We start from the raw sequence: 129474 nt of genomic DNA, 5'->3' as shown, positions 1-129474 counted from the left end.
CAGGAGGCATGTTGATGTTTCTCCCTCCTTCCTTTCTCTCTAAAAATTAAATTTTTTTCAAGAATAGTATATACATAGCCCTGGCTGCTATTGCTCAGTTGTTTGGAGCCTTGTCCTGCACACAGAAAGGTCATGGGTTCGATGCCCGGTCAGGGCATGTATCTAGATTGCTGGTTCAGTCCCCAGTTAGGATGCCTGGGGGAGTGAGCCAATCGATGTTTCTCTCTCTCCTCTCTAAATCAATAAACATGTCAAAAAGAAAAAGAATAGCACACATACAGAAGTGTGCACAAAACAGAAATGTATTTGTCACAAAGTGAACACCTGGGTAAAACACTCAAGTTATTGTCAAGCAGAATCTCCCTTTGGGGCAATCTCCCCACTATTTCTGTGATAATCACTTCCTTGTTTTTACAGGTTTGTCACCTAAGCAAGCACCCTAAACACTAGTTTTGTCTGCCTGTTCCTTCAACTTGATATAAGTGGAATTATACAGTCCTATTTTGTGCCTTCTTTTGCTCAACATTGCATTTCCAAGACCCATCCATGTTGCGTGTAGCTATGATTAGTTCATTTTCATCGCTGTATTCTGTCTTCCAATGTGTATCTACTCTACTGTTGGGGGATATTTGAAGCTTTCTACCTCATATCTGTCTTCTGAATTATTATAGTAGTCTACAGACTGGTCTTCTGTTCCTCCAACCTTGCTTCTTTCCTAGTGCATAATCCACCCAGCAGTCACAGGGCTCTTGTTAAGTTTGATCATATTGTAAATCTGATCAAGTCACCCTGGGCTTAAAACCTTTGAATACCTCATCAATGACGGCGGGATTGTCCCAAACTTGGCTCACAAGGCCACAGTTATAATGAGATACCATGGCAGTGTGTTTGTGATGGGCTGTGCTAAGCACTTTACATACAGTCATGTTATTCACGACCTAGACCTTCAAACCATCTCTCCTTCATCCAGTCCCAGCCATCGTGAACTACCTCGGTGTACAGGTTGTCTCTTGACCCTGGGCCTTTGCATGTGCTCTTCCTCTCCCTGTCTCAACCAGCCTTCAAGTCTTAGCTTACATGTCACCTCCACCAGGCAGCCTTCCCTGAACTTACCTCCACCAAGGCTAGGGCAGGTCCCCTCTTCTGTATATCCATATCGACCTGTGCTCTGTGTCTGTTCCTTTTTTTTTTTTTTTTTTTTTTTTTTTTTAGAAGGGAGACAAACAGAAACATGGACGTGGGAGAGTAATATTAATCGGTTGCCTCCAGTACATGCCCCAGCCGGGTATGTGCCCTCACTTGAAATTGAACCTGAGACCTTTCGGTGCATGCACCACACGGGCCAGGGCTGTGTCCATTTCTTCATCCAGCAGGCTGTGACAGCTTGAGGGCAGGGCCAGGGCTAGTTTTCTGCTTTGGCCTCATGCCCAGTGCCATGCCTGACACTAAATATTTGTTGACTGTGGGCAGACTACACTGGGTTGAGTCTGGGTGACTTTCTCGGGTATCCCTGTTTCTATTCCAGGCTCTGGTTTCTGTGATGGGAACACCAAGGCAGTGCCCTTTGGGATGCCAAGAAAAGCACGAGCTACCCAGTTTGGCAGAGTCCCTGCATGCTCCACTCCTGAAATGGGGGTGAGCAGTTGAGCAAAGATCCTGGGGCTTTCAAGCACTCTGTCAACTCTTCTGGACTAAGAAGCCTCTCTGAACAGCAGGGCTGGGTTGGGAGAGATGGTTGGGAAAAGCAGGGCTTCTCCAGCGATAGCCAGTCCTGGCTGGTAGCCAGCCTCAGCGCAGGACAAAGCAGAAATGTAAACATACAGGCTGAGGCCACCACATATCTTCACCCCCTCGTTCTTTTCCACGAGGGCAAGCAGCAGCTGCGAGGGCACTGCATGTTTCAACCCCCGAGGTCCTGGCGGTGTGGACGGAGAGCGCCAGCACGACCCTGCTCGGCAGTTTCAGTAGCTTGAAGGCAGTTTCCCAAGGGAGTGGGCCTGGCTCCAGGAAGGCGACAGAAGGGAGGCTTCCACCCCAAACTGTGGTTTCTACAGGGAGTGGCTCTCTGGCCATTCTGGGGAAGCCACTTAGGCCACGAATAGATGAGGGGACTGGGGCGTCTCCTCTGGCCTTCCCGCCCTGTCAGTGTCTGATGTGGTGACCTGCTCCCTTTCACTTTCTCACTGGGCTGGGCCCGATGTGTGTTGGGGGCCTGTCCTGGAACCTTGAGAACCAGCGCTAAATAAGGCAGGCTCTTCGCCCTCAGGGAGTCCACACAGGAGTGGGAGAAGCATGAACTCTTAGCTGCGGGGAGTATGTCCAGGGGGTGGGCATACAAAGGAGAAGACTTCACAAGAGGTGACTGGGAACTGAACCTGCTGAAAGAATGGGATTTTCCAGGTGGCAAGGAAGGGGGAGGGTGTAGCCTGTGCCAGATCTTGGAGGTGTGGACAGGTACAGTATGTTGGGAGAAGGAATCAGCCTGAGCACAGCCAGGGACCGGAGGAGGTAGAGGTCGAACCAGGCATGGGACCCCAATACAGTTTCTGTCCTGGGTTAGCGCTCAGCCTCCCCACGTGGTGTTTGGGACATCTCAGGATCGGGGTGGAGGCACCTATAGTGTCCCGCCACCATCCTGCCCACTCCCTCTGAGGCCCACTCTCTCTGATGCCCATTTTTCTATTTTGGGCAGAATGACCAGGAGCCATGGTGTTTACACTCATATGAGCCGAGTCTGCAGAATTAAATTTCAGAGTCAGGGTGACAGCTGGCAGCTTCCTGAAATTCTGAGATCAGAGGAAATGTTGACTTAGAGCCCTAGTGGGGGTTGGAGGGAGGATACCAACTGAGCTTGGTCCCAGTAGAGGGGTTCCTACGACACTTGGCTTCTAACCCAGAGATCTCAGTCCTGGCTGGGAAGAACCTTTGAACAGCTTTATTGGGATGTAATTTGCATACCACTAGATTCGCTGTCACCAAAAGACAGTTCAGTGATTTTGAGGAAATGTACACAGTTGTGCAGCCATCACCACAACTCAGTTCTAGATTCCCATCACCCAGAGCTCTTGTGACTGTTTACAGTCAACCCCTCTCTGCAGCCGCCACCCCAGGTTAACCACTAACCTGCTTTCTGTCTTGATAGATTTGCCTTTTGCAGACCTTTGATATGAATGAGATCATATAAAATGTAGTCTTTATGTCTTGCCTCTTATTTTGCATAATGTATTTGAGATTCATACATGTGCATAGCATGTATCAGGAGTTCATACTTTTTATATTGCTGGACAGTCTTCCATTGTATTGATATTCACATTTGTTTATCTGTTTACCAGCTGGTTGACATTTGGGTTGTTTGCACTATTATGAATAAAGCTGCTGTGAACATTCATGTACAAGTGTCTGTGCGAGCATACATTTTCCTTTTTGTTGGGTAGACGATGCAGGATAAGGGTGGGGGCATCTTATCGGGACCTCGGAGTGGAATTGCTGTAGAATAAATTTATGTTTAACTTTATAAGGAACTGCCAAATGTTTTCCAAACCCGTTGCACTATTTTAACATGCCTAGCAGTAAAGTATGAGGGTTCTTGCCAATACTTGTTATTATTGGTCTTTTTTATTACGCCCTGCTGAGGAACTTTTTTTTAAGAACAGTTTATTGATTTTTTAGAGAGAGACATCGATGTGAGTGCTCAACAACCATCAGCTGCCTCCTGCACACCCCCTGCCAGGGGTCGAGCCAGCAACCCCGGCACGTGCCCTTGATCAGGAGCCCAACTAACAACCTCCTGGTGCACAGGAGGAGGCCCAACTGAGCCACACCAGCGAGGGCCTGCTGAAAAACACTCCACCCCAAACCAATTAAACCAGACTCTTGGGGCTCGGGGCCCAGGCATAGGTATTCAAAACCTAACAGAACAAAGCCAAAGCCTCCCTGCCTAAAAGCTGCTCATGTGCAAAGGGTTGAGAACCAGTGACCGAACTTCAGGTCTGATTTTTGTCCTCTGGGCACTTAGGGGGAGCGCGTGCTGGCCAGCAGCCTCTCCCACACCAGGAAGCGTATGGGCTTGGGGGTGGGAAACAAGCTGCGGCCCAACACCCACATGCACAGTCCCAGCGCAGACGGGGCCTGAAAAGGAAGGAGCCTGGGAGGCCTGACTTCTGCACGGCCAGCTGAGATGCTGAGGGGGAGGGGTGCCTCCCACGACCTCAGGGTTGTTCAGGCTCCAAAGAGATTAAGAAAGTATGGCATTCCTGGCTGCAGACCAGCTGCAGATAACCCCAGAGAAACTCGAGGAGATGGTGGTGCCAGCAGGAGCTCCAGGGAGCTTAGAGGCTCAGGGGATCATCAGGCCAGGGCCACACAGTCTGGGATACAATCTCTTCCTTTCAAAGGGTCTGCAGATAATAATAACCACCATGTTCCATGGACCAGACCCTGTGCTGGGGCTAGAGATACAGCCATGAGGAAGCCTCAGGCTCCCACCCCGGGGAGCTCACAGTCTCCTGGAAGAAGCAGACAAAACAGAGTTGAACAGCATGACGGGGAATGATGCTGGAAGCCTCAGGGTGGGGGCGACATTGAAGTAGAGATCTGAGTGAATGAAGAAAGCCAACTATGCGAAGATCTCCGTGCAAAGATGTATCTGGTAGAGGGAAGCGTTCATGGAAAGCTCGAGGCAGAGTGAGTTTGGTGTTTTCCAAACAGAGGTGGAGGGTGGAGTAGTAAAGAGGAAGCCAGGGGTGGGCAAACTTTTTGACTCAAGGGCCACAATGGGTTCTTAAACTGGACCGGAGGGCCGGAACAAAAGCATGGATGGAGTGTTTGTGTGAACTAATATAAATTCAAAGTAAACATCATTACATAAAAGGGTACAGTCTTTTTTTTTTATTATTTCAATAGTTTTATTCATTTCAAACATTTTAACAAGAAGAATGTAAACACTAATTATTATAATTTGAAACTTCAAAAAATGGAGGAATCATAGCACAATAACATACCTTTTATTGAAGATGGCAAAGGCAAAATAAAATTGCCTAACAAAGGAAAGGTACAAAAGCCTTTCAAATTAAACTTAAATATAATAAAATAATTTAAAACTAAAACAAATAGAAAAGAACAAAATGTGTAAACAGTAAATTAAACATTTTCTTTAGTGCAACTTCCAAATTATGCCCGGGACGTAGATGTAGATGGCAATGTAGACTGGGTTGAAAGGTTTTTGGTCTTTAAAACATCAACTTCAGTGGGAACAGTGTTGTTGGTCTCCTTTTTAGCTAATGCTCTGATACTGTGCTCTCCAGGGGCGTGTCTCCCTACATCACCACGATAACGTGTCTACGCATTCCCAGGGTGATGTCAGGGGGACATGTCCGCGGGCATTACAAGGAGCCTCTGGAAGACTGAGAGGTTGTTCGTTCTACTCAATGGGCGGATATAAATCCGCCCACTCAGAAGAAGGAGCTGCGGCCGTGTTGCCATGTTAACACTGCTGCTGGTGAAGGAGCGGAGGGGAGAGCAAGAGAACCCTCCGCTCTTTCGGCTCCGCAGGCCGGATAGAACAGCCGAACGGGCCGGATCCGGGCCGTAGTTTGCCCACGGCTGAGCTAGACCCTTTCGGCGGTCATGGCCAGTGTCCAGCTTTTTTTTTTTTTTTTTTTTTAAATATATTTTATTGATATTTTACAGAGAGGAAGGGAGAGGGATAGAGAGCTAGAAACATCGATCAGCTGCCTCCTGCACACCTCCCACTGGGGATGTGCCCGCAACCAAGGTACATGCCCTTGACCGGAATCAAACCCGGGACCCTTCAGTCCGCAGGCCAACGCTCTATCCACTGAGCCAAACCGGTTTCGGCCAGTGTCCAGCTTTTATTTTGTGTGTCATGGAGAGAGGGGGCAGTGGAGAGTTTTGAGAGGGGTGGTAAAATGCTATAGTTTCTATTTTTTTTTTTAAATATATTTTATTAATATTTTACAGAGAGGAAGGGAGAGGGATAGAGAGCTAGAAACATCGATGAGAGAGAAACATCGATCAGCTGCCTCCTGCACACCCCCTGCTGGGGATGTGCCCGCAACCAAGGTACATGCCCTTGACCGGAATCGAACCCGGGACCCTTCAGTCCGCAGGCCGACGCTCTATCCACTGAGCCAAACCGGTTTTGGCAATAGTTTCTACTTTTAAAGATGGCTTTGGTTGGTGCAGGAAGACTAGAACTATAGGGGCAATAGTGGGGCAGGGAGTTGGGGCAAGCTGTCCAGGTAAAAGACGAAAATGGCTTGGACTAGTGTTGGTGCAAGTGGAAGAGAAAGTATACTAGTAGATGTAGGACATCTTTGGGAGTTGGAGACACAATTATTTACTGACGTGGTAGGAAGAAAAAAGGAGTTAAACATGACTGCTATTGTTTTTGACTCAATTGAGCATCTGGGTGAAGGGTGGTGCCATGATCTGAGATAGAGAAAACAGAGAGGAGCAGAATTCAGTACTGGGGAGGGTGTGGGGGGGATGAATTATGGACTAGCTGGGTGAAGAGAGGAGGGAAACTGAAGGGCTGAGATGTCCTCATGATTCCTGGATGGAGGGCTGGCAATCCTTGTCAGATCAAAGTCTGTTTATGTCAGCATTTGTGTAGTATTAGAGCATCGTGAAAAAAATTTCAAGATGCTGGAATGTGTTGGGTGCTTCTTGCAGCCGTTCGGAAGGCCCTGCAAAAAAAAAAAAAAAAAAAAAAAAAAGAGAGACACACTCAAGATGAAGATGGTAGCCCATTCTTATTATCAAAAGAAAAAGTCATGCCCAGCTGGCATGGCTCAATGATTGGGTGTTGACCTGTGAACCAGGAGGTCACGGCTCTATTCCCAGTCAGGGCACATGCCCAGGTTTTGGGCTTGATCCTCAGTGGGGGGCATGCAGGAGGCAGCCGATCAATGATTCTCTCTCATCATTGATGTTTCTATCTCGCTTTCCCTCTCCCTTTCTCTCTGAAATCAATAAATATATATTAAAAAAAAAAGAAAAAGTCATTACCTCTTGCTGTTCCCTCCCTTCCTGTTACTTGGAAATGTTATTACTGGCTTATGAGCATCTAGATAGCATTGCTACAGACCTTCCACCCCTTTCTCAACATAAGGAGAGGCTGGGAGCCCCATGCTGAGTGAATGACTCTTAAAAACAAAGACGGGAGGCTTAGAGGACCATCTACAAAGGGGCCCCATGAGTCAGAGTCTGCTAGCAGGCAGGCTGCAAGGGGCAGAGAAACTGGGAGGCCAGTGGAGTGTGAAGAAAACAGGAGAAAGAAATCAGAGAGACCAGTGAGCTGCTGGAGGTCAACATGGGAGCTGAGTGGTAGAGGTGCCAGGGGCAGGGTTTGAAAAGCAGCCAGGAGATGGGGAAGCCACATCCTGTGAGAAGCATTAGAATTCTTGAGTTTCAAACCTGGAAGGGCCTTCGGGGACCAGGTGGCTGTCTCCTTCGACAGAAAAGAAGAACTGGTCTGCAAGGAGGAAATGGGAAAGAAAAGGAGAAGGCAAAGACCAGGTCTCCCAGGTTTAGATGCCACAGAAAGCCGTCAACAGCTCCGAACTGAACTCAGAAAACCATAGCCCTTTACTTCCCGTCTCCCCATTTGGTAAATGGCTGCCCCCCAAGGGGACAGTTCTGTCCAGGTGCTTTCTTGAAACAAGTGGTCATTCCACCTGTTTGGGAGATATACTCTCCTGGTCTGAATCTGCCCCCTCCCCCCCACACACTCCTCCCCTAGTTCTAACTGGGTCCCCTATCACATGTCCCCGGGCTCACCCATGCTGACCAATACAGGCACATACATTGCAGTGCTCATGGGTGCAGGCAGAGTGAGAGGGTGGAGGTCACTTCCTGAGGGATAGCCAGGGTGTGTGTTGGGGGTGGGAGAAAGGTCAGGAGGGGCTGACGCAGCTTCTCCAAGCCATGCAGAAATCCAAAGAAAACACAGCTGGAGACAGGGAGAGGGAGTGGGGAGCCAGGCGATGCATGTTGACATCTTGGGCAGAAATCCAACGTGGTGTCCTGTGGTCAGTGGAGCTGTGTTTACTTGCTTAGACCAGTGACTTCCTCCAGCTTTATCTCAGTTTCCCAATCTGCAAAACAAGGGCAGTAAAGCTACCTCAAAGGATTGCTGAGGATTAAATGGGATCCTTAAAGAAGAGAGTAGAGTGGAGTGGTTAAGAGCATGGGCTCTGGAGCCAGACTGACTTGACCAAATTAACGTCTCTGGGTCTCAGTTTTCTGGTCTGTACAATGGGATGATGATACCTATCTTGTAGGGTGTTATGACATTTAAGTGAATTAATATTTGTAAAGTTTTTGTTGTTAAAAACTAGTGAAGCTCTGGTAGGTGTGCTCAGTGGTTAGAGCGATGGCCCGAGCACTGAAGGGTCTTAGGTTCTATCCCAGTCAAAGGCACATACCTGTGTTGGGGTGCATGCAGGAGGCAACCAATGGACTCTCTCTCTCTCTCTCTCTCTCTCTCTCTCTCTCTCTCTCTCTCTCTCCCCCCTCCCTCCATTCCACTCCATCTAAAAGCAATAGAAAAACATCCTGGGGTGAGGATTGAAAAAAAAACACCCAACTAGTTAATAGTAATAACCAGAGACATTTATTGAGCCCTTTGGTGTGCTAAGTACTAGGTTCAGCACTTTATATACTTTGTTACATTAAAACTTCCCTACCAGAGAGGTAGGCAGGTGCTAGGTCATTCTCATTTGCAGATGTGAAACCTGAGGCCCATAAAGAGATTTACTTTTCTTTTAATGTATTCTTTTTAAAAAAATCCTCAACTGAGGACATGTTTATTGATATTAGAGAGAAGAAGGGAGAGGGGAGAGAGAGAGAGAGAGATTGGCTGCCTCTCACAGACACCCCAACAGTGGACCAAACCCACAACCCAGGTCTGTGCCCTGCCAGGGAATTGGACCCACAACTGTTCAGTGCATGGGACCTTGCTCCAAGCAACTGAGCCACACCAGCCAGGGCAAGAGATCCTTTTGAGATCAGAGGCCAAAGTTGGGATCTGACAAGATGGCCCAGCTGCCCCGAAGGATTATCAAGGAAGCCCAGCGTTTGCTGGCAGAACCAGTTCCTGGAATTCGAGCAGAACCAGATAAGAGCAACTCCTGTTGTTTTCATGTGGTCATTGCTGGCCCCTAGGATTCCCCCTTTGAGGGAGGGGCTTTTAAACTTGAACTCTTCCTTCCTGAAGAATACCCGATGGCAGCACCTAAAGTACGGTTCATGACCGACATTTGACATCCTCACGCAGACAAGTTGGGGAGAACATGTTTAGGTATTTTGAAAGATAAGTGGTCCCAGACTGCAGAGTCACACTGTCCTGCCATCGATCCAGGCTGTGTTAAGTGCTCCCAGTCCAGATGACGCAGTAGCAGATGACATGGCCGAGCAATGGAGACCAACAAAGCCCGCGCCATAGGACTAGGCTATATGCCATGAGAAATATTTAAATCGATCTGCTCACCAGTGTGCCTCACTTCTCACACCTGTTCTCCCAAGATGTCTTCCTTTTTGTTTGCATTTAATGGACACCGTCTTAGAAATATTACAGAATCAAAGCCCAGACATCTTCAGTCCTTTGGTGACTAAGTGCACATTAGCAAATCTAGGGCTTGTCCTGATTCACTGTTATAAAGCACTAGAGGCCTGATGCACGAAATTCATGCACGGGTACGGTCCCTAGGCCTGGCCTGCAATCAGGGCCATCTTCCCCAGCTGCCTTCAGCCGGCCCTGGACCCCCCACCCCCCCGACCCCCGACCCCCACCCGGCTCCCCTTCACCCTCGGGTGATTGGTGCCTGAGGGCCGGGGAAAGGGACCAAGAGGTGCTCAGTGTGCCTCATAGTGACTGGTCCAGTGGTTGGTTGTTCGGCTGTTAGAGTCAATTTGCATATTACCCTTTTTTATATAGGATGAGCAGAGGCTAGAAGTACCATCTGGATTGTTGTGAGATGTTTACAGGCAGTGACCCCTCTCTGCTTTTATTCATTCCCCCCCATCATGGTTTAAGTATAAAGCACTGTGAATGAAGGTGGTTGTCAGGGTTAGCTGCAGGGGTGTGGGTGTTTTTCTTTCTTTTTTTTTAAAGTATTTTCCTCTTACTTTATTTCACTTTTTAACATTTTTCATATATTTTTAATTGATTTTAGAGAGGAAGGGAAAGGGAGATAGAAACATCAGTGATGAGAGAGAATCATTGATTGGCTGCCTCCTGCACGCCCCCCACTGGGGATCAAGCCTGTAACCTGGGCATATGCCCTAACCAGGAATCGAACCGGTGACCTCTTGGTTCCTGGATCGATGCTCAACCGCTGAGCTACACCTGGCTGGGCTGTTTTTCTTTATTTTATTGTTGTTTTGAGGGAGGAAGTCGTTTAATTTTACTTTTAAGAGCTCCTGTCCCCCTGTTTGTGGTGATCTGATTGCATTGGTTAAAAGCAGCTAACCAGTTCTTTACAACAGGCTCCAACCAAGTCTCACTTTATTTAGATGCTGTAGATGGACAAGTGTGATTGTTTGAACCAAAATGGGAACATTAAAGAAACACCAGGGCCCTCACTAATCACACTGTGACTTGCTGTCAAATGTGGAACCCTCCCTTTAAGGAAAGCTTGTGACCATTTTATATGACTTGTCTGGAAACGTCTGTAAATCTTATGTTTTAGTAAAATATTTTTTGTTAAAAAGAAAAAAGAGATTTACTTTTTAATTTACTCTAGAACAAAGGGTGGCAAACGACAGCCCATTGGCTGAATCCAGCGAACAGGGTGTTCACTTAAGTATTGTTTAGAGCTGCTTCCACGCTACAACGGTAGAGTTGAACAGCTGTGACAGAGACTGTAGGGCCTGCAAAATCTAAATTATGCTATCTGGCCCTTTACCAGAAGAGCTTGCTGACCTCTGTTCTAGAAAGTGACAGAGCAGGAAAGACTTGAACCAGGTCCGTCTAAAAACTCCTCGCTGCTTTGTATCCTGTTTTTGGTTGTTCCTTTGTCTGCAATATCCCTGTGCTGGCTGCACAACAAAAGGCTTTCTTTCCTGTCCCTTTGAGGGAAGTCTCCCCTTCCCTCTCCAAAGGCAGAAGTGAAAGTGGAAAGGGATTTGGAGAGTCTGATCTCTCCATCCTCAGGCCAAGTTTTGGGAGAACGGAGAAACCCAAATAAGGGAGAGAGGCTGACGGAGTAGGCAAGTTCCTGGAATCAAGGCCAGTGACTGTCCCTTGCTGTCCCCCAGCCCAGGCCAGGGCTGTGTTTAGAGTCGGCTGGACTGAGACTGGCAAGGTGCAGGAGTTGAAAGAGAATCCCAGGCTTGTGTAGGTTTCACCTGCTCCCAGGGACCTTTGAGGGCTCCAAACCAGTTCAGTCACTCAGCAAATACTTAGTACGGGCTCTGTGCCAGGCCCTCTTCTAGACACTGGGAATAAATGGAGACTCAGATCCCAGCTCTCCAGAGACAATGTCTCCATTAGCCAGTAACTTAATAAACCAATATTAAATCGTAACAAGATCTACAAAGAAAATAAACCAAGCTGATGTGATTGAGAGTAACTGCTAGGTAGGCAGGGAGGACCTCTCTGAAGAAGTGCCATTTAAGTTGAGACCAAAAGGACAAGGAGCCAGCTGTGGGATGATTAGGTGGAACAGCATTCCAAGCCTCAGGAACAGCTTGTGCAAAGGCTGTGCGCAAGAAAACTCAAATGGCATGTTCAAGGACCCAAAAGGCCAGGGTGGCTGGAGCAGAATGAAAAAGGGCTATAGTGGTGCAAGGTGAGGCGGGGTAGGCTCTATCACAGGCCGGGAAATCAGGGCAAGGAAGCAGGAGTTTATTCCAAGTGTGATGGAAAGCCACTGGGTAGATCATGGCTAATGATGCCGATGATTGTGGCTAACATTTTATTTTTTATTGATTTCAGAGAGAGGAAGGGAGAGGGAGAGAGGGATAGAAACATCAAGGATGAGAAAAGATCATTGATTGGCTGCCTCCTGCACACCCCTCACTGGAGAACGAGCCCTAAACCCAGGCATGTGCCCCAACCAGAATTGAACCGAGACGTTCTGGTTCATGGGTCAACACTCAACCATTGAGCCACACTGGCTGGGCTGTAGTTAACTTTTTTTTTGAGCCCTTACTCAATGGTAGGAGCTTATTCAGCCCTTTACATGCATTAACTCATTTAATACTCGCAAGCAATCCAGATGAGGAAACAGAGGCCCGGAGAGGTTAAATCAGGGGTCCTCAAACTTTTTAAACAGGGGGCCAGTTCACTGTCCCTCAGACCATTGGAGGGCCGGACTATAGTTAAAAAAAAAAAAACTATGAACAAATTCCTACGCGCACTTGCAGGCCGGGGAGGAGTCGGCTGCTAAGCAGGACAGGCAGCGGCACCCGGGGGGCCGGATAAATGTCCTCGGCGTGGCCTGCGGGCCATAGTTTGAGGACGCCTGGGTTAAATCATTGGTACAAGGTTGCATAGCTACATTTATAGCCCACTGGGGCCGCAGGGGGCCAGTCAGTTGCAAGGGATAAGGTCTCATACAGACAACAATGACACAAAGACAGAGCTTGCATTGCATTTAATGAGAGAAAAGAAAACTAACATCCACCAGGTTTCCTCCAGGAAGAGCGAGGGTTACTAGAGTTCAAATGTACTTTTCAGTACTTCCTCCTCTGGATTTCCTTAGCACGTTCTCTTACACCCTTTCTGCCTTGCTTGCTTGCTGTTTGTGCCCCTAATCATAACAGCTAGCATTTACTTGGTGCTAATGGTGTGCCATGTGTCATGCCCAGCACGTGCCCTATGCCCACTTAGTATATTCTTGCAATAAGCTTATCGGTTCCCTTTTAGAATGAGGACATTGTGGCTCAGAGCTGCTTACGTGAGGGGTCCAAGAATTGGTACTAAGAATTTATAGCCTAGGATTTGAACCCTGGTCTGTCAGACACAGGAGTCTCAGCTTTTAGCTACTGGGCTGTGACCACCCACCTGCCACCTTTCCATGAGCAGTCAGTTCATGGGCTCCCCAACAGAGGCCACAGGATGGCCTTTTCCTTTAGTTGCCTGAGGAGGGCTAACAATAGTGCCCACCCAGCTCACAGGTTCAGAAGCTAACTTAGTTCATTTGATCTGGGGAGACCAAGCGTCCTGGTTTGCCTGGGACTGGAGGGGTTCCCAGGAAGGGAGACATTCTGTTTCTTTCTTTTCTTTTAGAGAATCTTTATTAGCGTTTATTTAAGCCACGCTGATGACATCCTGGGAAGCAAGATCTCAAATGCTCCTGAGATATTCCGTTTCAAAGCCAGGAAAATCCTGAGCAAATCAGGACAAGTTGGGCACGAGCGCTTGTCGCTCAATACGTATTCAATGGACATTAGTCATTATTGCTTCTCCTCTCCTCTGATCAGTTTGACAACCAAAAGGTAGCAAGCACCTACTCTGCCTGGTCCTGGGAGCTGGGAACACTGTAGGCAGTAGATCTTCAGAGGGAGATGGGGGCGGGGTGTTACTGTTCAGAGAACCTAGCTCCAAAGGTTCACACACAAAAATTCACAGTTCCTGGGCTAATGCCAAACCTCCTTCTGGGGTGATTCCAGCAGCCTGTGTGGACTTGCTTGGAGCCCTGTGGGAGAGGTTCCAGGGCCTTTAGGAGAGACAGTTGGGGGTCTCATAGTGAAGCCTGGCAAGGAGCCCATTGTGGGTGGAAGGGAAGGAAAAAATGTGCCTTTGGCATTGACTTTCTGGCTTGCCCTGGGCTGTAATAAAGGCCTAAGAGGCAGTGCCTTTTATCACACATTTTGCTACACGAGGGAACTGACTGACCCGCGAAGTGACTTGCCCAGGATCACGCAGGAAGAGATGGCCAATTGGAACCTGAACCAAGATGCCAGCGAAGGAGGGATTGTTGGTGCCGGTGCCAGCGGGCCGACTCCTGCACTTCCCTCCCTCCACCCAGCTTGGGTCCCCCACTTGTCTTGACAGAGGCCGGGCTTGTCACGGGGCTCTGTACAGCTCTCTCCACTCTCCGGGCTGCCAGCGTCCCGCCCCATCCCCTCCCAACCCACGGGGGAGGAGGAGAGAGCGGGAAGAGGAGGGGGGTCAGAGAGGCCGGGCTTTATAAAGGCGGCTGGAACCGCGCGGCCAGCCAGACCCCGCCGCCCAGACCTCCAGCGCTGCCCGCCGCCCCACGTGACCGCGCCGACCCTCACTTCCCAGCTCCACAGCAGTGAGTTGGGGTGCGTCCCCATCCACCCCCAGACCTTCGCCGAGCAGCGCGGTCTACTGAACCCAGGGTGGGGAGGAGACCCCCTGAAAGAGGGCACTGAGATGGGGGTCACCAGGCAAATTGCGGATGGAAGGGATTTAGGACCCAGGGGAGCTGGCAGACCCTTCCGCCCCGCGCCCCCGGCCCCCCAGGCTCCGGGCCTTGGAGACTGCAAGCTACCCCCCAAGAATGCGCGTGCAGCCGTTCCCATGGTAACGTTCTAGCCGTGCCCGCCCTCCGCTAAAGAAAAGGAGAGGTTGTTGGGGAGACGCGGGACTGTTCCCCGGAAGGTCCAAATTCGTCACGGAGCGGTTGCACGAGGGAGCCAAAGATGTCCCTTCCCCCTCCCCCGTGCCCCACATCCTCTGGAAGCCAGAGCGCCAGTCGCTACGCCTCTCTGAGCCTCACTTTCTGCATCTGTCAAATGGAGGCAACATTACTGGTCCAAGTTTCCCGAAGAGCTATCTCGAGGGTAACGATCCGGACCAGCCCCGCCTCCTGGTTGGACATCCGAGGAGAGTTTAGTGACCTGGTGACTCCCGTGACCCCACCTTACCCCCAGGCCCGCTCGTCATGGCCCGCTTCGCAGCCCTCTTCCTAGCCCTGCTGGCGGGAGCTCACGCCGAGATTCCGGGCTGCAAGATCCGCATCACCTCCAAGGCGCTGGAGTTGTGTAAGGCGTGGGGGCGGGTGGGGACGGTTGAGGGTGGGGTCACCCCAAGGGGGCTGGCAGGAGCTAAGGTCTTGCTTCTGCCTCAGTGAAGCAGGAGGGACTGCGCTTTCTGGAGCAAGAGCTGGAGACTATCACCATTCCGGACCTGGGAGGCAGAGAGGGCCACTTCTACTACAACATCTCTGAGTAAGTAGGTGCCACGGGGCGGGGCTTCCACGTGGGGGCGTGGCTAAATAGATGAGGCGGTGCTTAATAGGATGGGCCAAGTCGATGAAGGTTAAGCCTGCCAGCATTGGTGGGATCAAGCAGATGGGCGTGGCCTAGGAAATGTAAGCGGGACTAAGAACAGCTAGGTGGAACTGAGGGGTGGGCAAAGAGCACCAGAGAAGCGGAGTCTAGAAACTCGCCAATGGACGAGAGTGGGGTCTAGGGCACCCGGGTGGAGCTAATGGGAGAGGTCCCGAGAGCAGAGGAAGGCCTGTAGTTTAGGACGATGGCGACAGGTGGCTCGGATCTTAGATGATGGAGACAAAAATCCAGGGTGTGGGAGGGAAGGGAGTGCAAGCAACAAGGCTTCTAAGAGAAGAGATGAAGCTTACTTTTAACATCTGAGTCAGGAAAAGCCCATCTTTGAGCTATCCTAGCCCAAGTTGAGCCACCCAAGTCCAGGGTGGGCACTTGAGGAGCAATGGGATAATCCATTCCACCCATCCCAGTTTCCCCAGGCCTGGACTGGAAGCGGAGGGACTGAATTTCCCGTGGTTGGGCGGGATCCCCTCTTGGCCTTGAATGTGACCCTGAGCCCTCCTGCAGGGTGATGGTCACAGAGCTGCAGCTGACATCCTCTGAGCTCCATTTCCAGCCAGAGCAGGAGCTGGTGCTACAAACCAGCAACTCCTCCTTGGGGCTGCGCTTTCGGAGACAGCTTCTCTACTGGTTCATGTGAGGACCTGGCACCCTGAGGGGAGTAGCACGTGGATCAGGAGGGCTGGGGATGTGGGGCTCTGGGCAATCCCTTAGCCTTTCTGAGTCTCAATTTCTTTATCTGTACAATAGGGACAGTCATACCCACTTCGTAGGGATTGATAAGGTTTGGCAGAATGTCTGGTAAACTGTGCAAAAGTGAAGCCTTATTAAGAGGTATCATGATGTATGGGGGTGGGAGCAGGCAGTTGAAGGCTTGGTTGACTCCAAGATTGGGTGAACGTTAACCATGTCCCCCCTCCCAACAGCTATGATGGGGGCTATATCAATGCCTCTGCCCAGGGTATATCCATCCGCACTGCTCTGCAGCTCTCCCGAGACTCCACTGGCCGAATCAAAGTGGCCAACGTCTCCTGCCAGGCCTCTGTCTCCAAGTTGCATGCAGCCTTCGGAGGAACTTTCAGGTAAGCCCCATTCCCAACCCCACTGCACCCATTTTGGGCCCCACAGCCCATCCACCTAGTGCAATGCAAAGTGCATAGGCTTGGGAGTCAGACCAACTGGGTCCAAATCTCAGCGCCATCATGCCCTGGCTGTGTGACCTTGGCAAGTCCCTAAAGCTTTGTGCCTCCGTTTCCTCATTGGTAACATGAGGATGATAATTGAAACTATTTTATAAGATGTTGTGAGGTATGTTTGTGTTAATATATGTAAAACTACTTAGAACAGCATCCTAATATACACTGAGTGGCCAGATTATTATGATCTCTGAACGCATAATAATCTGGCCACTCAGTGTATATCCTATATAATAAAAGGCTAATATGCAAATTGTCCCCTCGACCAGGAGTTCGACCAGCAGGCAGGCTGCCCAACCCCCCATGTCCCCTCCCCCTGGCCAGGCTAGCCAGACCCCACCCATGCACAAATTCATGCACCGGGCCTCATATATATATATATATATACACACACATACACACACACTGAGTGGCCAGATTATTATTTATTATGCATTCAGAGATCAGAGATCATAATAATCTGGCCACTCAGTGTATAAAGAGCCAGGGTCCATAACGTCCAAAATGACCGAACGGACGACCAAACACCAGGCTGTGTGCATGCAGCAGGCTTGGGTGGGCGGGGACTGGCGAGCGGGCTGAACTGCTGACCTCTCGGTCCCTCCTGGGTCATGGGCGCTGTGGCGATCCAGTACTGACTGCCACTGCCAAGGCGGGTGTGATGTGATTGGTTGGGGGGCCCCACCATCACCCCATGATTGCCCTGCAGAGGGAAGCCTAGGCCACTGGCCAGGGGGCTCCATGACCACCCCGAAGAAGGAGGCCCAGGCTACCTGGCTGGCGGCGGTGGGCAGGGCCACCCTCCGTGGGGCGATCAATCACATGAATTTCGTGCACCGAGTCTCTAGTCTATATATATAAAAGCCTAACATGCAAAGTGTCCCCTCGGGAGTTTGATTGCTCGCTATTGACATGCACTGACCACCAGAGGGCAGCATGGAATGAAGGGAGGCCCCGGCTAGCAGCCAGCAGCCACTAGGGACCCTACCCATGCACAAATTTCATGCACTGGGCCTCTAGTATAATAATAAGTGGCTAGCCACTTAACCGTGAGGTTAAGTGTGCACAATTGGACATGAACTGGGTTCTCAATATTTGTTGGCTCTTACTAGTTATAACAAAAATAATAACATAGGCTCAGGTTTGGGGCTGAGAAGGGGACTTTATGCTGGTTCTGGAAGAGGGTCAGGGAGAGGGGATGGAAGATTTGTCATCTGGTATAAGTACACTGTCCATTTTTTACTTGTTCATCAAGGTGTATGCCAGTCCCCAAGGATTCAGAAAAGAGCTCAGAGGCTAGTTGGAGGGGAAAAAACATTTGTCACTGGGGCCTTGAGAGGGACTAAGAAAGTGCTCTTGGGGTTCAGAGGGCAGTCTGGGGAGACTGTCTAAAAGAAGAAGCATCTGAGCCCAGACTGGGAAATATGGAATGGGGGCATTGAGGGTCGAAGGGAGGGCATGGGTAACCACATGGAGGTGGAGATGCTCAGAACAGGTTTGAGGAACTGTGGCTAGATTCATTTTGCTGGTGGGGGGCTGGTGTAGGAGAGGTCATGAGAATAAAAATGAGGGGATTTGGGCATGAGTCATGGAAAACCTCTATTAAAGCGCTGGTAATTCAGGTCAAAGTTGATGTGTCCAACTCCCTGCCTCCATCTCCCTGATCAGTGACTTCTCCTGGACCTAGATTGGGATAGGGGCAAGACTGGACTCACCACTCTATTCTCTCCTCACAGGATGGTGTATGAATTCCTCTCCACATTCATCACCTCAGGGATGCATTTCCTCCTCAACCAGCAGGTGTGGGCAGTGGCAGGTCTGGGGGACAGTGGGGGTGACCTTTCTTTCAAAGACCCTGACTCTGGTGCCCACCTCTCAGATCTGCCCAGTGATCTACCATGCAGGGATGGTGCTGCTCAACTCCCTTCTGGACACCGTGCCTGGTGAGTTGGTGCTGCGGGAGTGGGGAGTGGATGGCTCTGGGCCAGGCCCTGGGGCTGGAATGGGGGTGAGGAGGAGGCTGGGTCCACAGCTGGCATGCAGGACTTCAGAGTAAACCCCTAAGAACATGGAGCCCCAGCTGTAGAGGTATGTGGCCTCTGCTGACTTACTGCATGACCCAAGGTTAAGTATTCACGTTTCTCGGGCCTTGGTTTCCTCATTTTGCTGGTGAGGCCTCCCCCCTGGGGTTGCTGTGAGGACTAACTGAGGGGCTGGCTGTCAAGGTCCTCAGTATATGCTTGCTGATCACTGGGACCTTACTTGTGTTCATCACCTGGCACTTAATAGATGCTTAATTAATGTGAATTCTCTTTTCCGAAGCTGTGACCTGTCAGCTGTGGGATGGGCAGCAAAGCAGGAAGCAGGGGAAACCATGGGGGAAAGGAATCCCTTGCCATCTTGTTTAGGGATTTGATGAAACCCCTGTAGTAGTAGTAGCAAGTAGTAGTAGTAAAAATAGTAATAGCTGCCATTATTGAGCACTTACACACATCAGGCACTAAGTGCTTTCCACATAAAACTAATTTGATCCTCGTAACAACCCTGTGAGGGAAGTATTTTATGGATAAGAAACTGAGGCCCAGACAGCTTAAGCACCGCGCCTCACACAGCTTAGAGTAACTTGAGCTCTTCCCCACAGTGCGAAGTTCTGTGGACAATCTCGTTGGCATTGACTACTCCCTCCTGAAGGATCCTGTGGTCTCCACCAGCAGTATGGACATGGACTTCCGGGTGAGCTGCCCGGCTGGTGCGTCTGTCACCAGATTCCCTTCTTCTCCCCCAAGTTGCTAGTTTCATCTTCCTAAAGCACAGCTCTGATGATGCCACACCATTGCCGGGAATGCTGCAGCTCCCACTGCCTTCAGAATCAGCTCCATCTCCTGGGTGTAGCACTGGAGCTTTGTTACCCTTGTCTGCCCTCCCCCCCCTTTCTAACTTCACCCTGTTCCTCTTTCTCAAATATATCCCTCGATTCCTACCTCAAGGCCTTTGCTCAAGCACTAATTTTCCCCATGTCCCCGGAAGGAGTTGAGCATAGAACTCTGTGCACATAATCTCATTTCACCCTCTCATAATCCTGTGAGTCAAGTACCCCTTTAGAAACGTGGACACTGATGTCACAGCACCTTTGCTCCTAGTGGGGGGAGCAGTTTCAGAGCACAGACTCCAGAGCTGGAATGCCTGAAGTTCAGATACTAGCTCTGCCACTTACTAGCTGTATGACCCTAAGCAAGTGGCTTTACCTTTCTATGGGGATGGAGCCCACAACCCTGGGCATGTGCCCTGACCGGGTATCGAACCCTGCCCTCTTGGTTCATAGGTCGACGCTTAACCACTGAGTACCGCCAACCGGGCTGTTTAGATTGATTTTTAGAGATAAAGGGATAAAGTGATAGAAACATCGATGAGAAACATTGATTGGCTGCGTCCTGCATGCCCTCTACCAGGATTAAGCCTGCAACCCGGGCACGTGCCCTGACTGGGAATCGAACCATGACCTCCTGGTTCATGGGTCAATGCACAACCACTGAGCCACTCTGGCCAGGCCCATTGCCTTTTAAGAAATGTACTTATGGGTCCCCCAAGGACAACTGGGTCCAACTTCCCACCACTCCTCATAGTGCCTAGCACTGGGCCTGGAGAAATCGTGTGCGGGACCAGTTTGCCTTGGTCCTGACCCTGATCCCCCTCCTCCAGGGGGCCTTCTTTCCCCTGGCCCAGGGGAACTGGAGCCTGCCTAACCAGGCAGTGGAGCCCCAGCTGCAGGACGAGGAGCGGATGGTGTACGTGGCCTTCTCTGAATTTTTCTTTGACTCAGCTTTGGAGAGCTACTTCCAGGCGGGGGCCCTGCAGCTGTCGCTGGTGGGGGACAAGGTATGCCAGGGCCTGTGTGTGGGATGAGCAAGAGGCGCTTGTGATGGAGCTCCTGATGACCCTGCTTCATCCCCAATTCCCCTGACCAGGTGCCCCACGACCTGGACATGCTGCTGAGGGCCTCCTACTTTGGGAGCATTGTCCTGCTGGTGAGTGTTGGTGGGACGGAAGGAGGTGGCCAGGGTGGGTGGGCACACCACCCGCAGGGGACCAGTGAGGTGTGCAGGTGGAGGCCCCAAGTGGCAGCCATGGAGTAGACAGAAGTCCTGGCCTCTGGCCAAGTCTCCTCACCTAGCTGAGCCTGTGGCTAAGTCTGTGCAGGGGGCTCACTAGTTCCTGCTCCGTCTGTCCTTCATGAAGCCATGATGAGGACGAGCTGAGAACACAAGCTCTGCAAGGAAGTGTAGGGGCTTTAATGACTGATGGTATTCTTTTTGCTTATTTTCCTTTGCTTAAGGTGGATATTCTCACCAGAGGATATTTTTTTTTCATTGATTTTTTAGAGGGAAAGTAGGGGGAGAGAAACATGGACTCTAACGTGAGACAGACACATTCATTGGTTGCCTCCTGCACATGCCCCAACGGGTCAGGGACAACCTGCAACCAAGGTACCCGAGGTACGTGCCCTTGGCTGGGGATTGAACCCACGACCCTTCTGTCTGCAGGTTTGGCTCTAACCGCGGAGCCAAACTAGCCAGGGCAGAGAGTTTAAAATTTAACAAGGAATATTTCAGTGTCCTTGGTTCAGTTTTGTAAATGATGGAGCTGATATTTGAACCTGGAGTATGAATCTGTGATTCCTGGCCATATTGGCATTCACTACACTGTACAACCTCGTAGGGTTGTCATGAGGATTAAATGAATTGATATGCATAAAGCAAGTGTAACTGTACCTGGAACAGAGGAAGTGCTCACTGAACACTAGCTGCTGTTGTTATTGCTATCACCACCATCATCAAACTTATGGCCAAGCGCTGTTCAGAGCATGGACTCTATTGCCAGACTGCCTGGGTTTGCATCCCAGTTCTGCAACGAGTAACTACATAACCTCGAACAGGTTACTTACCCTCTCTGTGGCCTAATTTCCCCACCTCCAAAAAGAATACCTGTCTCACGTGGTTATGGTGAAGTTTAAATGAAATGTCTGGTTCAGAGTAAGCACTTGATCAGTGTGGAAACCTAGTAGTTCTCCACACTGCCCCCTAGAAGCAACAGCACAGCAGTTCAGAGAGAGGAGATAGGGCAGGGGACTGGGACATGGAATGCAGAGACTGACTCTGAGGAGTGTGGATGGGCAATGGATCATGAATACTGAGAACTGAAAGCAGAGACAGAAGGGACATTCTTAGAATAAGGCATTTGTGTGAGCAAAGGCACAGAGGCTGGACACAATTCTGCAGGGTTGGGAAGCTACACCTTTTTCGTATTTGTCCTCTGGGCTCTCAGAGGGCAGACCTCGAGCCCCCCTCCTCCGGGGCTCACCTGGGAAGAGATCCGGGGTTGACCCTCCCTCCCTGCTCCATCGCAGACCCCTGCAGTGATTGACTCCCCGTTGAAGCTGGAGCTGCGTGTTGTGGCACCACCGCACTGTACCATCAAGCCCTCCGGCACCACCATCTCTGTCACGGCCAGTGTCACCATCACCCTGGTCCCACCCAACCAGCCTGAGGTCCAGCTGTCCAGCATGATCATGGTGCGGGCACCAGAGTGAGGGCTGCGGAGGGCTGGAGAGAAGTGGGCTGGGTACCTGCTTGGTCAGTAACACACTGCCCCTCCCCATGTTCCCCCAGGATGCCCGTCTCAGTGCCAAGATGGCCCTCCGGGGGAAGGCGCTGCGTGTACATCTGGACCTGCGCAAGTATGAGACGTCTGAAAATCTTGGGCAAGCCCTTAACCTCCGAGCCTCAGTGTCTTTAGGATAATCACATCTGCCTATAGAACTGGGGAGCTAAAATTCTGTCTTACCAATAAGCCACTGAGGAGCTGTGGTCTTTAACACGTAGAGTGCTCGTTTGAGAGCTGACCAAACTAGCCCAGCAAGGTTAAGTGACGTGCTCAGTCACACAGCAGCGCTTAAGAACACGGGTTTTGGCAGGAACCCAGCACAACTTAGCTTTGTAATTTTTTATTTTATTTTTTTTATTTTATTATTTTTTTTAAAATATATTTTATTGATTTTTTTACAGAGAGGAAGGAAGAGGGATAGATAGTCAGAAACATCGATGAGAGAGAAACATCGATCAGCTGCCTCCTGCACACCTCCCACTGGGGATGTGCCCGCAACCAAGTTACATGCACCCTGCTTGACCGGAATCGAACCTGGGACCTTTCAGTCTGCAGGCCGACACTCTATCCACTGAGCCAAACCGGTTTTGGCAGCTTTGTAATTTTTTAAAAAAATTTATTGATTTTAGAGAGAGGGGAGAGAAACATTGATTTATTATTCCACTTATTGATGCATTCATTTGTTACTTCTGGTATGTGCCCTGACTGGGAATCGAACCCGGCATTCTTGGCATATTGGGATGATGCTCTAACTGAACTACCTGGCCAAGACTTTAACTTCTTAAACACATTTAGTGCCTGAGAGGGAGTAAGCACTGTACTTTTTAAATTTATTATTATTACTTTATTTCTATTGATTTGAGAAAGGAAGGGAGAGGGAGATAGAAATATCAACAATGAGAGAGAATCATTGATCAGCTGCCTCCTGCACGGCCCCTACTGGAGACCGAGCTGGCAACCTGGGCATGTACCCTTGACCGGTATCGAACCCGGGACCCTTCAGTCCGCAGGCTGACGCTCTATCCACTGAGCCAAACCGGCTAGGGCAGCACTGTACTTTTTGTTAAAGATAAGCAGCACATGCCCTTGCAGTGTTGCTCAGTGGTTAGTGTCAGACCATGCATGGAAGGGTCTCGGGTTTGATTCCTGGCCCCCGATCACCGGGCCCTACTGGGGCACATGCAGGAAGCAACCAATCGGTTTCTCTCTCTCTCTCTCTCTCCCCGCCCCTGCCTCCCTCTAAAAAAAAAAAAAAAAAAAAAAAAAAAAAAAAAAAAAAATCAATGGAAAAACATCCTCTGGCGAGGATTAACAATAATAATAATAATAATAATAATAAGCAACACAAGCTATCAGCAGAAGTCTGGCATGCAGGAAGTGCTCGACAAATAAGCAGCAGCCAATGTGGGAAAAAAGAGACCTAAAAGGGGAAGTGGCTCACCAAGAAACATCTGGATGTCCTATGAGCATTGACCTATGAACCAGGTCATGGTTCATTCCTGTTCAGGGCACATGTCCAGGTTGCAGGCTCGATCCCCAGTAGGGGGCATGCAGAAGGCAGCTGATGGATGATTCTCTGCCATCACTGATGTTTCTAGCTCTCTCTCCTCTCTTCCTCTCTTTGAAATCAATAAAAATATATGTTAAAAAAGTACACACCTGGAGTGGTAGAACCCCCTGGAACGGTGTAGAGGTGGGGCACCTGAGATTGAAACTCAGGCTTCTGGTGGCGAGGCCTGGGTGGCCTAGTGGAGGGGAGTTTCGCCCACCAGGCATTTCTTTCTCTCCCACAGGTTCCGAATCTACTCAAACCAGTCTGCATTGGAGTCACTGGCAGTGAGTTGGGAATGGTGGGTGGGCCGAGGCTGGGGTCAGGGCGAGCGGCAGAGGCAAGCCTACCCGCTCGTCCCACCCTGACTCTGCCCCACCTCCTTCCCAGCTGATCCCGCTACAGGCCCCTCTGAAGACTATGCTGCAGTTTGGGGTGATGCCCCTGCTCAATGGTAGGGTAGGGGGTATGAGGTTGGAGGGGAGGAGAGGGACCTGGGTGGGCCCAGACTGAGCCAGCTGTCCCCACCCACAGAGCGGACCCGACGTGGGGTGCAGATCCCACTACCCGAGGGGATGGACTTTGTGCAAGAGGTGGTGACGAACCACGCGGTGAGTGGGGGCACAATGGGGAAGGAGGGCAGAGCCTTCCTCTTCCTCAGCAGGTTGGGTGCAGCCCAACCTGATATCAGCTCCTCCCTCATCATTTGCTCCCATTTTATTCTTACATCAGACCCCTCCAGCCCTTTGTACAGGCTGGGCCCTCACCTTGGAATGATTCCAGCTCCAATGCCTACTAATCTTTCAGGTCTTAGCTAAGGGGTCACCTCCTCTAGAAGCCCTCCTTGAGCCCCATGGGCTGTATTCCTGCAGCCTCTATTTCAGCACTCTTCACAGCAAGGTATAACTGCTTTGCTGTTCCATCTGTCCCACTAGATTGAGAAGCCCCTCAAGGCCAAGACTCTCCCTTTATCTCTAAACTCTGGCCTCAGTACTGGAATGAATAGACTTCCTTCCCTGCCCCGCTACACAGGGCTTCCTCACCATTGGGGCTGACCTTCACTTTGCCAAAGGGCTGCGAGAGGTGATTGAGAAGAACCGGCCTGCGAACACCATGGACTCCGGGGTACCCAGTGCCCCACCACCCTCCACAGCAGCTGTCTGAACCCTCAACCCTGCCCCTGGCAGTTGCATTCAGGACCAATGCCTCTTATCCCCTCCTTCACCCCCTCACAGCTTACAGTACCCTCTTTTACCCCCAGTGCCACAGAGAAGAAGAGGTCGTAAGTGGTACCAAATTTAATTCCATAATCACACTCAGTCCATCAATTACAGTCCGTCCAACCTCCCAGTGGGCTGTCCCGAGCTCTATTGTGTTCCTGGGGCGGCATCAGTGCATTAAGGGCATTTTTTGAGCAGGGAGGGGACCAGGCCCTACCCGTCAGGAATAAAGTGCTAAGTCCCTCACTGCCCTGCAGGGGCATTTTGCATTAAGGAGGCCCTCCCTTCTAGCAGGAGAGGCTGGAGGAGCTGCCCCCGTGGTCATCAGTATGGCTGCTTATTCAGGAAGCGGGAGAACATGGTGAGGGCAGCCTGGGGCTTGTCGGTGGGGACCATGTGTCCAGCGCCCTGAGAAGCAAAGCTTTGTAAGATTCCCTCCCTTGCCCCTGGGGGCTTCCTTCATCCCATCGGATCCCCCCTAGCCAATGACGTTCCTCCTCCACCCACCCTGCCCCAAACCTTCCAATCTTCATTCCCCTACTCTCCCTCACTGCTGAAAACTTGCTCTTGGGGGGCCAGATGGAACCCAGCATAAAAGGAAATGGGAAGGAAAGGACGGGTGGGTCCTGCCCCATCCCTCTTCCCCCAGCTAGCCCTCCCTCGCCAGGCCCAGGCCCTACCTTGATGGTGAGAAAGGCGATGTGGGAGAACTCCTTCACGAAGCCCGCAATCTGCTCCCCACTGTCCCCGTAGTTCACTAACCATGGCCGGCGCTGTACCTCCATCTGCCCCACCAGGAAAGACTTAGCAGCCGGCAGCCACCCACCATCCCTGCTCAGACAATGAACCTCAAGACCTCAGGGGCCGGGAACTCCTCCAGGTTTGCCCCGTCTGCCAGGCGTGCTCACCCTACCCCTGCACCAGCCTCACCCCGGGGCCAACATCCCTGCCTTACCTTCTGGTTGAGGGAATCCACAAACCACTCATCCCCCAAGAAATTGCAGGCCATGTCCACATCTCCGTTGTAGAGCAGGATCCGGTATTTCTGGAGCAGAGCAGGGGGAAAGTGGGAGGTCTGGAACAAGCCCAGGTCTCGGCCCTTATTAGGTTCAAGCCCTACTCCTAAGGGAATTTAAGGGGCCCAGCTAAACAGGATGGACCAGGAAATGCTTGTGCTTTCTGACTGCTTTCCTACATGTCCAGTGCTCTATGAAATGCTTTACCTATGAAGGTGGATGCCATTATTAATCCCATTTTACAGCGGGGAAAACCGAGTCTCAAGATATGTGAGAAACCTGTCTAGGGTCACATGGCTAGTAAAGAAATTTGCACCCAGGCAATCTGACCCTCAGCCCACGCTCTAACCACTGCGCATACAGACCTGGTCCTAACCTGGCTCTGCTAGTGTCTCCTGGGTGACCTTGGACAAGACCTCTCACCTCCTGGACCTCCATTTGCCTATCAGTAACACAATCTGAGTAGCTCTTCTCACCCTAAAGGCTTCTTGGCTAATGCAGACCCTTCAACCTCCTGCACCACAGCAGCATGGGGTGGGGCCAACGCCAGATTCCAATCCTGACCCAACTATAGGACCTCGGGCAAGTGACTTCACTTCTTGGAGTTTTAGCTTCCCGTTTCCTCTACCTTGCCATACTGCTCCAGGGCCCTGAGGCTGCTGGTGCACCCAGCTGTGCTGCCCCTACTCACCTGTGGGGCAAGCAGCTTAAGGTACTGGGAATTCATGCTTTGGTAGAGACGGCGGTACTGTATATTCACAAGGAAGCTGCAGGAGCACAGGGCAGGCCCCGGGAAGACCAAGCAGAGGAAGAAAGAGAGTCAACAGATTAGACCTCTCCTATCCCCAGGCTCTAGCCTAGGAGGCAGACCACTGGGACTCAGTCCCCTCCTCAGGCATGCTACTTCTCTAAATGGGGGCTGGAATTCAGAGGTCCTCAATGCACTCTCATTTAGAAATGCACAGGGACACTTTGGTTGTTTCAATGACTGGATGCAACTGGCATTTAGAGCATAGAGGCTCGTAGGTGTGAGAACCACAGCATGTAACAGTAGGGCGTGGGCACTGACGAACCCAAAAGGGACCCAAGTGGTCCCTGCTTGCCGCTCATAACCTTTTTACTCGGGTCAACAGAGAGCTGAGCTGCTGGGATGGCACTGGAGTGGAGGTGAGGGAGGGGAGTTGGGAGTGTGTCTACTATTTTAACAACCACGTGGCCATTTAAGAACGAACTGGCTGAAAATCAACATAGGGTTTAAACACCCCGTAAAACAACTCACTGTTGCCCTGAGTGCCAAAAGATTCCTGGGGATTTTTCTGATGCCCACAAGCCCCAACAGGCTGCCAACCCCCAGCCATTAGCAGCCACAGAACCTCACTTGCACATGTCCCAGCCAGGCAGTTGCTCGGGGATGTGGAGGGCCTTCCGCACTAAAGGGTTGTTGAGGTAGGTGGAGGTGGCTGTGGTGTTGGTGCAGGGGGGGTCCAGGTGTACCCTATTCCCAGAACGCAGCAGTGCCTGAGGGGCACAGACAGAGTCAGGGTCTTCATTTCCCTGCCCTGCCTCTCCCGACCCCAAGAGGAAGCCCAGACTCTTGCACACCTGATGCCACGTTCGCTTGATTGGCAGGCGAGTGAAGATGTTGCCAAAATCCTGGACCACGACAGTATCCTTCTCATACCTGCAAGAGAAGTGGGGGGATAGGTGGTTGAGCCTCAAGACGGGGCTGTGGTTGGCCCAATGGGCACCCAGCAGCTCTTACCTCACATGGCCTGGCACCCCTCCAGCACATGGGGCATAGAGGTTGTAGATGTTGAGACCAGAGTTGGCCACGATGCGAGACACTTCCTGGAGCTGCAACGGCACCCCGCGCCACCATGCTTTACCAAAACCTGGCTTCCCCGTGATATCATCAACTTGTGCCAAGATTTAGTGCTTTCCTGCCTCACCCTGTTATTACCCTCCTCCTACTTTTTTCCACACATAGAGAAAATGAGGCTCAGTGGAAGAAATCAGCCAGACCTGGGTTCAAATCCTAGTGCTTCTACTTCCTAGCACTGTGACTTCAACGCTTGGCCTCAGTTTCCTTATCTGGAAAATGTGAATAATATATCCCCCTTTAAGGAGAAACTGAAGATTATATGATGTGCCCTGGCACAGGGCAGGTGGTCGATCAGAGAACACCTTTCTTTCCCAGGGGTGACGGGATTTACCCAGAAAATCACAGGATGGGGTGATGGCTTGGCATCCATATTCATGTGTCCCAGAGAACCCCAATTGCTGAAGGATGCAGGATAGGACAACAATAGGGGTGGGGGCAGGGAGTCCCCCAGGAGGAGATGTGGTCCTGTTCCCAGGACTGGGGGTACCAGGATGACATGCAGTGGGGGCAGGACCTTACACTGTTCACACATTCTGGGTCTTTGTTGTCGTAGAAGTTACACTTGTTTTGAGAGCAGCAGTGGGTCTGCAGGGAAGACCAGAGCCTGGATAGGAGATCACAGAGTGAAAGTGCTTAGAGACCCACTTTCTCCTTCCAACCTCCCATGGTGACCAGACCCCAGGGGAGGAGGAAATATATCACAGGGTGTGTATGTAGGTCCCCAACCTAGCTGCCCCTAGGCCATCCTACCAGCCCTCCTTGGTCCCTTTAAATTCTAATCTCTAGTCTTAGGCCTTTTAGCACCCTTCTAACAACCCATCCCCCATCTTCTGCTCATAAACCAGGGTAGGGCTCAGGATATTATGTGCCTGGAGGACAGACCTGAGATCTTGTGACCCTGTCCCACCCTGAAGATTGCCCAGCTGCCCCCCTCCCATACCTGTTCCCCAGGAGGCCATGGTAGTAGGCAAAATAGACGAGAGAGTTGTCATTCTGTTCATAGGAGGAGAGTCCATTGCCCACGGCCAGCCCCTGTGAAACAGTCAGAGCATCTAGCTCAGCAGGAGGCTGGGGAGAAGGAGCCTCCCTTGACCTACACCCAGACCTTCAGCAATATGGAAACTGAAACCCAGGGTGGTTTGTGGGGGTGTGTGGGTGGGGGAGGCCATACAACATAGAGAACAGAGCTGGCAGCCTGACGGGCCAGTTTCCTGTCACAGGAGGCACGCGAGCAGAGAGGCCAGCTCGTGGTAAGAGTGTTATGAAGGAGTCTGGGTTGGATGGGGGAGGTGACCTGTTTGACCTCCCTGATCAGGAAGCTCTGACCACTTTCCCCCCTTCCCCCCTGCAGCAGTCCTGCACCTGAAGGTTCATGCTGGGGTCCTGCATGACCAACACAGCCAGGGTGGGGATGTAGATGCCGGCATAGCTCTCTCCCGTCAGGAAAAGCTCATTGTCCTTGTACTCCGGGAAGAGGCGGAAGAAATCTTGAAGGGCCTCAAAATTACTCTGTGCGACCTGGGGATGGCAGGATGGAGGGGATCCGGAGACTTTGGTATCTGAGCTGGAAAGAATCTCCAGATAATGACACCAACCCACCCTGTTTGTGTAAGAGGAAGTGGCTTCATAGTGACAAGATCACACTGGGTAGCATTTAACAGCCAAAAATGGACCCCAAAGCCATGGTCTTTCCCTGTATCATGCCACCTTTAGAAAACCAGGGAGGCTGGGCACACGGGCAGGTGCAGGACTCACCTCAGTGTCATTGGTCGCATAAAACTTGTCCTTGGAGTAGGAGAAGCCCACCCCAGCTGGGGACTCGAGGTACAGCACGTTGGCAATCTAGAGGGAAGGAGGAAACAGCTGCAGAGAGCCCCACACCCAGTCAAGTGCCCAGACATCCCGCAGGACCCACAGCACCGCCCATACCAGGTTCCAAGAATAGGGGTTGTACTCCAGGGTGACACCATCTGGTTGGATCTGAGGAGGAAAGATATGGCTGATTAAGTCCCAAGAGCCAACTGGGTGGAGGCAAAGGGCCACCATGTCAAGCCGATGGTACAGATAAAGAAAGTAAGGGCACATTTTTGGGAAAAAGACAAAAGTCCTTTTCTCCGGCCTTTTCCTTTGGGAATGTCCCCTCCCTCTCCTTTTCCTGGGTCATGGAGGAGAGAGCTGCTTTCCACTCACCAGGAAGGGGCCGTGCTCGGTGAGGAAGCCATCTAGGGAGCTGCAGCCCGGCCCTCCATTGAGCCAAAGCACCACAGGGCTGCTCTTGGGATCCTTCTGGGACTCCACAAACCTGGGAGGGAGGAGTCAGGCCTGGGTGGGTGCCGGTGGAGGGGCCTCTTCCAGCCCTCCCTGCTTCCAGGCTCCCTCAGGAATCTTCAGAACCCCCTACCCCACCGTCCTCTCCCCAGGTGGGCATCACTGTGCCCCTTCCTCCCCTCGCCCTGGGAGGGAGAGCCGCGGACCAGTAGTGGAGATGCTTGGAGCCCGAGCCTTTGAGGTAGCCCGAGTACTGGCGGAAAGATGGCTGCTTGGCCAGCCCGGGCAGACACTGGATCTCGTCTTGATCGGGGGCTGCCTCGCCTCGGGGCGACCAGAGCAACAGCAGCAGCAGCAGCGGGAAGAAGAGCGGCGACAGCGCGGCTCGGACCATCTGCGGAGGAAGCGGGCGCCGGCTGTTTACTGGCTCCCTGGCTGCGTGCAGCCGTCCCTAGGGAGGAGCTGGCGGCGCTCCCCGGCCCCAGCTCCCAGCCCAGCCTCCCCCGCTCGCTCCGCGTGCCGCCGGGGGATCCGGGATCCCTCCCAGCCTTTGGCGTCCCCTCACCTCTGCTCCCCCGCGTCCTTGTTCTCCAGGAGCTGTCGGGCGGCGGGAAGTCATGTGTACCCTGAGTCACGTGTGCTCCGGCGTCACGTGACAGCCTCGCGCGGCTCTGCTGGGAACGCTGACCCGGGAAAGGAGGGGGCGGGGACAGTCCACGCCCAGTCAGGGTCGGGGGCCTCGCAGGTCACATCTCAGGTGCCCGTGGTCAGATGACTTGGGTGTGGACGGCCAGGATCCCCCAGCCTTCCATGGGGCAGTTTAAGGCGGGATGGCTTAAGAAAGCGGCACTAGGACCCCCCGGACCGAGCCTCCGGGACGGGAGTAGGTGGGAAATACCTTACATGCCCCCGCGGTCACCTTCTGAGCCAGCTGCCCAAAATAGTCCCCGGCGCCCACAGGCCTGCCTCATGGCGGGGAGATGGCTGCTGTCTCCGACCCCATGGAATTGGGTGCGCCCTGGGGACCCGCGCGCCCCGAGCCCTCTCCCACCCGCTTCCACCGGGTACACGGTGCCAACATCCGCGTGGACCCCTCCGGGACGCGGGCTACACGCGTGGAGAGCTTCGCTCACGGCGTGTGCTTCAGTCGCGAGCCGCTGGCCCCGGGCCAGATATTTCTGGTCGAGATCGAGGAGAAAGAGCTGGGCTGGTGCGGTCACCTGCGCCTCGGCCTGACTGCTCTAGACCCCGCCAGTCTGGCGCCCGTGCCTGAGTTTTCGCTGCCTGACTTGGTCAGCCTCGGCCACACCTGGGTCTTCGCCATCACGCGCCATCACAACCGCGTGCCCCGGGAGGGCCGCCCGGCTGCAGAGGCAGCGGTCCCCTGCCGACCCCCAGCCCTCCTGGTGGAACCGTATCTGTGCATTGAGCAGTTTCGCATTCCCCGCGACCGCTTGGTGGGCCGCAGTCGGCCCGGACTCTACAGCCACCTCTTGGACCAGCTCTATGAGCTGAACGTGCTGCCTCCGACCGCGCGCCGTAGCCGCCTGGGCGTTCTCTTCTGCCCACGCCCGGACGGCACAGCCGACATGCACATCGTCATCAACGGCGAGGACATGGGCCCCAGCGCCCGGGGGCTGCCAGCTGCTCAGCCCCTCTACGCAGTGGTGGACGTGTTTGCCTCCACTAAGAGCGTGCGCCTGGTCCAGCTTGAGTATGGCTGTAGGTATCCCACCTCCTAGATAGCGACCCCTCCTGGCCCAGTGTGCGGACCTGAACTTGCTAGGCCTCCGAGCCAGCTCAAGGCCTTGGTCTGTGCAGCATTAATTTAGAAGGTGGGGAATCTGACCCCATATTATGCCCCTGCTTGTGATCTTGGATAAGTCATTCCCTAGCTCTGGACCTAAGTTACCATCTTGGCTGTGAATGATTAGGATGCCTTCCAAGTTCCCTCTGGCTTTGACAGTATTGACTGTATTAATCTGAACTGATTTTAGATTCTGGGCATACCAGAATCTTTGAGAGTTGTGTGCTCTTTTATTAAACAAATGTTCCTAGATTTGGGCATACCAGTTTAAGGACATCACAGACTCCAGATTGAAAGCTTCTTAATCCTGAGGTTTGGTTCATTATAGCCCCAATAAACCCTTTATTATTATTTTTTTTTAAATATATTTTATTGATTTTTTTTTACAGAGTGGAAGGGAGAGGAGGGATAGAGAGTTAGAAACATCCATGAGAGAGAAACATCGATCAGCTGCCTCTTGCACGCCCCCTACTGGGGATGTGCCCGCAACCAAGGTACATGCCCTTGACCGGAATGGAACCTGGGACCCTTGGGTCCGCAGGCCGACGCTCTATCCACTGAGCCAAACCGGTTTTGGCCCAATAAACCCTTTATTTGGACCTCTGATCACATTTTATGTATTCAGTGAACCAGAGCCCACTCTGTTCTGGAGGCTGGAGTTGCACAGCTAAATCAGATACTACCCCTGCCCCCAGAAGCTGCTACGTGGCAGGGAAGGGAGGGTACTGAGTGTTACACTAGAAATAGGGCTGCAGCATTGTGAAAGTATTGTGAAAGAGGTGCTTATCTCAAACACAGGTACAGCCCATGAGTCACGGGGGATCTAGAGAGTAGAAGGGAATTGCTCAACTTAATGACGAAGCGGGGACCAAGACCTAGATCTTTTGGGACTAGGCCTTAGCCCTACCCTCCTGTTCAGGTTGCCTTTGACCATCTTCTTTCCACAGTGCCATCCCTGCAGACCCTGTGCCGCCTAGTGATCCAGAGGAGCGTGGTGCACCGTCTGGCCATTGATGGGCTCCACCTGCCCAAAGGACTTAAGGATTTCTGCAAGTATGAGTGAAGGCCTGCAGCTACCCTGGAGCAGGGTCCAGGGTCGCATGCTGGCCCCAGAGCTGTGGCTGGTCTGAAGATGGCCATACTGCTGTCAGCCCGAACCAGAAATAAACACAGCCAATGCTGATCATTAGAGGGTCTCCTTGCCCCTGCAGCCTGTGAGGAGCACTTCTTTTAGAATGACTGTGGGTTGGTTAGCAGGTCAGAGCAAGAGACAGCATTTTATTTTTTTTTATTTTTAAAATTCATTCATTGATTTTTCACAGGGGAAGGAGGAGAGAGAAAAACATCAATTTGTTGTTCCACCTATTCGTTTACTCACTGGTTGATTCCTATATGTGCCCCAACTAGGGACTGAACCCACAACCTTGGTGTATCAGGATGACTTGGTGTATGGGGATGACTTGGTGTATGGGGGTGATTTGGTGTATAAGGGATGATTCTCTAACCAACTGAGCTACCTGAACAGGGGAAGAGAAAGCATTTTATTTTATTTAAAAAAAATTCTTTTTAGATAGAGACACTTCAATTGGTTGCCTCCCGCATGCACCCTGACCAAGGATTGAACCCACAACCCAGATATGTGTCCTGATCGGGAACCAAACCCGCCATCTTTTAGTGTACAAGATGATGCTCCAACCAACTGAGCCATATTGGCCAGGGCAAGAGAGAGCATTTTAGATATCATCTAGACCAGTGGTTCCTAGTCTGGCTACTCATCAGTGTATAGACTCCATCTCCAGAGATTCTTAGATTTGTTGGAGGTTTGGGCCTAGACATTGTTTCTGTAAAAGCTCCCCTCGAGATTCCAATGTACAGTCAGAGTTGAGAAGAACAGAGGTCTCAACTTTGGCACATACTATAACCACTTAAGGAACTTTGAAAAAGACGGATAACTAGGTCTGAGCCCTTGAATTCTGCTTTAATTGGTCTGGGATGAGGCTGGGCATCAGGATTTCTAAAAGCTCCTAAGGGAAACTAATGTGCAACCTGGTGTGAGAACCAGTGCCTTAGACCAACTATTTCATTTTGTTGATGGGAAACTGAAGCCCAGAGGTCAGACAGAAAATGAATTGATGCAAAGAATTCCTTCTCTCACACTACAGCCACAAAGTACTATTTGTATCCCTGATCATTTGCTTCCATACAAATGGTCTCATTTAGTTCTCACAACTTCTGGTGAGGTAGTGAACAGTCATTACCCCCACTTTACAGATGAGGATATCAAGGAACAAAACTGTCTAGGAGACTCGCCCAAGGTAAAGGCAAGAACCTAGAATGCCCAGACCCTGGGTTAGTGCTTCTTTAACCCCATCCCATTGTCTTATAGAGGTTCTAGAATGAACAGGTCAATGTTGTGAGGTAGATTCCAAGTACAGAAGGGAGGGACTATGAGGTGACATTCTAGAAGGGTGGGGAGGGCAGGAGAGGGGGCAGACGACTATTTCCTCACAAATAGGCGCTTTGGGGTAGCCATGTCTTATTTCATGTCTCCACAAACTCATCTAGGTCTTCTGCCTTCCAGCCAAGGTGAGAGGGGCTCTGGGAACTGGAATGGGTATAACTTCCCCTGAGAACTGGCTTCCTGGCTCTGGGGAGGTGGAGGTTTCTGCTAAGCATTTTGGGGCTGGCCCCCAAGTCAATTCTTTTCAAAGAAAATCCATTCCCAAAGTGCTTGCCAATAGCTACCCACCTGCTCACTCACTCATTCTCCATCACTTAGAATTGGGGACGGGAATGTGGATATTAGTATAACCTAGTTCCCAACCATTAGACAACCCTTTTCGGCTGCCCTTAACTGCTTCTGTTCCCAGTGCTCTGCTCCTATGCCCTGCCCCTCAGGGCCTCCCTCTCAAAGAGACCAAGAATAATAGTCCATCTCATTCCTGTCTCTGCAGGTGAGACTGCTTCTAGAGGCTCATCTCTTGGCCCCTATAGTCCTGTAGAGCCAGTGGTGGTGGCCTCTGGTGGACGAGGCCAACTGAACCAGAAAACTGAGCAGGTGGTACCTGCTGTCCATGCCTGGGGCCCAACTCTGGCAGTGCCGGAAGCCAGGGGCTGCCCTGGGGGGCCTAGCTGGGAGACACTACGGCAGAAGGAGTACGGCCGATACTGCCACAAGTTCCCCCATGTGAAGCAGCCTGAGAGCTTGGGCTGGGAGGATGGCTGCTCCAGAAGCAGAGCTCCCCACCTGGGTGGCTCCAGCAGGCCTGGGCCCCTACTACTGTGTGGGCTATCACCAGGAGTTGTGCCAAAGCCCTCTGAGGCAGGGGGAAAGGAGGCCGGCTCCCAGCCTGACATCTGCATCCTTACCCTGGCCATGATGATTGCTGGCATCCCCACCGTGCCGGTCCCAGGCCTGCGGGAAGAGGACCTAATCCGGGCGGCTCAAGCTTTCATGATGGCCCATCCAGAGCCAGAGGGGGCTGTGGAGGGGGTACAGTGGGGGCAGGTGCATGCCAGCACAGCCTCTGGGCACATGCCCCTAGTGAGACCCAGGAGGGGCCAGCCTCCTGGCTCCTGCTTGTAGCTGATGAAATAGCATCAGACACATAGGGTGGCTTCTCCGTATGATTTTTGGGCAGATAGGGTTGGGGGTGCCTATGGCAGGGATGGGGATAGGGTGGGTGATTGAGCCACTCAGATGAATACCAGTCCTTCATCAGGGCCCAGACCCCAGGAAGTTTCTCTAGATGCCACTAAGCCAGGAAACAGGTCTTGTCAGAGTAATTATAATGAAAATTACCTGAGGTAGGGGACCCTGCTTGGAGAGTGGAGGTTTCTTCTGTATAGTTTTGGGACTTGATCAAAACTTCTTGTACAAAGTCATAGGCAATGTGAATTTCCTCTTGCCTCACATTTCCCATCCTGCTGAAGGCAGGTGATGAGACCACAGGCAAGGAAGGAAAATTAATACTTATTTGAGCACCCACTGGGCATCAGGCTCATTATATGCCCACTCCTTTAATCTTACCAGTGCTGTGAGGATCTTCATTTTTAGCGATGAACAAATTGGGGCTTAGAGAGGTGACCTGCCTGAAGTCCCATAGCTAATAACAGGCAGACCAGGTCTCAAGAATCAGGCAAGTAAGGAACCAGGATTTGCAGGCAGCATCGGACTCCAACATCTCTATTGTTTACATGACATTTCCTAAAGTGCCTTCCGCAAGATAAAAAACTAGATGAGTGCTAAAGTAGGCAACATTCAACTTTAATGACCTCAGGATGGGGCCGGGGTTATAAAAAGACTGGGAACCTGGCTGCATCAGCTCCTCTGAGGGGCCTCTTCCTCTGGGAGTCAGGAGAGTTATCTCATGACTGGGGAAACTTACCCAGACCTTGATCTCTGTCTGTACGTCTTATCTCAGAGCAGGGACCATCTGTTTTTGTAAGGCCCTTGAGCTAAGAATAGTTTTTACCTTTCAAAAGGTTGTAAAAAAAACAAACAAAACCAAAACCAAGTACAATAGACTGTACATGGCCAGCAAAGCCTAAAATATTTACTGTCAGGCCCTTGGCAGAAAAGGTTTGCTGACTCCCATCTTAGAAAACTAGACATATTGTAGGTAGCAGGAGGCAATAGAAGGCCTGTTTTGTCCTGGAGGGACAGTCCAGGGAAGTACAACAGTGTGAGTGTGTGTGTAGGGGAGGATGTGTGTACCTGTGTATGAGCATCTCTCAGCACAGGGTAATCACAGCTGGACCTGCTCGTAAGGGCCAATCCAGATGTCGGCCAGTTCCCGCAGGGTGCTGTACCGCTGCTCAAACTCCTCCTGGCTGCAGTGTTGTAAGAGCTGACCCACCTGCTCAGTGAGGAGAGCCACAGCCAAGTGCTTATCCAGGGTCTCACTCCACTTGCTGCCCAGGATGTCATCCAGACTAGCAGCACAGTCTGCTGTCCACTGAGGTGGCAGCATATTAGGCTGGAGCACCTGGTGCCGGGCACTGAGCATGGCCAGGATGTGGCGGCAGGGCAGGTGGAAGGCCTGGTTAAAGTAGCAGTTGCAGCTGGCAGGAGGCTGGGGCTGCACTCTATGGGTGTCTTCCAGAATTTGTACGTTCACTTTTTCAGAGCCAGAGCCAATGAGTTGCACAGATTTCTGGACCACGGCAAGCTCACCCAGGCAGAGCTGGGCTGCTGGCTCTGTGCAGATGGTGTGGAGGGAGTGCTGGATGCAGGCTTCTACCAACTGTTCCTCTTTGGGGCTTTGGGGGCTGACGTCTGAGGGGGCACAATTGCTCTGGGGACTCAGGCCCAGGCTGAAGATTGCCTTGTCTCCAGAGATCTGCTGCACAAATCGGAGCAAGGAGGTTATGCCTTGTTCCACAGATGGGGTGGTGCCAAAGAACTGGCTGAGGATGCGGGTGGTGACCTCCAGGCCCTGGAAGTAGTGGCTGCTCTCGGCTTGGCTTCTCCAACGGTGGGCCAGCCAGATGCGGTCATTGAGCAGCCAGTATAAGTGTAGCTTGGTCAGCTGGTCTGGGGGGATGCAGTTGCTCAGGAGTGCATATAACTTCCTCAGGTTGCCAGCAGTGGCTGAGCACATTGTGCTTTGCAGGGCAGTCAGGAGCACCTGCTTCACGGGCTGTTCGAGGGAAAGCTGATAGAACTTGCCCTGGAGGAACTTACAGATATGGAAGGCTGAGGGCAGGACCTCAGCTGTGGGGAACTCCATAGCTAGGGTGGGCAGAGGGAAGAAGTAGGGATCTACCAGGATAGTACAGACTTTCTCCCAGGCTGGGTTAAACATCTTGAATACCTGGAACATCTGGGTCAGGCCTTCAGCATCCTCCTTGGCAGGAATGGCAAAGTAAACTGTCCGGGCAAAATGACCCTCTAGCTGCACCTGAGGGCCATCCACCAGGAAGGTATATAATACCTTGCCCATTGGGTTATAGGTCCGGTGGATAAATAAGATATCAGGGAAATGGGCAAAGATGTCCTGCATAAAGTAGCTCTGATAGTTGAGGGTATCTAACTTGGCAGTCTTGCTAATCTGGTACAGCAGCATAGGTGGGCTTGGGTCCTCAATGAAGAGCTCATTCAGCATTGTCAGGGCCATGGGGGAGATGGGAGATGTGTAGATGCCAAGGTCAAAATACTTCCCTGCAAGGCTGCTGTACAGGAGGCTCCCAGTCTCTCAAGCTCCAACTAAGTTGCCGCTTGAGGCTGGACTGTATTTCCCAGATCTTGTTCCAAAGAGGGGCCTATGGAGAGGAACACAGGTTTAAGGAGATAGTAGAGGCTCTTCGATTATTCAGACAATATTTATTGAACACTTACTGTGTATTAGCACTGTTCTGGGGGACATCACACAATAAACATGTAAACAAGTAAACGAGGATATATCAGATAATGAAGGTTACAAAGACCACAATACTGGGTAACAGAGAGTAACCTGGGGATGGAGGGAAACTTTAGCTAAGGTGCTCAGGGCAGTCCTTTCTGGGGGAAGGGAGGATGACATTGGAGCTGAAACCTAACTGATAAGCCAGCCACTTGGTTCCATAAGATCTAAATGGGTGTGAAGGCTAGTGCTGCACACAGTCTTTTTTAAAAATAGCATTTTAAATACTTGTACAGCACTTTATATTTACAAATTACCTTTTGGCATCCATTCTTTCATTTGGTCCTGGTGTATTCAAGAGAAATGCAATTGCCCCAAATTTGCTGTGTGATCTTGGGCAAGTCAGTGACACCTTCTGAGCCTCCATCTCTTCAGCCTTAAAACAGGGCTAACAAATATGCCGCTACGTAAATACCGATATGAAGAGCAAAGTTCTAGTCAAATGTTTCCACTATTTGACCCAAAAGCAGGTTACTGTCCCCATTTTACAGATGAGAAACTGAGGCTCAAAGAGGTTAAATGACTTGCCCAACATTATTGTGTAAGTAGCTGGACGCTGAGTCGTTGGCTCGGGACCCCGACTGCTTTTCAAAGTACCTGAGCTCCATAAACCAGGGACAGAGAAAGGACGCGGCCTCTGACCTCTCACCTCTTGCCCGATGGGAGGATGTTCATGTCAGACTTTTCCATACGGAGTCCGGCCGGAGCCAGAAGAGACGTCAACCTCCCACCCCCTTGGGAGCTGTGTCCAGGCTGACCGTAAGCAGTTGCTTTATATCTCCACCCCTTCCGAAATCACTCACCCACAGGCTGACTCAGTCGCCATTTCTCCCTATTCGACCCAGTCTCTGGCTCTGACTGACCTCTAGACTCACCAACCGCGGCGCCAGTTTCCTGTGACTCGGGCCAATGGCCTGAGGAGCTCACGTTAGGTCTTTCGAGCTCGGACCAATCGTAGCCCGGCAGTTTGTGGGCAGTGCTGTTACCATGGTTACGAGGGGGCTCGGCTGGCGGTAACCAATAAAAGCCTGAGAATATTTGCATCCAGGAGAGTCTTGAGACCTGAACCTGGAACTCTGGAAACTCCTATCTGTGGAATCGACTGGAAGGACGTGTTACTATGGAAACTCCCTCAGCGGCTGAAAATGAAATGGAAAATAAATAGTAGTGTTTCAAGAATTTTCTTCTTTTCTAGTCAAATTCCAAAGGCCCCAAGTGTGTGTGGGGGAGGGCGGTAGGAAAGGGTGCATATGTAGTTGTATTGAGTCTTCTGCCTTGGGGAAATTGAGGCCCAGGTTTCAAGTTCCGCCTCGAGGTCAGGGGTTAGGAGCCCAGCCCCTGGCTTTGAGAAAACCCAGATCTTGAGAGAACTTGGTGTTGCCCAGCCAACCCCTCCCAGATTTTACAGAAAGATGATCTCCAGAATGAAGCTGTGACTTGTTAAGGTCATGGTGAACTAGTGCAAGAACCAAGACGGACTGCCATCTTTTGACCTCAGCTCCCCTGAAGATGGTTGGCTACCAGGCTCTAGGTGATTAAGATCACAAACTAGCAGCAACAAAAGTCAGTGTTGATGCTTGTAACTGTGGTGAAAATGTTCCATTTATATAAATCTAGAGGGGGAAACGAGGCCAACGCTGATTTTTTAAAAATATTTTTTATGGTTTCAGAGAGGAAGGGAGAGGGAGAGAGAGAAACATCAATGAGAGAGAATAGTTGATTGGCTGCCTCCTGCACGCCCCCCACTGGGGACGGAGCCCGCAACCCAGGCATGTGCCCTTGACCAGAATCGAACCCAGCACCCTCCAGTCCGCAGGCTAACACTCTATCCACAGAGCCAAACCTGCCAGAGCCCAACACTGATTTTTGCAGGTGAGGAAACCCGGGTCAAAGAAACTAGGGACTTTCCTACAGTCTTCCTGCAAGCTGCGGGCAATTGATTATAAGATTCCGGTTTCACCCGGCACCTATGAACCAGGTCATGGTTCGATTACCCGTCAGGGCACATGCCCAGGTTGCAGGCTCTATCCCCAGTGTGGGGCATGCAGGAGGCAGCCGATTAATGATTCTCCCTCACCATTGATGCGTCTATCTCTCTCTCCCTCTCTGAAATCAATAAAAATATATTTAAAAATAAAATAAATTAAAAGAAATAAAAGGATTCCGGTTTCTTCCCTCCCTATTTGGCCTCATCCTGTTGGAATATGAGACAGCCTGAAATCAATGGAAGGTTTGGTTGGAAGAGGATGAAGTGGTGGATTAAGTCTTTGAATTTGAGGCATCAAGTTGTTTTGCTTCACAACCCCTACTTGATTCCTTCCCTATTCAAGCAGCACACATTTCCCTTATTTGATTTTATTAAAAAAAACAAAACTTTAATATGAATAAAAATAGACACACGGAACAGATTCTTTGTAAAGAGCAGCAATAATCAAGGATCACCCTCCTTCCCTTTGTCCCTGAAAACAAGCCCTTTTACCGGGTCCATTTCATCTCACCCTATCCTGGGTCATGAGGTTCATCTCTGTAAAGTGAATAAGATCTGTTCTCAGGGATTGGGGGAGACAGAGGGATGACCTTTCAACATGGAGACAACTTTGGCCTTAAACAATGAATGGGGCTGCCAAAGGTAGGGCAAAAAGGGGGAAATTCAAAGGACTGTCACACAGTGGGATCCTCTTCTCTCTATTGTAACAATCTTCCTAGTCCTACCTAGGAAGGCATTGGTTAAAATGCTGACCCCTAGCATGACCTGCCCACTGTGAGCTCTCAGACTTCCAAGGAGAGGGGTTTGTGGTTCAATGCACCAGAGCAAGTGCTTTAATCATGAATCGTGGCTCCAGCAAGAGGGAATCCCTCCCCTTCCTCCTGTTTTCCCCAGAGAAAAGGGAGGCGGCCCACATCCTTGAAGTCCCCTGGCTGCTGGGTGGGCGCAGGTGGCTGGTAAGGATCAGCCCAGATGTCCACAATCTTGCGCAAGGTGGAAAAGCGCTCCTCCAGCTCTGGCCCCTCACTCTGCATTAGCAGGTTTGCTAGTTCCCTGCTTAGGTCCTGGATCACATCCTTCCTTCCTTGCTTCCCAGGCTGGCCTGTGTTTGGGACCACAGCAGGGTCCCGGAGCTCCCCACTCGGCCCAAGGAGGTGCTGGTACCTCTTTTGCCACCGGCGGCAAACCATGGTTTCGCCCACTGGCTTCTGGCTGTTGTGTAGCAGGGCCAAAATGTGTCGGCATGGCAGGTGGTACCGTTGTTGAAAGGAACAGCTGCAGCTACAGCCATCTTTGCTAACCTGGTGAGAGTCCTCCAGCAGCTTAATGTCCACTGAGGAGCCAGCCACATCCATCAGGTGGGTCGAGTTCTGTACCACCTCCCATTCATTGTAGCACAGCTTATAGGCCAGTTCGAAGCCACTCTGGTGCAAGGTGTCTAGCATGCCACCTTGGAAGGGCTGCACCTGTGGCTTCTGCTCCAACTGCACCTGCTGTGGGTATGGCTTTGTCTCTTTCATGGGGAGCCTGGTGAGGCTCCCGCCACAGATTTCAAAAGGCTTCTTGGACTTCGGTAACATGTTTGCTGGCCGGGCTTTCTTTAACTTGGGAGGAGCTGTGGGCAAGTTTTTTACACCTTTGGTATTAAAGAAGTCGATGTAATCCACAAAGCGGAGGATGCAGTCCAGCAGGGACTGCTGTTTCCTAAAGAGACTTGACACCTTGCTGGTGACGATGTCTAGGCTGTCCATGTAGGTGTTACACGCATGCAGGCCCTTCCTGACGTGCATGTACCACAGCAGTTCACAGGAGAACCAGTGGGTCTGCAGGAAGCTGAAGAGCTCCTCATCCAGTAGGGCTTGGGCCATCTGACAGAGATTCTGCAGGCTGGCATCAGAGGTGACAAACACAGCCTCCCGTAGGGCTTCCTTCATGAGACTTTTAAAGGATGGATTTGCTGAACTACGATGCAACTTCTTCTCTAAGAGTCGGGTTGTGTGGTAGATGGAAAGGAGAATGCGGGCAGCAGGGAAGATTTCCTGCAGGATGGCTCGGTGAGGGAAGGATGGGTCCACAAAGATCACCTTGATCTTGGGCCAATCTGAGTTGAACTCTGTGAAGATACCCAGCATCTTGGCCACAGACGTGGCTGTCTCGGCCCTGAGTACAGCAAAGTGTACCACTCGACTCTCTCGCTCCTTGTTCTCCACCAAGAAAGCGTAGAGGATGTGGCCCTGGGCATTCTCCACCCGGTGCAGCAGGAGATTCTCTGGGAAGCGGATGAACAGGTTTCTCATCTTGCTGCTCTGAAAGCTGAGCCGGTCCAGGTCTTGGCTGTTGCCTACACTGAGGGAGGCCATGGAACCCTCATCCACCTTAAGAAAGTTCTTCATCACTTTTGCGATCTTGGCCAGGTCAGAAGGAGTGATACCCTCCTGCTCTGGCTTTGAGGCTGCTTGGACCTTACCTAAGCAAAATGAAGGTTCAACCGGGGACTTCTCAGCCCTGGTAAGGTCTTTTTTAAATGTGGGCTGCTCAGGCTCAGGTTTCTGCAGATACATTGTCTTTTGAGATTCAGCAGTGTCTCCTTCAGGATCCGCAGTTTTGGAGTCAACATGTATATGCTGGGTGTTGAGTTCACTGATAAATAGTCTATCCAGTTTCTCATTGTACTGCAGGAGCAAGTATGCTGGGCACATGTCCGCGTCTGGTGTTCTCTTTCTATTTGACTGGATCCGACTACAGACAAATTTCACCTGCACATATCTAGGGAAAGTAGAAGGGACAATGAGAAAGGTGCTGACCACCCCCTTTCTTTTATAAGATAAGGCCCTGTTGGACTTACAGTGGCTGATATATTTTCTGGAGACCACAATGCAGTATGGGATGTAGGGAAGAAGATTTATGCTTACTCTCCAATCCCAGAGTATGCAGCTCTTTCTTCTAGACCCTATCTAGCTAAAACTCCCTTCATTTTCATCTAATGCAGTTCTAAGCCCCAACTCCTTTCATTCACTCTGTTGCTCATCTGTGGCTGCCAACAATTCAATCTGAGCAAGATGCAAAGGAAAATAGATAAGAGGCAATAACAGAATACCTAGCTGGTTACTGTTTAAAATGTTCCCTTCTGTCCGGCCAGTGTTGCTCAGTGGTTGAGCATCGACATATGAACTGGGAGGTCAGGGTTCAATTCCTGGTATGGGCACATGCCCAGGTTGTGGGCTCAATCCCCAATAGGGGTCTTGCAGGAGGTATCCCATCAATGATTCCTTCTCATCATTGATGTTTCTCTCTCTCCCTCTCCCTTTCTCTCGCTGAAATCAATCAATCAATAATCTATATATATAAAAGCCAAGCGACCAGAACACCAGAATGACTGGAACGACTGGTCACTATGATGTGCACTGTGGCCAGCCAACCAGCCAGATAGGGGGGCAGCCCCTTCCTGCCCCCGCCGGCCAGGCCTCTGATCGGCTCCCCCCGAGATCGGTGGCGGGGACAGCTGGCCAACTGCCCGCAGTCCCTTCCCCCCACTGGCCCTGCCCAATTGGCCCCCATCAGGGAAGGGGGCCATCCAGACCCCACCCGTGCATGGATTTGTGCACCGGGCCTCTAGTACTGTGTAAAAATCTAAACTTTAAAAATGTCCACTTCATTCCTACCTTTTGGGAGCCACTGCCTACTCTAGACGGCAAAGATAAAAATGACCCTGTCCTGGCCTGGTGGTTCAATTGATCTGAGCATCATCCAGTACACCAAAAGGTTGGGGTTCAGATTTCTGGTCAGGGCACATACCTAGGTTTTGGGTTCTATCCCTGGTCAAGACTCATACGGGAAGGCAAGCACTCGATGTTTCTCTCCCCTCCACCCCAACCCTCTCTCTAAAATCAATGAAAGCCCAGGCCCATGTAATCAGTTGGGTGAGTGATGTCCCTTACACCAAGACATCACTGGTTAGATTCCAGGTCAGGGCACATGCCCAGGTTGCAGGATCGATCCTCAGTAGGGGGAGCGCAGGAGGCAGCTGACTGATGTTTCTCTCTCTCTCTAAAATCAATAAAAAACATATTTAAAAATAAATAAAAATATTTTAAAAATAAAAATAAATTGAAAAGCATACTCTCAGGTGAGGATTAATAAATAAAAATTAAAAAGTGGCCCTTGGGAGTCAGGAGTAAGGTTAAGTCTGGGCCTCTTCTCTAAGACAGAAGATCTCTGTTCACCTTTCATTTAAAGAAAAATGTCCACATCCTAAGAGATTTTGAGAACCCCTGGGCTACATAATCTTTAGGGTCCCTGCTGGTTTTCCCATTCTAAGAGGAAGTGATTATTCAAAGGAGAAGGGTAACTAAATTGATTATCTGCTCTTTCTTCCTATCAACTTTCAACCCATGCTTCAAGGCCCAAATCAAGTACCACCTTCTCCAAGGAGCCTTTGTGGATGCCCTCAAACCATGGTGATTGTTCCTTTCTCTGTATTTATAGCATTTATTTAAAATAAAAGGCTCAGGAGCTTCTCTGTATAGCAGTATATCTAGTGGTTAAGCAATGGAGACACTGGAGGCTAACTACTGGATTTGAATTCCAGCTCTGCCACTCAGAAGCTGTTTGACCTTGGGCAATTCACTTCACTTCTGTGTGTAGTTTCCTCATCATAAAATGAAACTATCTTATTAGGGTTGTTATGAGAATTAAATAGGCCACACTTCTCTAGTGTTGACAGAAAACTTTTAAACCTCCAGTTGGAAACAGCAATGGATTAAGATAGAGAAATAAAAATCATAACATCAGTGCTGGGTTTCCTTAGCCTCTGCTACCTATTCACCATATTGAAAATGCATACCCCTGAGATGCAGTCTCCATGCTTTAACCACTGAGCAACCGGCGAGGGCTCTTTATTTATTTTGATGTAAGTCAGCTACTGATATTACAGCTGTTACGCCTTGTGACATTCACCTGGGTGTTTATGCAGTACATTCCAATTGGATGGGGCTGTCTTCAAGTGACCAAACTGAGTTATTCCTCAGTGTTTTCCAAACACCTAACATAATGCTCGCTATTCCTTCATCGAAGATCTGCTGGATAAATGACTCACGGACCACTGGTGGGTGGAATGGGTCACACCCCTGCCTCCTCAGGAAGTGTCACAGCCCAAAGACTAGAGGAGGGGGGAAAAAATCTCAGCCTCTGGCATGACATGACACAGCCTGGACATTTCATCAATCCCTTTTCAAAAACTCCATGCCAGCTGGTCCTGCTTGCTCACCCTGTGGGGCAAGCTTAGAAAAACAGGATATGCCAGGACCTCAGTAACAGGGAGGAGGGGCCCAGGGCTGAAAATGCACATGTATGCACAGTACTGGGCCAGCAACACCATCCCCACCTACAGGGCCATGGAGCAGCCCTGTAGTATGGCACAACCGTGAAGGATGACTGTGGTGTGGCCTCTGCCTATGTCTCCAGCTTCATTTACCACTCCCTCACCATCTTGTTTTTTTGTGTGTGCAGTCAAACTGTCTACTATGCTGTGTTTCACCTCTCTGCCTTTGCTCATGTTTGTTTCAGTCTGGAATGCCCTTCCCACCAGTCTTCATCTCAAAGCTTACTCATTCTTCAGGACTATCTGCAAACATCACCTTCTCTAGGAAGACTTCCCTGAGCCTTTAGATTGGGCCCTTCCCTTTTGATGGCTCAACATCCTAGAATAGCTCTAGCTCATCAAATTATATGGACTTCATGTGCTCTTATCACATTTATTAAATTAGTCCAAAGAAAGATAATGATGAGTGCCAACCATAAAGCTCTTTCTACCTTTCCTGGTTCCATTAATGACAGCAACTCCCAGTGTAGAAAGCTTGGTATTCTTTTTCTTCCTTTTTTTTTTTTTTTTTTTTTTTTAATGTTAGAGAGAGAGGAAAGGAGAGAGAGAAACATTGATTTGCTGTTCCACTTATTTATGTATTCATTGGTTGGTTCTTCTATGTGCCCTGACTGGGGATCGGACCTACAACCTTAGTGTGTTGGGATGGTGCTCTAACCAACTGAGCTACCTGGCCAGTGCTGGCATTCTTTTTAATTCCTCCTTCTCCATGTATCTATACCAATATGTTAACAAGACTTTTAAATTCTATCCTTTCACTACTACACGTATTAAAGATTATTATATGCCAGGCTACATGTTACTCTCTAAAATACTTAATTTTATACAATGAAAAGGGTCCTATTATCCAAATTTTACAGTTGGGGAACCAGGCTTAAAGAGGTTCTTCTCAAGGATGAAAATCTGGAATTTAATTCTCCAGTTAAAATGGAAAAATATGGGATTTGAACTAAGCCTGCTGGATACAGTCTGCATAGTTAACCATTATGCTGCCTGTTTTCTTTCTAAATATTTCTCCTTTCTCTGAATTCTCCTTTTACCTTCCTCAACTTGACCCTCAACACATTGATTGTTCAGGTTCAATAACTCCCTTAAAGATCTGTAAACTTACGGTCCTGGTGGGCATCATGCTTTTCAACTGAATGGGTACTAGGTTGAAGCCTGTTATTTTCTTCCTGCTTCCCTTAAGCTTTTTTATCGAGATATAACTCACATACATTGAAGTACACATTCTTTTGTAAGAATTCTTTCATTGCTTTAGTTATTTTAATCTGTACTTATTTCTGTCTCTCAGGTTAAAGCAAAGATTCCCTTCAAGACAAGAATAGGGTTTTATATAGTCATTCATTGGTATCTGCTAGGGATTGGTTCCAGGAACTCCAAGAATATAAAAATCTGCATATGCTTGCCCTGGCCAGAGTTGTTTAGTGGTTAGAGTGTTGGCCCATGCACTGAAGGTCATGGATTTGATTCCCAGTTAAGGGCATGTACCTGAGTTGCAGGTTTGATCTCCGCTCTGGTCAGCGCATGTGAAGGAGGCAACCAAACGATGTGTCTTTCTCACATCCTGTCTCTCTCTCTCCCCCACTCCCTCCCTCCCTCCTTTCCACTTTCTCTAAAAATCAATGGGAAAAATATCCTTGGGTGAGTATTAACCACAAAAAAAAATCCACATATGCTCAAGTCCCTTATATAAAATGGCGTAGTGTTTGCATATAACCTATGCACATCCTCCCATTTACTTTAGATCATCCTAGATTACTTATAGTACCTAATACAATGTAAATGCTATGCAAATAGTCATTATACTATATTGTTTAGGGAATGACAAGAAAAAAAAAGTCTACATGTTCAGTACAGACACAAGCATCAACCATCAAAGGACTAACTACATAGTACATGTCAGCAACAACATATCTTTTTTCCCCCCCAAATATTCTCGATCTGTGGTTGGTTGAATACATGGATGCAGAACCTGCAGATATGGAGGGCTAACACTTCTTTTAAAAATCTCCCTTAGTGCTTATATCTAAGAGTGCTCAACCAGGATCTAAAGAGAGTCACCCAATTTTGCTGATTCTTTCTAATCTATGCTGTAGGTATTTGTATTCCCCTACTTACCTGTGACCCTAGTGTACTCCCAGTGCCTGGCACTGCACCAGGCCCAGACCAGGTACTGTAAACACACATACTGAATGACCTTAATGAATGTGTACAATATAGAAATTCTTCCTATAACATGAGTAGAATACTAGGATGTTCAATGGGAGAGTTTGGTCAGATGACCTGGCTTCTAGTCTTATTAACCACTAGAGGCACATTGCACGAAGATTTGTGCAATAGGTCTTCCTTCCCCTGGCTGCTGGCACCAGTTTTCCTCTGGCACCTGGGACCCAGGCCTTCACTCCAGCCGCAGCGGAGAAGCCAAGCCTTGAGGCTAGGCTTTTCCGCTCCGGCTGCAGTGAGGCTTGGCTTCTTGGCTCCGGCCGCAGCAGAGAAGCCAAGACTCTTCAGTCTTCGCTCCACACCTGCATATGCAAATCAGCCCACCATCTTTGTTGGGTTAATTTGCATACTCACTCCTGATTGGCTGGCGGGCGTGGCAGAGGTACAATCAATTTGCATCTTTCTCTTTTATTAGTGTAGGTAACTTTGAATAAGTCCTTTGTTTAATTTCAAACATTTACTAAGTCCTACTATGTACCAAACACTGCTAATTGCTTAGAAGGTTACGTACACTAATTAGATATTCTCTACTCTCAGTCTAGGGAACAGAAAAATTATTAAATAGATGGCCAATAAAGTCAATATTAAGTGGTGAATGATTAAACAGAGGTACAAACAATATACTTAGACAGTGGAACCTCAGTTCTCAAACTTAATTCATTCTGGAAGGCTGTTGGAGAAGTGATTTGTTCAAAAACAGAATCGTTTTTTCCCATTAGAAATAATATAAATTTAATTAATTGATTCCAGACTCCTAAATGATTCCGTTTTAAACTTTCTTATATACAGTACATGTCTAAACTCTACTGTCATTCTCACAACTTTCCTTTTCACTTTGCAGTTATCACTAACCTTTTTAGGACCCATGGTGACTTATGTACCTATCTATATATACAAAAAGCCAGCAACCAGAATACCATAAGGACTGGAATGACCGGCCACTATGATGCCCACTGCGGCCAGCAAACCAGCCTGGTCAGGGGATGGGGCCGGCAGGCCAACCTCCCACGGCCCCTCCCCCCAGCCAGCCCCGCCCCTGATCAGACTTTCCCACCGCGATGGAGGGCGGGGTGGCGGTTGGCCAGCCCAGCCCGATTGCTCTCCTACCCCAATAGGGGGCGGGGCCAGCTGGCCAACCTCTTGCAGCCCCTCCACCCCTGCCCCTGATCACCCCCCTAGGGGGCGTGGCCAGCCAGCCAACCTCCTACAGCCCCTCCCCCCACCCAGCCCCACTCCAGATTGGCCCCCTCACCCCGATCAGGGGCAGGGCCTGCCAGGGTGGGGCTGGCCAGCCAACCTTCCACAACCCCTCCCCATAGCCAGCTCCACCCCTAATTGCCCCCTCCACCCCAATTGGGGCCAGGCCAGCCGGACCCCACCTGTTCACAAATTCGTGCACTGGGCCTCTAGTTTAATAATAATAAACAGTTTTTGAGTCCCCATCAGGGCACATTGCCTGTATTGCAGGATTGATCCCTAGCAGTGGGTATGCAGGAGGCAGCTGATGGATGATTCTCTCTTGTCACTGATATTTCTGTTTTCTATCTCTCTCTCCCTCTTCCTTCCTCTCTGAAATCATTAAAAATAATAATAAACAGCAATAAAAGCACAAAAACATGAAAATATTCACAGCACAATTTCTTGAGATGTTAACAATGTGAGGTTTAATAGTAAACTTAGTCATACTCTCAAATTCTCTCCTTTGTCATCTGAGAGAGACATGTGACTGATCATACAGGTATCAGCATGAAAGGGTTGTTGGTCGAGAACTGAAGTTCTGTTTGACAATCAAAACATTTTTTCTGTTAACTTGGTCAAGAACCAAATTGTTTGAGATGGAGATGTTCTAAAACCAAGAATTGACTGTTACTGAATAGCAATCACGTTGACTATGGAAATTAGAACAGATTAACTAAAACTTCTGATTCATTTCATAAGATTTGGATCCTTTTTGTGTGTAAACTGCACCAGGAGCAATGAATACAATTTTTTATAATTGGAGTAAAGCCATTTTAGACAATATCACTTGAGTGAGGAATAAGACTCAGTCAGAAGATCTAATTTAAATTCTAGCTTTACCACTTAATTGTGTGAACTTGGATAAATCACTTCACTTCCTCTAAGCCTCCAAATCCTAATTTACAAATATGAAACTAACAAGAGTACTGGTTTATAAATAATCAGTACCTAATCCAAAATAATCAGTACCAGTAAACGTGAATTCATTTAAAAGCCTTTGACAGGATCTGTTGGTTGCCATCCAACATCCCTTTGCCCCCTTCTCCCTTCTGAACAGAAAGTCATTCCCTTTCCCCATAGAGCTAACTGCTTCAGGCTTAATCTAAACTGATTAAAGTAATCTTATTAGAAATGGGCATGGAGACTGGCCCAATTCTGGACAAAGAAACATGGTAGGAAATCTGCAGGAAACCAAGGAAGGCTTTTTCTTCTGGATGTGACTTCTGCACTTGTGCCACATGGGAAGCCATCCTGAGGGCAAAGCTGAGACCTGAGGATGGCAGAGTGGAAGAAGCAAAAAGCCTGGGCCACTGAAACAATCCCCTTCAAAGGGACACCTCTGGGCTTCTAAGAAATAAGGCATTTTGAGATGGTTTCCAGTTAATTGAAGCCAAAAACATCTTCAGAAACAACATTTCATAGTAAGTAGTAGGAAAAAAATGTTTGAATGGAATTTTATCTTAAAAATGAGGCTAAAATTATAAAATTAATATATGCAACAAAATGTAAGTGATAACGGCAGCTATATGGCAATTCTTAGAATAATCAAAGAATGACTTAAAGTGTCAACTGTTGCCCTGACTGGCTCAGTGGATAGAGCGTCGGCCTGCGGACTCAAGGGTCCCAGGTTCGATTCCGGTCAAGGGCATGTACCTTGGTTGCAGGCACATGGGGAGTGTGCAGGAGGCAGCTGATCGATGTTTCTCTCGTCGATGTTTCTAACTCTCTCTCTCCCTTCCTCTCTGTAAAAAATCAATAAAATATATTTAAAAAAAATAAATAAAGTGTCAACTGTTGCCTGGCTGGTGTGGCTCAGTGGTTGAGCATCGACCTATGAACCAGGAGGTCATGTTCTGTTTTTTCTTTTTTTTCAAAAATATATTTTATTGATTTTTTTACAGAGAGGAAGGGAGAGGAATAGAGAGTTAGAAACATTGATGAGAGAGAAACACCGATCAGCTGCCTCCTACACACCTCCCACTGGGGATGTGCTCGCAACCAAGGTACATGCCCTTGACCGGAATCGAACCCGGGACCCTTCAGTCTGCAGGCTGATGCTCTATCCACTGAGCCAAACCGGTCAGGGCGTCATGTTCTGTTTTCTATCTCTCTCTCCCTCTCTGAAATCATTAAAAATAATAATAATAAACAGCAACAAAAGCCGGTCAGAGCACATGCCAGGGTTTGGGCTCACTGCCCAGTGTGTAGCAGGCAGGAAGCAGCTGATCAATGATTCTCTCTCATCATTGATGTTTCTATCTCTCTCTCCCTCTCCCTTCCTCTCTGAAATCAATAAAAATACATTTAAAAATAATAATAATGAAGTGTCAACTGTTGCCCTGGCAGGTATGGCTCGGTTGGTTGAGTGCAGTCCCTTGCACTGAAGGGTTGAAGGGTTGCTGATTTGATTCCTGGCTGGAGCACATGCTCAGGTTTCAGGTTTGATCCCCTGTCAGGGACGTGAGGTAAATGATTGATGTTTCTCTCTTTCTCTTTTCTTTTCTTTTCTTTTCTTTTCTTTTCTTTTCTTTTCTTTTCTTTTCTTTTCTTTTCCTTTTCTCTCTCTCTCTCTCTCTCTCTCTCTCTCTCTCTCTCTCTAAATCAATAAAAAAATACTTTTAAAAACTAAGTATCAACTGTTGTTTTTTTCTTTTTTTTTTTAAATATATTTTTATTGATTTTTTTACAGAGAGGAAGGGAGAGGGATAGAGAGTTAGAAACATCAATGAGAGAGAAGCATCAATCAGCCGCCTCCTGCACACTCCCTACTGGGTATGTGCCTGCAACCAAGGTACATGCCCTTGACCGGAATCGAACCTGGGACCCTTGAGTCCACAGGCCGATGCTCTATTCACTGAGCCAAACCGTAGGGCAACTGTTGTTTTTTTCATGGTATACTTTCCCCTTCTGTCTCACATTTGCAATATGTAAAGACTGGTTTTACCAAAATATTCCTGGGCTTTATCAAGTTCCTCAAAAACCTAATTTAATTTTTTGCTATGTAAATCATTTGCTTTTCAAGTTCCTATAACATCATCTTCTTTGCTTGATTTCCCTTCTCCATTTGTTAACTGACATAAGGCTGAGGGTGATGTAAGGATTCACCAAGTCCCACAGCTCTTGGGTGATGTGTAATTTCAAGTTGGCAATCATTTTTATTTGCATTGTATTACCCTGATGTTTACCACATCTATTCATTAGCCAGAAATTGACTACCAAAGATGTTGATGGGACTGGTAAGGATAAGCAGGAAGGAATGAGTAAGTACTGACTCATTTTGTAAGTGGCCAGTGTATTAGCAAGATTTTTGTGTTATGATTTTTGCTTTCCTACGCAGCCTTGTGATTATGGACACATGGAAAATAAAAACTCAGCTAACGGCTTATAGTTCAAAGGATGTGATGAGGATTAAATAAAACAATGCCTGTAAAGCTCTTAGCAGATTGTTTGTAATGAATCCCAAAAGAAGTTTAAAAAGGTAGCTATTGCTATTTCAGTCTCCCACCTTCACCGCAGCCAGAGGAGCTGCCTCCACATCTGCAAGGGATGGTCATTCGGAACTGCTCCAGCTTCCTGATCCAACCCAATAATCTGAAGGCCCTCAACTAGCTCCCTTCGCTATACTGGCCTGACCCACTTAAGACAGTGGGTCATCATGAAGCAGAGATCGGGCCAGCGAAAGCCAGCTGCCTCCTACATGCGGACCACCATTGCCAAGAATGCTGGGGCCACCCAGAACAGCATTCAGCACGTGATCCATTAAGAACAAGTCCCACGGATCTGGCCTGGCAGCCAGGCTCTGCGCGTGGCTGCATCCTCTGGGCCAGCACCATCCTGCACAGCCAGAAACCCCCGATGGTGAAGAGGAAGTGGGCTGCCCCACCAAGAGCTCTGAGCTCCCCCTCCCCCCAGAACAATAAAGGAATCAGCCAACTTTCCTTAAACAAAGGTGGGGGGGGGGAGGGGGACTATTAAACTGAAGGGCAATGAAGACAGACATCAGAATATTTCATGGATTGTTTGAAGAATATCAATCCCCAAAAAGACAACAAAAAGCCCCCAACAGCCATATATAAAAACTAGAGGCCCAGTGCACAAATTCATGCATGGATGGGGCTCCTCAGCCTGGCTGGCCATTGGGGACAATTGGGGCCAGCCGGCTGGGGGAAGGGACCTCGGGAGGCTGGCCGGCTATGGGAGGTTGGCTGTGGGAGCGCACTGACCACCAGGGGGCAGCTCCTGCATTGAGTGTCTGCCCCCTGGTGGTCAGTGCGTGTCATAGAGACCAGTCAACTGGTCGTTCGGTCTACCAGTCTTAACGATCGCTTAGGCTTTTATATATATAGATATGGGATGGGAAACTGTGTATAAAACTATAGAATCTACCCAGTCACTGGGACTTTTGGTCATTTAGTTATAACTCCCACAGTACATTTCTTTGGGTCTCTTAAAATATCTACCACTTTCTATCATGTACTACAGTTACATCTTTGGCAAGTATTTACTTAGCCTATGTTTCAGCCACTACATGTATTTTCTTTTATATATATTAGTATATATATACATATATATTTTATTGCAGAGAGGAAGGGAGAGAGAGAGACATCAATGATGAGAGAATCATTGATCAGTTGCTTCCTAGAGGGGATCAAGCCCTCAATCCAGGCATGTGCCCTTGACCGGAATAGAACCTGGGACCCTTCAGTCCGCAGGTCGACACTCTATTCATTGAGAGAAACCAACTAGGGCTTTTCTTCTTCTTCTTTTCAATGTTTTTATTTATTTTAGAGAGAGAGGGATAGAGAGATAGAAACATCAAAGAGAAACATTGATCGGATGCCTCCTGCATGTCCCCTACTGGGGTTCGAGCCAGCAACCTGGGCATGTGTCCTGACTGGATCTGCACGTGGCTGCCTGTGACCTATTGGTTCGTGGGTCAACACTCAACCACTGAGCCACACTGGCTGGGCTACATGTATTTGCTTCCTTTTAAAAAATATATTTTATTGATTTTTTACAGAGAGGAAGGGAGAGGGATAGAGTTAGAAACATCAGTGAGAGAGAAACATCGATCAGCTACCTCCTGCACACCCCCTACTGAGGATATGCCTGCAACCAAGGTACATGCCCTTGACTGGACTCAAACCTGGGACCCTTCAGTCTGCAGGCCGACACTCTATCCACTGACCCAAACCGGTTAGGGCTACATGTATTTTCTTACTTAATTTTTACTATACCCTCCTCAATTTACAGAGGAACACACCATGTGGCAAAGGTTAAAAAAACCTTGCCCAAGGTAAAGGGGTGAAGCTCAGACTCCAGAGCTCTCACTTTTAATCATTTTGCCAGCTTTTCCTAAACTTCCAGGAATCACAAACCACTTTTTACATCTGCCATGGTCACCCATACAACATTTGCATTATTATTTTCAACTGGTTTTCTTTAAATCAGCTCACTTTACTCTATTTAATAGGATCTTTATGTTTGGGTACTAACATTAGTTACTATAAAATAATCTCACCTGTCCACTAGTAATATGCATATCTGGTTGCGAGAAACGTTGCACTCTGCTAAATTATCTCCAAAAACATTTCCTCCACCCTCCTGGCAGTTCCACATGAGAAATGTTCATTCCACACATCCATATACCATTCCAAAAGCCCAACGCAGTGTACAAGACTATTCGTTACAACATCCCAACAAACAGTCGATCTGTGTCTGCTAAAGGCTAGGGCGGCTTACTAATTCACTTCCTCGTAAACTAGCTCAGTCCACTACTGTCCTCAAGGGTAGAGACCACAATTTACCCATCTTTGTATCCCAGCTCAACACCTACGGGTAAACATTTTACCTCTTACTAGAAGTTTGTTGAATGAATTAATAAACAAGTGGGATAAAAACCTGTTACAACCCATTGGTTAAGTAGGGCAGTTAAGAGCTCTGGCAATAAACAGGCTGAGCCCGACCTTCAGTCCTAACACCTAGGGTGCTTTCTTATAGATACTAGTTTCTTGAAATCTTACCCTACTCCCTGCTCCAACATGCCCCCTCTTTTCTGCCAATTCCCATTTTTCTTGGCTGTAACCATACCAAATTCAGACTTCCCTCGCTCACACCAGGTGATTTTGAAGGTGGGGGTGATTTTTGTTATAGGTTCTCTTATTATTTTCCTCTTCCAAGTCTTTTAAAAAATATATATATATATATTTCAGAGAGGAAGGGAGAGATAGAAACATCAATGATGAGAATAATTGATCAGCTGCCTCCTGCATGCCCCACACTGGGGATCGAGCTGGCAATTCAGACACATGCCCTGACTGGGAATCGAACCGTGACCTCCTGGTTCACAGGTCGATGCTCAACCACTGAGCCATGCCAGCCGGACTGTACATCTCCTTTAAACATTTATCACATACTAGTCAGTTTACTGAAGTCCAACTCTACCCCATCTTAAGCTCCCCCCCAAATATGTTTTTAGTGATTTCAGAGAGGAAGGGAGAAGGGGAGAGAAACATGAACATGAACAAGAAACATCAATTGGCTGCCTCCCTGCCTCCTGTACGCACCAAACTTGCAACCTAGACATGTGACCCGTCCAGGAATTGAACAGACAAACCTTTCAGTGCACAGGACAACGCTCAACTAATTGAGCCACACAGTCCAGGGCTATCCCACCTTAAGCTTTTTGAGGGTAGGCTGGTTTCTTATTCATCTTTGTTGTCTGTACCCAGCACAGCACTGGGCTTCAGAGCAGGGGAAACTACACAACATGCCTTCCTAGATGGGAACTTTGGACAAACATCTCAACATAGAGGCCTCAGATGTACGTTGATTTTCAATTTGTAAAAAGTGGAAAAATTCACGTAAAGCCTGGATTTGACTTGTCTTGCCCCAAATTCTGGCAATAATGGATCTTTATTTTCACATGGCAGCCATCAGCGGGAGTTGATTAGATAGGTCCTGCTCTCCATGTTACCCCATTCACACTTGTTCCTAGCACAAATACCTGGTGCTGGTTGTTAATTTCATCATCCTTTTTTCTTATAGTAAAATTAAAAGGAAACTTTCTTCCACTGCATTGTTTCATCTACTAAATGGGAGAGATAACATTTATCTATAATTCTCTGTACATGGGGTAAAGAATGTACAGACCAGAGAATGCTGTTTACCATGCGACATTGAAAGTGTTTGAAAAACGGTTGTTCATCTCAGGAGCTCAAGAACTATTTCAAAACCGAATGAATGAATGAACCAACGAACGAACAAAACTAACCAGCAAGTGACCACATTACTGCTTTGTAAAGAGGAGGCTGATGAAGGAAATTATCACCAAGGCATTTTTATCCATTTGTGAAGGCCATATTTTGTGTCTGGGATACTGCAGGTGCTCAGAAAATGGGACAAATTGCAGTTAATATGAATTCCTTAAAAGCTGTGAATGTAGGTGTGAGTGAAGCTGAAGTGGGATGGTCAAAAACGAATGCCTGTGGAGGTTTTGCTCTCTTTTCACCAGGCATCCAGCAGGTGCTTAATGATTGCTTGTTGAATGCGCAGAGAAACAAGGGCCCAGTTGCACTCCCTCCTCCAGGTCGCCCTCCAGGTGACCGTCTGGCCTCCTCCCCACCCTCCTGCCCCACCCCCACCCCGCCCTTACAGGATGTCCTCACGGATGGAGGTGCCGTGGTTGAGGTTGTGGCAGCGGACGGAGACGCGGTCCCTGAGAATGAAGGAGCAACTGTTCTCCTTTTTGTAGAGGCTGAAGCACTTCTTGAAATCCTCGTAGGTCTTGAAGCAGCTGCCCAGCTCCATGGCTGCCCCCTCAGCCCACGCCAGGGGTTGGCCCTAAGATCAATACCAGGGGTCAGAGGTCACACTATGAGGGTCTACAGGCTGCCGTCGGTCCAGAATGCCTTCGAGCTCGGCCCCAATTGGGTGGCCAGCTATGAAGCTCCGGAGGAGCCCTAGGTCTGAGGCGGTAAAAGAGGCTGGGGTCGCCTTTGCTATCTGACAGAGGGGAAATGACGCTCATCCATCTTTATCAAGTCCCTGGGATCCGCCCCTCCAATCACACACGGAATCCCAGACTGGCACTCATTTTCTCCAATAGGCAGAGAAAGAGAGCCACGCACCCGCAGACTGACAGGAGCATTGTCCAATCATAATTTGCATCCCTTATTTTTCAGGGCTTGCAGACTTCCGGTTACTAGAGCAATCTGCGGAAATCTGCGGGAGTCTGCGAGCTGGGTGCAGGTGTCCGCGCGTCGGGTTCAGCGCAGAGGCTCCGGCAAGAGATCCACATGTCGTCCCTGCAGGCCCCGGAGGATGGGCAAGGCGGTGGCGACCCCCCCGGGGACCTTCGCAGCGTCCTGGTCACCAGCGTGCTCAACCTCGAGCCGCTGGACGAAGATCTCTTCAGGTAGCCTGCCGCATCTGGCCCGCACCCCGCATTGGGACAGATGCTCCCGATCTCGACTGCCACCACCCTGTAGCCTTCTGCTCATGGTCTCCTGGAAGAAGATGGGCTCTGTGTGGGATGCAGGCTCTGTCGCCGTTGGGAGAGAACTTGTTCCTGACAGCTGTCCTCGCTGCCTGGGCTTACTCCCTCTCCACGCCGGGTTTGCGCAGCCCCTCCCCTAGGAGGCCCTGGCCGTCAGGGCAAATAAAGTGGTGACCTGAGATATCCTTCTCAGCAGCTTCCCATGGCTTCTCTAAAAAGGGCTGCGATTAGTCCAAGGGCTAATCAGGTTTAAAACGTACCCTCAGCTCTTTGCATATTCACTGTCCTTTCCCTCTTACATACCCCATCCCCACCACCACTTGAGGTGTGATAGCTCCATACTCATCCTAAGGCCTGAGCTATTTTCCTTCCCCACACTCCTTAAGTTCTTGACTGCAGCTGGGGATTTTACAGTTTGAGCCTCCAAGGCTCCTACTGGCTTATTGGGAGCTAACCTCTCTTGCCCCTACTTAAGAAACCACAAATAACTTCCTGGGGACTATTTACAATGCACTATATAAAAATGCCTAACTGGTTTGGGCCTTGGAAAGCCAGAGACCCAAATCCTTTAGCCTCCATAAGGTTCATGCACTGGGCAAGCCCTTTTCACCTCTGGGCCCCTAGTTTTCTCACCTGCACACTGGAGGGATTACACTTGAAGTCTGAGGGCCCTTTGAGCTCTAAACCTAGTTCTTGGGTTGTCAAAGTTGAGGGGTATAAGTGGCAGGCCTTGATGCAGTCCACCCTAGCTCTTGGGGCTCATCGTAGTCCCAAGGCCTTCAGAGGCTTCTGCCTTACCCTGGTATGGGCAGTGAAGAAATACTAGACTTGGGGTCAAAAGACCCAGCTACTACTAAGGATTAGCGATGTTTACCTGGGATACCTTGCTAAAGTCACCTTCCCTCTCTGATCCCTATTCTCTACTAAAATATGGGGGTTGGTTCCTTATCTTAAAGTCCACAAAAGGGTTAGGCAATCTCCAAGGCCTTGACAATGTATGCTGTCATGTAGAATGATGTAAGAAATTTGGGGAAAGGGTCCAAGGCTTTTACCATATTCTCAAAAGGATCCAAACTCCAATAAAGTTATGAGATCTGCACTAGAAGCTCAATGATTGTCACTGGATTTGGCCCAACCTTGAAGTCTTTCCTGCTTTCTCTTTCTCCCCATAGAGGAAGGCATTACTGGATACCCACAACCAAGCGGCTGTTTGGGGGTCAGATCATGGGGCAGGCCCTGGTGGCTGCAGCCAAGTCTGTGAGTGAAGACATTCAAGTGCATTCCCTGCACTGCTATTTCGTCCGGGCAGGTAAGCACCCCTCCCTGCCCCCAACCCAGCCCTGGAGGCCCAGCAGCCACTTCTTCCTGGCCTTTCCGGGGCTGACTTAGGAGGGAGAGCAGGACTGGGAGGAGACAGTGGGGGAGGGAGTTAGTTGATCTCCACCCACAGGGAAGCCTGGAGAGGAACAAGGCCTGGGTGGAGCCAAGAAGAGTCTTAGACCTCACAACTGCTTGTTATCTGGCCCCAAAAGACACAAGACTGGCTTAACTACTCCCCGTGGGTCTTTTGTTCATTGTTTACACACCTGTAGCTAAGTACTATGCTGGAATCCTCAGAGCAGTGGGGTAACCTCTGCTAGGAGTGTGGAGGTAGGCACCTTGCCTTGGAGAAGAAAGAGCACCAGCCTGGGAATCCAGAGACAATGGGTCTAGTTTCAGTACTAATTCGCCATCATGCCACCTTGAGCGAGGTTACCCCCTCCCTGATGCTTGGTTTGCTCATTGCATCAGAAAAATGGATGAGGGCGGGACCAAGTGTGTTCTCCAGATGATCTCTACAGCTGCTTGCAGCTTAAAGGAGCAAGAAAGTAATCTTTTACAACCCAGGCTCTCCTTTGAGAAACAAAAATCTCACTTGCTATCCCTCCCTTTCCCTCACTCCTAAGGCAGGTGTCCCCAATTTTAAGAGTCACACTGTTTTCTGCATAGTCCCATCAGCTGAGAAGAATGTATGGAACTTAACAATATGTGATTCATATTAAGAAAACAATAGTGGGGTTTCTCCCTTCCTTTTATAAATATAAAATACTAGAGGCCCATTGCACGAAGATTTGTGCAATAGGCCTTCCTTCTCCTGGCTGTCAGCACCAGTTTTCCTCTGGCACCAGGGACCCAGGCCTTCGCTCTGGCTGCAGTGGAGAAGCCAAGCCTTGAGGCTAGGCTTCTTCGCTTGGCCGCAAAGGAAAAGCCAAGCCTTGAGGCTTGGCTTCTTGGCTCTGGCCGCAGTGGAGAAGCCAAGTCTAGAGGCTTCTCTGCTCCGGCCGCAGTGGAGAAGCCAAGCCTCTTCAGTGTTCTTTAGTCTTCACTCTGTGCCTGCATATGCAAATTAACCCACCATCTTTGTTGGGTTAGTTTGCATACAGACTCCTGATTGGCTGGTGGGTGTCGTGGAGGTATGGTCAATTTGCATATTTCTGTTTTATTAGTGTAGATAGTAATATATATAATTTTTTCATATTACATCCCCATTCCTCTCACTTTTATCCTTTTATTGCTGGACCCTCCCTGAAAGTGATTGCTATAAAGTATTTGAATACTTACCCTGCATTCTTACCTTTAAGCCAATTGGGAGCAAAAGTGTCCTCTATTTCTTCAATTTGGTTGCAAACTCCAAAGTGCTAGGCTTTTGATATTGTAATCCTTACTGTGTGCCAGATATTATTCTAACCACTTTACAATTATGACCTCATTCTCATAAAAATCCTGAGAGGTATGAATACCATGATGATCCTCATTTTATAGATGGGTAAACTGCTCAGAGAGGTTAAGTGTCTTTGCCAAGGTCACACAGCTAATTAGCTAGGATTTGAATGTAGGGTATCTGGCAATGTCTCTTCTGTTCTGTGCTGTTGAGAAAGAAGAGTTCCACCTGTACTGGGAGCATCCTTATGACAGGGTCTGGTGTTCTCTCTGTATCTGCAGTACATGGGCCTTAGCAGGCCTCAATCAGTAGCTACCAAGCAGAAAAGGAATGGAGAACGAGTAGCAGAGGTGCCTCTCCAGCCATGGTGATGATGACAGGGCCTGTGGGGCTCACTCAGGTTTACCATGTCCCTGTGCCCCCTGCAGGGGACCCGAAGGTGCCAGTTTTGTACCAGGTAGAGCGGACGCGAACAGGGGCAAGCTTCTCAGTGCGATCAGTGAAGGCTGTGCAGCATGGCAGGCCCATCTTCATCTGCCAGGCCTCCTTCCAGCAGGCCCAGCCCAGCCCCCTACAGCACCAGTTCTCCATGCCCACTGTGCCCCCACCGGAAGAGCTGCCTGACTATGAGACCCTCATTGACCAGTGCTTAAGGTGAGAGACCGGGAGGCTCAGGACAGTGTTCAGATTTCAGGTGCTTCCTGTTCCTGGGTTATGGAATCCTTTAGTGCGTCTTGACTATTTAAATATATGGACTAGAAAAGATGATATAGGAATGTATTGTGTATAGTAAGGGTAAGAATCCTTTTGTGATAGGTTAGTTTCAGTTGTGTGTGGGGTCAGGATGTAAAATGCAGGCTTAGGATTCAGCCAATTCAGGTACAGTAGTTTTACTGGTTGTTAAAATATTGAACTACTTCTTTAACTACTTGGCAAATACTCACCTCCCTAGTCCCTGAGTGACTCCCCCTTCAAGGTCACATGATCAGGCAGCCTGCCCTAGGAGGCAATGCCTGGCAGGGTGAGGGTTCCTACTGCCTTTGCCTTAGTGTGTGTTAAATACTTTAAATGTCACCTGGTAAAATATGTTTCTTACTTAGATCACAGTTGATAAAGATGGGAAAATGCCAGGGCAAGAGAGAGAGCTCTGGCCTCTGACACAGGACAGACACATGGCTTTTGGCCAAGGCTGTGCTCTGTTAGTGCCCATTTGGTCTGTGACTTTGCCCAACTCCCCAGCCTCTCAGAGCCCTGCTTCTTCATCTGAAAAATGTATGTTTCTGCCCGGCCTACTTCACAGCTATATGAGGGAGAGTGCCTCTGTCTTGTGCTGGCTGGGGAGGCAGCAGGGTGTGATGGGGCAGATGTTTGAACCTGGGAAAGGTCTAGGTTCAAATCTAGACTGTCTCTGCTAGCTGTGTGGGTTTGGGCACGTTGCTTTCCCACTCTGAGCCTGTGCCCTCAGTTATAAAATAAGCCACTTAAGTGTTCAGTAAATTGTAGTTATAAAGTTGACTGGCAGGATTAAGCTTGGAGCCTGGTTTACGGTCAGAGCTTAAAAATGTTTGCTGTAATGTTCTTAAAGGTCCCTATATCTAGAGCTGTGTTGTCTAGTAAGAAAGCCACTAGCTACATAGGATTAAATTAATTAACATGAGGTAGAATTAATAGTTCTGTTCCTCACTATTAACCACACTAACCACATTGCAAGCACTCAGTAGCCATATGTGGCTAGTGGCCACCACCGTGGACAGTGCAGATACAGAACGTTCCATCATCCCTGAAGGTTCTGTGGACAGTGCTTGAGAGGATAGAGCTGAAAATGGAAATCCTGGTGCGCGCTAGGGTGGCTGCTACTGTGGTGAAGGGGCTTCCCTGGAAATGGCTCTTTTCCCCATGGACACAGTGTTCCCGATTGCTTAGGGTTAGATAACTCAGTCCCAGTTGGGCAGCCTGGTTCCCGAGTGTTTGGAATATGTGAAGTGGTTAAGAGTGTGAACCGAGTCATGCTGCCTGGGTCCAAAGCCTGTCTTTATTTCCTGAGCAAGCAACTTGGACTCTGCTTACTTCATGTATCATTGGGGGGTGACAACTGCAGCTGTCTCACACATGCTTGTTGTGAGGAATGGGTTAATGTGGGTGAAATGCTTATAATGGTGCATATTGGGGGTGCGCCTCATGACTACATGCATGATCTTGTCTTCTCCACAATGTTTATTATCAGGTAGGTTACTGTCATTATCCACATTTTGCAGATGGGAAAATAGGCTCAGAGAGATTACTAACTTGCATAAGGCCACATAGCTCATAAGAGGCAAAGAATGGCTTCAAATACTTGACGCTCCCGCCTGCCAGAGGAGAGGGAGACTTTCAGGCTAAGTGTGGACTCCCTCTGGAGGAAGGAGGGGAGTCAGAATAAACAGTTCCGAAGACAGGCTTCCCCTCTCTTTGGGTCTCCTCAAGTCCCTCAACCCTTTACTTTCAGGGACCCTAACCTCCAAGAGAAGTACCGAGTGGGCCTGAACCGGATTGCTGCCCAGGATGTGCCCATTGAGATCAAGCTAGTAAACCCATCCAGCCTGAGCCAGTTGCAGAACATGGAGCCCAAACAGATGTTCTGGGTGCGAGCCAAGGGCTATATTGGTAAGAGGACCTCCTGGACTGGAAGAGAACACTCTCCAGGGGTCTAGGCCTGCATAGTATTTGCTCTGTGTGGCCTTGGGCATGTTACTTCCCCTCTCTGGGCCTATTTCCTCATCCCCATGATGGGGACTTGGTTCATCTTCTGATCGGGGCCCTACTAGGCCTTTGCCTGGGGAGAATGCAATCCTAATGTACGCCCTTTCTGGGGAAGGCAGGCACTTTGCTGAGATTCTTCTCCAGGTACACTGCTAATCTTAAGGTGCCTGTATGGGAGATTTGGGGAGTGAGGGCTCCATCCCTGCCTCCTTCTCCCCCATCACACACACCTTGGGCCAGGTGCCCTCGTGCAGTGAACAGCCTGCATATCTGTGCACGGCAGCCCCTGTCTTCTCCACCTCCCTGTAGGTCCTGAGCTATAAAGGCCAGGAGCCCAGGCTGATGGGGCTGGGACCTATTGCAGGGGAGGGCGACATCAAGATGCACTGCTGCGTGGCTGCCTATATCTCGGACTTTGCCTTCCTGAGCACAGCATTGCTGCCCCACCGGTGTAAGCATAAGGTGCACTTCATGGTCTCCTTGGACCACTCCATGTGGTTCCACGCCCCCTTCCGAGCTGACCACTGGATGCTCTATGAGTGCGAGAGCCCCTGGGCTGGTGAGTGTGGGGCCACATGGGACAAGGGCACTGGCCTTGGGGTGGCAGGGAGCCTGCTTTCTTGGGTCATGCTGTTCCCCACCCACATTCTATGGGGCACTGCACAGGCTACTTTCTCTCCTGCCCCCTAGGCTTTGGCATCCTTATCTTCAAAATAACAGGGTGAGGCTGGAGGACGGGACACATGATCAGCTCTTAATTTCTGTAACATGCTGGGAATATAATCCACTCTATCTCAGAGACCCCAGTTCTAGTCCCAGAAACACTTCAGATTCTCTGTATGATCTTAGACAAGTCCTATCTCCTCCCTGAGCCTCAGTTTCCCCATTTAAATAAACAGAGTTGTGTTAGTGGAGTAGTAGCCAAACCTGGTGGCCACTTCAGGGAGCTTTTTAAAAACCGATTTTCAGATTCTAAGATTCTGACTCCAGTTCTTGGAAGAGGTCCAGGAAACTATATTTTTAAGAAGCTCCCTAAGTGATTCTGCCAATTAACCTGGTTGGCTCTGGGCACTCAACATTTTCTAAAGGCCCCTCTGCTGGGACACTCCTCATCAGAGACATAGAGAATCCCAGGCTCATTCATCAATGTCTGCTGTCAGAGCCCTGGATTCCTTTCCAAGGAAGTACTTTCCAAATGAAAATTGCTTTGTAAAACAGGGACAAAACTTAAGGGGTTCTTTATACTCAGGGAAGGGGGGCTCTTAAGTACCAATAGCATCAAAAAATAAACAAAACAAACAAACCAACAAACAAAAAGTACCAATAGCATCACAGTACAGGTTCAACAACCTTAAAGTTAGGATACTTGGTTTTGGCCTGATTCTTAAGGCCAAGTTCCTGAGCCTCTCTGAATTTTTAGCTCATCATCCAGAAAAGGGGACGAACCCTGCTTTGCTTGGCTGTTGTGAGGACTAAGTGAGCTGTACTACATGGAAGGGACCCGGCAGCTCCCTTCATAAACACCAGCTCAGGCCCGAGGCTGACAAGGGAGAGGAAATCTGCAGGTGGGGAGGCAGGGGTGGCCAGACTTCATGGCCCCAGGTCCTCTCCCCTGAGCGCCTTTGTCCCCTCGGGGTTGGGGGTGTTTTTCATATAATACCAGCCTGGTGGGACTGGTTTGATTTATTATAAAGGGAACTGATGGGTTTCCTAACACAAGTGGCCAGAGGTCCGGTAGATCTGCTTAGCCAAGCTACTGAGGGAGACTGTTCTCAGAACTCCCCCTCTGTGATTGTTGAGGAAGCCCGAGAACATGTAAAGTGCTTTTAAACTGTTTTGTGGGGTTCCCATGGATACCCCCTGATGACTGAACACATTAGGCTCATAAAGGGGCACAACGCGCAATGTGCCCTTGTATGGGGCAGCCCAACCTGGACTGCACCCTTCTTAAGAAGCCCACTTGGCTGTGCTAAAGGAGAGAGAAGGCTGTTCTTATCCTTCTCACCCACAGGTGGCTCCCGGGGGCTGGTCCGTGGGCAGCTGTGGCGTCAGGACGGGGTGCTGGCTATATCCTGTGCCCAGGAGGGCGTGATCCGAGTGAAGCCCCAGGTCACAGAGAGCAAGCTGTAGCCAGAGGTACCAGCTTGGCCTGGGGCTTCAAGGATCTCCCTCCCTTCTCCCCCCACTCCTGAGGCGAGGCAGGAATTACAGTTGAGGGCTGGGCTTTTCCCCTCATATCCAATAAAGAGACTGCTACCACTGGACCTGCTGGCCTTTAATTCCCTGGGCCAGAACTGCAACCCTTCCTCCAGCCATCAACTCCAAGAGTCCCTGGCCCTTACTTGGGCTCCTTCACTGGCTTGGAGGCCCAAGGAATAGGGAACACTGACCCTGGCCTGGGGCACAGCCCCCAGCTGTGCATATGCCGAAGAGAGTGCATCAGACTTCCTCCCTGCACCATCCCAGATCCCAGGCATCCCCAGCCAAAGCTTTTCCTGAGCCCAGCCCAACAGAAGAGCCACGTTTCCTCGGTCTGCTACAAATTCTTTGTGTTACTCCTAGGGGTTCCCAGCACCCCCTAGAGGCTCCCAGCTGCTGTTCAGGTCCTCATCCCTCATCGGCCCCCCACCTCTTCCATCCTGGGGCAGCACCTCTCCCCAGAGTGACCTTAAGTCTAGGCAAGATTAATCCAGTACCTCCTTGATGAGCAATTCTTTGAGACTGGGGGGTGGCGTGGGGGTCAGGCCTGCCTCCTGCAGAACCTGGAGCCGTGCCTCTGATTGGCGTTTGTCCAAGCCCAGGCGCCAGGAGAGCCGGACATGGGCCTCCAGAAAGGGCGCCAACAAAGGATGGGGGCTCTTGTCCCCCAGCAGCTGAAGGGCCCTCTCACAGCAAGCCCGGGCCTCCCCAGGGTCCTCCAGCTCCTGGTGGCACACAGCCAGCCCAGCCAGGGTCAGCAGAGGGCGATCTGGGCTGGAGAGGGTGCCCAGCTGGGCCTGAAGCTGCCAGGCATTGGCCCAGAGCGCCAGAGCCTCACGGTAGAGGCCAGTGCAGGTGAGGCTCTGTGCCCTCCGCAGCTCCGGCAGTACGAAGAAGTCCTGTAGGTCTGGGGCATGGCGCAGCTCGGGGACTGCCTGCAGGTGGCTCAAAAACTGCTCGAAGGCCCGGCTGCGGCGGGCAATGGTCTCTGCAGTGAAATTCCGGCGCAGGCGCTTACGGGGGAAGGAGATGGCAGCCATGGGGCCCCGGAACTGCCGCTGCAGGTTTCGGTGCAACCGCTCAAAGTCTGAGTAACGGCGAGAGATGTGGGCTGGCTGGTGATCTGGTGGCCCTGGCCCCATCACGGCGAGGGTGTAGAGCTGCAGGGAGGGTGGGGGTCAGGGCAGGTGCAAATTGTCCAGGGGCCCCTTGCTTCCCCATACCTACACTTCAGCTCTATTGCCCCACCTCTTCCCTTTACCCCTAAGACTGGGCCCAGGAAGGTGAGAGCTGCTGGGGCAGCAGCCAGGGAGCCCAGTCCGTCTTACCTGAGGCTCGTCTGAAATGACCCAGGCCCAAGGCAGCACGGGGAGAGAAAGACAAAGATGAACTTCAGTGCCTTGAGCTGCTGCCTTTTTGCCCCTTCCAGAAAGTACTCCCTTCCCATTAGGGCAGTTAGCTCTTCTGACAGCCCCTCTGGAAAACCAGGGGTTCGTGGAAACCCAGGCCAATCTCAGGCCTCTGATCCAACATTTAGGAGCTTTTTTCTACTCTAACACAGAGCTCCCACATCCCTAGCCAGGTTATTCCAACCCAGACCTGGAAGACAAGTCTTCAGACACCCCAGGAATGACCACGTGGAAAGTACACTGGGCTCAGACTCACGTTCCCCCAGGTCAGCTACTCCTCACTGTGACATCAGCCAAGGTAGTCCCCCTCCAGTCAGCTTCCTTCTCTAGTGAATGACATGTTGGCCCAGGTCAGTGTTTACTCGGGTGTGGAGCGTGGACAAATGTTGGTCCTGAGATTTTTAGGAGGTATGTGCTAGAGTAAATAACACTGAACCTGAGGCAGGAGGTGATTCCCCCTAGTCTTCTTTGACTCTTTCTGACTGCAAATTGAGAGCACTTTGACATGTCTCAGCTCCATTTTTAGAAAAGAATCAGGAAATGGATCTTGGGTCAGGGCCTTCAGGCAACAGCATCCAGGCAGGGTTTAATGACTTTTTCACTGCTTTTATTTTTACAGACATCTTCTCTTTATGGCAAGAGAGTCTTTCCACATACATTACGCTATAAAGTTGTCTTTTAAATTTACTTAAGAAAAAGGTTTATTCGGTTTGGCTCAGTGGATAAAGTGTCAGCCTGTGGACTGAAGGGTCCCAGGTTCGATTCCGGTCAAGGGCATGTACCTTGGTTGCGGGCACATCCCCAGTAGGGGGTGTGCAGGAGGCAGCTGATCGATGTTTCTCTCATCAATGTTTCTAACTCTCTATCCCTCTCCCTTCCTCTCTGTAAAAAATCAATAAAATATATTTTAAAAAAGAAAAAAAAAAAAGAAAAAGGTTTATTTAAAGAAAAATGTTAAACAGAGAATGGTACAAGCATTCAGATGGGACAAGAATTGTGAAGGTGGTACTGGAATCGAAGTTCGGGGGAAAAACACTGAAAGAGATCACCATGAGACTTCCCCCAGGTCTGAGAACCCAAACATGGATTAAACTATAAGAATGCTAAGCCAGCAGGTTTAAAAAGGGGATTAGCGAACCTTAGATGTTAAAGAACCTTCGATGTTAAAGGCATACTAACAACAAACCCAGATGTTTTTTTTGAATTTGTTCTGTGAAACTACTAGTATTATAGCCACTTCTAGTCAATTAGGTTTGCCTGTTCTATCCTTTTCTCAAAGATTCACAGTGTACTTTAATATTAAGGATTAAAAAGTCAAACAGTAAAACTTTATTTTACTCTTCAACTCTGCATTCCCAAAACATACTGACTGCAAAATCTTTCTTTTAAGGAATAGTTATTAACATTCCAGGAAACTTATTTTCTTTTTTTGTTAAGTACCTGAAGATACTTTGCCATTGATTTTCAGAGATAGTGGAAGGGTGGGGGAGAGGCAGAGAGATAGAAACCAGGGCCAGGAATGTGGAGCCTGCAACTGAAGTACATGCCCTTGCCTGGAATGGAACCTGGGACCCTTCAGTCTGCTCTATCCACTGAGCCAAACCGGCTAGGGAAGGAAACCTATTTTTGTAGAACACATTTCAGTAAGAACTGGTCTATAATGATCCCTTATGTTACTTTGGCTTTGATTTTTATTTTTTGACACCAAACCATTTTATATCCATTATCTCATCTGTGTCGCGCATGGACCTATGAACCAGGAGGTCACAGTTTGATTACTGGGTGAGGCACATGCCCAAGTTTCGGGCTCGATCCCTGGTTGAGAATGTGTAGGAGGCAGCTGATCAATGATTCTCATCATTGATGTTTCTGTCTCTCCCTCTCCCTTACTCTCTGAAATCAATAAAAATATCTTTAAAAAAATAAAACACACACAAAAAAATCCCCTAAGTCAACACAGCTGGAAAATGGCCCAGCTGGGATTTAAAACCAGGCTGACCTAATTCCAAAGCCTGTGCTCTAACCCCCCAGGAGAAGTTCAATCAGAATTTAGGGTCCCCTCTGGACAAAGGAGGTGATTTGTTTCCCCAGACACTGGCCAGGGCATACTTGGCCATCCTGCTCTCTCTTGTCATTCTCCTCCCAGAGTCACCCCCATACTTCCTTGTTTCGCAGCTGCTCCTTGATAATTGATCTTTGGGGTCCCCTTCCTATGCATGATGCCTGGCCAGGACTTTTGCCACTTAAGACTTGATTATCAATCCCTGCTCAAATTGAAGCAGTCACCCGATGGGTGTGGCCCTTGTTTACCAATAGCAGCAGAGAGGGGTGGAGAGGTCCAGATGTGGGACAGGGCTCCAGCCCCCTTCCTGCTGAGTCAGAAATGGAGGAGGGTGGTGAAGAGGAGGGAAGTGAGAGGAAGGGAGCTGCTGCCGCCAGGACCAGCCAGGTCAGACTGGGTTTCAGGCTGGCTGGGAGAAGACCTGGCAGACCTCACTTTCTATGTCAGTTTCTCCTTTCCACAGAAAAGAAAACAGGCATTCTCAGGTTCTCCCCCACATTGCTCTTTACTGAACCCCCCTAAATGGAGCCCTTACAACAAGATTATTCTATACAGGATGGCTGCTCGAGAACTGATTCACCTGGGTTGTAAGGAGGCCACAACAGGCCCTAGACTAGATGCTAGGCATTTTCAATCCAAAGCTAAGTAATAATAAGGGAGCTAATTTATTTTATTATACATTTTCTTTGAGCACTTCATAATGCCAGGCACAGTGTTAAGGGCTTTCTGTGCACTGTCCCATTTAATTCCTGTGACAATTCTCTGCATTATTCCCATTACTCAGATGAGGAAAAGGTCATCAAGGTTACACAGCTCATCCAAGGTCAAACAACTGGGATTTAAATCAAGTTCTGCATCCAAAACCCTTTAAAAAAAACAAACACTAACCAATGCCACTTGGGTCTCAAACCTGATTTCAGATAATACTCTTTCCTGTGTACTGCATCTTGCTACATTTTGCAAAACCTTGGGGGGTGTGAGTAGGGGCACACACAACAGTTCTCTTATTTTCAAAACCAGGAGAGGAGACAGGCCCACAATCCTTTTTTACTCAGTCTCAAAGAAGCTGTCATTTGCCTGAGGACTTGCTCAAGTTAAATCCCCATTCTGCCCTCAGTTTCTCCATCTGTAAAATGGGGGCAGCCGTGTACAACTACACAGCCAGCTCGTCCTCACCAAGGAAGTTGGAATTTTCCCTACTTTGTGTTAGATACACTTGTAGACTCACAACCAGGGGTTCCTGGACCCGCACTCACCACGTACTTGGAAGGGGGGTCCTTGACCACGTTGGCACTGGTCACCTCGAAGAGCAGCCGCTGGGGCACCAGGGTATTCCGGGACTTCTTCCAGAAATCCTGCAATTGCCGTGCCAGGAGCTGACTGCTCCGCTGCCCGTCAGGTGAGGGGTTCTGTTCTGCATGAGTACATGACCAGTCATATCAATAGGCCTGGGGCCAGGGTCGACATACACCATGTGCCATGACCTCACTCCTCCCTACAGGTGACAACAGCTTTATCCCCATTTGTCATACATGGAAATTGAGGGTCTGAGAAGCTGGATGCCAAACACCGTGCTTGGCAGACAGTAGGCGCTAAATAAATATCTCCACCCCCAAAACATCCCTAGCGCATTAATTACCATTTCTATCCCAGACTGCATCGAATGCCCCAACAACCTTGAGATGGGCTGATTTCCCCCATTTGACACAGAGAGGGGAACTTGGCTCAGAGAGGTGTTGTGACTCTCGAGGTCACACAGCCAAGTGGTGGGTGGGACACTTAAAGAAGTGCCGACATTTCGGAGTTTAGGCAGGATCAACTCAGAGCCCCCACGTTCTCGGAGCCGCTGAGGTGGAGGCCCAATGGAGCTCCGGGGTTCCCGCCGCCGTCCTCCGCACTCGCCTGCGTCCTCTCCCGACGCCCGGTCCCCGAGGGGCAGCGGGTTGGGGCCGGCCACCTCGTCGTCCTCATCGTCCCCGTCCTCCTCGTCCTCCGCGCTGGTGAAGCTCAGGGTGCCGCTGAGGCGGGAGGACAGGCCCTCGGCGTCGTCGTCCTCCAGCTCCGAGCTCTCCGGGAACTGCTCGGCCTCAGGGCCGGTCGCCGCCTCCGCGGGGCCCTCGCTGGCCAGGGCGTGCCGCAGCCGGAGCAGGAGCCGCGAGGCCATGGCACCCTGCGGGGGACGCCGGACCCAGGTCCCAGGCGGGCGGGAGTCAGGCCAGCCCCCGCGGAGGGGCGGGGGCGGGGCCCGGGTCCGGGAGGAGGACACCGCGCAGCAACCGCCCCAGCCCGTCGGAGTCCTGGGAGCCCTAAGACTCAGCTCCTGCCGTCCTCCCCGCACCCGCGCCGCCAGGGGCCGCGCCCTTCCCGGGGGGCACCGGGACCTTCCCCCGTCTCTCTCGCCACTGGTGCGTCTCTACCTTCTGAGCCCCGCGGTGCACTCAGGGGCGCGCCGCTCCCCAGGGTCCGGGGGCCGCCTTGGGCGCCTCACTGAGCCGGCGGGATTCCGCGGGGCCCAGCCGCTCCGGGCTCCGCCCCGCCGCTTCCTGCCACCGCCCCGCCCCGCCCCCGGCCCCGCCAGCCTGCCGGCCCGGAGCCGCCGGGAATCCCGAGCCCTGCGCTCCGGGAAGACTTGGAATCCTGGGTAGGCCCGAGTGAGCCCCAGTCCGCGGGGCTCACCCCCTCCTGGGTCCTCCCACCCTTCGCGGAGACCCAGGTCGGTCTCTCTAGCCCCCAGTTTCCAACCAGCACTCTTACTCTCCAAAGTCATTTGACGGTGGGGAGCCCATCTATCCTGTGAGGTAACTGAGGCCAAGAGCAGACTCGTGATCTGGATTGGCATCTGACCTTGCTGAGCCTGGGTTTTCTCGTACATGAAACAGGAACAATGAATACTAGTGCTGATTTTGCAGCTCTTGTAAGGACCCTACCTAGTCCAGTGCCTGGCACAGAGCAGGGACTTCGAAATGATCAGTTACATGATTATCGTTTCGGCGTCGTTCACAGACTTTTACAATCTCAGGTGAGCCTCACACATAGAAAGGAGGCAAACGGGGAAACAGACCCAAAGACTGTTGCCCAGCCACACAGCTTGCCAAGAGGTTTGAGTGCGGGGCTCTGCAGTGCAGGTCTCCCAAGTTCCGAATCCTGTTCTTTCCCCATGAAGCAGGCAGGGTAATGCCAGCAATTCCGCTGGAGGGCTGTTTTATCTTTTATCCAGAGGGCAGCAGCAGGTCGAGAAGAATTTATTGTCGCTTCCTGTCAGAAGGCCCAGATGTCAATCCCTAACAGGGCCTATAAGGGCAGATATTGCTAGTTATACAATGGAGCAAATAAAGCCAGGCAGTAGTCCCTATCCATTTTGAATGGCACGGGAGAGCGAGTCCGGGGAAACAGATTTGAGTGGAAAACACACTCCCTGCCCTCCCTACATGCAGAAGGGGCAGGGCTCTCATTTCTTGAGGTTCCATGGTGTCATACATCCTGTTCTAGGCACATTACATGAGGTCACATCTCACCTCACAACGTCTTGGGGAGGGGGTTGTTTGTTACTGGACAATACTGTTTCATTGTCAAGATGAAGACGAGGTTGTGGCTCAGTGGTTGAGCTTTAACCTATGAACCAGGAGGTCACGGTTTGATTCCCGGTCAGAGCACATGCCCGGGTTGCGGGTTCCATCCCCGTGTGGGGCATGCAGGAGGCCAGCCAATCAATGATTCTGTCTCATCATTAATGTTTCTATCTCCCTCTCCCTTCATCTCTGAAATCAATGAAAAAAAATATTTTTTTAAAAAAGATGAAGAAACTAAGGCAAATTACTTTCCCAAAGTCCACAGCTAGAAAACAGAGGAGCTGAGATTTAAGGCCAAGTCTGTGCAACAGTAGATTTCATTCAGCTTACCAGCAGGGTGCTGGGGCAAAAAAGCACACAGTTCATTCATTCACTCATTCAACACTCATGCATTTGCCAAATGTTGGCTCAATCTTAACTTGTACTTTGGCATATGCCTCCTAAGTCTGGATACAAAGCAAAAACCATGGGCTGATGGAAGGTCACTAGCACCTTCATTTCCCAGATGGGTAGTCTAAGGCTCAGTGAATGGAAGGGGCTTACCCTGGGTCATACAAACAGGGCCAGAACAAGGAGATCTCCAGATGTCCTGTATTCTCCACTATTCTTAGACTCTGTATGAATGTCTTCCTACAGTCTCTGAGAGAAGGTCATCAAATTCCTGCTTGCATATATTCAGTAACAGGAAGCTCATTACCTCCTGAGGTTGCCCGCCCTGTTATTGTTCAACCATGACTCTTAAGAACTTCCTCCTTATATTGAACCAGATGCTATTCAGTTCAATTATCCTTACAGAGCACAATATTTTATTGAACAAGTGCTGGGTGCTGGGAAATGCAATGGTGAACAGGACACCGTCTCTGGTGGAACTCAGAGCAGGTTGTGATAATGTGGCCTGCTCAGTGCTATGACTGAGGAGCCCACCTTGGCCTGGGTATAGGGGAGAATTGATCCTGGAGAAAGTGATGTTAAAACTGAGAAAGATGATAGGGAAGTAGGTAGATGAAGAAAGGGAAGATGGGAAGTCCTGGAAGGAAAAAACAGCATGTGTAAAGGCCTGGAGGCTATGAAGGGTGATGCTTGGAGCTGTACTTTAGTCTGACCAGGGGTAAGTAGGACCTGGCTTGGCTGCACTGAGTTTGGACCTTCCCTATTTCCCTGAATAAATGAAAGGGCAAATTAATGAACAAATGATTGCTGAGAGTTCCGCACTCTCTGTTCCAAAGGGATCACCTGGTTCTAATGGTTGTGTCCAAATTGGAATCCCTAGTTGCTGTTGCACGTTGGCCCCCTGCCTGGCTGGGGGAGGCCTTATTTAGCCTGGCCTGGCTCCGCTGAGCTTTCCTTAGGAATGTCTATATATAGGGGAAGAGGGCAGCCCAGTTGCTACTGTCCATCTGCCTTCCTTGGTGTCCAGCCCCCTTTCACTGGCCCCAGAATCTGCACTCGGTTGTCTCACTGCTCTTTCTGTTGACTTAGCCATTCACCATGAGCATTGCCTACCCCCCAACACCCAGCCTGGACCCTGTGAATTCTCAGGCAGGGCTCCCTTGGGACTTCACCTGATCTACCCACCCCTTCACTCTCCAGGCGGCCAGCTGAGCACCTCCAGACTTCTTCACTGAGCTCTGGCAAGGGGCCACCTACCCCATCATCTACTTGGAGAAACTTCCCCTGGTCCCTTCCTCCCCAAGAGTGTGAGTCCCAAAAAATCCTTTCCCTGAAGAAGGTAAACTTGAGAGAAGAATCTGCTTTCAATGTTGATTTCTCCTCCAAGTGCACACCCTGTGTCCTGGACCCCTACAGACATTTCTCCTTCTGGATGGGTCCTCAAGGACTGTCTGTCCCAACTTCCCCTCAGTCAAGATTAATAAGAATCACCAACACGACTACAGTCCTTTATGATTTACAAAGCTCCCAATAAAGAGGGAATAATAATAGTTGCCACCTCATAGGGTGAGTGAGTACTAGATGAGATCATGTGGTTAAAATGCTTAGCACAGTCTGTGGGATGTCGGAGAGGTCCAATAACTGTGATTGTCATTTCCCCTCCTCCTGTCCTCTGCCCCTTACCATGGTTTAAAGACAGGACATTGCACTTGCCAAGTACCAATCCTATGTAACTGGCACAAGCTGGGTGATTTATACCCGGGCTCTCATATGCCACAGCCTCTCTGAGGAGGTTATGACAATCCCTATCTCACAGATAAGGAAACTGAAGTTCAGGGTGGCACTGGGTTTTGAACTTCAAGGCCTGTGCTCACCCCATTCTACATGTACCCTCACTTTTCTCTATTCTGATTGCCCTTACCCATCTTGGAGCAAGTGTATTTCTTGAAGGGAGGTCGCTAAGGCAGTGGAGCAGGACAGGTTCTCCTCACAAGAATCTAGGACGTCAAGGCCTGCCACCTGCTCTGAGGCTTCAATTTCTCTGCAAGGGCCCTTGGCTAAATTAGGTAATGGGCTAGGACACTGGAAGGAGGGGGAGCTCTCTGACCCCAGGATCTGATTGGCTAGGGCATCCAGTCCTAAGAAGCAAGGAGGTGGGAGGAGAGGGTGCCCCTACAAATCCCAGGGGCTGGAGCAGGCCAGAACATCTTTGGGTGGTGGAGTGCAGAGGAAGTGGCCTGCAGCAGAGGAGTCCCTGTGAATAGCAACCATGGTAAGGACAAGAAGGGACTTCATCCCTTTGCTTGCTGGAGTGTTTCTGGGCCTCTTTCAGGCCAGATCTGGGTGTTCTGTGGGACAGTAACTTGGACATTTGAAGATGGAACATGATGGTTCCTAAAACCCAGGAGGAAGCCTGGGAAGAACGCCTTGGCCTTCCCTCGAAAGGGCAGGGCTGGGATGTAGTAGACATTGATCCGCAAGGCTTGCCAATTCCCTGCAGAACTTCTGAGACTTCCAGCAATGTTGGTCACAGAACTGTGAGGGCTGTATGTGTCTCAGCTTGTGTCTACCTTAGCTTGGTAGAGATGGAGACCCCCAGGGCCAGAGTGAGTCACCCAGGAAATTGGTGGCTGGGACTTGCTGGAAGCCTGGCCAAGCCCTCCCATGGCCAGTGCGAGAAGAAAGGTTCCTCTAGAGATGGGAGCCCTGCAGGGCCTTGAGCCAGCTCAGGTGCAGGAGCCCAAGAACTCCAAATTGATGAGGAGGGGCAGAGACGACAGACCGGAGTTAGGGAGACCTCAGCCTCCCAGAGAGGTGTTCTGATTTGGAGCCATCACCTTCCTCTGAGATCCCCCTCCCTACTGCACTGCAAGGAGTAACTAAACGCTGGAGGCCAGCTGCTGTTGCCCTCGCCAGACTAAAATTAGCCTGCCCTCCTGGCATGGGCAAGGAGGGAAGGAGGGTGGGGGGCAAGGAGGAGGGCCAGCACCCATCGAGCTGAAGAACTTGGACGCTTCAGACCTTCCCCACCACCAGCTGCAGCCCAAAGCCCCTACCCAAATGCCTTGGCTTAGATGTCATCAGAACCCCCCCAAAGTATTATTTTCACCCCCACAAGGCCCCCATCATGTTCTGCCCCACATGAATGGCATTTACTTCTGTGACTGCATCATACGAAGGACACTTAAAATCTCCGTCTCTGCAAGTTCCCAGAGGGGAGGATTGATGTGTCTGACTCTGCTTGGTGGTCCCAGTGCCTGGTGTATGGTCTGACACTTAGTAGGTGCTGGATAACTTGGTGCTGAGTTACTTACTTGAGAACATTTATTGAGCACCTATTAAAGTACTAGGCACTATTAGGAGCTAGGGAAAATGGGAAAGTCATGCTGGAATGGTGTCCATTTTATAAAGTCCTTTCACAGCCCTGACTCCATTTCATCCTTGAAAAGCTTTTGAGAAGAGGTGAGGGGATGAGGGGACATTAAGTAACTTGCCTTAGGTTAGTGGGGGGAGGTAGGGTAGGGGGTGATGGTTGCTGATTTGACCTCCGATTGACAAGTGAGAAAGCCTTGGGCATAATCTGTTTCCTCTCTAGCTCTCCAAAACGGGTTGGGGGCTGTGGGAACAGGCAGGAAGGGTGGCGAGTTTGGAGTTGTTCTCCTGGAGGACCAAGGGGGCACGAACAGAGGTGGGGGTTGAGAAGGAGGGGGTTAAGGCAAGACTGCACCCTCTGACTCTGTGTCTCCTGCAGACGGACCAGCAGGCTGAGGCCCGGTCCTACCTCAGCGAGGAGATGATCGCTGGTGAGTGGGGTGGGCAGGCTGTCTGTCTGTCCGGGTGATGTGTGCTGGGGACGTTTGGTTCCCCCGCGGGTGGGAGGGTAGTAGATGGGAGGCTGGCTCACTTCAGCCCTCTGTCTTCCTTCCCTTCGCAGAGTTCAAGGCCGCCTTTGACATGTTTGACGCTGACGGTGGCGGGGACATCAGCGTCAAGGAGTTGGGCACGGTGATGAGGATGCTGGGCCAAACACCCACCAAAGAGGAGCTGGACGCCATCATCGAGGAGGTGGACGAGGACGGTGAGCACGGAGCCCTCTGAGGCAGGGCGCGAGGGTGCTGGGGCGAGGCGAGCACCCAGGCGTGGGGACTCAGGCTCACGCCCCGCCTGCTCCCCTCAGGCAGCGGCACCATCGACTTCGAGGAGTTCTTGGTCATGATGGTGCGCCAGATGAAAGAGGACGCGAAGGGGAAGAGCGAGGAGGAGCTGGCCGAGTGTTTCCGCATCTTTGACAGGTGCGTTGGGGGCCTGGGAGCCCAGGCGGGCGCCGAGCGGTCCTAGTCTGGCGACAGGACACCGAGGTTCTCGGGGTGAGGGTACAGGAGGGGGCGCCCAGCGTGGCGAGCGCCCGCCTGCCCTGAGCCCGCCCTGCCCCTCCGCCCCAAGGAACGCCGACGGCTACATCGACGCGGAGGAGCTGGCCGAGATCTTCAAGGCCTCTGGGGAGCACGTGACAGAGGAGGAGATCGAGTCCCTGATGAAAGACGGCGACAAGAACAACGACGGCCGCATCGACTTCGACGGTGAGGGCTGCGGGAGCGTGGGGGGCGGGGACCGAGCCACGCGGCAGCGTGGGGGGCGGGGCGCGGTGCAGCCTTGGGGCGGGGCTGGGCGGAGCCTGTCCACATTCCTCCCGCCGGCGGGTAGGGAGCCGCTGCGGGTTTCGTGCAATTCATCACTTCACGCCCAGGCACCCACCCCGCCCCACCCCCGGCGTGGCCTGACGCTGCACCCCTGGCGCAGGCTCCGCGCCCCGAGGGGACCCCTGACCGCCTGTTCCTCCTCCTCCCGCAGAGTTCCTGAAGATGATGGAGGGCGTGCAGTAAGAGGTCGGAGCTCGCCTCTGCCGAGACCGCGCGGCCCTCGGACGTAGGGGCTCTCCCCCACCCGGTGTCATTCCCCACCCGAGAGCGTGGCGCGGCCCCTTCTCGGATCCCCTTCTAGAAGGAATAAAAGTAAACGTGGCACAGCGCGTGGCCTGAGTGAGGGGAGGACCGAGGAGCGGGTGTCAGGGGCTGCCTGGCTGGGCCCTAGTGCAGGGCGCGCCACCCGAGCGCCCTCCGGCTCTGACCGCAGCAGCGGCATGCGGAAGGTCGCGGGAGCCGAGTGCAGGGCCGCGCTGGAAGTTCGCGGCCGGCCACCCGCAGCTGGCGCTGGGCGTGGGCAGCTCGGCGGACTCGCTGCCGTGGCGCAGGAGGGAGGCCGCAGAGGTTTCGATCTGAGTCAGGATGAACCGCGGTCCGCGGGTGGGGTGAAGGCGGGGCAGGAGGCTGGACTGGGGGCGGGGTGGAGTGTTGACACTCACTCCCCACTGTCCCTCCTTTCTGGGGCGCAGGCCACCGGGTTGGGAGTGGGGGAGTGGGTGTCCATCCACCCCAGACAGCATTATTCCCGCTTGACCTTTTCCACCTCGTCTGTTCTGAGCGCTTCTAGGTCTGCTGGTGATGGTAGGGGAGGGTGGGGACTCAGCCAGGAAGGAGGTTCTGACCTCATCATCTATCTCCACCCTGGATCCCTGCCTTCGCCTGGTCCCCAGCTTTCAGGCTCTTCCAGTGCGTTCAACAGAGGGCCATCAGCATGCTCTAGCTAAAATGAAATCTGGCCTGGCCACTCCCCTGTTGAAAGGACTTAAAGGCTCCCCATTGTTTCTAGAATCAAATCCACATTCCTTCCCCTCCCTCCGTCCCTTGCTTCCCACAGCTGCCTTTTCCCTCGTGGGCTCCAGCCACACTGGGCAATTTCTCATTCCTGCTATGGACAGTGGGGATGCACTTTCAAGCCTTTGGGCCTTTGCGCATGCTGTTTTCCTTCCTTGGAATGCCCTTCCTCTTCTTATAAGTCTGGCAAATTCTTCAACCCAGTTCAGATATCATCTCCAAGATACCAAGACCCAGCTCAGATACCATTCTCCCTTCCTTTGATACCTGCTCTCATTGGCTGTGAGCGAGCTTCCATAGTTCTTAGTACACAACCCAATTATAGCAGGCTCCAGGTCACACCTAATCAAGTGCAGTGGTAGCTTAGCTTTAGTCAGGTTACCTGTGTTTGGATCCTCACTGCTCGAGACAAATTAAACCACTCTGTGCTTCAGTTTCCTAACCTGTAAAATGGGGATAATGATGGTACTTACCTCACAGGGTTGTGAGAAGGAGTTAATGTGTGCAAAGTGCTGGCACATAGTTTCAACATTTAATAAATACTATTACTAATATCATTATCATCATTCTTTTTTTTTTTGAGAGGTTTTTTTTTTTGGAGCCAAACTGACGACAATTGCCAGGAAGCAAGATCTCAAATGCTCTGGCTCATCATTTTTGAAACATTGAACTCCACTGCTATTCATTGCTACAGCCCTTCCTCTCCATCTCCTTTGTGCTCTCACCTCCCATTCATGTTTCCAGTTATTATTCCATTCAGAATCAGTGCTGGGGGTTATAATCATCACGATTGGTGCCTACTGTATGGAGTGCCCTGTGCCTTGCAGGCATTGTCTCATTTACCCACACAACCCCAGGGGCACATAATCTATCTCCATTTTTTTGAATTGATTTTAGAAAGGAAGGGAGGAAGAGAGAAAGAGAAGCCTTGATTTGTTGTTCCACTTATTTATGTGCTCATTGGTTGAGTCTTTTTGTTGTTGTGTCTTTTAAAAAATATTTTTATTGATTTCAGAAAAAGGAAGGAAGAAGGAGAGAGAAACATCAATGATGAGAGAATCATTGATCTTCCCTGAGGACACTCACCTACTGAGACACACAGGCCAGGCCTTTCTTGTGTTGTTAATCCTCAACTGAGGATATTTTTTCATTGATTTCTAGAGAGTGGAGAGGAAGGGGTAAGAGAGAGAGAGAAACATCGATGTGAGAGAGAGAGGCTCAGGGATCAAACCTGCAATCCAAGTACGTGCCCTTGACCAGGAATCGAACCCGTGACCCTTTGGGCCTCGGGCTGATGCTCTAACCACTGAGCAAGCCAGCCAGGGCCAGGACTGCATCCTTTTCCCTGTGTTCTTATCCCCATGCATATGGCCTTTACCTTGTAGGCACTCAACTGTATGAAGTGAATAGGAATAATAATAGTCATACTTTTTAATAAAAAGTATCACAAATAGGATTTTTTATTTTGTCATCATAAAAAACCTGTATTTTAAACAGCTTCTTCGACTGGGGGTTCAAATACATCAGCTTGCTTCACCATGAATCTCTATGAGTTTTACCAGTTCAAACTTGGGCTTCTTCAGCATTTTGACTTTTCTAACACAGACATCATGGAGCGGACAAATATACTGACAAGGCTTTTCTGTCTTTTCCAATATTGTCTGGAATCAATTCATTGACCACTTTTTTTAAGTCATTTGTCTGCACTTCTCAGGTCATGATTTCCAGCATCTTCTGGACTTGGCAGACCTGTTAATGCTGAGCTCTTCTAAGAGGCTTCCTAATATGATGGTTGCATTTTTTACTAAAGCCAATACCGAATAGATGGAGCGAATGACCATCAGTAGTCTTGACATCAACAAGGGCTTCAGTCATGGTCTGCCATTTTTTGACCATGGAGCACATTTCGTCACAGGTAAGATCCATGCCATGGAAATTAGTTAGGCAGTTTTTGCCCTGCACATCCTCAGTAATTAGCATTAATTTTTAAAATGCAACTTCATCATTCTGTAGATCAGCTAGGCTTACTTCAAAAACATGGCCCTTGAGACCATCATATGTGATTTTGGTTCCTTGAATTCTCCTGACTAGTGTTTTTCCAATATTTCTTATATTGAATATAGCGGGTGTTTCACATCATACCAATATTTCTTAGAAAATCAATCAGCCATTTTCTTCTTGGCTCCAAATTTCTTGCTGCCTTTGGAAGGCACTTGTTCTTGCCCACTGCCATGGGGCTGCTTAAAGAGCCAAAAGGTCAATATACCTGTACTAAGTGTACTAGGCTTCTTGTTGCAAGTGTAAAAAATCTAAATCAAACTGACTTACACCAAAAAGGGATTTGTTGGTTCATGTAACTGAGATGCCAAGGTATGAGCTGGAGGCTAGAGTCTCAATGTCACCTCTCGCCATCTCTCAGCTCTTTGTCTCTGCTTGTTTTTCTTCCATCTGCAGCTGTCTCCACCAGCAACTCAGGCTGGCTCCCTCCTCTTTTAGCAACCTAATAGGTAAAATAATTTCACTTTCTCCTAGTGATAATTCCAGGGAACACTGATTGGTTCTGAACAGTGTAGAGCTGGGTCCCTGTGACTGACACAAGGTAGGCCACGTGACCATCTGGGGGACCAAGCACCGTGATCAAGAACCAGATGGGGAGGCTTCCCAAGGCAGGCAAAAAATATGTCTGCCCTGCTCAGCTGAATGGCTGTTGTTTGAGGGCCAAAAAGTTGCTGGTTTGATTCTGGTCAGGGCACATACCTGGGTTGCGGGTTCAATCCCTGGTTGAGGCACATACAGCTGTCTCTCTCTCTCTTCCTCTTTCTCAACAAGTTCTCAGGTGAGGATCAAAAAAATTTAAAAAATACATACACCTTGGCCAGCATTAGTGCCAGGTTCTGAGCTCTGCTCTTCTCAGACATCCTCTAACCCAGTGATTTACAAGTTGGAGAGCATTAGAACACCAGGAGAGATTGTTGGGGCCGAGAATTTGTATTTCTAATGAATTCCAGGTGATAACTGTGCTGCCAGGACTCCTGGAGAACACTGCTCTATACTCTGAACTAGACCACAGCAATGACAGCACCTGGGAACTGATGAGAAATGTAGAAGCTCAGGCCCTACTCCCGACCAACTCAATCAAAATTTGCATTTGGCCCAGCCAGGCGTGGCTCAGTGGTTGAGTGGCGACCCAGGAACCAAGAGGTCACCAGTTGATTCCTGGTCAAGGGCATATCCCTGGGTTGTGGGCTCAATCCCCAGTAGGGGGCATGCAGGAGGCAGCTAATCAATGATTCTCATCATTGATGTTTCTCTCCTTATCTGAAATCAATAAAAATATATTTTAAAAAATTGCATTTGAACAAGATCCCAGTTGGATTTATAAGCACTTTAGACTGGAAAGCACAGCTCCAAGTTCCACAGAGAGAGCTAGGAACACAATTTTAGAGATAAGGAAACTGAGCGAGGACACCAAGTTCTACCAGATCTGACAACTCTCACATGTGGTTTTGGGGGGTCAGAGGGCAGAAAAGAGGCTGGGATAGCAGGAGTAAGGTGTGTGAGAGCCAAGAATTTGCATTCCTAACAAGTTCCAGGTGATAACTGCTTCCAGAAGGGCCCCCTGCTATCCTCTCCCTGAGGCCTGCAGAAGCAGCTGCAGGCAGAGCTGATCCCAGTTTGGGTAAGAGGCTGAGACCAGGGCCACACCTGACGCTGTTTGTCCTTTTGATCTTCGGTTTGCTGGGTTCTAGCTGGCCAGGGGTCCATAGGCCAGTGCAGGGGTGGGCAAACTTTTTAACTCGAGGGCCACAATGGGTTCTTAAACTGGACCGGAGGGCCGGAACAAAAGCATGGATGGAGTGTTTGTGTGAACTAATATAAATTCTAAGTAAAGGAGCGGAGGGGAGAGCAAGAGAACCGGATAGAATAGCCGGATCCGGCCCGCGGGTCGTAGTTTGCCCACAGCTGGGCCACTGGATAGAGTAGCTGGAGGGGAATGAGCCCCCTTGGAGCATGGGGCCATCTGTGGGGGACCTGGAGCAAGGGGCGAGTCAAGAGCTGTCTTGGCTCTGACAGGGAAGGGGCTTTCTGTGGCTGCCTCTCCAGATCCTGGGCTTGCTGTGGGGTGACTTGAGCCCTCTTTTTCAGGGCCAGAGCATCTACTGTCATACGGTAGGTGGCTGGTCATCTGCACCCCAACCCCAGACTGGTTCAGCCTCATCTGCAGCACATCTAGGGCAGCCCCAATAGTCACTAACGTTCCTAGTGCAGGTCACAACTCCAAAGAAAGAAGCATTTTGTGACACCCATTTTATAGACGAGGAAATGTATGTAGAGTCATAAACTAAGGTCACAAGGGAACAAATCCTAGTCACTCCACTGCTTGGCCCTACAGCCTGGACATCCTGAAGGACAAACGTTTCTCCCTGGAGAGAGGAGCAGGGCCATGAGCCCAGATCCTAGGAACCTGACTCTGCCCCAACTCTAGGGTAATTACAAGGCAGAAACTTGTAAAAAAAACACCAAAATTCAAAATGTATTTATTTAATATATTCATCACAGGGGCTCAACCAGAGACTTAATTTAAAAAACAGACACAAAAAAAATATGACACCACAGCTGAAGATAGAGTCCTATACAGAAATCAAGGCAAGGACAGACCATCCAAGGAAAAAAGTAAGAAGACAGCACAAGGAGACAGGCTGGGCAGCCCAGGTCAGGGCTCTTGGCTGGAGACCTGCTTTGCGTAGTTTTCCTGTAGGTACTTCTTGAAGGCTGGAAGAGAACAGGCAGATCTTGGTGAGTGATGGGGAGAAGGGCAGCAGGAATGCAAAGGCGGGGGTAGAACTTGGGGAGTCCCCAGAACAGATTCTCCCTCTGGTGTCCACCCAGTCAGATCTCCTGGATGGACTTTGCTTCCTGTGACTCTGGAGAGGGGACTAGGGGGCCTTAGTGAGCAAGTTATTTGCACAAAGCTTTGCCTTCACCTTATAAGGCCCCTCAACCTGCCCTGGCCAGGGTCTCAGTGGTTAGAGCGTTGGCCTGTGCACCAAAGGGTCTCAGATTCCCAGTCAAGGGCAGGTACCTGGGTTGCAGGCTTGATACCCAGCCCGTCAGGAGGCAACCCATTTATGTGTCTCTCTCACATCGATGTTTTTCTCTCTCCCCGCCCTCAACCCCCTTTTCCACTCTCTCTTAAAAATCAATGAAAAAAAAAAAAAAATCCTTAGGTGAGTATTAAAAATTTTTTTTAAAAAAAGTCCCTCAACCCACATCAATTTTCTGATTTTATATCAAACAGGCAAACCAGAAACACCAAGGCAGAGGTACGAACGGCTTCCCAAGTCACTGAGATCCTTTTGTTTGAGGGAGACTTTCAAGGTTGGGGAAGGGTCACCCAGTGGTGGAGGAAGGACCCACCTGTGGGGTTTTTCCAGAGCTCTGCAGCATGTGTGTTCAACGGGCTATCGATGTTGGGTTCTGTGGGTGAAGAGAACAAGATTGGTCAAGGGGGCAGAGAGGCTGCCTGGGGGAGTCCTGACAGGTTCCCGGGTTGCAGGGGGAAGAGGGCTAGTCTTAGAAGTCACCTCCTAGCAGGCTCTGGATGGAGAGCAGGATGGTCCTGACGTCATACAGGGCAGACCACTTGTCCTTTAGGATGTCCAGGCAGATGTTACCCTGGGTGTCTACGTTGGGGTGGTAGCAGGGAGTGAGGAATTTCACCGTGGGCGCGTTGTACGGGTAGCCACTGGGGAACTCTAGGGAGAGTTTATACCTCAAGTCTTCGTATACCTGGCATTGGAGAAAGAGGCGGGAGTGAGCTTGCCACCCTGAACCTCATATTCCAGCCCAAGACCCACAAAGGACCTTGCTAGGACCTTTTAGTTTTTCTAGGACTTGACAGAAGACAAACTCTTACACTGGTTCTGGTAATTTCTCTCATCTGGTGGAGACATCAGGGATCCTTTGGTCTAAGGGTTGTAAATTGGTACCCTGAGGGTTACCACAGCTTGCTTTTTAGTCCAATTAGCATATTAGTTGCTAACATGTAAAAATTGGGAGATTTTGGGCACAGATTTGAAGTCCTGACTTCTCTTAAACCAGATAAACAGCCATGGGAAGCTGCTGTCTCGAGACTTGTGCCCTCTAAGTGGCCAAAGTCCTCACTTGTCCTCCATTCTTTTCCTTGCTGTCTGGCCCCCTGAAGAATCTAAGATGGACAACCGGCTTTAAAGCCACCTTCTTGCTGTACAGAAGGGGGACCAGGACCGAAGGCTCAGAGCACAGGGGCGTGCCACCTGCAGGCCTAAAGGCTGGAAGCAGATGTGGCACATGATTTCACCTCCCACCTCTCCCCAGACCCAGCATCACTCTCCCCTACGCCAACCCCACACTTACTGTGCCAGCTGCTCCATGGATGGTCCCCACCCATTTGAAAAGGTTGTCTGATTCAGGGAAGGCAGAAATTCCTTTGTCGCCAGACGTCTGGGGAGGAAACACAAAGCTCTCGGGATATCAAGAATACTTCTGGGAACAGTGGGTGAACCCCTTAATCCCATCACATTCTGATCCAAAATAAGGCACTCAGGCCAAAGTGATAGGCTTTTCTGAGAAAGTGCTTAGACTCCTGGGGGCTGACCATGCCCCCTGGGGCGGAGTATGGGGATTATAGTGGTTCAGGGTCAGGCTATCGAGGGAGGGGTTATGCAGGGGAGCAGAAGGCTCCCTGCACCCAGTCTCGTTGGCTGCTGGGAATTCAGTTCACCGTGCTATTGAGTGCCAGTTCTATCTGTGCAAAGCCTACTCGGACTAGGGACATAGACAAACAATATGGGCACAGAAGGATCTGAGTGGAATATTCACGGTTAATGTAGAAGGGGAGGACTGGCAATACTGAGAAGGGTGGAGAGTTGGGTGTGGTTAAAGTTTAGGGCAGGGAAATAGGGATAGGCCTCCTAGGACTTCAGGGAACCTATTTTAGAGATAATTTCATTGTGGGGAGATGGGATTAGGAGTAGGGACTGCTGGGAAAAAAGGTGTCGGTGAGGTATAGGCACTAGTTCCCAGAAGGGAGCAAACTGTACTCATCTTTTTACCCCTTTGCTCTGTGTCTAGCAAAGAGCCTGGTGTGGGAAAGGAAGCTACTGAAGGAGTGCAAAGTGGGAGGTGGACCAACTGGCTGGGGATCGGGGCAGGCAGCCACTCACCATGAGGGTCATCAGCTCCTGCTGTAACCTGCAGAGAGAGCGTTTGGAGTCACCTGGGAGTCTGGATGGGCCAGGACTCAGCTGGTCCATCCCCTCCCACCCCATCTCTCCGAAAGAGCTGCCAAGGATTCCCCTCCCTGAGGCGAGACTCCGCTCGGGGGTACGCTCCCACTTCCACAGGAGGGCTCTGGCGAGTCCTCGCTCTCTCCACTTGCAGGCTCTTCCGGCGCTGTTCTAGCGTGTTTCGGAACCCCCACTGCTCCTCTGGGGTCTCTGCCCGTGCCCAGACCTCGAAATTTCTATCCTTCTTTGGGAGGGTCTCTAAGGGCGGCCCGAGCTCCTAGCGTGCCCCCCAACTTCCCATATCTCAGTCGTTCCAGGGCGACCGGGTCCCGGAAGCCTGCGCTCTGGGCCCCACCGCCCAGGGCGTGCCAGGCGGGGCTTCACCTCCGCACCACTTACCTCTTGCCCACCGGACCCCGGGCGGCGCCCCCGCTGGGCTCGGCTCCTTTACGAGCTGCGGCGACGCTGGCGGCGGCTGGGTCGCGGTTTTGGGAGGCCATCGGGCAGCGCTGGCAGAGACGCGAACTCGGAGAACACGACTATAACTGCAGGGCTGCGGCCCACCCGCCCGCATTTGAATTGAACCCTCCGGCAGCGCTGGCCAATCAGAGACTCGCTTGGGTTTGATCCAGCCAATGGGGCGCTCCGGAGGGCCGTCACGGTAAAACTGCTAGACGCACTCACCAGCGCACCACTCCCGAGCCGCGGGAATCCTGATTCTGACAGGCGATTGGCTGGAGAGGCTGCCATTAAAACGAATCTGCAGTGGATTGGTGGCTTTTGGAAAACGGTGACCATTAAAGGGCTAAGAAAAAGTCCACGTGGGACGTGCCCCTTTAGGTCAATCGCCGGCTTATGGGTTATGGGCCACAACTCCCAGCATCTCAGCCTGGAACCCTACTCCCGGGGAAAGAGAGGGCCCCAAATCTTGCCTGGTACCCCTCCCTGAAACCCAAAACCCCTGCCTCTCTCCCATTATGGTCTGGGCCCATTGCGAGGGGGAGAACCTTGAGGCTGATGGCAATCTAGCAGTAGTCTTCCTATTAGAAAGTAGGTTCATATGCTGCCTTTCTACATATTTAGTGTTTTAATCTATAAGATGGGGGTAATAAAAGCCACTCTGCATTTTTCTTCTGGTCTGTCATGAACCCACCATGGTGCCACCCATTACATTCTGCTACTTCCATGCCGTAGTTGGGTGAAGAAATAAGAAACAGAGGGACAGGGAGTGTGCAAGGTATTCCCTGGGTCATCTCATAAAGCATGAAAGCAGCAGGACCTTCCTGGGTCTAACCTGGGGTGCGAGAGGGGTACCTGGTTCTTTCCTCTACCCACTTCTAGAGTCCTTGATGTTTTGTCACCCCCCCCCCCCCCACAAGACAGAACACACAGCAGGCTCATCATCTGTGTTTATTACAAACTTTAATTGCTTCTTATCCTAATAACTTTACAAATATAGAACTACATGCCAGTCTGGGGATGCTCTGTAGTGAATCACCCCTGTGAGGCACAGCTTAATGCCGCTATCATCCATCCGGGAGCAGTCTCAGTGGTGGCCTCAGCCATAGGGAAAGGGTCATGAGGAAGGCTGCCTAGTGTGGCCAGGCCACCTGGCTTCAGGTCTGTGCAGGTGCTTCAACTGCACGATGCTCATTCTCTGTCCGTTGAGTCTCCATGTACTTTCGCATCTTCTCAACTATCCAGGAGGGTAGGACAAAGGATTTCAGCTCCTCTAACTTCAGGTCCAGGCATCCTCTGACAAAGACATTGAGGAAAAAAGTTGAAGACAGGATGTAGTCCCTGGCTCATTCTGGGGGTTCGTAAGGCAGGGAGAGAGTAGGGGACAGATCTGGATTTACCTGTAATCATCGCTGGCAGCGAGGTCCCGGATGTCCTCTTCAATGAGGAGGTAGGCCTGGTGCAGGAGCAACGGAGAGTGATAATCAACTCTGATTCATTTCTGTGTTGCTTAACCACACTTTATTAAACATTTGCTTAATGTAAGGGCTATAAGGGAGGGGGGCATAGTTTGTAACTTAGTAGGGGGGAGTAAATAGGGACTGAGGAACAGTTCCTTGAGGCAATCTTTCACTCAAATAGAAACTATGGGTGGGTGAGTGGAAACTGGTAACTATAACTTTCTTCTCTTTTAAAAAAGGACCCTGCCCTGACCGGTTTGGCTCAGTGGATAGAGCATCAGCCTATGGACTGAAGGGTCCCAGGTTCGATTCCGGTCAAGGGCATGTACCTTGGTTGCGGGCACATCCCCAGTAGGGGGTGTGCAGGAGGCAGCTGATTGATGTTTCTCTCTCATCGATGTTTCTAACTCTCTATCTCTCTCCCTTCATCTCTGTAAAAAAGCAATAAAATATATTAAAAAAAAAAAAAAAAAGGACCCTGATCCTGGCTGGGTGTGGCTCAGTGGTTGAGGGTCAACCTATGAACCATAAGGTCACGGTTCGATTCCCAGTCAGGGCACATGCCCAGATGTGGGCTCCATCCCCAGAAGGAGGTATGCAGGAGGCAGCCAATCAATGATTCTCTCTCATCATTGATGTTTCTATCTCTCTCTCCCTCTTCCTCTCTGAAATAAGTAAAAAAAAATAAAAAAGGATCCCAAGGTACTTAATAACAAAATGGCAAGAGAGCTAGTGAAATATACATGGAAACAGGAAATTGGAGGAAGTTATGTTAACTCTGGGAACCAAGATTATTTGGTTTTGAACTTTGTGGCAGAAGGGAAAACTGTCTAGTAACTGGGCTGCATTGCCTTGGGGCCTGTAAAGCTGCTGGCACAATGCCATGGGCTGCAGTGGGCGAGAGCCCTCTTGTGAGCTTCCCATACAGAGGATGTTGTTCGTCACATGAAAAGGTCTTCTGTGGGAGACATCTCTTTCTAGTCTTAGGGTCAGGAATAATTAATTGTGTGTCCCTTGGGTCATTTGACTGTCATCTTAAGGACAGAGCAAACTTTGTAACAGAGCAGGTGTTTTTGAGAGGGGCCTAGAGCTGGAAACCCAGAAGTGCACTGGTCTCCCATGTCAGCAATAAAAACAAAACATAACAAAACAAAAACTAGTCTTGCTCATGGCCTAATTTTAGATCCTGTCTCCCCCTCACCTATTTTTTGAGACAGAGTGTAGGTATAAATATAGCAGTAAAATAAAAGATAGCTTTCAATACCAGAAAGGAGATGGCATACTGGTTTGCAAGGCCATTAGATTCTAATAGGAGCAATCCCAGGACTGACTAAGCACTGTGTTGAGAAAAGATTCTTTAATGGTGTCAGGTGCAGAATGTTGTGGTCGATGAGTGAAATTTGTCAACAGGCACAAGGGATAATCAGTAGTGTGTCTTGTACCTGCCATTCTTCTGCTTAACTAATAAAAGCTACGAGTGAGGAATGAGGTGGGGAGGGTCTGAGGGGGTGCTGTGTGGGAGACCTAGGGACAGCAAAGGGAATCCAGGGATTCCAGCCTGCTGTTCAGCATGAAGGAACGGGCCCTCTCTGCCCTTACACGCCTGCCTTTCTACATTCATCAGGCTGTGAGAATCTCTCAGATTTGGAGGTGAGCTGCCACCAACAGCCAGAACCCTGGCTCCTGGGCTGCGTGGGTCTTTGGCAGTGTCACGAGGGAACTGTGCTCACCATCTTCCCCCCTGTTGCCCGCATGTGATGTTGCTCGGCCAGCCAGTGCTTGTCCTGGGGATCAGCTGCATACTGTGAGGGATGAAGTCACAGGAGACATTAGCCTGGTGTGAGGGGCTTTCCTTATTTGCTCCCAGATCATACTCTTGGCCCTTGAGCAGTTCTTATGAACAAGACCTTGTCCTAGCTGGGTGGATGCAGAGGGCTCACCAACCTCTTCAGAAAAAGTACAGTTGAGCCCAGGAAACCAGGAGCAGGACCCAATTTCCAGAGATTTAGTTTCCATCTAATCCCCAACCCCTTTGTTTCTCAATACACAGCATCTCAGGCAATGGATTTGACTCTTACTATAGAGCTCTACTCCTCTTTGAAATAATGATTTGAGGAAGCTTATAATATATATCACTATTATGGTGACCATATTTTCTAAAACAAAAACCAGGACACTTCTTGCTCAGGGGAAGGAAGGATAGCATCACATTTAAGAACCTGGCTTTGGAATTAGACAAAAAAGGTTTAAAATCCAGTTTCTGCCACTTATTAGACAGTATAAACCTGGGCAGTAATTTCCTTGAGACTCAGTTTCTTCATCTGTGAAAAAGACAGTATTAATACTTATAGGGTTGTTAAGAATAAGTAAAATAGCCCTAACTGGTTTGGCTCAGTGGATAGAACGTCGGCCTGCAGACTAAAAGGTCCCAGGTTCGATTCTGGTCAAGGGCATGTACCTTGGTTGCAGGCACATCTCCAGTAGGAGGTGTGCAGGAGGCAGCTGATCGATGTTTCTCTCTCATTGATGTTTCTAACTCTCTATCCCTCTCCATTCCTCTCTGTAAAAAAATCAATAAAATATATTTTTTTAAAAAAAGTAATATGGGCCTGCTTGCATGCCCAAGCCTTCCCCCTTTCTTTCCCCACAGGGATGCATCTCCTAAACTCTAAGGGACCCCATGAGGCTTGCAACTAGGGCAACAATGGTCAGTGGCAATTCATCCTGGGCAAACCCCCTAAGCCTGTCCCCAAGGCCCATTTTTTTCTGACTTCTTAGTGAGCCAAAGAAGCCCATCCTAGGCTCATTTCCCCTGCCCTTTCCTGTTTCACTGTCCCTAACTTTAATAAATGTCCTCTTAAAAAAAAAAGAATAAAGTGGTGCATAAAAAGTGCTAAACATAGTATCTGACACATAATATGCTCAATATAGATACGTTTTATAAAACAGAACATTTGAAATAGAGATGAACTGTATGGTTACTAACTTTGAGTTTGAATAATTATTTCACCTCCCATCCTGTATAATAAAAGGCTAATATGCAAATCGACCAAACAGCAGAATGACTGGTCACTATGACACGCACTGACCACCAGAGGGCAGACGCTCAATGCAGGAGCTGCCCCCTGATGGTCACTCAGCCAGAAGCCAGGCTCATGGCTGGCGAGTGCAGCAGTGGGAGCTTCTCTGGTCTCCACAGCAGCGCTAAGGACCCCTGTCAGGGTCTCGGACTGCAAGAGGGTGCAAGCCAGGATGAGGGGGACCCCCCCACCCCCAGTGCATGAATGTCGTGCACTGGGCCTCTAATATAATATAAACATCAGTCAAAAACTTAAAAGTGTGCATTTTCTGACCGAGAAAAATCCCATTTCCAGGGATTTACCCTTTAGAATCACCCACACATGTACACAAGTTTGTTTTGTGCAGCACTGTTTATGATAGCAACTGTTGGAAAAACCTTAAATATCTAACAACAGGGGAGTAGTGAAATAAATGATGGAATATTTATTCTATGAATTCTATACAGCCATAATGATGAAATGAAGGAGCCCTGGCTTGTGCACCTAAGGGTCATGGGTTTGATTCCCGGTCAAGGGTAGCAGGTTCGATCCCTACCCTGGTCAGGGTTCGTGCGGGAGGCAACCAATCGATGTCTCTCTTTCACATCGATGTTTCTCTCTCTCCCCCTTCTGCCCTCTCTTCCACTTTCTTAAAAAAAAAAAAAAAAAAAAATCAATGGAAAAATATCCTCAGGTGAGGATTAACAATAAATAATTAGCCCTAAGCGGTTTGGCTCAGTGGATAGAGTGTTGGCTTGCGGACTGAAGGGTCCCAGGTTTGATTCCGGTCAAGGGCATGTACCTTGGTTGCGGGCACATCCCCAGTGGGGGGTGTGCAGGAGGCAGCTGATCGATGTCTCTCTGTCATCGATGTTTCTAACTCTCTATCTCTCTCCCTTCCTCTCTGTAAAAAATCAATAAAATATATTTAAAAACAAAACAAAACAAAACAAAAAAACCACAATAAATAACTAAACAAAAATAAAATGAGGGAGACTTAGTTTAATAACATGCACAAGAGCTCAGGTTTTGCTGAGGACAGACCTGACTCACTAGTTACCACTGAGTGATTCTGAACAAATCACTTAGCCTTTCTCAGCCGTTCCATCTTAAAGGAAGTTCCATGAAATAATTTGTGGCACCTAAAACCAGGTTTGGTACACAATAAACACACAAGACAAGTAGCTATTATTGAGGCACAGAGTTGTTGTGTAAATTATAAAAGGTAAAGGTCGAGGGCAACTAGAACCCAGATGCCTTGACTCCCAGATCGGTGTTTGCCCCAAGCTTCTCTGTGCCATGTGCAGTTCCCAATGTCACATAGTCCCCTGCAATGGTCTGCCTGACCCCCAGCTCTCACCTACCTTAAAGAGGTGTGGGTGCTTGATGTAGATTCTCCCTCTGGTGCCCCCCATCCCCAGGGCTCTGAAAAATAACAGACATGTGTAAGGATTCCTGCAGTTGTAGTCTTAGGGGTGGACTCCTTTCTCAGTGCCAAAGCTCTAAGACTTACTTGTTGGCTCGAGATCCTAACACAAAGGTGGTAGATTCATTCAGCCGAGCTGGGTCCCACTACGCAAAAAATAGACAGGCTGGTGAGGGTGAGGTTTCTCTGATGGGCAGGAAAGAAACATTCCTCTCCCTCCCCTCTACCAACACCACCCTTATTCCATTATTCAAAACAGTTGATTCAAGAAACTGAATACTTACACTATGCTAGGCCCTGTGCTAGATACTGGGGATAAAGAGATGAGTAAGATAGTCTCTGTACTCCAGAGTCCACACACTTATGTGTATAGATCAAGCATGTCAAACTCAAAGGCTAACACGGGCCAAATAAACAAGGCATGCAGCCCGTGGGCCGTGAGTTTGACATGCTTAGTATAGATAATTATACCATCATGAGATGGGCAATGATATACAGGTGAGTGTAGGTGGGAGGGGTGCCAAAGAGAAGGATAACAAGAAGGCTTCCTTAAAGAGGTAATTCGCAAGTTGATTCCGGAAGGATGAGCACAAGTTAGACAGGGTAGAGGGGAGGAAGAAGGGGCAGCATGAACAAAGGCAGGTGAGAGCTGATGTGGGATGCTGGTGAGACTGTAAACCATTCTGTGTTGCTAAGAGAGAGAGCACAAATTAGGGCATGGCAATTAATGAGGCTGGAGAGAGAAGCAGAGAGGGCTGAAGGCCCTAGAACATTTGCTCATTCTGGAGGCTATGGGGGGGTCACCGAGGAGCAGATCTGCTTTAAAGATAGCTCACTCTTCTGCAGTGTGGCTTCTGGATTTGAAGTGGCAGACTCCAGGCAGGGGGTCCAGCTCAGAGGTTGCTGTAACAGAGCAGTTTTGAAGGAAGAAGAGGGCCTGAGCCAGGATAGCAGTAAGGATGAAGAGGAGGGAATAGCAACTGTGATATATATAGGAGGTGGAAACATCCAGGGTGGAAGGAAAGGAAGAGGCAAAGATGACTAAAGTAGAGACCATAAAAGACAGCTGAAGAAAGATTCTGATAGCCATTTTGGATATCTGAGTTGGAAATGCCATGGAAATTCCAGGCAGGGAGATCTAGTAGGCAGTTGGATATACCAGTTTTAAACTAGAAAGGGAGTGTGGGACAAACCAAGAGGTATGGCAGGTTTAGTACACTGGTCCCTGAAACTATAGGAGTGAATTATTTAGATCATCCAGAGAGAAACTAGATGGAGAAGTGGGCCAAGGAGGGAATTTCGGGGAATGCCCCTTTATATGGGTCATTGCTGAGGAAGAACTCCCCAAAGAGAGGAAGACCAGAAAGACCCAGGAGAATGCAGGACCACCTATTTTAGGGAGCAGAGTTTTAGAAGAAAGGTGTCGTCGCCGTGTGAAGGCAAAGGGCCAGCACGACAAGAGGTGGGGCATTCATACTGGACACAGCCTCAACCAGGACAGCGGAGCTTTCACCTGCCTGCCTGGGCTTCCACATGTCATTTTACTTAAAGAGGATTCTATTGCTAAAAGGGCTTGTAAACAATGGGGAAGGGGCAAGATGGCTCTGGAATGGCATGCACACATCCTTCACTACCCCAGCCTCTTTCCCTCCTGCTGGCCCAGAGCCTTGACTGAGTCTCCCCCTAGGATGGAGGTCACTGCTATGCTCACATAATCATACCTTGGGGCCTTCTCGGCGAATTGGTTCACAGGATTTTGGTTTCCACCTGATTGGGGGACAGAAGAAATAAGTTCAGGTCCAGGATTGGCAGAAAGCCTGCTGCTGGTGGTGCGAGTTCCCCACACACTCTCACTTTAGCCCTCGGTGTACTTCTTCCAGGTAACCCATATCGAGGAGGCACAAAGGGAGAAAGCACTGGACTAGAAGCCATCCTAGGACTAGATCTGATATCAAGTCCAAGAACGTCTTTGAATTGTAGTTCTCATGTCAAAAGAGATACCAGCAGCAATGCTATTGTGTTAGTGAGGAATGAACTTGCTCAGGTGGGACACAAATCTAGGTCTGATGATTACTACTATTCCATCTCTTAATCCAGGGCACCAGCTATCCCCATCGCTTTTAACCAGACCAATAAGGCTTTATCTGCTTTAAATATTGGGCTTCCATGTAAAGTTTTGTTTGAAAAAAGATTCTGGCCCTAGCTGGTTTGGCTCAGTGGATAGAGCATCAGCCTGTAGACTGAAGGATCCTGGGTTCGATTCGGGTCAAGGGCACATGCCCGAGTTGCGGGCTCAATCCCCACTGGGGGCATGCAGGAGGCAGCCTATCAATGATTCTTTCTCATCATTGATATTTCTATCTCTCCTTCTCCCTTCCTCTCTGAAATAATATAATAATAATATATTATATAATATATATATATGTGTATATATATATATGTGTGTGTGTATATATATATATATATATATATATATATATATTCTGTTGCTTTAAAAATCTTTGAAAATGCCATCCTAGAGGGAATGGAGTTTTGCCCCTTAGAAGCTATATGATGTTGGGCAAGTAATTCTCTGAGTCTATTTCCTTATTGCAAAATTAATTACACCTTCTTTAGAGGGTGGATGTAAGTATTAAAAAGTACATATTGTAAGGAGTTTAGTCCATTATAAACATTGAATATATACTAACAACAAAGAAAGTCTGGTGTTTCATCAAGCTGGCTGAACGTTCTGGGGCAAAAGCAGGATAGAACACCCTCCTCCTTGCTGCTTTCTTTTTCTACCCCAAACCCGGGGGACCCTCCTCCATGGTGACTTAAACAGATCTCACTTCTCCAGGGACAGGACTCTGGCCGCTTTTCCTCCAGGCCCACTCCCTCCCGTTCCCCTTTAGCTCTATTGGTCCCTACTCACACCATGCCAGGGGCTGCCCGGTCATTTGACTGGATGTGTCCAGGAGGCCGTCCCTTCCTCTGCCACAAAGAACAACTGTCAGAGCCTGACCCTGTGGAAGCCCCACCCCACCCTATTGGCAGGTCCAGGGTCACTGGTGGAGATGGTTTTTCCAAAGAGATGAAATGGTGCTTGAGAGTGAATAGGAAGAGTGAATGTTTCCAGGGTTCCTGCCTCTCATGCTAGAAAGGCCCCAGGATGCACTGAGGAAGCCTACCACCCTCCCTGGGGCTGCGAGGCCTTGCCCAGCCAGAAAACATGGGGATGGTTTACCTTTTTGGGAATGGGACTTCCTCGATGAGCACCTTCCTCTTCTGCCTGCCGACCACGCTGCAGAAAAAGGAAAGGGAATCAGTGGAAGGCCGGTATCTGGGGGCTGCAGGTTCCTTGGGATTGCAGAAGACAGGGCCCCTGGACCATACCCTCCCTGAGCCAGGCCTCAGAAACCCTCCCAGCATGATGCAATTTGGACCTGGTCCTACAAATGGGTGGAACATGGAATGCCCCTGCCTCCCAGTTTGATCATTGTCCCCCTTTTAAACCCCAAGAGAGTGACTCTGACCTTTATCCCTGGAAGCTCATGGGTCAATCTGGGTATAACTTTTTCTCCATCTGAGAACAGTAGTTTTGCCTGAAAGGAAAAGATTGTGTTAACAGTCACTATTTTGGTGGGAAGCCTCTCTGCCTTCATTTTTTTTTTTTTTAAATATATTTTATTGATATTTTACAGAGAGGAAGGGAGAGGGATAGAGAGCTAGAAACATCGATGAGAGAGAAACATCGATCAGCTGCCTCCTGCACACCTCCCACTGGGGATGTGCCTGCAACCAAGGTACATGCCCTTGACCGGAATTGAACCTGGGACCCCTCAGTCCGCAGGCCAACGCTCTATCCACTGAGCCAAACTGGTTAGGGCTCTTCCTCACTTTTTTCGATGTAAATATATACTATGTGTGTTTTCTAACTAAATGCATTGATATACTATATACTCCTCAGGAAGCTGCCGTTTTCATTTAACAATATTATGTGCCTAGGAGGTAATTGGCTGAGGATGCAGCAGGAAATAACACAGCAAGGTCCTTACTTTTATGCAACTTATATTCTGTGGGTGATGTGAATAATAAGCAAATAAATAAACATATAAACAAGCTGACTCAGATCATGATGAATGCTCTGAAGAAAAAAACCATAGACAGATGTAACAAGAGAATCGCCAGAAGGAAGGGCTCCGTGAAGCAGGCGGTCAGGGAAGGCCTTGTTGAGAAGGTAGCCTGAGCTGACGTGAGGAGGAGGAGGAGGAGGAGCACTTGAGAGCCCTGAGCACTGCCTCCTTCTGGAAACACTTTTCTACTGGCTCCTGTGGCCACACTTCCCCGGTTTTTCTATTTCTCTAGCCGCTCTCTCTTAGCCTTCTTTGCTGGCTCGTCCTCCTAGATCTGGTTCTTTTCACTCTGTCCTCTTTCATTAGATATTCTGTCTGCTTTCATCTATGCTCACAGCTTCAATTAACATCTATAAACTGATGACTGCAATTTTCTTTTTATCTTCAGCTGTAGCCTCCCCTTTGTGCTCTAGACTTATATATCAGCCTGCCCATGTCTATGCATGGATGACCCAAATACGCTAGGTCCAAAATTGACCCCATGATTTTCTCCACCAAAAGTGAAGAGTGCACAGTCTCAACGCACACATTTGTTATTTCATACCTGTCCACTTAACTCTGAAAGCAGGAACTCTGCTTGTTCGTTCGTTCGTTCATTCATTCACTTACTCTCTCAATCATTCAACAAACACTTAATGTACTAATATTAAGAGTCATATTCTAGGGCTAGGAATACAGCAGTGAACAAGATCAGGCCTCAACTCTTATAAAATTCAAGATTTTAGCGGAGTTTGGGAAGGAAGGCAGAAAATAAACAAACAAACAAACAAACCATTAATAATTTCAAGTTGAAACAAATAGTGGAAATAAACACGTTGAAGTGATAGAGTGTAACTGGAGGTGGGGAAGGAAGTGAGATGGGGCTACTTTAGATGGAGCCAGCTATGTAAAGAGTTAAGGGGAGAGCACGTGAGGCAGTGAGAGCAGCAAGTGCAAAGGCCCCGAGTTGGTGTGCTGGAGAAGCAGGAGTTCAGTATGGCTAGAATACAGTCAATAGGGCAGGTGGGAGGAGGTGACGTCCAAGATGCAGGAGCTGGTCCACACAGGGCTCTGTGGGTCACGGCAAGGCATGAGGGTTTTATTCTGCCTGCAAAGTGAAGTCACTAACATGTTTTAAAGAGCGGAGTGAGACAATCTGATTCATCTTTAAAAAGATGGGTCTGGATGCTGTGAGAATAGAATGGAGGAAGTAGCTCAGGGCTGAGACATACATTTGGGAATCATCAGCAGTTAAATTTTTAGGCTTCAAAGCCCAGAATGAGAATGGGCCACAGAAGAGAAGGGGTCTGAGGACTGAACTTAGGAGTGCACCAACAGCCAGAGTCAGGTAGAGAAGAGAAGCTCGCCCAGGAAGCCGAGGGGTATGGCCAATGAGGCTGGAGCCAAGAGAGGAGCATTCTAAGAAACATGACATGATTCACTGCGACAAATGCCACCAAGCAGCGGAGTAAGCTCTCACTGACAGCACGGAGTTCTCCTGCCCTTTCAGAGCTGAGGTCCAGGCCCTGATCTTGCTCTTTTCTGAGGCTGTGCCTGAGCAGCTAGCCAGCTGACTTCTTATGATAATTACCCTTATAGACCTGAACTTAAACCAGCCTTTGTGGCTTTGATTATGAAGAAATTTCCATCTCTGACAGCTAATGGTTTCACAGTCAAGCACAGAGTCTGGGTGATGCTGACAATTTCTATTAATAACAGCAGCTGACACATGCAAATAGGTTCACTACTATCTTGGGAACACAGCCATTTATAAACCTGATGTCATGCCTCCAGACCACACCCTGAGAGACGGGGGGGGGGGGGGGGGGGGGGCAGAAAGGGTGATAGTCCCCAGGGGCTGTGACAACTTCAAGAATCAAGTCACAAGTACTTGCAGAGGTGAGATGGACCTTAGCTATTATAACTCTTGCTTGTTGTAAGCCACAATTTCTTCATCCGTAAATTAGGGATTAAAATATGTCTTCTGTAGAGAGTTTCTTCTGAGATATGAATTAACAAATGATATAAAAACATTTATCACGGTACCCGGCATGTAGTAACTATTTCCCTCCCCTTCTGTCAACAACAACCCCAAGCCCTACCTGGAAGTAAGTGGCTTCTCTGGCATCCCCCACTGATGATGGGATCACACCTCTTAATGGAGATCCCAGAGCTAAGCCCTCTGGTCCTATTTGGTCTCACCTGCTCTAGGCAGCTGCGACAGGCCTCCTGGATCAGCTGCTCTGCATCCACTTCTTCCCCAACGTTGTCTCGCACATTCAGTGCTGCCTTCTGGAAGAACTAGGGAGAAGTACAAAGAGCGAACTGAATATAAAAGGAAAGCTTTTAGCCCTGGCTGGTGTGGCTCAGTTGTTGGGTGTCATCCTGTGCACCAAAAGGTTGCTGTTCGATTCCCAGTCAGAGCACATGCTTGGATTGCAGAATAGATCCCAGGTTGGGGGCATGCAGGAGGCAGCCGACCAATGTTTCACTTTCACATTCATGTTTCTCTCTCTCTCTCTCCTTATCTCTTTCTCTCTCAAAAATAAAAATATATAAAAAGAGAAGCTTTGCCCTAACCAGTTTGGCTTGGTGGATAGAGCGTCGGCCTGAGAACTGAAAGGTCCCAGGTTCGATTCCAGTCAAGGGCATGTACCTTGGTTGCGGGCACATCCCCAGTGGGGAGTGTGCAGAAGGCAGCTGATTGATGTTTCTCTCTCATCATGTTTCTGACTCTCTATCCCTCTCCCTTCCTCTCTGTAAAAAATCAATAAAAATATATTAAAAAAAAGAGAAGCTTTTAGCTATCTCCACCATCTTGGAGCCTGGGGAAGCCTGCTGGGAACAGGACTTCTAAAATGACAAATATGTCTGGAAGGCTGTGGTCCAAGGCCATTTTTGCTGGCTATGAGCAAGGTTTCTGGAACCAGAGGGCGCACACAGTTCTTCCTGAAACTGAAGGTGTTTATGCTTGAGGTGAAACGGAATACTATCTAGGCAAGAGATATGCTTATGTGTACAGCAAAGAACAGTGACTCCTGGTGGCAAACCAGACAAAACCAGAGTCATCTGGGGAAAGGAACTCAAGCTCATAAAAACAGTGGTGTGGCTCCTGCCCAATTCTGAAGCAACTTTCCTGCTAAGCCTATTGGGGCACAGAATCCGTGTAATGCTCTAGGATTTAACTGAAAAGTAAATAAAAGGGAATTTGTTCTCTTGTAGTTTTGTTAAATGGGTTAAACACAAAGAAATAAATAGAAGAGAAGCTTTTATCATATCTCATACAGAAGGAAAAAAGTGATTCTGAGTATGGCTTTGAGATCAGACAGATTTAGATTCATATTCCAGGTTCATTTCCCCACTCTATCCTCGTTTAAGGAGAAGCATAATCATAGAGGGGCCCAAAAGATGGTCATTACAGCATTAATGTGTAAATAGTGCAAAATCAAAGAATAACTTAAATGTCCAGGTATAACTTAAATAAATTATGGCAGACATACCATAAATATGCAAATATTAAAAACCATAGTAAGAAAAAAAATCACAGTAAGGACATATGGCAAAATATATTTTTGACAGGAAAGGTGACTCTTGAGGGATCTGACACTTTGTTCTAGAGACATGACTTGGGCTCTCATTATGAATGTGTTCTCAGTCCTTGGTTTGGGGCCTCACACCACCTAGTTTTCAGGCTCATGCGCTCCCTTTTATCCAGTGGTGGAACCTCCTGCTTTCCCTTTCCGCAGTCAGTTGGAGCTGCTGGTGTTCTGAGGCCCTGGCCAGGTCTCTCTCCTCCCATCCTACAGATGTTCCTTTGATTGGACAAAGTCAGATTCAACCAGGACCTTCTAGTATGGATCTTTTCGGAACACTGTCAAACAAAGTGGTCAGATGAGGCCAGGTCAAATCAAAGTTGTGATGTAATCAATTTATTTGTACTTTGTTCAAACACAAGTGCGATAAGGAGGTATCTTTACTGACTATAAAGAGGGAAGCCTAGTGCCACAAATCGTATTTATTCAGCATTTGTCCAGGGGAGAAGGTTCCTGAATCATAGTATCCATTATTGGGATAAGCAACAAGAAAAGGGCTTTGGAGGCAGGCAATCACAGATTAAATCCTGGCCTAGCCTTCCCTTACTGGCTTCATTATTTCTGCATGTGAAAAGGTGTGGAGGTATGAGAATACATGGTGCATTCTGGGACATACAAAAAGTAGGGATAGTAATGAAGGGAATAAGGGGTGTGTGGCTGGGGTCTGATCACTTTGGGCCATATATGCCATAAGGAATTTGAATTTTACCCAGAGACAATGGAAAGTCACCGAGGAATTTTATTTATGTACTAGAGGCCTGGTGCACAAATTCATGCACAGGTGGGGTCCCTTGGCCTGCCTGGTGATCAAGGCCTATGGGCGGGGGGCTGGCTGGCTCGGGGGAGGGACCGCAGGAGGTTGGCTGGCAGGCCCCCGCCCCCCAGCCCCTCCGATCGGGGCCATGTTGGGGGGGGCTGGCTGGGCAGGGGGAGGGGCCACGGGAGGTTGGCTGCCGCCCCACCCCCAATTGGGGCCCCATGGGGGCTGGCCTGACCAGGGAGAGGGGGCATTTGAGGGTGGGGCTGGCTTGGGGGAGGGGCTGCGGATGGTTTGCTGGCCAGCCCTGCCCCCCTGATCCTGATCAAGGTGGGGGGCCAAGAAGGGGTAGGGCCAGCAGGGGGAGGGGCTACGGGAGGTTGGCCAGGCAGCCCCATCCCCGATTGGACCAGTTGGCCAGCTGCAGGTTGTTCTGGTCGTTCCAGTCATTCAGTCACTGGCTTTTTATATATATAGAGCATGCATGCATGTATGTATTTATTTATTATTTGTATTGATTTCAGAGAGGGAGAGGGAGAGAGAGAGAAACATCAATGACGAGAAAGAATCACCTATTGGCTGTCTCCTGCTGTGGATTGAACTCACAACCTGGGGATGTGCCCTGACGGGGAATCAAACCGAGACCTCCTGGTTCATAGAGGGATGTTCAACAAGTGAGCCACACTGGCCGGGCACTACTCTTAAAATACATACAGAATTGGACTCTTTTCCAACATTTGCACTGCTAACACTCAAGCCACTATCATCTTAAGTCTCCTAACTGGTCCTCCTGCAGTATATTCTCTATACAACAGTCAGAGTAACTCTTTAAAAAATGTTCAGATTACATGCTCTGCTCAAAACTCTCCAAGAGCTTTATTTTACTCACAATAAAACACAAAGTCCTTATGATGGCTTCAAGGTTCTGGCATGAGCTGGGCCCCTGCTATGTCTCTGATCACCTCTCCTGTTACTCGCCCCTGGCTCAGTCTGTTCCAGTCACACTGGCCACTTGGGGGCTTTGAATGTGCCAAGCACAGTCCTGCCTCAGGGCCTCTGGCCTGTTCGCTCAGCTGGGATGGCTTCTCACCAGGTTTCTGCATGGCTTGTTCTTTTCTCACTTTATTCAAATCTCTGCTTAAATGTCCTTTTATCATAGGACTTTCCCAGTCACAATCTATGAGAAAGCACCTCTGTTCCCCATTGGTCACTCTCTTCCCCTTCTCTCTGGCGTTACCTAACAAGGTACAAATTTGCTAAAAGAGAGCAAGGACATTGTCCATTTTCTTCACTGCTACATCCCCATCCCCAGTGCCTAGAATAGTGTCTGCCATTATGGTAGACGCTCAGTAAATACTTCCTGAATGAATGAGTAAACATAAGAGGAGGGAGGTCTAGGAAGAAAAACAGAGTTCAGTTCTGAATATGGTGGGTTTGAAGCATCTGAGAGACATTCAGGTAGAATCATGTAGAACTTTATTTATGGTCCTAGAAAATAAGTTTTCTGTTGTTGTTGTTAATCTCTACCTGAGGATATTTTTCCATTGATTTTTAGGGAGAGTAGAAGAGAGAGGGAAAGACAGAGAGAAACACTGATGAGAGAAAAAACACATCCTGCATGAGCCCCAACCAGGGCTGGGCCAGGAAGGAGCCAGCAACTGAGGTACGTGCCCTTGACCGGAATTGAACTTGGGACCCTTTGGTTCACAGACTGATGCTCTATCCACTGAGCCAAACTGGCTAGGGTGAAAAAGAATTTAAATAATGAGAATGGTGATATTATTAAACAAATAATAAAAGCACTTGTTATGTTCCAAGCACATTTCTGAGCATATTACACTTAAGTCATTCCATCCTCACAATAGCTTGGCCAAAGAGGTGTTCAAATTACCCCTAAAGAGAGAAAAAAGTTCTTGGGAGTTCAGAATGGGAAAACTCTAGATATCTGTGTGTACTAGAGAGAGCCAGGGAGATAGTGAAGCAGGAAAGGACTGCTCATGAGTCTTTCTCCCGTTTAATGTTTTACTTTTGTGTCCCCTCTCACCTTCATGTACTTGTTGAACACAGTCTGGATCTCCTCGTTGATGCTAGGCTGCAGCACAGCTCGAAGGAGGTCCATGGATATAGCAGGATCTGTGAAACTGCATTCAGGAGGGAGACACAGTCAGGGGACATATCCCAAACACATCCTTTCTAGTCTGCCCGGCTAGTGATTGACATAGGATCCTTTAATGACAATAATAGATAGTTTTTACCAAAAACTAACTATGTGCCCAGGTTCTCTGTAAACTACATAGATGCATTCCTTTATTTCATCTCATAACTCTCTGAAATGAGTATTGTTTTGAAAGTATTATGAAATACTGTATAATACTTATATAGAAAAGTCTATACACATTAACAAAGAGTGTTAGTGAACATCCATTTAATCACTATCCAGGTCAAAAAATATAATCAGCATTTCAAAGGCTCATCTTGTGCTCTCTCCCTTACCTTTTATTATCTATTTAATGACAACAATTATTAATTATTACCTTTTACCACAGGGTAATAGTACCCTATGGATACTATTAGCCACACTTTTAAAAAATATGTTTTTATTGATTTCAGAGAGAGAGAGAGAGAGAGGATAGAAACATCAATGATGAGAATGATTGATTGGTTGCCTCTAGCACGCCCCCTACTGGGGATCGAGCCAGCAACCCCCGCATGTGCCCTGACCAGGAATTGAACTGTGATCTCCTGGTTCATGGGTTGACCCTCAACCACTGAGCCACACCTGGCTTAGGTGGCTCAGGCATTGTTTCATCTATCCGTTCCCCTCATTTTGAATATGAATTCAGTGGGGTAAGTGACTTGCTCAAGGTCACACAGAGCCACAGAATCTGAGTCTCCTCTTTTCTAGTCCAGTGCTCATTCTACTGCGTGACGATCTCTTCTCAGCTCTCTATAACTAGGACCCCAAAGCTGCCTTCCAAGACAGTGCCTGGGAGGTAAGTCCCATCCAGAGTCATCCTTACCTGGTGGTCATCTGTGAGCGGCGGCCCCTTCGCTGCACCTGCCGGTGCTTTATCATTATGTTCCAAGGATTCTGTGGGGACCAAGGGAGCAGGTGTCACCGAAGTCTGTGACACTGGGGTGAAGGTGGAGAATGAGTATGAAGTTAAACCTAGACAGCCCTGCTTCTCAGGTGTTTGCACCACTTCTTCCACCTTGCGATTTATCGATTGATCGGGGGCGGGCAGTGATTGGAAGGCCCTGCCAGGGAAGAGAAACTCAGGGAGAGATTCCTGCCTCAAAAGTCCCGACCCCACCTTTTCAGGAATGGCTGGAGGAAGGGAACCAGTGTTTACCGAGGACCTACTCTGGTGGCAGATGATGTGTGCTGGGTGGGCGCGCTTTACCGCATTTATATCCCATCCCCACAACCTTAGGAGGCAGATACTAATCATCTCCGCTTTATAGAAGAAACGGGGGCCTTGACAGGACTGACCCACGTCACCTAGCGAGGAGGGCGGCACCAGAACTTGAATACTGGTCGTCGGACTGAGAAAAACGCCAACCCCGTCGGCAGCTCCAGCCACCGCGTTCTTTTGCCCGCGGGCTAGGGTCCCGGGAACCCGAGGCCCTGCCGGCCCGAGCCCAGGCCGCCCGGCCTCCCTCGGGGCACTCTCACCGTAAGAACCAGCTGCCCCGCTGCGCCCGCATCTCCCAGCTCGGGGCCGCCCCGCTCTGCCCCGCCGGGTCCCCGCGGCTGCTCGGCGTCGCCAGTGGCCCCCATGGCGCCCCCGATCCTCACAACTCTAGTCCGACTCTGCCAATGGGCCGGAAAGTGGCCCCGTGACGTCATTGGAACGCGCGGCCGCCTGCCTGAAAGCGCGACGCGGCGAACAGCGGAGTTACCATGGGAACCAACCGCCGCTTCCAGCCCCGGAGACCCTGGAGACCTAGTGAGAGGAGTGGGCGGGGCTTCCTCCGGGAAGGGGCCGCTTAGCGGGTGTGGACTCGGGGTGTTCAGTCAAGAATCGTTCTCCGTCTGAAGTGCGGGGCAGAGAAAGGGGAGCAGGTTTCCAGGGGTTGAAGTTGGGGAATTTAGGGGAGCGTTTCGTACAGCAGCGTCTGCAGTTCAGTCTTTGAAAACTGTAGACTTTAATATGCCCTGTACTGAGGCCCCAGAATTGGAGTGGACATGGAACCCCCACGACAGGAGGCCCAGGCCATCCCTAGCACTCACCCACCGGGTCTCTCTCTCTTTTTTAAAAAAATATATTTTTATTGATTTCAAAGAGGAAGGGAGAGGGAGAGAGAGTTAGAAACATCAATGATGAGAATCATTGATTGGCTACCTCCTGCATGCCCTACATTGGGAATCCAACCCTCAACCTGACCTCCTGGTTCATAGGTCTCTAGCCTCAACCATTGAGCCATGCTGACTGGGCATCCACCAGGTCTTAACAGGCTTCCACCCTAGGGGCTGCCTCTTGGGTCTGAAGGCATCAGAATAAAGGCTGGGACTTGGACCATATATTCCTCCAACCCCAGGGAGCTGGACTTCTCTCCCCAGTCTCTGATTCAGGGATGGGCGGGAGATGCAGGGTTAACAGCCATAGAGTTCCCCAGAGCTCCCCTTAACTCTGATGTAGATGTAAGAGGCCCTGAATAGAATTGGATTGATTTATGAGTGGTAGAGAAAGTTACTTTTTCCAGGTCACAACACAGGGTAGTAGAAAGTGTGTGTGTTATTTTATTTTATTGCTTTTTAAGAGAGAGAGACAAAGAGAGAGAGAGAGAGAGAGTACATTGATTGACTCCCTCCCACAGGCAGTCTGACCAGGGATTGAACCCAAAACCTGGGTATGTGCCCTGTCTGCGAGGGTTTTGCAGTTAGCAAGATCTGAGTTGAAATCCAATATGGGATGGTGATTAAGAACTATGAAATTGGCCTGCCTATCTTTGTTTTACCATTTACTAGCTGTGTGACCCACGTTTCTTTCTGCACCTTAGTTTCTCCATCTGTAGCATGGGGATAATAGTAACAAACTCATAGGTTGCAGTGAGGATTAAGTGAGTTAATTAATATAAAGCGCTTAGAATTGTGGCACAAGTAAACCCTCAAGCAATGCTGTCATTACTTTTATTAAATTCCAGCAGCCACCACATAGTAGCTTTAGAATCTTGGGCAATTTTCCTCAGCCCCTCTGAGACACTTTTACCTCTGCAAGATTATCGTGAGGATTAAAATAATGTATATAAAGCACATAATAGGTCATCAATCTCTATGCTCCAATATCAGCCTTAAAACAATAAGGCAAAAGACACACACACACACACACACACACACACACACACACCACAAAACAAAAACAAGGCAACTTCCTGACACTGAACTCTTTGGCACTATTAGGAGGATTTTATCTTGAGTCTTGGATGTTCCCTGCCCTTTAACCTCACTGGGCTAAGCAGTGCCACTGGACACTATTAGGTATCATGGCTGACCAAGGTCATAAGCAGATAGATAAATAAAAATAAAAATAAATAAAGCCCCTTGCTGGTTTTGCTCAGTGGATAGAGCATCGGCCTGTGGACTGAAGGGTCCTGGGTTTGATGCCAGTCATGGACACATGCCTGGTTTACAGGCTCGATCCCCAGTGGGGGGCATGCAGAAGGCAGCCGATCAATGATTCCCTCTTCATCATTGAGGTTTCTATCTTTCTCTCCCTCTCCCTTCTTCTCTGAAATAAATAAAAAAAAATATATATATATTTTAAAAAGAAATAGAGCAAGAAGAGATAAATAAAAGGAGTTTATATGGTCTAGATTTACTTGAATCATAGCAACTATTCTTTGTGGTTCTGTCAACTAGCCTTCATACAATCCCAGGATGGCCTGTGTGGGCCAGAGGGACCAAGATGTAGGTTTTGGTGCATTTAAATTAGCTCTGAGCAGACTCAAAGATAGGTCTTTGTAGATATTTGAGTTTCTAAGTATCTGTTTTCTAGGTTGCTAGGATGAACAGGAGCCCCAGTGCATTTTATTAACTTTGTTATTTTCTTATTAAGTCCTGTCATTGTGTCCTCCCAAGGCCCTTTAGGGCTCTCTTTGATCCTTGATCCAGTGGCCTTCCCTCCAATTTCCCAGGTTTGTCACCATTGTCCAGGGCTATTGCGTATTGTGCATTACAGAGCTTAGTCACCACCCTGTGCCCTTTTGTAGTGCCAGGAATTTTCCCACACACCAGCAACCAGTCATTTTCCTTCTTGTCAGAGAGGCCATCCTTGGCGACTATTATAAAAGGGCAAACTTTGGGGCTGGATTTAGGCCAGTCTCCTACTCCTACCTTTCTGGGCAAGGTGAACATCTCTGCCCTGACCTGAGCTCTCATCTCAACTCTCAGCATCACCATCATGTTGAGCTCCCTCTTCCTCCTGAAGGCACTTCTTGCTCTTGGGTCCCTGACGTCCTGGGTGGCTGCAGGAGACCATGGTGAGTCGTCATCCCTGGCTAGCAGTAACAGAAAGTGACCAGAGAAGTCGTCCCCTGCCTCCTCCCAGGGTGAGGGCCTCATTGGTGGACATGGCCATCTCTGTAGGACGGGACTGGGTGCAGAGGTTCTTGGAACAGCAAGGGTGGGTTTCTTCACCCTCTCTGGCTTTCTCCTAGAGAGTCTTACATGAGAACAGGAGCACCCCAGCCTCTCTTTCTCTCTCTCTAGTTGCAGAATGGCTGGTCCTTTAGTAGTGGGGTGTGTGTGTGTGTGTGTGTGTGTGTGTGTGTTAGTGGTTGTGTGGGTGGAGAGGAACATAGTTGCAGGGATATTTAGATAGGAGTGTTTGGAGAGGCTGAAAGTTCTTGAAGTACATTTGGCTTCCATTCCCCATTTCTTGAGGCCTGGCTAGTTACGCCAACCTCGCGTGATATCTTTTGCAGTGAAAGAAGGAGAATGTCCTCTTGACAAGAACCCGTGCAAAGATTTGTGCCAAGGGGATGAGTAGTGTCTGGCTGGGCAGAAGTGCTGCAGCACAGGCTGTGGTCAGGTCTTCCGAGGAGGCATTCCCAAGGGTATGTTGGAATGAGGGGCAAAATCCAAGTGTGCTTTCTGATCTTGCCTCTGGGCTAGAAAGACCCAGAGAACTTCCTGCCTCCTACATTGGCTCTTGAAATCTAACTTGCCTAGAGCACCTCTTCTTTCTCCTTTTGGGGTCTCTTCTCCTTTAACACCCAGTGCCCCCAGACCGTTGTCTATCAGGGAAGAACATATGACTGATGATCTATCTCTGTCTTTCACTTTGAACTCAGGGTTCTTGTGAAGGCTGGAAGGCAGAGTTGTGAAGGGAAGCCTGTTTAAGATTGGATGAACGAAGTAAACCCTACAGCTAGGCAGACTTTCGTAAGCCTTAAATCAGCCTTAAATAGTTCTTTTATGTGTTAAATTTTAAGGCTCAATTTCCTCATCTGTAAAATGGGGATACATGTTTGTACCTCTTAGAATTGTTGTGAGGATCATATGAGAAGTTTCTGGCACAAGTAAATGTCACAGTAAATGTGAGCTATTATCCATGTTGTCACTGTCTCTGTTTTAGCACCAGGGTGGAGAGTCCTAAATGAAGCTCAGGGCTTCCTTCCTCTGATTGTCTGGTCTGCTATGACTGTGGGTGTCACCAGGCACCATTCTCTCTCTCCCTCTCTGGTTGTCTCCTTTTCCGCTGCAGGGAGGAAAGGAGATTGTCCCAGGGTTGTTCGGAAGCAATCCTGTTTTAAAAGGTGCATCAGGTGTCAAGAAATGCTGCAGGTTTGGCTGCAACAAGAGCTGTGTCATCCGATCTCTAAACAGAAGCGGGCTAAGGAACCCCAGGCTCTGCTTGGCCTCCTCGTTTCTTTCTCAGATATGCACATGCCATCTCGTTGTTGGTTTTCCTTTACTTTGAAAAACAATAAAGTGCCTCCTATATCTTGAGATCTTTTCTAAGAAAAGATATAGGGAGGTTACCCAAGCCATGGTGGTTTGTGGGATATGGCCTCGGCAGGCAGAAGAGGCTCCAGAAGAGAAATCTTGGCATATCTATATTTGTGGGCAGATTTGAATGCTGTTGGGTAATGTCCAATTCCTGTTATCAGTTGCAGTATTCTCTATGAAATTCTTAGCTGGAGAATCTGCAAAGAGGCAGCAAAAAGAATCTTGCTACCTATACAAGGCAGCACCCCCCCACTTGCTTCTGAGACTCCATGTCCCCCCTGTCCACACATAGGACTGCTGTCTCCTGTTGGAAATGGGTCCTATTTTATTCTGATTCTGGTAAAGAGGTGTTTGAAAGAGATGTCTTCTTTCAAACTCTTATAGGGTCCCCATGAACTAATTCTCCATTTATACATTATTTCTGTATATATTTATTGGGTGTTTACTATATGTCAGATCCAGCGATGGGTTCTGGGTAAACTGTGGTGAACAAAGCAGATCCAGTCCCTGCCTTCGTGGAGATCATAGACTAGTGGGGAGAAAGAGGCTTAACAGATAAGCATGAAATAAGTCTGTAACCTCAAACTCTGACAAGGATATGGAGGAACGTTAAAGGGTGCTAAGAGATATAGAAAAACTGGGAACTCACTTTAGATTGGGTGGTCAAGGGAGGCCTGTCTGAGGCAGTGACATTTAACCTGAGACCTGGAGTTGAAGTTAGCCAGGTCAAGGGTGTGATGAACGAGAGAAGCAAGTGCGGAAGTCTTTAAGCTGAGAAGGAGCTTGCCACATCTGAGAAACCGAAAGAAAGCTGGTATGGTTGAGATAGGGAGGGAGAGAATGATGTGGACAGAGTGCAGTTGAACTAGGGAGGTGGCAGTGGGGATGGAGAAAGGTAACACAACTGAGAGAATTTGGAAATAGAAGTGAGAAAACTGTCTGCTCTATTCCTCGGCTCCTCCCCATTCCCTGAGTGGCCCTCAAAAGGCATTAGAAATGGATGGTGTGTCTCCCATGCTATCCCCTTCTCATGTCCCTTTGTTTCAGATGGTCATGGCTACTTTTGTTTGCTTGTGCTTCCAACTACGTTTTATTATCACATTGTCTATTCCCCACTTCCTCCCTTCTAAAGATTGAGGCTGCTTTCATTGGAGAGGTGTTAGATGTATAACTTAATTTAGGGAGATCTGACTTTTTTTTTTAATCCTCACCGGAGGATATTTTTCCATTGGTTTTTAGAGAGAGTGAAAGGGGGAGAGAGAGAGAGAGAGAGAGAGAGAGAGAGAGAGAGAGAGAGAGGGAGAGGGAGAGAAGAGAGAGAAACATTGATGTGAGAGAGACACATCAATTGGTTGCCTTTGCACATGCCCCCAACCAGGGCTGGGGATCAAGTCTGCAACCTAGATACATATCCTTGACTGGAATTGAACCTGGAACCCTTCAGTTCCCAGACCGCCGCTCTTTCTGCTGAGCCAAACTGGCTAGGGCAGATCTTACATTGTATCTTTATGACTTCCCATTTTCTTTTTTTAATAAATCTTTATTGTTCAGATTATTACAGGTGTTCCTCTTCCCCCCCCGCATAGCTCCCCTCCACCTGATTCCCCACCCCACCCCACCCCATGCCCTTACCCCCCGCCACTGTCTTCATCCATAGGTGTAAGATTTTTGTCCAATCTCTTCCTGCACCCCTCACACCCACTTCCCCCTGAGAATTGTCAGTCCACTCCCTTTCTATGTCCCTGATTCTATTATATTCCCCAGTCCATTCTGTTCTTCAGATTTTTTATTCACTTGATTTTTAGATTCACTTGTTGGTAGGTATGTATTTGATGTCATTTTGTTGTTCATAATTTTTATCTTTACCTTTTTCTTCTTCCTCTTCTTAAAGAATACCCTTCAGCATTTCATGTAATCCTGGTTTGGTGGTGATGAACTCCTTTAGCTTTTTCTTGTCTGTGAAGCTCTTTATCTGACCTTCAACTCTGAATGATAGCTTTGCTGGGTAGAGTAATCTTGGTTGTAGGTTCTTGCTGTTCATCACTTTGAATATTTCTTGCCACTCCCTTCTGGCCTGCATAGTTTCTGCCAAGAAATCAGCTGACAGTCGTATGGGTGCTCCCTTGTAGGTAACTAACCGTTTTTCTCTTGCTGCTTTCAAGATTCTCTCTTTGTCTTTTGCCCTTGGCATTTTAATTATAATGTGTCTTGGTGTGGTCCTCTTTGGATTCCTCTTGTATGGGGTTCTGTGTGTTTCCTGAACTTGTAAGTCTATTTCTTTCACCAGGTGGGGAAAGTTTTCTGTCATTATTTATTCTAATAGGTTTTCAGTAATCTCTCTCTTTTCTTCTGGCACCCCCATAAATCGGATGTTGGTACGCTTGAGGTTGTCCCAGAGGCTCCTTACACTATCTTCATATTTTGGATTCTTTTTTCTTTTTGTTTTTCTGGTTGGGTGTTTTTTGTTTACTCATATTTCAGATCTTTGGTTTGATTCTTGGGGTACATTGATCTACAGTTGAGTTTCTGTATATTCTTTATTTTAGACAGTGTATGCTTAATTTCTTACTGGTCCTTTTCCATTTTTTTGGCATTCTCATTAAGATCCTTAAAGGTCTCACTAAGTTCCTCAGAGGTTTTTAGAAGATTCTTGAGTAACCTTATAAATGTGGTTCTGAACTCTATGTCGTCCAGTAGTTTGCTTTCCTCCATTTCTTTCATTCGTGACATGTTTCTTTGTCTCCGCATTTTGGCTGCTTCCCTGTGTTGATGGAGTGGCTTTGTGTGGTAAGTGACCTATAGGGTCCAGTAGCTCAGCCTCCCCAATCACCTGAGGTGGACGCTCTTGGTACACCCCTTTGTAGGCTGAGTGCAAAGTCTTGGTGTAGTTAAGCCTTGATTGCTGTTGGTACTCTGGGAGGAATTGACCTCCAGGCCAATTGGCTGTGAGGACCCGCTGTGTCTATAATGGAAGAACTGCTGTGCTGGAGACACGCTTATGGTGCAGGACTTGTTTCAGTGGGGCTTTGGTGCTCACTGAGTCTGCCTCTTGAATGTGTCACTTATGGATGTGAGGAGTTGAAATCTGGTGTCTCACACTGACCACTAGGTACACTGGCTTCTGGATCTCCAATGGGGTGCAGGTCAGCTACTGTCTGAGGCCACCCAGCAGGAGCTACAGCGAGAACTACAGTTTTCTCCTCTTTGCTTGGGATTTGGAGGTTTTGGAGCTGTCTGACCCGGGCTGCAAGTTTGCTAGGTTAAGCTGCGATAGGGCAGGCCATTCATATGCTAAAGCCGCTGCTTGGCCCTCACCGGTTTGGCTCAGTGGATAGAGCGTCAGCCTGTGGACTCAAGGGTCCCAGGTTCGATTCCGGTCAAGGGCACGTACCTTGGTTACGGGCACATCCCCAGTAGGGGGTGTGCAGGAGGCAGCTGATCGATGTTTCTCTCTTATTGATGTTTCTAACTCTCTATCCCTCTCCCTTCCTCTCTGTAAAAAATCAATAAAATATATTAAAAAAAAAAATAAAGCCGCTGCTTGGAGCTTGGGTGGGTTTGTAGGTTGTGTGGAGTGGGGTCTCAGGGCGTCACTAGGCTAGGGCGTGGCAAACAGTGATGGCTGCCAGTAAGCTAGCTCTGTGTCTCTGACCGCGTCCCCGCGTCCTGCGCCCCAGTGCAGTAAACAATTATTCCTGTGCGCAGCTCTGCAAGCAAGCCACCCTCACTTTCTGACCTGATGGCAGACAGTCCAGCTTCTCCCCGTAGGAGTTTGGGTCCCCTGCGTCTCCCCAGAAACTGAATTTCAGAGTAATAGGGGGCTTGTCTCCCTTCGGGTTGAAAAAACCAACGCCTGCCGCCAGACCAGATCACGCGCCTCCGTACCTCAGCTTTTCAGCGCTTGTGCACGTTTCAATGCTCTTTTCTCTTTCCTTCTAGTTGTAGAACTTGCACTCAGCCAGCTTTCCCATGGTTCTGGGTGATAGACGTTTTGTCTTTTAGTTGTAGTTTTGAAATTGTTGTGCGAGGCAGCAGTTTAGGTGTTTACCTACGCTGCCATCTTGGATCCTCCCCCCTGACTTCCCATTTTCTAAGTGTATTTGGTGTATTTCAAGGTGTTTTCTAGTTTTAAAGTATTTTTTGATAAGTTAATACTCAGATTACTTTATTATCTTCCTTGCTGTCTCCAATAGGATCTTACATTATCCCTTCCAGTATGTTTTCTAAAGGAACTGGAACCTTCTCTCATATGAGTACACATGGCAGCATATTACACTGAAAAAGCATAGATTTTGGTTGTCAGATGTCTGGGTTCAAGTGCGAGGGTCACCAGTCACTGGCCAGTGGGTCCCTGGCCAAGTCTCTTCTGCTTCTTTGAGCCTCAATTCCCTTCGCTGCAAAATGGAAAGAGTAAACCTCGTAGGTTGTTGTAATGATTCAAAGTATGTACAGTGTTTGGCCCTCACTACCCATGAGCTCTCTTCCATTTGCCTCTTAAGGTAAACCCATCGGGGTGCAGTTTCTAATTAGCCCTTTCATCAGGAACCAGGGTAATTTTCTCCTCCCCTGGTCACATCTTCTCTGAGACCCAGCCACTCCACACCACGCGACAACTGCTTTCCTTTCAGCCAGACCTCCGTAGGTGGCAGGCCCCTTCCCCGTGCCCAGTGGAGTTGTCTGTGCCTGGCATAGGCAGCTCTCTTGGGCAGCCTGCCCATAAGACAGAATAGAGGGTTGTACTCCTTGCCAGGACTCTTGAGGTCCAGCCCTGGAACCAGAGCCTGGGAATCTGTCTCAGGCGGGTCCCTCACTGCCAGCTTGTAGGGCCTGGTACAATCTGCCCAGTGTTTGGACCTGGCCACCGTATCCAATCTAAAGTGAGTTCCCGGTTATTCCATCTCTCAGCACCCTTTAATTTTCCTCCACGTCCTTGTCATGGTTTGAGATTATAGACTTAATAAATCAGAACCATGAGCATATCTATATGCTGAGTCCTGTTTGCCCTAGTGAATCACCAAACCTAGGATGGTCTCAGGGGCTCCCGACACACTGGTTTATTTCTGTTTTCCTAACTCCTACAACTGTCTACCACCAGGCCTTCTCTTTTGGCAGAACTGGGCTGACTGAGTCCCAGCGCTTGTTGATTTGTTTTGGGGTGATCCTTGTGGAGTAGGGGATCATAGTGATGTGGTTCAAAGGGCACCGTGGTGATGTGGTTTTGGGACCCAATTCTGCCCTCTTTGATCTCAGGTCAAGCCCTCTCCTTTCCTGGATGTTTATTTGCAAGAGAAGAGGAGTAGGTTTCAGAGCTCACAGGGCCCTTCTTGGCTTAGGATGCCTTGGGATTTCACTTTTTTGCCAGCAGCTGCCCTCATCCCCAGGACCAGGAAGAGACCAAACCTCTACTCCCTTCCAGTAGCAGAGTGCTCCTGACGCTGGTCACTTCAGGGCCACGCTCAGCAAAATGGTGAAATCTGGTCACTTCAGGGCCATGCTCAGCAAAATGGTGAAATCTGGTCACTTCAGGGCCATGCTCAGCAAAATGGTGAAATCTGGTCACTTCAGGGCCATGCTCAGCAAAATGGTGAAATCTGGTCACTTCAGGGCCATGCTCAGCAAAATGGTGAAATCTGGGAAGCGTGCCACTCGTAGGCACCACTTTCTAGGGCTTATGAGAAGTTTATGTTGCTGGTTGTTTTCCACCAGGGAGATTTCACCACGGGACAAAAGGCTTTGTTCTTTGTTAACTGGATTTAATGTTTGTCAAGCAGGTGGGGAGGTGTGAGGAGGCATCTGGTGGTTATAGTGACCTATTTCTGAAATAAAAATCGGGACATGTAGTTTTGATGTGATCTGATAGTGGCACAGAATACTTGAAATAGGAGCTGTTCAGGAAAACCCTAGGGTGATTATATCTTGATTTTTAGCTGCATGTGTTCTTGCTGGAGGCCAACACTTGCTTTTTCCATCATGGCAGACTTCCTGGAGCCAGCCATATGCAAATGTATTACATGTTCTTACTCAGAGGCACTGAGCCAGTCCTGCCTTGGTTTTCTGCAAAGCCTTTAATTGCCTGTCACTTTTTTCCATTTAAAAAACTTGAAGTAAACACTGAGGTGAATGAGTCACGGTGAGTTGGTTTGATTTGGATGTGACCTCTCTGGGTGTGCCTGCTCCCAAGGACCTGGAGCGGTGTCTGTGTGCTTTAAGGATGGTGTAATAGAAAGAGTGCTTCATAGCGAGCGGAGAGGCTGAGTTTTGTCCCGCTTTGCTGCTGACTCACTCTGTAGTCTGGGCAAGCCCCTTCTCTTCTCTGAGTTTCATTCTTTTCATGGGGACAGTGAAGAGACACATCAGGAGCACTGCATGTGTCTGTACATGGCAGAAAGTTTACTGAACAGGGGTTCATTGTTCTTGCATAAGGAGAAGCCTTGAAGTAGGTGCAAGGGGTGGGGTGGCAGCCACATGACGCCAACAAGGATGAAACAATTTCTTTCTCTTTGCGGACCCTGGACTTCTCCTTATCCTAGTTGCCTCCTGGTTGAAAGAAGGCTGCGGTACCTCCCTGTGCTGTGTCAGTCTTTGCACTGGAAGAAAGCTGAAGTGAGGGGCAGTTTGAAAGGTGTCGTCTCTATATCAGGAGTGCAAAAGTTGGCCCAGCTACGTCTCAGTTTGTGGCCACCCCTTGTTAGAGGGGAATATGGGGAAACAAGTCATTTTAGCTGGCTGGGCTCGTTGCCTCTCAGAACAAACCTGGGGATCCGTTAACCAGTGTTTCAGTTATCTATTGCTGCATGCACACCACCCCCAAACTTAGTGTGGGTTAGGTGGGCAGCTCTTACAACACATGCTGTAGCTGAGGTCACTTATGTGGCCGCATGTGTCTGGGGGTTCAGTGGGGAGCCCAACTGCGGCTGAGATGCCCAGGATCCTCTCTTCAGCCAGGTTCTCTCTAATGGGGCATCTCATCAAGCTGCTACATAGCGTGGCGGCTGGCTTCCAGGAGGGAGTGTTCTAAGAGGACAGCCTCACTATGTAACTGTGTATCCAGCCTCTGCTCACACCAGTCACACTTGCTGATGTCCTGTTGGTCAAAGCAAGTCACATGGTGGAGCCCGGAGACAATCTGGGAGAGGGCTATACAAGGGCAGGAATCCCAGGAGGTGAGGCTCATTGGGGTCACCAGTGTAGGTATCGATCACCGTCAGAAAGTGGGTTAGACCTCAACAGTGTTTTTCAAATGGCAAGTCTTGAAATGAATTTAGTAGTTGATGGCCTGCATTAAGAAAAGGAGACAGAATATAAAGTATCAGCATCACATGTACATGAATGCACCCGGATATGTCCATTTTAAACATACATCTGTATTAACGTACATATGGGACAACATGAAAAATGTACTAGTATTTTGTACTCAAGAGTCACAGAAAAAATAGCAGGAAACACCTCTGGGACCCAGTGCTCTGATTCTATGGCAGAGGTTGGCGGTGAATGTCCTCCCGACCCCCTTCCATGCAAGGAGCTGTGTGATGGAGATGAGTCCTGTCCTCAGGGGCATAAATGCTGCAGCACCGGCTGTGGACACAACTGCCAAGGAGACATTATAGGAGGTATGTGGGCTTTTGGGGAAGGGCTCCCTGAGTGCTCCGTGAGTCCCAGAGTCAGTTCGGGAGGGAGTCATCTCTGGCCTTCTTGCTGTTCCCTTCCTGGGCAGAATCAAAGTTCTCATCCTTCCTGTCCTCCTGGGCCCCTCAACCCAAGGCAACCCCTCCTCCTAGGGCCAGTGGTCCTTGTTGGCATTAATAACTAGGGAACATATATGTAATACCTTCATCAATAAAGAATAAAATAATAATAAAAAAGAAAAAATAAACCTCAAACCCAGAAAAAAAAAAGTAATAAAAAAATAACTAGGGGAAGGCAGGTGGGGTAGCAGGACAAATCCCTAGGCTGGGAGCCAGGCAGTGTGGCTTCTGGTCTTGCTTCTGCTGATGATTTGCCCTGTGATCTTGGGCAAACCAACCCCTCTTTTTGAGCCAGTTTCTTTACCTGTAAAATGAGGGCATTGCCCCAGATCATGATTTTCTGACCTAATTCTTTGCACAAAGCTTCCCCACCTCCTGAAATCTTACTTGGAAGGGACATAAATGCAACAGATAAAAGCATTCCTGATATGATTTCTTTGTTTCTTCAGTATATGTCTTACACAAATGTATATTTTGAGTGCTCGTGTTGTGCCAGGCACTGTGGAACTCCATTTCAGAAGCACCGGCCCATATGTTGTCTTTAGACAGCATTTACATTCCCAGGCAAGGGTCAGGGCTTGGGACAGGTTCTTGTCCTTATGTAGCATATAGCCTATCAGGGAAGGTAGACAAATGAGTGGATTATAGTCAAGTTGGATGAAAGGAGCACAAAGCACCAACATGGTCTAGGGTGGCAGAGAAGCCTAGTGACCCTGTGGAGCCCAAGCACCTGGGAGGGCAGTGGTCTGGGAGCCTTGCTCCTTCTGCACTCTGCCCAGCCCCACCCCCACCCCCACGCCCACAGAAGTGTCAAACTCCCAGCTCCCTCTAGGGAGCTCCCTGTGAGACCCTATTTGAACACTGTTGGTCCAACTGCTCTCTTGGATCTTCTCAGATCCTCCAGCTCAAGGTTTCCCAGCCACATCTTTGGTTCTGGGATGGATTTGCTGGGAGCCTCCATGTCTGAGTTCCAGATGGGAACTCAGAGTCAGTGGAGCCGAGGGTCCTGTCTCTACCTGTGCCTGCTTCCCCACAGGACGGGCCGGTAATTGTCCAGAAGTTTTGGTGGGCCTGTGCATTGTCACCTGCATGATGGATGAGAACTGTCCAGCTGGGAGAAAGTGCTGCAAGTCAGGCTGCGGGCGCTTCTGTGTCCCGCCAATTCTGAAGCCCCAACTGGCCATGAATCCTAATGGGACCATGGATTAGGTGAGTACAGTCCAACATCCTAAAAAACAATGGACATAAATTGTTGTGTGTGAGGCACTGGCTTAGGTGCTGGGTTGGGACTTCAGAAGGCCAAGACCAAGTTTCTGCCCTGGAGAGTCTAGTTGGAGAGCAAGAGCATACATTCCAGATCATATATCACAGAACCCTTGCATAGACAGGATGGGCTTATAGGCTTTCAGAGTGGGTGGGGCTCCTTGGAAGGTCTTCCTGCTATCAGGAGGATTTGACATGGGCCCTAATGGCAAGGCAGAATATGATAAAGGGAGGACAGCGCAGAAAACATGCTGGACAGACGGTCTGGCGATGGTTAGCAAAGTCACAGAGGGTGAAATGTATGTGACATGTTTGAGGAGTCGGGGTGGAGGTGGGAGGTGAGAGTGGACAAAGGAACAGACAGGCTGTTGCTATAACAGGAGAGGTAAAGTTGACATCTAAATGATGAGAGTCTTTAATGCCAGTTTGGACTAGATTGTGTAGGAAGCAGGGAGCCATTAAGGTTTCTGAGAGCAATTTATGCCAAGCTTCTCTCCGGTGGAGGGGAAACACCTGGGGACCTTTAGCCTGGAGGGCACAGTTGTGACTTGACATTACTTCTTCTTGCAGAGACCCCGGTGCCCCAGCTGTCCTGATTTGTCCTGAACTTCTCTGGTGACTCCAAGGGGCTTGTCTTGGAAGTCAGGAGAGGTGCTGTCTTGGGCTTGTGATACTCCCAGGGGCGCTCATTGCCTGCTTCTGTTCCTGCTGCTGCCTGAGCACAAGAAACAGCCCTGGGGTTGGGGAATGGGTGTGTGGTGCTTCTTGTCCCCAATAAAGGCTGGTGCTGACCCTCTTGTCTGTACTTTTAAAAAAAAATATTTTTATTGATTTCAGAGAGGAACTGAGGGAGGGAGGTAGGGAGAGAGAGAGGGGGGGGGGAACATTAATGATTAGAGAGAATAATTGATCAGCTGCCTCCTGCATGCCCCATACTGGGGATCGAGCCCGCAATCTGGGCATGTGCCCTGACTGGTAATAATCAAACCATGACCTTCTGGTTCATAGATAGACGCTCAACCACTGAGCCACACCAGGTGGGCTTGTCTGTGGTGTTTGAGGACTAAGATGAGGAAAGAGAGCTAGGGGTCTGAGCATGGCTGTGTGGGACTATTTGGGAAGGATAGGTGATCCATTCTTTCTGAGAACACTGAAAATGGGTGTTGGCTGGGTGTGGCTAGGGGAGAGATGGGAAGATAAAACTTGGTAAGTTGCCATAGATATCACTCTTAAACTTCAGGAGTAGGACAGTCAGACCTTTCTTTTATCAGAGAACATGGGTTGGGGATGGAAGTGGGCTGAGGGGCCAGTTTATTATAGTCACTTGGACCTGCTTTCTTGGGGGCACAGCCCTTATTCCAAGGCAGGCCATTTGTATCCTCCAGGTAGCGTTACTGTAGAAAGGAGATGTTTTTAGGTTCTTGGAATCAAGATAATTTTTAAAAAATATTTTAAAATTAATTTCAGAGACAAGGGGAGAGAGAGATAGAAACGTCAATGATGAGAGAGAATCATTGATTACTTGCCCACAAACCGGGCATGTGCCCTTGACCAGAATCAAATCTGGGACTCTTCAGTCCACAGGCCAACACTCTATCCACCAGGCCAAACCGGCTAGGGCAGAACCAAGATAATTTTTTAAAATTAGATTTTTATGTGTATAAAATAGATCATTTTTTGTATCTTTGAGATATTTTATGTCATCACATATATTCTTTTACTAGAATTCCATGAAAATAGCTAATTAATTTAATGAGTCAACCCTTGTTGGACATTAGTGTCCTTGTACCTATAAATCTTGGCCCACTTTTACAGGTAAATCTGGGTAAATTCTTAGTAGCCTAATTCTAGTTTTTAAAATAGAACTAAAAACAAACAAACAAAAATAGGCCCTCCATAAGTATTTATTGAATGAAAGAATGAATTTAATTCTGAGGTCTCTTCATTAGGAATTTGTTGGGCTGCAAGTAATAGAAACCTAACTCACAGTGGCTTGGCCAGTGAAGAAATTGCCTTTTCTCACATTGGAATCTGGAGAGAAGCAGTGAGGCTTTTGTCCTTGTGCCCTTCACCTCTTGGGTGCGAGATCCTTGCTGCAGTTTTAGCTGTCACAGCAGGAAGAAGGTGTGCATAGAGGACAGTGCAGAAAGACTACCTCAGATAGTCAAATACCTCAAGAAGTTATCTCAAATGGTACTCTCTTTTTAGAGAGTGGAAAGGAGGGAAGCGGGGGGAGAGAGAGAGAAACATGGATGTGAGAGACACATTGATCGGCTGCCTCTTGCATGCTCCTCAACCAGACTGGGGACCAAGCCTGTGACTGAGGTACGTGCCCCTGACCAGGAATTGAACCCACAACACTCTAACTGTGCCATGCCAGTACGGCCAAGGGTGAACCTGAGGAGGAGCAGTAAAGGATTGAAGAAAAGACAGACAAGAGAATACAGCTGGGGCTAGGTGGATCTCCCATGCCTGGATGAGGACAGAAAAGACCCAGACTGCAAGCTGATGGTTTATTTTATTAACATGTATACAAATGTTCTTGTTTTGGCAACACTTGCTGCACCTCCCACAGCCCATTAGCTACTTAGGAAGGAATTAGGGAAGGCTGCAAGGTCAGGCTTAATTATGCTAGGAGAGAGCTCTGCCCTCCAGGTTGGGACTTGTTTGTAGCCCTGCCACAGGTCAGCCTGAGGCTTGACCCTAAAGCTGCTCCCTACATCTAACCACTGAGCAAAACTCACCAGGGCAATGGTACTCTCCTTTTTTTTTTAATTTAAAATCCTCATTTTAATCCTCACCAGAGGATATTTTTCCATTGATTTTTAGAGAGAATGGAAGAGAGAGGGAAAGACAGAGAGAAATATCTATGTGAGAGAAACACATTGATTGGTTGCCTCCTGCACACACCCCAACCAGGGCCTGGGCTGGGGAGGAACCTGCAACCAAGGTACGTGCCCTTGACCAGAATCCAACTTGGGTCCCTTTGGTCCACAGGCTGATGCTCTATTCACTGAGCCAATCCTGCTAGGGCTATGGTGCTCTTCTTTTAATGACAGAGGCCATTTCCCTCAGAAACCACCCCTCCCCAGACTCCCCTTTTTATCTCATTGGCCAAAACTGTTGCTGCAAGAGAAGCAGGAAAAGCAAATGTCTGCAAATGAAAAAGGGAAAATGTGACTGTCTGAAGTTAATCCTGCTTTGTCCCCGAGGGTGAGGGAAGGGCCCATCTTATATAATAAAGAGGTAATATGCAAACTGACCCTCATGCACTCACACAAGATGGCTGCCACCATGTGGTCAAAGATGGATGCACAAGATGGCCAGCAGGGGAGGGCAGTTAGGGGCTACCAGGTCGGGAAGGGAGGGCAGTTAGAGGTGAATGGGCTGGCAGTGGAGGGCAGTTGGGGGTGACCAGGCCTGCAGGAGAGGGTAGTTGGGGGTGACCAGGCCTGCAGGGGGCGGGGGAAGTTGGAGGAAACCAGGCCTGCAGGGGAGGGCCTAAACTGGCAGTCGTACGTCCCCCAAGGGGGTCCCAGATTGGAGAGGGTGCAGGCTTGGCTGAGGGACACCACCCTGCAGTGCACGAATTTTGTGCACTGGGCTTCTAGTCTAGATATAAAAATCGAGGTTCTGTCAGCAAGGAAGGAGAGAATGCTTTGGGGGGGGGTGCAGTAGGTGATGAACTGTATGTGCCATGCTGAGTCAAAGGACATATGCAATTAAAATCTGGACAGAAATTGCTAAGTAGGCAGGGCTTTAAAAAATATTTTATTGATTTCAGAGAGGAAGGAAGAGGGAGAGAGAGATAGAAACAATAGTGATGAGAGAGAATCATTGATCAGCTGCTTCCTGCATGCCTCCTATTGGGGATCGAGCCCACAACCCAGGCATGAGCCCTGACCTGGAATTGAACCATGACTCCTAGTTCATAGGTTGATGCTCAACCACTGAGCCACGCCAGCTGGGCAACAGGCAGGGCTTTTATAACAAGGAGAGAAAAGGATATCAGTGCTTACCTTGGATATTGCAAAAATGCTTTAAGGGAAAAAGGTGAGGTGCAACTACAATTTTTTAAAAAAAATATATTTTATTGATATTTTACAGAGAGGAAGGGAGAGGGATAGAGAGCTAGAAACATCGATGAGAGAGAAACATCGATCAGCTGCCTCCTGCACACCTCCCACTGGGGATGTGCCCACAACCAAGGTACATGCCCTTGACTGGAATCGAACCCGGGACCCTTCGGTCCACAGTCTGACCCTCTATCCACTGAGCCAAACTGGTTTTGGCCAACTACAATTTTTAAGGTAGGTTTTTGTGCCCCCTTTACTGACTCTGTTTTCACACCTGAGTGCAAAATCCCGGTTTCTACTGGGTTTAGGAATTTGTCTTTTTGAGTAGAGTAGACATATGTCAGTGTTGCCTGATTTGAAAAAGGGTGTCTGGCCTGACTGCGCAGTGGCCATCCTAGGAACACCTATGGCTCCAGGCTCATGTTGCAGGGAACTGGGAAGCTCTGGTGTCAGTGTGATCAGCTGCAGAACATTTTGACAGATTCCCTCTTGACCATTATTTTGTTTATCATTTTATTGTTTATTAAAAAAAATAAAATGAATACATGCACATAACGAAAAAATATCAGTAAAGAAGAGCTTTCAATGAAAATATAGCAGTCTGGCCCTAGCTGGTTTGGCTCAGTGGATAGAGTGTCGGCCTGTAGACTAAAGGGTCCCAGGTTCGACTCCGGCCAAGGGCACATGCCCAGGTTGTGGCCTCGATCCCCCATAGTGGGGGACATGCAGGAGGCAGCAAATCAATGATTCTCTCTCATCATTGATATTTCTATCTCTCTATCTCTCTCTCCCTTCCTCTCTGAAATCAATAAAAAATATATAAAAAAATAAAAAATAAAATAAGTCATCATCTTAAAAAAAAAGAAGAAAATATAGCAGTCTGGCTTGAAGGAAGATGGCTGCCGATGGGAAGGCAGACTGCAATATAGTGTGTGAGTGAGAGAATGAAAGGAGATTGTGTGGTCGCACAGAGAGTGTATATATGTGGGTGAGGGACAGCTATACTCCAAGGGACTGTTGGAGATTGCCGGACTGGGTTCCCCTGACCGGGTAGCCTCCACTGCTGCTGAAATCTCTCCCGGAGCAACCGGCTCTGATGCGGAGACTGTGCCATCTTGAAGGGGAGAGTGGCTGTTATCAGAAGCCTAAACATCCCGGGAATCTACAACAACAACACCCAGGGAACAGTTGTGAACCCAGGAACACCGGACCTCAAGCAGTGCGAATACGCAGACTCAGATGAGCTCTGCACCTAGGAAAAGGAGAGAGAGAACTACATAACCAGATAACCGGAGAAGAGAGACCATGGGGAGACAAAGCAACAGCCCGCATATGAAAGAAAAACAGGCATCCCCAGAAAAGGAAGTAAACGAAATGGAGGCAAGCAATATGTCAGAGAAAGAATTCAGAGAAATGGTCATAAGGTTGCTGTAAAGAATGGAAGACAAATTCAACAATATGTGTAAGAACCAAGAGGAAATGAAGAAGGACCAAGAAGAAAAAAAGAAGACATCGCTGATATAAAGAACTCCATAGAAAGCATCAACAGTAGACTAGAAGAAGCAGAGGACTGCATCAGTGAACTAGAAGACAAGGTAGAAAAAAATACCCAAGCAGAGCAGCATCTAGTAAAAACACTTAAAAAACAGGAGGAGAGCCTAAGGGAACTTTGGGACAACATGAAATGAAACAACATCCGCATAATAGGGGTGCCAGAAGGAGAGGAAACTGAGCAAGGTATAGAAAACCTGTTTGAAGAAATAATGGCAGAAAACTTCCCTGATATAGGGAAGAAAAAACTCACACAAATCCAAGAAGCTCACAGAGTCCCAAACAAAATGAACCCCAAAAGACTGACGCCAAGGCACATTATAATTAAATTGGCAAACACCAACGACAAAGTAAGAATATTAAAAGCAGTGAGAGAGAGACAAAAAGTTACCTACAAAGGATCCCCCATCAGACTAGCGACTGATTTCTCAACAGAAACACATCAGGCCAGAAGGGAATGGAATGAAATATACAAAGTCATGCAAAGGAAGGGTCTGAATCCAAGAATACTGTACCCAGCAAGGCTATCAATCAAAATTGAGGGTGAAATCAGGAGCTTCACAGACAAAAAAGGACTAAGGGAGTTTATTACCACCAAACCAGCAATGCAAGAAATGCTAAAGGGTCTGCTGTAAAAAGAAGATATAGGAACCGAAGAAGAAACACAGGGGTAAAGAATAAAAATGGCGACAAATAAGTACCTATCAATAAAAACTTTAAATGTAAATAGATTAAGTGTCCCAATCAAAAGACATAGGGTAACTGATTGGATAAGAAAACATGACCCATATATCTGCTGTCTACAGGAAATCCACCTCAGAAAAAAAGACACAGACTGATGGTAAAGGGATGGAAAAAGGTTTTTCAGGCAAATAGAAATGAAAACAAAAACAAAAAACTGGGGTAGGAATACTTATATCTGACAAATTAGATCTTAAAGTGAAGGACATAAAAAGAGATCAGGAAGGCCACTTCATAAAACTAAAGGGAGCAATCCAACAAAAAGAAATAACACTGGTAAACATATATGCATCCAATACAGGAGCACCCAAATACATAAAAAAACTTCTGAAGGATATCAAGGGAGAGACTGACAACAATACAGTCATAGTAGGGGACTTTAATACCCCACTATCACCATTGGACAAATCCTCTAAACAAAAAATCAGCAAAGAAACATCAATCCTAAATGACTCATTAGACCAGATGGAATTAATTGACATCTTCAGAACATTTCACCCCAGAGCCACAGAATATACATTCTTCTCAAGTGCACATGGGTCATTTTCAAAGATAGACCATATATTGGGTCACAGGCAAAGTCTCTCTAAATTCAAGAAGATAGAAATCATATCAAGTATCTTTTCAGATCACAATGGCATAAAACTAGAAATCAACTACAATAAAAACAATAAAAAAATCAAACACCTGGAGACTAAATAGCATGCTATTAAACAATGACTGGGTTACCAGAGAGATCAAAGAAGAAATAAAAAGCATCCTGGAAAAAAAAAAGAAAAGAAAAGAAAAGCAAGGCATCCAGTTGGCTTATATAAGGCACTGCTGACAATTTTCAGTAAAAGTTAGTTGAAGAATCAACAGGAAGTTATAAAATTTTAGTTATAAAAAGTATTCTTATGGTTCTATATATTTTCATTTCATTTGTATATTAATCAAAGGTTTCCATTAAATGTGTAAAATGAGATAGTAGTGCTTTAAAAATGCCTACTTGGTAACCTATTTAATAAAGCCATGTTTTCATTACTCAAAATATGTTGCAAATCTTCATGTTAGAAGTCTACTAAAGGAAACAGCCATACACTTGATTTATTTATAATCTCAATCAATAGCAGCAACATTTCATTTTAATTGTATCATTGAACAACTATGCCTTCACGTCTTTTTTTTTTAAAATATATTTTATTGATTTTTTACAGAGAGGAAGGAAGAGTGATAGATAGTCAGAAACATCGATGAGAGAGAAACATCGATCAGCTGCCTCCTACACACCTCCCACTGGGGATGTGCCCGCAACCAAGTTACATGCCCCTGACCGGAATCGAACCTGGGACCCTTCAGTCCGCAGGCCGACGCTCTATCCACTGAGCCAAACCGGTTTTGGCGCCTTCACATCTTTAAGATAGAAAGGAATCAGAAAGTTAATTTAAAAAAAATATCCTGTAAATAAATATCCAGAGCAATCAGAGTAAATAGGGTAAATAAATATCACACAAAGAGTAAAATTACTTTTAGGAGGGTCAGAAATATATTGAAGACCAAAAGAAGTTTGATAAGAAGATACCAAAAGGATACTCTAAATTAAAACCCTAAAAGCCAAAGTCTTGGAGAAAAATAAAAAGCAAATATTCTGCTGTTTTTAGTGCTGCTAGAAAAATAAGAAATTTCAGTCAAAATATCAGTTTAGGTTGAAAATATTTCTTATCTGCAGAAGTTTAAATAAACCTGTATTTATATGAAATATATTCAATAAAGGATGCATTTACACACACACACACACACACACACACACACACACACACACACACACACACACAAACATCATGGCAACAAACGACATTGAAAACGCAACAATCCAAAATCTATGGGACACAATGAAAGCAGTCTTGAGAGGGAAGTTCATAGCTCTACAAGCCTACAGCAAAAAACAAGAAACAATGGTAATAAATTACCTAACCCTACAACTCAAAGAGTTAGAAAGAGAGCAACAAGAAAAGCCTAGTATAAGCAGAAGGAAGGAAATAATAAAGATCAGAGCGGAGATAAATGAAATAGAGACCAAAAAAACATTACATAAGATCAACAAAACCAAGAGCTGGTTCTTTGAAGGGATTAACAAGATTGATTAACCTCTAGCCAGGCTCACCAAGAAGCAAAGAGAGAGGACCCAAATAAACAAAATCAGAAATGAAAGAGGTGAAATAACAACCGATCCCACAGAAATACAAAGGATTGTTAAAAAATACTATGAACAACTCTATTCCAACAAAATGGACAACCTAGATGAAATGAACATATTCCTAGAAAAATACAAGCTCCCAAAACTCAACCAAGAAAAATAAAAAAACCCGAATAGGCAGATAACTACCAAAGAAATTGAAACAGCGATCAAAAATCTTCCAGCAAACAAAAGCCCTGGTCTGGATGGCTTTACAGGGGAGTTCTACCAAGCATTCAAAGAAGACCTATCCTCCTCAGATTATTCCAAAAAATTCAAGAGGAAGAGCACATTTCCAAGCTCTATCTATGAAGTTAACATTACCCTAATCCCCAAACCAGATAAAGACACCACAAAAAAAGAGAACTACAGGCCAATATCCTTGATGAACATAGATGCTAAAATCCTCAACAAAATTCTAGTGAGTAGGATTCAGCAATACATTAGAAAGAGCATACACCATGACCAAGTTGAATTTACACCGGGGATGCAAGGATGATACAATATCCACAAATCAATAAATGTGATACATCACATAAACTGAGAGATAAAAATCACATAATCATATCAATTGATGCAGAAAAATCATTTGACAAAATCCAACACCCTTTCTTGATAAAAACTCTCAGTAAAGTGGGAATAGAGGGATCATACCCCAACATAATAAAAGCCCTATATGACAAACCTACAGCCAACATCATATTCAATGGGCAAAAACTAAACTCATTTCCCCTAAGAACAGGAACAAGACAAGGATGCCCACTTTCACCACTCCTGTTTGACCCAGTATTAGAAGTACTAGCCATAGTGATCAGACAAGAAGAAGAAATAAAAGGCATCCAAATTGGAAAAGAAGTAAAACTGTCCTTTTTCACAGATGACATGATACTATACATTGAAAACCCCAAAGACGCCATCAAAAAACTATTAGACCTAATAAATGAATTTGGCAGTGTAGCAGGATACAAAATTAATGCCTTTTTATACGCCAATAATGAACTCACAGAAAGAGAAATGAAAAAAACAACAACAATCCCATTTACCATTGCACCAAAAAAATTAAGATACCTAGGAATAAACTTAACCAAGGATGTAAAAGACCTATACCTAGAAAACTACAGGACATTGAAAAAAGAGATAGAGGAAGACATAAACAAATGGAAGAACATACCATGTTCATGGATTGGTAGAATCAACATCATTAAAATGTCCATACTACCTAAAGCAAACTATAGATTCAATGCAATACCTATTAAAATACAAATGGCATATTTCAAAGATTTAGAACAAACTCTCCAAAAATTTATCTGGAACAAAAAAAGACCCTGAATAGCCACAGCTACCCTGAGAAAGAAGAACAAAGTTTGAGGGGTCACAATACCAGACATAAAACTATATTACCAAGCCACGGTTCTCAAAACTGACTGGTACTGGCACAATAACAGACATATAGATCAATGGAACAGAATGGAGGACCCAGAAATGGACCCAAGCCATTATACTCAATTAATATTTGACAAAGGAGGCAAGAGCATACAATGGAGTCAAAACAGCCTCTTTAATAAATGGTGCTGGGAAATTTGGTCAGATACATGCAAAAAAATGAAACTAGATTACCAACATACACCATACACAAAAACAAACTCAAAATGGCTAAAGGACTTGAATGTGAGACAGGAAACCATACAAATCCTACAAGACTCCATAGGCAGCAAAATTGCAGACATATGTCATAGCAATATCTTTATAGACACAGATTCTAGGGCAAGAGAGACTAAGGAGAAAATAAACAAATGGGACTACATCAAAATGAAAAGCTTCTGCACAGCAAAGGAAACCATCAACAAAACAACAAGAAAGCCTACTGCATGGGAGAACATATTTGCCAATGTTATCTCCGATAAGGGTTTAATCTCCAACATTTACAGGGAACTCACACAACTTAACAAAAGAAAGATAAACAACCCAATCAAAAAATGGGCAAAGGACCTAAATAGACACTTTTTGAAAGAGCACATTCAGAAAGCCAAGAGACATATGAAAACATGCTCAAAGTCACTAATCATCTGAGAGATGCAAATCAAAACAACAATGAGGTACCACCTCACACCTGTCAGAATGGCTATCATCAACAAATCAACAAATGACAAGTACGAAGAGGATGTGGAGAAAAAGGAACCCTTTTTCACTGCTGGTGGGAATGCAGACTGGTGCAGCCATTGTGGAAAACAGTATGGCATTTCCTCAAAAATTTAAAAATGGAACTGCCATTTGACCCAGTAATACCACTTCTAGGAATATATTCCAAAAAAAGCAGAAACACCAATCAGAAAGGATATATGCACCCCTATGTTCATAGCAGCACAATTTACAATAGCTAAGATTTGGAAACAGCCTAAGTGCCTATCAGCAGATGAGTGGATTTGAAAACTACGGTACTTCTACACAATGGAATACTACACTGCTATTAGAAAGAAGGAATTCTTACCATTTGCAGCAGCATGGATGGAATTGGAGAGCATTACGCTAAGTGAAATAAGCCAGGCAGTGAAAGAAAAATACCACATGATCTCACTCATTTATGGATAATAAAGAACATTATAACCTGATGAACAAAAAGATAGATACAGAGGCAGAGAAGCATCGAACAGACTGTCAAATTACAGCGGGAAGGCTGGGAAATGTGTGTGGGGGTAAGAGATCAACCGAAGGACTTTTATGCATGCATATAAGCATAACCAATGGACACAAGACACTGGGCGGGGGGTGAGTGCATGTTCCAGGGAGGTAGGGGAAGCTGGGGGAATGTCAATGGGGAAAAAAAAAGGAGACATATGTACTACTATTTATAATACTTTAAACAATAAAAAAAAAGAAAATATAGTAGTCTGGGAATCCTATATAATAAAGAGGGAATATACTAATTGACTGTCACGCATTCACAAAGATGGCGGTGCCCACCACCACAAGATGGTGGAGCCCAGTCCCCTCAGCCCCACTGGGGCAGCAGGAGTGCGGCATGGCCGGGCCCACCCCTAGGCAGATACGGCCACTCTGCGCACCTGCCTCCAGAGTCCCCCAGTCCCCTTAGCCCCCCAGCTGCCCAGGGCCGGCTCGAGGTACAGGCAAGCTTTGGATGGCAGCTGCCCAGCTGATGCCCGAGGTGGAGGCAAGTCTCGGATGGCAGCTGTCCAGCCGCCCAGGGCTGCCTGAGGCTCAGGTAACCAGGGCTGGCCGAGGCTTGCTTTGCCGGCAGTGGCAGCAGCAAAGGTGTGATGGGGGCATTGCCTTCCCCTGATCGCCGGGTTGCCTCCTGCCCCTGAGGGCTCCTAGACTGTGAGAGGGGGCAGGCCAGGCTGAGGGACCCCCCTCCAGTGCATGAATTTTCATGCACGGGGCCTCTAGTCTTAAAA

At 48.6% G+C, this 129474-nt stretch overlaps 12 protein-coding genes and 2 pseudogenes across 27 annotated transcripts; 7 read left to right on the top strand and 7 right to left on the bottom strand.

Moving 5' to 3' along the window:
• Positions 1-14128: 14128 nt before the first annotated feature.
• Positions 14129-24964, top strand: PLTP (phospholipid transfer protein). 3 transcript variants are annotated; one of them, XM_080686606.1, is made up of 16 exons: positions 14129-14267; positions 14737-14979; positions 15066-15165; positions 15793-15921; positions 16212-16367; positions 18218-18281; positions 18361-18424; positions 19123-19214; positions 20181-20357; positions 20447-20506; positions 21886-22050; positions 22148-22215; positions 23936-23978; positions 24082-24145; positions 24226-24302; positions 24724-24964. In XM_080686606.1, the coding sequence occupies exons 2-16, from the start codon at positions 14880-14882 to the stop codon at positions 24853-24855; spliced, it is 1491 nt and encodes a 496-aa protein (XP_080542732.1). In that variant the 5' UTR covers positions 14129-14267; positions 14737-14879; the 3' UTR covers positions 24856-24964. The 3 variants fall into 3 exon arrangements, with proteins under 3 accessions (XP_080542732.1, XP_080542731.1, XP_080542733.1); XM_080686605.1 differs by having other exon boundaries at positions 14143-14277; positions 14869-14979; XM_080686607.1 differs by having other exon boundaries at positions 14159-14267; positions 14869-14979.
• A 10-nt stretch (positions 24965-24974) lies between these two features.
• Positions 24975-30744, bottom strand: CTSA (cathepsin A). Its single transcript, XM_080686604.1, has 15 exons — positions 30643-30744; positions 30284-30471; positions 30000-30111; positions 29739-29789; positions 29565-29651; positions 29172-29327; positions 28750-28841; positions 28329-28413; positions 27690-27781; positions 27530-27608; positions 27306-27445; positions 26619-26694; positions 25867-25956; positions 25592-25696; positions 24975-25319 (listed from the first exon to the last, which is right to left on the bottom strand). The coding sequence occupies exons 1-15, from the start codon at positions 30694-30696 to the stop codon at positions 25236-25238; spliced, it is 1491 nt and encodes a 496-aa protein (XP_080542730.1). The 5' UTR covers positions 30697-30744; the 3' UTR covers positions 24975-25235.
• Positions 30745-30762: 18 nt separating this feature from the next.
• Positions 30763-33845, top strand: NEURL2 (neuralized E3 ubiquitin protein ligase 2). Its single transcript, XM_080686610.1, has 2 exons — positions 30763-31799; positions 32832-33845. Exons 1-2 carry the CDS (start codon positions 31058-31060, stop codon positions 32945-32947), a joined length of 858 nt encoding a protein of 285 aa, XP_080542736.1. The 5' UTR covers positions 30763-31057; the 3' UTR covers positions 32948-33845.
• ZSWIM1 (zinc finger SWIM-type containing 1) lies at positions 33181-39145 on the bottom strand. Of its 2 annotated transcripts, none has more exons than XM_080686608.1 (2): positions 38938-39145; positions 33181-38148 (listed from the first exon to the last, which is right to left on the bottom strand). In XM_080686608.1, the coding sequence occupies exon 2, from the start codon at positions 38001-38003 to the stop codon at positions 36633-36635; it is 1371 nt and encodes a 456-aa protein (XP_080542734.1). In that variant the 5' UTR covers positions 38004-38148; positions 38938-39145; the 3' UTR covers positions 33181-36632. The 2 variants fall into 2 exon arrangements, with proteins under 2 accessions (XP_080542734.1, XP_080542735.1); XM_080686609.1 differs by having other exon boundaries at positions 36132-38148; positions 39092-39138.
• On the top strand, positions 34401-35470 carry SPATA25 (spermatogenesis associated 25; the record flags this gene model as incomplete). Its single annotated transcript, XM_080686611.1, has 2 exons — positions 34401-34470; positions 34839-35470. Exons 1-2 carry the CDS (start codon positions 34416-34418, stop codon positions 35468-35470), a joined length of 687 nt encoding a protein of 228 aa, XP_080542737.1. The 5' UTR covers positions 34401-34415.
• A 1494-nt stretch (positions 39146-40639) lies between the features above and the next one.
• On the bottom strand, positions 40640-57166 carry ZSWIM3 (zinc finger SWIM-type containing 3). The gene is made up of 2 exons (XM_080684204.1): positions 56775-57166; positions 40640-43041 (listed from the first exon to the last, which is right to left on the bottom strand). Exons 1-2 carry the CDS (start codon positions 56927-56929, stop codon positions 41109-41111), a joined length of 2088 nt encoding a protein of 695 aa, XP_080540330.1. The 5' UTR covers positions 56930-57166; the 3' UTR covers positions 40640-41108.
• A 144-nt stretch (positions 57167-57310) lies between these two features.
• Positions 57311-65320, top strand: ACOT8 (acyl-CoA thioesterase 8). 3 transcript variants are annotated; one of them, XM_080684390.1, is made up of 6 exons: positions 57311-57536; positions 58790-58926; positions 60747-60972; positions 62804-62961; positions 63491-63616; positions 65069-65320. In XM_080684390.1, the coding sequence occupies exons 1-6, from the start codon at positions 57418-57420 to the stop codon at positions 65185-65187; spliced, it is 885 nt and encodes a 294-aa protein (XP_080540516.1). In that variant the 5' UTR covers positions 57311-57417; the 3' UTR covers positions 65188-65320. The 3 variants fall into 3 exon arrangements, with proteins under 3 accessions (XP_080540516.1, XP_080540515.1, XP_080540514.1); XM_080684389.1 differs by having other exon boundaries at positions 63422-63616; XM_080684388.1 differs by lacking the exon at positions 65069-65320 and having other exon boundaries at positions 63422-64337.
• On the bottom strand, positions 64281-71275 carry SNX21 (sorting nexin family member 21). Of its 7 annotated transcripts, none has more exons than XM_080684384.1 (4): positions 71145-71245; positions 70630-70897; positions 69974-70136; positions 64281-66416 (listed from the first exon to the last, which is right to left on the bottom strand). In XM_080684384.1, exon 4 carries the CDS (start codon positions 66396-66398, stop codon positions 65742-65744), a length of 657 nt encoding a protein of 218 aa, XP_080540510.1. In that variant the 5' UTR covers positions 66399-66416; positions 69974-70136; positions 70630-70897; positions 71145-71245; the 3' UTR covers positions 64281-65741. The 7 variants fall into 7 exon arrangements, with proteins under 7 accessions (XP_080540510.1, XP_080540507.1, XP_080540513.1 ...); XM_080684381.1 differs by having other exon boundaries at positions 65314-66416; positions 69984-70141; positions 71145-71275; XM_080684385.1 differs by lacking the exon at positions 71145-71245 and having other exon boundaries at positions 65315-66416; positions 69991-70136; positions 70630-70744.
• Positions 70890-78950, top strand: TNNC2 (troponin C2, fast skeletal type; the record flags this gene model as incomplete). Of its 2 annotated transcripts, none has more annotated exons than XM_080684393.1 (6): positions 70890-71132; positions 76438-76489; positions 76621-76764; positions 76864-76978; positions 77130-77266; positions 77538-77715. In XM_080684393.1, 6 exons carry the CDS (start codon positions 70890-70892, stop codon positions 77567-77569), a joined length of 723 nt encoding a protein of 240 aa, XP_080540519.1. In that variant the 3' UTR covers positions 77570-77715. The 2 variants fall into 2 exon arrangements, with proteins under 2 accessions (XP_080540519.1, XP_080540520.1); XM_080684394.1 differs by lacking the exon at positions 70890-71132 and adding an exon at positions 74772-74958 and having other exon boundaries at positions 77538-78950.
• A 973-nt stretch (positions 78951-79923) lies between these two features.
• Positions 79924-80651, bottom strand: LOC308255913 (small ribosomal subunit protein eS1-like; annotated as a pseudogene). The gene has a single exon. The product of its transcript is annotated as a small ribosomal subunit protein eS1-like (transcript).
• Positions 80652-82908: 2257 nt separating this feature from the next.
• Positions 82909-86215, bottom strand: UBE2C (ubiquitin conjugating enzyme E2 C). The gene is made up of 6 exons (XM_080684222.1): positions 86068-86215; positions 85606-85633; positions 84797-84883; positions 83986-84190; positions 83819-83878; positions 82909-83173 (listed from the first exon to the last, which is right to left on the bottom strand). Exons 1-6 carry the CDS (start codon positions 86166-86168, stop codon positions 83115-83117), a joined length of 540 nt encoding a protein of 179 aa, XP_080540348.1. The 5' UTR covers positions 86169-86215; the 3' UTR covers positions 82909-83114.
• An 848-nt stretch (positions 86216-87063) lies between these two features.
• Positions 87064-104369, bottom strand: DNTTIP1 (deoxynucleotidyltransferase terminal interacting protein 1). Of its 2 annotated transcripts, none has more exons than XM_080683470.1 (13): positions 104193-104369; positions 103537-103607; positions 102561-102657; positions 98369-98467; positions 95588-95656; positions 95299-95355; positions 94987-95045; positions 93794-93839; positions 92160-92218; positions 92011-92071; positions 89318-89389; positions 87528-87583; positions 87064-87423 (listed from the first exon to the last, which is right to left on the bottom strand). In XM_080683470.1, exons 1-13 carry the CDS (start codon positions 104364-104366, stop codon positions 87285-87287), a joined length of 1059 nt encoding a protein of 352 aa, XP_080539596.1. In that variant the 5' UTR covers positions 104367-104369; the 3' UTR covers positions 87064-87284. The 2 variants fall into 2 exon arrangements, with proteins under 2 accessions (XP_080539596.1, XP_080539597.1); XM_080683471.1 differs by having other exon boundaries at positions 103537-103649; positions 104193-104327.
• LOC308255666 (large ribosomal subunit protein eL33-like) lies at positions 99034-99344 on the top strand (annotated as a pseudogene). The gene has a single exon. The product of its transcript is annotated as a large ribosomal subunit protein eL33-like (transcript).
• Positions 104370-106898: 2529 nt separating the features above from the next.
• On the top strand, positions 106899-118288 carry WFDC3 (WAP four-disulfide core domain 3). The gene is made up of 4 exons (XM_080683472.1): positions 106899-106999; positions 115949-116080; positions 117252-117424; positions 118049-118288. The coding sequence occupies exons 1-3, from the start codon at positions 106921-106923 to the stop codon at positions 117422-117424; spliced, it is 384 nt and encodes a 127-aa protein (XP_080539598.1). The 5' UTR covers positions 106899-106920; the 3' UTR covers positions 118049-118288.
• Positions 118289-129474: the final 11186 nt, after the last annotated feature.

The sequence above is a fragment of the Plecotus auritus genome (assembly GCF_963455305.1).
Source record: "Plecotus auritus genome assembly, chromosome: 8".
NCBI lineage: Eukaryota > Metazoa > Chordata > Mammalia > Chiroptera > Vespertilionidae > Plecotus > Plecotus auritus.
Note: the sequence above shows the minus strand (reverse complement) of the source record. Positions and strands in the feature narration are given on the sequence as shown.

Coding starts and splice junctions, on each gene's coding strand:
- ACOT8 (XM_080684388.1), top strand. CDS start 57,418: ATGTCGTCCCTGCAGGCCCCGGAGGATGGGCAAGGCGGTGGCGACCCC. Junction 58,927..60,746: donor CTGCTATTTCGTCCGGGCAG/GTAAGCACCCCT, acceptor TGCCCCCTGCAG/GGGACCCGAAGGTGCCAGTT. Junction 62,962..63,421: donor GCGAGCCAAGGGCTATATTG/GTAAGAGGACCT, acceptor GACCTATTGCAG/GGGAGGGCGACATCAAGATG.
- NEURL2 (XM_080686610.1), top strand. CDS start 31,058: ATGGCTGCTGTCTCCGACCCCATGGAATTGGGTGCGCCCTGGGGACCC. Junction 31,800..32,831: donor GGTCCAGCTTGAGTATGGCT/GTAGGTATCCCA, acceptor TTCTTTCCACAG/TGCCATCCCTGCAGACCCTG.
- PLTP (XM_080686606.1), top strand. CDS start 14,880: ATGGCCCGCTTCGCAGCCCTCTTCCTAGCCCTGCTGGCGGGAGCTCAC. Junction 18,282..18,360: donor ATTTCCTCCTCAACCAGCAG/GTGTGGGCAGTG, acceptor CCCACCTCTCAG/ATCTGCCCAGTGATCTACCA. Junction 20,358..20,446: donor TGTCGCTGGTGGGGGACAAG/GTATGCCAGGGC, acceptor TCCCCTGACCAG/GTGCCCCACGACCTGGACAT.
- ZSWIM3 (XM_080684204.1), bottom strand. CDS start 56,929: ATGGAGCTGGGCAGCTGCTTCAAGACCTACGAGGATTTCAAGAAGTGC. Junction 43,042..56,774: donor TCCATCCGTGAGGACATCCT/GTAAGGGCGGGG, acceptor TACTTTCCCTAG/ATATGTGCAGGTGAAATTTG.
- SNX21 (XM_080684381.1), bottom strand. CDS start 70,891: ATGGCCTCGCGGCTCCTGCTCCGGCTGCGGCACGCCCTGGCCAGCGAG. Junction 70,142..70,629: donor GGCGTCGGGAGAGGACGCAG/GCGAGTGCGGAG, acceptor GTACTCATGCAG/AACAGAACCCCTCACCTGAC. Junction 66,417..69,983: donor ACCCCCCTTCCAAGTACGTG/GTGAGTGCGGGT, acceptor CCCTCCCTGCAG/CTCTACACCCTCGCCGTGAT.
- DNTTIP1 (XM_080683470.1), bottom strand. CDS start 104,366: ATGACGTCACGGGGCCACTTTCCGGCCCATTGGCAGAGTCGGACTAGA. Junction 95,657..98,368: donor GTCGCAGCTGCCTAGAGCAG/GTGAGACCAAAT, acceptor TTTTCCTTTCAG/GCAAAACTACTGTTCTCAGA. Junction 92,072..92,159: donor TTAGGATCTCGAGCCAACAA/GTAAGTCTTAGA, acceptor GTTATTTTTCAG/AGCCCTGGGGATGGGGGGCA.
- CTSA (XM_080686604.1), bottom strand. CDS start 30,696: ATGACTTCCCGCCGCCCGACAGCTCCTGGAGAACAAGGACGCGGGGGA. Junction 28,842..29,171: donor ACCCCAGCATGAACCTTCAG/GTGCAGGACTGC, acceptor ACTGTTTCACAG/GGGCTGGCCGTGGGCAATGG. Junction 26,695..27,305: donor CCTGGCTGGGACATGTGCAA/GTGAGGTTCTGT, acceptor GTGCTCCTGCAG/CTTCCTTGTGAATATACAGT.
- UBE2C (XM_080684222.1), bottom strand. CDS start 86,168: ATGGCCTCCCAAAACCGCGACCCAGCCGCCGCCAGCGTCGCCGCAGCT. Junction 84,884..85,605: donor AGGAGCTGATGACCCTCATG/GTGAGTGGCTGC, acceptor TTTCCTCCCCAG/ACGTCTGGCGACAAAGGAAT. Junction 84,191..84,796: donor TCCATGGAGCAGCTGGCACA/GTAAGTGTGGGG, acceptor CTCCAATGCCAG/GTATACGAAGACTTGAGGTA.
- ZSWIM1 (XM_080686608.1), bottom strand. CDS start 38,003: ATGGCCCTGACAATGCTGAATGAGCTCTTCATTGAGGACCCAAGCCCA.
- WFDC3 (XM_080683472.1), top strand. CDS start 106,921: ATGTTGAGCTCCCTCTTCCTCCTGAAGGCACTTCTTGCTCTTGGGTCC. Junction 107,000..115,948: donor GGTGGCTGCAGGAGACCATG/GTGAGTCGTCAT, acceptor ATTCTATGGCAG/AGGTTGGCGGTGAATGTCCT. Junction 116,081..117,251: donor CCAAGGAGACATTATAGGAG/GTATGTGGGCTT, acceptor GCTTCCCCACAG/GACGGGCCGGTAATTGTCCA.